Source organism: Eleutherodactylus coqui, chromosome 1, assembly GCF_035609145.1.
Source record: "Eleutherodactylus coqui strain aEleCoq1 chromosome 1, aEleCoq1.hap1, whole genome shotgun sequence".
Lineage (NCBI taxonomy): Eukaryota > Metazoa > Chordata > Amphibia > Anura > Eleutherodactylidae > Eleutherodactylus > Eleutherodactylus coqui.
In genome coordinates, this window is record NC_089837.1 from 287,996,958 (window position 1) to 288,141,136 (window position 144,179).

The 144,179-nt window shown below is 43.4% G+C and overlaps 3 protein-coding genes across 4 annotated transcripts; 1 reads left to right on the forward strand and 2 right to left on the reverse strand.

Moving 5' to 3' along the window:
* Window positions 1-714: 714 nt before the first annotated feature.
* On the reverse strand, window positions 715-42,063 carry CTPS1 (CTP synthase 1). 2 transcript variants are annotated; one of them, XM_066572630.1, is made up of 19 exons: window positions 41,954-42,063; window positions 40,044-40,232; window positions 37,428-37,598; window positions 37,090-37,190; window positions 35,813-35,929; window positions 34,714-34,797; window positions 34,547-34,627; window positions 29,613-29,764; window positions 24,825-24,957; window positions 13,676-13,764; window positions 13,163-13,257; window positions 13,009-13,071; window positions 12,799-12,842; window positions 10,602-10,698; window positions 10,325-10,380; window positions 8,357-8,453; window positions 6,122-6,266; window positions 2,763-2,853; window positions 715-1,344 (listed from the first exon to the last, which is right to left on the reverse strand). In XM_066572630.1, exons 2-18 carry the CDS (start codon window positions 40,207-40,209, stop codon window positions 2,769-2,771), a joined length of 1,776 nt encoding a protein of 591 aa, XP_066428727.1. In that variant the 5' UTR covers window positions 40,210-40,232; window positions 41,954-42,063; the 3' UTR covers window positions 715-1,344; window positions 2,763-2,768. The 2 variants fall into 2 exon arrangements, with proteins under 2 accessions (XP_066428727.1, XP_066428722.1); XM_066572625.1 differs by lacking the exon at window positions 41,954-42,063 and adding an exon at window positions 41,745-41,939.
* Window positions 42,034-60,574, forward strand: RCC1 (regulator of chromosome condensation 1). Its single transcript, XM_066572636.1, has 10 exons — window positions 42,034-42,168; window positions 46,642-46,734; window positions 47,247-47,437; window positions 47,527-47,706; window positions 51,385-51,481; window positions 51,773-51,895; window positions 53,330-53,482; window positions 56,515-56,634; window positions 59,472-59,624; window positions 59,880-60,574. Exons 2-10 carry the CDS (start codon window positions 46,656-46,658, stop codon window positions 60,047-60,049), a joined length of 1,266 nt encoding a protein of 421 aa, XP_066428733.1. The 5' UTR covers window positions 42,034-42,168; window positions 46,642-46,655; the 3' UTR covers window positions 60,050-60,574.
* Window positions 60,575-92,930: 32,356 nt separating this feature from the next.
* Window positions 92,931-120,695, reverse strand: OPRD1 (opioid receptor delta 1). The gene is made up of 3 exons (XM_066591645.1): window positions 120,466-120,695; window positions 95,365-95,717; window positions 92,931-93,463 (listed from the first exon to the last, which is right to left on the reverse strand). The coding sequence occupies exons 1-3, from the start codon at window positions 120,693-120,695 to the stop codon at window positions 92,931-92,933; spliced, it is 1,116 nt and encodes a 371-aa protein (XP_066447742.1).
* Window positions 120,696-144,179: the final 23,484 nt, after the last annotated feature.

Below are 144,179 nucleotides of genomic sequence, written 5' to 3' on the forward strand. Positions count from 1 at the left end.
GTCCATACACCTCTATGGACGCATCAAAATCCGCGGCAAAAAGTAAGAAACGCTGCAAGAAAATCTGCAGGAAAATTTGCAAGCCGAAATTAACTTTTTAAGCAGTTTTGCCGCAGAAGCATTTCTTCTGCGGCAAAACCGCAACGGAAAAACCGCAGCAAATCCGCCCTGCGTGAACCCAGCCTTAATGTACCTGATTTACAGTTTCAGGAGACTGTGATCCAAGGGAATGTTTATAGCTAGTGCAGTGGTTAACAGCTATAGGATAATGTATCCGGATTTCTCCCTGTTGAATACAGTGCAATCCAGGCGCTGCAGTTAAGTGTTTGCTCAGTTTTGTGTCATGGCTTTGCCAGATCAGTTTTCAAATAGATCCAGACTAGGGATGAGCGAGTATACTCGCTAAAGCACTACTCGCTCGAGTAATGTGCTTTAGCCGAGTATCTCCCTGCTCGTTCCTGAAGATTCGGGGGGCCGGCGCGGGGCGGGGAGCTACGGGGGAGAGCAGGGAGGAAATCTCTCTCTCCCTCTCTCCGCCGCGACTCACCTGTCAGCTGCAGCGGCTCCCGAATCTTCAGGGACGAGCAGGGAGATACTCGGCTAAGGCACATTACTCGAGCGAGTAGTGCTTTAGCGAGTATACTCGCTCATCCCTAATCCAGACCAATTCTGACATATACAATCCTTACATTCAGTATTAAAAAACAGATGAAATACAATTCAAGACAACCCATTAGAAAGCCACTTTATTGGTAACACATCACAGTGCAACCAAAATGGTATGCAGTGCTGCTAGGCCTGACAAGTGTATGCACAATCTTCCAAGACCCTCCCATTGTTCTCAAGTGCATTATTTCTTACATCTTGCAGAGGTTCGAAGAGATAGGACTGCAAAATTAGTCTCAGGAAACAAAAAGATGACAATGACTCTGCTAACATTACTGGTCACTAAACGTGCTGCTACCATATTGCTGTTTAGCAAGTGACCAGTTTAAGCAGCAGGTTTCAGTGGTCAAAATAATTCAATGCATTATTGCTTCATTATGCAGTCAAAGAGTTGTGGAAAAGGTTTCTCAGGAACTGGCAAGTTTTGTTTTATGCAGCAAATATAGGAGCTCCATGATCAGAGGGAGGACTATGTAATACTGATAACATCCAGGCAGTCATATTAGGCGTACACAATGTTCATGTGCAGCTAGCTTCACAGAAAGCATCCAAATAAAACTAATTCATTCTGTATACAAGGCCGAAAAAAATTGTAAAAAGAAATTAAAATAAAATTAAAAAAAGAAAAAAGAACTTTGACATTCTTCATCACCAGATGGACAGGTTGTGAACAGCCACCTATAGACCAAAGATAAAAGACAAGTTAGTCTGGCTAGCACAAACCTTGAAACACATCATAGACTCAGTCTCTGACACAGAAGGTGCCTATGAAAGGCTAGTAGAGTCTGCCCAGACTGCACTACCTCATTATACATGCAGCGCGCAGTATGGAGAAATCGACTAGATTAATGAAATGCAGCACAATGTCGGGTTCTACAGCACTGCGGGGTGACAACTGTGGTACGCGCTTGGCGTTTCCCAACAAGGTTAGATTTCTTTTTGCAAAATAAACTTTGGAATTACTGGTCATTGTGGAGCTCTAACCTTAAATATAAAATTGTAGGTATGGCATCCACAAACCTATAGTAATAGTTACCCTGGAAAGATACGCCGTTTAAAAGAATAAGGTTGCCTTCACACAGGTGGCAAAATTGTGCAAGATTTGTGTGTTGTGAGATGCAAATATGAACCTTGTTGTTTTAAGGAGCTCGATATGGGGGTGGGATTCATGGCCCCATAACACGTTCACCCCCATGTGAAGTTAGCCTTACTGCACAATTCACAAACTCTTCACATGTCAAAAGTTTTGACCATTGGCGGTCCCATTGTGAGACCCCGCTGATTGCTAGAATGCGGGGGCAGCAGCGTTCACTCAAGTGCTGTTCCCTCCTGGCTGTCTTCACTGCTTTTTGACTCCTCTTGGCAACTGAAAACGGCCACATAGAGGTCGATAGAAAGCTTCTCTCACAGTGGTGCACGCTGTGTGATTCGGCGTATCTTGCTTTACATTAAAAACATCCTCACGCCAGTTCAGAGCTGGCTTACCTTACAATATTTTGCACAGCAAAAATGGCATGAACCATCCATAAATGTGGTGCAGTAGAATTTCCCTATGCATGTGAACACAGCCTGATGGTTTGATGCTGCCTTGTTACACAAAAGGTTTTTAATAACATAGTGCCAACAATATCTGAAAAGAAACATTCCACAGGATAGGGGATAACTTGCTGCTTAGTGGGGGTCTGGACACCTCGGACCCTCCACTGACCCCCAAGAACTGGAGTCTAACTGCCACTGCCTTCATTGCTGGACAGTTCAGACATGAACCCCTTCAGTGGCAGGTTTAGGTAGTCTTCAGCACATTTCCACACTGATTTTGGGAGATTTTCCAGGCGTGCCACCAAAGAGGTTAAGGGAGTGGTAGTGCACACATGTATGGGACAGCCGGAGAGGGCTGAGTTAAAGCGTTCGACTATCTCCACAAGTCCCAGTGAAACAAATTCAGTGGCAGTATGCAGGCACATTCAATGCTCCATTCATCTGGGCACCTTTAGGATCCCTGTTCTTTGGAGTTGTGGGATCAGCAAGTTATCCCCATCCTGCAGATAGGGGATAACCTCTTTAAGCAGCAAGTTTAATACATAAGTTGTTGTTACCCAGCATCAGTCATGATTTGTTATCGATAATTTGAGTTCTGCAATTTCCGTGTCTGGAGAACTGCTCCCACTTCTGTCGCTGTATGTATCTCTGAAAAACAAGAACACATCAATGTAATCCCTGCTGGTAATCAATGTGAATGTTTAGAAGTCCTATATGCTGAGGGCACTATGGTCTACGTATATATCTTATAACTACATCATAAAGTAAATCCTTGCTCAGCAACGTGTGGAAATCCTCCAACTGCTTACAGGTGGCCGCGAGAAAAAGGTAGCAGTGCTGCTGTACGGAGACTGACATATTACTGAAGCCCCTGAATAAAGAACTGCTCACCTGTCGTACGCCCAGTGACCAATAACCTGCTGCCAACAGCTTTACTGTACTATATACAATGCATTTATTGTCCTGTATGGGCAGGGTTATATTTTACAAACATTTAAATCCTTTCCGATACACCCCACCTAGGCCTCGTTGGATGCAACTGTAAGCAGTCTATGCAGTACTCTACAGCTACACAGCCTAGATTCCAGAATGATACACAGTAGCAAACTGCCAGCGAGATGCGTGCAGCTGTTGCTTTTAGCTCGCAGTAGTTCCTAGGCTAAAATACCACATCTCAGCTGTGCAACTATTAGCGTTCGCTCTGAATGAAAGCAGGAATGTTTTCAACCACCCACAGCAAACAAGTGTCCTGAAAGATCATGAGGAATTGAAGTACAAAAATATATTAGAAGGTTGTATAACGTTACTTTTATATTAATCGGTTCTTCACTTTGGATCTTTGCTCTACCTATAATGTACTGGCATAAGAGTAGTCTTCTTACCCTAAAATTCCTTTTCTGTCACATTCATTGGGGGTCACAGGAGACTTTGGGTATAACACCTGCCACTAGGAGGCGACACTAAGCAAAGAAAAAAGTTGAGAAAGATACCATCTTGACCTTCTCCAGAAGAGCAGGACCCATGGATCGGACTACTGTGAACTTGAGTAGATGCTAGCCCTTCAGCTAAAGTTGCCATCACTGCCTAAGCCATTAAATACCAAGTGGAGTACCAATATCATTCTTCCACCTTTGAAGGAAGGATGGAGGCCACTTGGCACTTACAGTCAGTGCATAATGATGTGAGATATAGATTCCAGCAGTAGTTCATACATTCTGTTCGAAGGGTAGTAAAGGCAGCTTTATGCCTTTATTTACTGCATCATCATATCAATGCAGAGACCGGGTGTAAGGTCTTTATGTCTTGAGAAGAGGACATGGCGGCACGACAGCTTTATTTGCAATAATGATACAAGTCCTCCAGTGTGGCTGGAGAATCAGAGGGCAAAGCATAGTGTTACCGCATCACATTACTCAGCTATGCGTGGGAATAGAGAGGTAGATGCAGCTTGACATACTCCGGTAGTCTGAGTGGATACGGTCTCTCAGTACTACAGTTACTTCTCCTTTAAAAGAGGGTACAGACAGTGCTTGCCATGGACACAGTCATGTCTGATACAGAGACAGTACGAGAATTACTCCTACCATGGGAGAGGGTAAAGAGGCAGACAATGGCAACCATAATCCTGTACAATGCAGAGAATCACATTAGCACAATTACTCCCCCCAAGGCAGGGGATAACACGAACGGACATGGTTGTCACAACTGTGTAGTCAGTTTTGCATCAGAGACTCACAGTACTACCATTGCTCCTATAGAAGAGAGTAATAAGGTGAACGATGATTGTCATTACTGTGTAGTGTCCAACATGGAGGCTCACAGCACCACAAATATCCCTCCTATGAAAGGGGGTGAGGAGACCGACTGCTCATCAGAACAGTATAGTCATGTCCGATACAGATACTCAGTACAACAATTACCCCTCCTAGGGGGTAATGATGTGGTACATGCTCAGCAATGCCTGTAAATCACATCAGGCACAGTTGTCAAAGGAGGAGTAATTGCAATTGGAAATGTGCCACCGATCAGAGTCCTGGCTCCCGACTTCAGTCTGTGAAGGCCTAGAATCTGGGATTGGAATTAGCAGCGCTGACCAGAGGTGTCGGGCGCAGTGCTGACGTATACAGGGCCCCTGCAAAGCGGAGAGCAGGGAGAGGTCTGGAGACAGTGTGCTAAGGGGAAGGGGGATCTGGGACGTTATGGAGGATACTGTGTCCACAACTGGTGTTAGCACAGTGGGTGGGTCCTGGGGGCAGGATGTGGACTGATGGAGGGGTCCCTTGGAGAAAGGGGCATTACCGGGGACTACCTGACTAGACTAAAAAGAGTTGAATGTATGGAAAGGCGGTGGGAAGGTGTAAAGGTGAAGGCGATGGCACAATACTTACCTAATCCAGTTAACTTCATCCTCTTTGCTTCAGCTCCCCAAGGGCACCATTAGGGTCACTGCTTTAGCGACTGCCCCTTAATGGTGAGAGAGCACTGCATATGGGGGAGCAGACAGGAATCTTAAGTGACTCATGGCTGACAGGAAGCAGAGTAAAGCGATCCCTCGCTATATCGCGGTTCAGTGATTGTGGCTTCAGTGCATTGTGGATTTTAGATAGACCATATATTTATTCTTTTTTTGCTGAGTTTTTCGCTATATTGCGGAACATACAGGAAATACAGTACACCACTAGCGCTTGCCAACGCGAGATTGTACACGATACACTATTGGCTGATGGAATGTGTTCTGTATCCTGGGCGCCGATTGGCTCACTAACGTAGCATGTTCGTGCAAACTGCCGTCACTAAAAGGCGCATGATTCATTCACTTTTGCGACTTTTTGGCAGTTCACCCGACAGATTGATTTGTGTAAATATAACACCGCTACTTCGCGGTTTTTCACGGATTGCGGGGATCTCTGGAACATAACCCCCATGATAGACAAGGGATCACTGGAGTTTGTGCTGCTCTGTTGCACTGACTTAGAGAAGGGAATAGCAGTGCGTCTAATGCAGCAGTGTTCGCCATGCCCACTTGGGGACAATCGGGGAAATTTGCTAATCCACGATTTCCTGCCAGAGGCGAAAAAGGAAAACAGAAGACCTGTAGGAGCGGGTAAGGTCTACTACATCCTTTGGACACGCAAGCTAAAACAGATTTGGCTCAGTGGCTGCAGGAAGGAGGAACTAACTCTTTCTTTGCTTAGTGTCCAACGTCTATTGGCAGCAGCTATCCCCAAGGTCTTGCCATGCCCCCCAATGACAGTATAAATATCTATATACTAGTGCATTATGTCTGTGAATAGTGTGGGAGTTTAAAACTCAGAAAATTCTCTCATAGAGCTGAATAAAGCAAGTGGCTCACGCATACCATTTCTTCCTGACATGAACTAGATCTGAAGCTTAAACAGACAATATTCTATCTCACCTGGGGGATAGCCGGCACCCTCTTTCAATATACTGAGATAATCTTCCTGCAGAAGCCAGAAGTAGACCAAAATATGGAGGAGAGGGTTTGATGGGTCGGGATGTGAATTCTGGGTGATACTGAACACCAACAAAATAGGGATGATCTAGAACACAAAAGATCAGTTTAATAAGACTCTGAAATCACAGTAACGGTCAAACACTAATTTCATACTGCACACTTTTGCAGTGAAGATTCTGCTATGCATGCAGAAGTGTTCTCTATAGGTATCCTATAAATTCATAAGCTGTCACAGAGCACATGTTTATCCCGGCACAGCGGGTCATCCATTCATGGGTGCAGCTTGTCCGCTACTGCAGCCCAGCTACCTCTAGACTCCTTTAGATGAGCCGATTCTCATTTGGAAGAGAGAACAAGCAAGTGACGACACTGTTGGCTCGTTCGCTCTCATACAGCTTGTTTAGGCAGTTACACACATCGTTTAGCATTTTACATTCGCTCTATAAGTGAATGTGAAATACTGAACGAGAGCTGTTTAAGCTGAATGAGAAGTCAATGATGATTTTGATGCCTGCATAAAATGAACAAGCAAACAATTCTCCTTCATCCTTCAGTTGTTGGCTTGAGTTTAGTCCAAACAATTGTTCACTTTTGCTTGTTTGAATGATAGTGGTTCCGTCCAAAAGCACCTTTACTCTACAGATCGTCCATAGAAAAAAAGAGAGTCAGCAGCACACGGTGTTACACCGCAGGTGGGAGGCTCCAATGCAAATGCACGCTCAGCATTAGATCCTGACCACTGATCCATAAACCCTATGTGTCCAAAAGTAAGAATCTGAGCAGAAGATGGGTGCAAAAATAAATCCTTACATCCAGAGGATGCCTCTTTATTAAGGCCACAAAATGGACTCAAGAAGCATCACTTTGCACCTACCTGCTGCTCAGTTTCTTATTCTTTGGACGCTTTCACTCTACGGATCTGTGTGAGTCAAACTCCCAATATTATGCACTGCCTTCATACATAGTGTTTAAAATTTACTACGTAACTAGCTGTAAAAAGCACAACAAAATCTGCAATAACCACGTTACATGCATTGTTTAGGGGCGAAACCTGCAGCAAAATCCATTTAACACAAATGTATAGGGTATTTTGCACAGCCTGATGATTAGGAAAGAAATGTCGTTGAGAAAAGTGTGAATGCGGTGAGCAGCTGTACCTGATCAGCTGATGAATGAACACATTATGCATTAACTGACCGCATGTTTTGTGCAGCTGAAAAAAAAAAAAAAGGTCTTGTTGGGGATGTTTCAATGCATTGTTTGGGAGGGGTAATGATATGCCTTAGCTATATTATGCTACTGTATATATAGTAGTGCATAGAAATTTTGTGTTCCTGTATCAACAACTTCAATTAAAAAAGTTAAAAAAAGCTGCTGTCAGCAGCACATCTCCCTATGTGAATGAGGGATGTGCTGCAGACAATGATGAAAACTGTATGGGGGACAAAGTATAGGTACAATTGATTCCCTCATTCATACGGAATTGGCCCGTGTAAAGGTTAGTCAAAACAAGCTCCAATCTCGCCCACTGGTGCTCATCCTCTGGATGTCATTGCGAAGTGTAAAAGGACACTTTGGGCTTGTGCACACAGGTGTATGCGGGTTGCAGTTGTGCAAATACACTGCATATTTATGCAACTGAAAATCCCAATTGCCTGTGTATTTTGGTCGTTATTGTGCGTTTTTGTTCACATAAATTTGCTGCGCACATATGCAATAAGTACACAAGCATCCTGCGTATTTCTGCTGACCCATTCACTTCAATGGCCTATTTCGCTATGCAATACGCACCAAAATAGGAGATGTTGAAAATTTTTCCCACATGACCAAACATGGGGTGAAAAAAAAGAAAACGTAGATGCACAAACCCTTTTAAATCAATGGATTCTATTCAGGGTGTAATATGCTGCGCAAATACGCTCATGTGAACAAGCCCTTAGTGTTCCCTTAACAGGGTTATAATGTATGAGGATAAGAAAAGCCTGCCACTTCCCAGAGAAAGACCCTCTCTAGTCCCCATGGGCTGCGTAACTCCATGCAAGTTAAATTGGCTTCAGCTGCAAAAAAAAAAAAAAAGTCTATACAAAAAAAAAACCTGAATCTCAGGCACAGCGCAGTTTTAATAAAATCAGAAAAACTGCGTTTTGTGAACAAGCCCTTAATCTATGTACTTACCTTCTAATTCTACAACTTCCATTCGCTCCCCCTCTGTATCCTGGCCAACAAAGGTCAGACCTCGAGTCTCGAGTTCCTGTCTGAGTTCTGGATTGACCTTACACACACAAAAAAAAGTTAGAATTTACGCTGGAACGCATCACCTATATTTTTTACTACTTAAAACAAAATAATGAAACCCATTTTTCTAATTTGTTTTTATTTTTTGGCTAGATTTACTTCTATTCCACTCCTTGCACATGATCGGGGCGGCCATCTTCCCTGAGCAGCAGAGACCTGCTTTAGGGTACGTTCACATGTAGTGGAATTTGTGCACATTTTTCCACCTGTAGAAAATCTGCATGATTGGCGTGGATTTTGATGCAGATGTCCCCCCTTTTGAAATCAACTGCGAATCTGCACCAATCGTGTGTTTTTTTGATGTGGAGTTTCCACTACAGAGAACACACCCTTACAACTAAAAATCATGCGCCATTCACACAATGGATGGGAGGGAACACACTGACTTCTATGGGAGAGTATTGTACGCATACCCTGTGACCTTTGCAGAGGAGGAAGGAGTAATAGATAAGATGTGTCCATCAGTCAATGTGAAGTGGATCATGTATTATTTATACATAAAAGGCCTATTTACACACAAAGATAATCTTTCAAACGTTTGAAAGTTTTTGCGATCTTTTTGCATAACGTGTTAATGGCCAGTAATGCCCATTAACACTATCATCTTCATTTGCATGTAAAAGGGCCTCCAGGAGCTGTTTGCAGAGCCCAGATTGTTCTTCATGCGGCTCCCGTCAGAATACAATATAATCTCCCAACTCCCACGGAGAATACAACATGTGGTCTGTTGAGAGATACTTTATCTCTCTGCGGCTGAACGATGATTTTTAAGTTCACCCTAAAATAATCGTTCAGACGAAAAGTACACGATGGCAGCATTTATACGTAACGATTATCACTAATTTTTGGTCGTTTGAACGCATTTTTAGTGATAATCGCTACGTGTAAATGGGCCTTTAGTGCTTACCTTTCAGTGTAGTCCTGCCTGTGCTAATGAGATGACTGCTGAAAAGCTCTCTTTACAGAGCAAAAAGTGTGTGACTATCATTAGGCTTCATGCTCAGTGTAAACACTGAAGGGGCTTAGGACTTTTCTAAAATATACTATACATAGTGACATCAAAAATGTAAAAACACTTCTTAAAAATGTTTGATATAAAAATTCATTTACACTGTAGGTCATTTTCTCATGAGACGTTCCCTTTAACAGTCAGTCCCGTGCAACTAGCAGCCACAAAAGCAGAAGTCAAGAAAAAGTAATCTAAATGCAGTTTTATGCTGCTGTAATCCAGGATGATGATTTGCATAAAATAAAGCCTGGCTGCTGCATATATAAGAAGAACAAACAATCACTGAAAACGTTCGTATACTTACTGACTCAGGAGTGCATATAGATGCATCCCCTCAACATGCAGGTAGCAAACTGCCAAACGAGGGAACCAATTACACCTGTGAGGGACACCGATGAAACAGCTACTCACACAACCTCCTAATATAGAGGGGGGTGGCTGCTTGGTGTATACTCCCTCAAAGAGTAGATACAAAGTGCCGACCATTCTGATACATGTAGTGCACCATGCAGACCAACTAATGCCTTTATTATGTATTATTGACATGCAGTGCGACTTTAAAACGCCGGGGGGAGCCCAGGGTGGCAGTACGAATGTGGTTCACTTATTGAGGTGCAGGGAAACCCATCGAACTATTATGGGGTCATTAATAGGTTGCTAGTCTACATGGTGCACTACATGTATCAGAATGTCATTTGGCAGTTTGCTACCTGCATGTTGAGGGGATGCAGCTATCTGCCCTCCTGAGTCAGTACGTATACGAACGTTTTCAGTGATTGTTTGTTTTAATATTTCCCCTTCTGTGACGTATATATAAGGACAGACTAATAACCAAGTACCTCATATCTGTGCCGATGCCTTTCTTCTACAAACTCCTGATCACCATACAGCTTCCCTAGTGAAGAAAGGAAATAAGGAAACAATCCTGAAATAGATCTCAACCATCCTTAATATGATTCCAGAAATACCCAAATCCACAGCCATGTAGAAAGCAATAAGCGCAACTATTTCAACACTATTGTATTCAACTAGGAAAATACCAAGTCACACAAAATAAAGATCGAAACATATAAACCAGGTACAATGCAAAACATATAGAGAGTTGGAGAAACATACTCAAGATTGAATTCTGTGAGCGGAAGATTGTTCTCCTCTTTCCAAGTCTCATTGTTCCTCCCATCTGGCCTGGGTTGTGTTCAGGCATATCAATCACCTGCAGAAGTGGAGCATTATAAGACATAGAAATGAGACCATAGAATGTAGCAACAGATAATGGGCAGCAGGGTTACAGTTCACCAGAATACCAATTATCCAATATTGCAATTTTAACCAATAACTAGATACTTTTTTTGCTTTCGGATCAGAAATATTGTTTCCAGAACAAAAAATAAATTAATGAGCGCAAAAAAAAAAAAAAAAAAAAAAAAAAAGTGTTCAAACTTTATTATGAGTATCTGTGCCTAAACATCTAAAGTTCCCATGACAGGGCTCTGGAGGGCAACCAATTCGGTCACCAATGTGCACAAAATGTTGTAAATGGTAACACTGTGCACTGATGTAATGTGTGTCAGAGAATATGCAGAAGAGAAGGAACCTTTTTCCACATATTGCAGACACACCTCATACTAGGCACATCTGCTCAGAAGGGCCCATCCCATACACAAGACCGCACTAACCAGCCCTTTTCAATAGGACCCCCTGTGGTCCCAGGATTTATTGTGACAAATGTCCCAGTAAATCACATGACTGCTGCAGCCTCTCATTGGCTGTAGTACCATGTTCTTGATCTCCTGGCATCATGGCGCTCAGGATGTGAGCACCGATGGCAGGAGAATGAACGGTGACACTTCAGTGTCCTCTGATTTGCTGTGACACCATCTGTCACAGCGATCACCAGGAAAGCAGTGAGCTGCAGCGCTAGATCCTGGCTGAGGAGTAGTAAGTATATCTCTGCTTATTACTTTCACAAAGAGGGTCTACTGAAAAGGGGTTGCCCAGTAGGCGGACAAGCCCTTTAAGCCTCTGTCTGTCACTGACTAACAGCTGCGCTACCAGCAGCTTCTTTGAAAGGGTTTACTGGGGGAAAAAAAAGTCTGAGCAGCTGCAGTTCTCACAGGGTGGGAAGAGGGGTGAGCTTGGTATACATTAGAAATAGCAGGGAAGGATGGATGGGTGCCTGCAGTTCTCCACCAAGTAGCACAGTTGGAGGAGTGGGACCAATAAGTTATTCATTTAAAGGGTGAGGGGGGTGGTGGTGGTGGTGGAGGGCGGGGGGAGGGGTGCCCTCTGCAAAAGTTACAGAGGATGCCATTATTATTATACCGCAAGGAGGCAATATGCTCTTGATGCCATTATCATACCACAAGGTGTAAACACGCTCTGGATATCATTATACAGCAAGAGAAAATGGGTGATCTGGATATACTATATATACACTCTAGGAGCCATGTGTATATTATAAAGCGGAGGTGTTTCAGTGTGGATGATTGCTGGGAGGCTGGCACTCTGGAAGTGTGAATATAATATATAGCGGTATTTTTATTGTAAAATATGTATTTAAATTTGTCAACTAAAAATGTTATTTAACCCCCGTTTTGCAGCTTAGGAGCCCATGGCTTGTGGGTATTTTTTTTATTGTTCTTAAGTTTGCAGGGACGTGATTTTCTGTTTTGGCTAATAGATCTGATTTTGAAAGCCGGCGCTGCATTAACCAATCACAGCCATTCAATTATGTCTTTGAATGCCTGCGATTGGTTAACCCAGCGCCGGCTTTCATTGGCTGACGCCGCGCTGATTTAGCCAATCAGAGCATTAGCTTTCTGGAGGCGGGGCATTCAAGCCCCGCATCCAGAAAGCAATGCTCTGGTGGCGTGGAGGAGGGAGTGACAGCCTGCAGCAACGCCACAGCAGGTGAGTATAGATTTTTTTTTTTCCTACAGCATATTCTCGGCGTATAAGTCGACAGTTGGGGGTCGTCTTATACGCCGGAAAATACGATGTAAATCCATCTATTAAAAATATATCATGATAAATTATAACTCTAAAAATTATAAAATGTAAAAAAAAAAAAAAGAAGAAGAGTTATGGCATTTGAAAAGTGGAGATGAAAATCCACAAAAAAATGTAAAAAAAAAAAATCATCATTGAGTCCTTATGGCTAAAATAGGCCGTGTCATTAAGATGTGTGTATGTGGAGCTCAGAGCACTGCAAAGGTATATTGAAAACTAAAATTAAATCAGCACAGAAATTCTGACCTAATGAAACATGATAAAAGTTGAACATTAAAGTAATAGTATCAGGCTTCATACTTACTACAGGATGACTGGTTTGGGGATTAAATTCTGTAGAATTGGCATCTGTTTGAGAAAACACACATAAAAATCACTGGAAGAAAATTGTGATGCATACAATTTTTATTAATTCACAAAAAATAACTTCTATACCCAGAGCAATCTTCAAACTCTATATAATGCGCCCCCTGTCAACTAAGACAAGCATTACAAGCAATTACTGACAATTTACCTTTCCAGCCTAGTATTTCTCTGGCAAATTCAACAACTGCCAACTGCATCCCCAGACAGACTCCTGTAAAAAGACATTGCATCATGAGAACACAGCTGACAAAACTGCTTGCTGTCTCCACCATGGATCAGTAATATTCAGGGGCATAGCTCACCCAGGAACGGCTTCTTCTGTTTGCGGGCCCAGGATATAGCCTGGATCTTGCCCTCTGTTCCTCGTACACCAAATCCTCCAGGAACCAGCACACCACTGAAAAGCATGGCAGGGACAGTAGATGAAACACATTGTCAGCACACAGAGAGATCCACCTGCAGTCTCAGTTCTACTTTGATCTGACAGCTTGCATTTCTACCTCTGCAGTCTTAGTTTCCTCTGAGATATCAGAGAACCATATCACTGCTTTACTGAGAAGAGAGCACAGGGCTGACAGCATTCAAAATAATCCATTTGCACATTCAGTCACTGCACAGATTCCAGTAACTGAATGAAAGCCATCATAGAAGGGGGCAGGTTTACACAAAGCAAAATGAAATACATAACATGCAAGAAAAGCAGAGGGAGAAAGATCTAGAACAGCCAATTTGTCTTCCAAAAATATCCGTGACAAGACATCAGGATATTACTTTTTTTGCTGGAGGTAAAATAAAAGTTTGTGCATTTTCCTTACTCTGAGCTGCACAGTTTCTGCCAGGCTTCGTGGTACCGCACGGGCTCCTGCTGCAGAGTGCTGGGCTCCAAATCTGCCGAGTCTATATACTGCCAGAAACAAGACAAAGCAAAAAACGCAGGTTACTTAACAGAATCAAACAGTTACAACCTGCACCCTAAATGTAATAAGCCGGTATAATTAAAGCGAAAATGGACAAGCCAAAACGTGCCCTAGCCCAGTAATGGGCCACTTACATGGGACAATTAGCACTCAAAATTCCTTCAAACCGGACTAAATTGAACGAGTCTTGCAGTGTGAATGTAAAAACATTATTTACTATTTGTTCAGTCAGCATAAAAACCAATCACTGGATCGTGGCTTTCCCGTTCCGTGTAAACACTACCCACTTCATATAGATGGTAAAGCGCTGAGCAAGAAGTCTGCGATCCATCGGTGAAGCATGTCAGTGTAAACACTCTGCACAAGCGCCAGCTACCTTGCAGTAGCTCTGCCATAAGAGACAACACATATGTCTGCAGGACGTCCTGAACATATCGCTGAGCTGTCATTGTCCCTTGTACCACTACTAGGGGTGATCGACTGTCACACCAGCAGGGGGGCAGTAATGAGGCGCTCACCCCCAGGTCTCCAGACATGAACATGTCCGTCGTCAGTGCACAAACTGAACCTGGATTCATTGCTGAAGAAAACCTGGTTCCACCCCACAGCAGTCCAGTTTAGTTGTTCCGGATACCGCTGGAATGGAGGAAATGGTGGATGGGTGTCAATGGCAGTAGATGTAATGGGTGCAATAAGATCAAATGTCCTTCAGCCAAGTGCCTGGAAATGGTTCTACAGGATACAGGGACCTGTAACAATGGTGCCAGCTGTCTCTGGATGGCGGACAATGAAACAGTTGGAGCTGCTTATCTGACAATCCTCTCTATTGGTGTCTTTCAAGGTTGCCCTGAGCCCGCTCGTCTTGTGTGCGTGCCCTCACGCAACCACTAGTCAACACCTAAGTACCTGGTCAGAACGACCCAGGTGGCAGGCAATTTGTCAATACGATCAACCAGCTTCTCACATTCCAATAATGCATCCCTCTCAAACTTTGTTGACTGAGTGAAATCTCTTTAGTAGTGTCATAGAGGCGTCTAGTGATCAACAAGCTCTACACAAGCGGAAAAAGGTCCACTACACACAGGTAGCACCTGTGATCCTTTTTATAGGCCAAGAGTGAAACCACTTTCAGTGCCTGAGGTGGCAAGACTGATCATCTAATCATGCTATATCATTTGCATATCTGAATGAGATGTAACTGCATGCTGAGTTTTCAGCAAAACGACAACGCCTCCTAGGTGCTTGATTTTTTGACAAAGTATATTGCCAAAAGATTGAGAATCGGGCGAAATTCATGTGTACCAAGCAAAACGGACAGTATTGGACGCTCGTGATCTTTGGCTCCTCAGGTAGCACTGCATTAGAAACACTCATGATTCTGTAATGCAAATCACTGCATGGGCTCAGGAATACTTCTAGAAATCCTTGCCTATGAACACAGTTCACCGTGCAATCCATGATGTAAGCTATAGCTGTATCATGCAAAGAGGAAGCCATATATCAAGACAATCCAGATACGCTGGCATCTTCTTTGGGCCAAAACTCATTTAAAATTCAAGGGAAAATGGAAAAAAAGTGTTCTGTGGGCAGATGAATCAAAATTTGAAATTCTTTTTGAAACCACAGTGTCCCATGGACTCAAGCAGACGGACCATCCAGCTTATTAGAGCACTGTTCAAAAGCCTCCATCTCTAATGGTATAGGGTCACATTAGCGTCTATGCATGGGCAACATATACACCTTGATATGCACCATCAATGCTTAGCAGTATATAGACGTTTTACATTCACTGAAAAAGCCAAAAATACCTGAAGGTCTGCAAAGCAGACACGGTCGCCATAGGCACGATCGCCATAAGGCAGGCACAATCGCCACCGGCACAATCGCCGTAGGGCAGGCGCAATGGCCTTAAGCCCTGAGGATATGTAGTCAGCCAGACAATAATGTGTGGAGGAGCAACTTGTTCCTGGCAAGCTAATATGCAGTCACCCACTCAACCCAGCCCAGAATGGGGAGGAGTGACTGCATATACTAAAAGCCTGCACATGTGAACGATACCAAAGATGTCAGCCATTGATAGGTGGTGACCCACCATACAGGATATCAACCCTGGCTGATATGACAGCGGGTTGCCCTGTATCTCTAAGGTGGGCCACACTGGCTGACATCTTGGGCTCCCCCACCAACTAGCAAACTACATACAAAAGTACTAATGCATACTGATAAAATGCAGGTGTTAGTACTGCATTTTGGCCAAAACGCATAGGCTGACGGACCGCGTCGAGGTCACACCGCTTCCGTCAGTACCTACGCTAACTCACGATAAATTACATAAAATCACAGAGGTGTTTGTTTTTTTCTTTTTCCTCACCTCTGTGATTTTATGTAATTTATCGTGAGTTAGCGTAGGTACTGACGGAAGCGGTGTGACCTCGACGCGGTCCGTCAGCCTATGCGTTTTGGCCAAAATGCAGTACTAACACCCGCATTTTATCAGTATGCATTAGTACTTTTGTATGTAGTTTGCTAGTTGGTGGGGGAGCCCAAGATGTCAGCCAGTGTGGCCCACCTTAGAGATACAGGGCAACCCGCTGTCATATCAGCCAGGGTTGATATCCTGTATGGTGGGTCACCACCTATCAATGGCTGACATCTTTGGTATCGTTCACATGTGCAGGCTTTTAGTATATGCAGTCACTCCTCCCCATTCTGGGCTGGGTTGAGTGGGTGACTGCATATTAGCTTGCCAGGAACAAGTTGCTCCTCCACACATTATTGTCTGGCTGACTACATATCCTCAGGGCTTAAGGCCATTGCGCCTGCCCTACGGCGATTGTGCCGGTGGCGATTGTGCCTGCCTTATGGCGATCGTGCCTATGGCGACCGTGTCTGCTTTGCAGACCTTCAGGTATTTTTGGCTTTTTCAGTGAATGTGTTTGTTTTTTTCTTTTTCCTCACCTCTGTGATTTTATATAGACGTTTTAGAACATCCTCACATATGCTTCCATTCAAACGTGTCTTTCAGGGAAAAGCTTACATATTTCAGCAAGACAATACTAAACCACATACTGCATCCATCACAACAACATTGCTTCATAGAAGAGTCTAGGTACAGAAAAAGAGTAAACCCCCTAGGAAAACCAGGAAACAAATTGGATTGGAAAGGGTTAAGCAAGCCTATACTTGAATATCAAAAGAACCAAGATGCCAACAGCCAGTAACAGTACAGGAAAAATCTAAACCAACAATGAAGAAATCAAAGCAGTTCAAGACTTCCATCTTCCTCGGATCGATTATCGACCACAATGGTGAATCAGACCGCAAAATAAAACGACGCATCGCACAAGGTCGCAGCACAATGTTAAGTATTGATAAAATCTGTAAAAACAAAAACACATAAGCATTGCAACGAAATGCCAGATAGCCAACGCAATCATCTTCCCAATAGCAACTTATGGCAGCGAAAGTTGGACACAAAAAAAAACAAAAAAAATCTCAGAAGATTGGTCAGCAGCAAAAGAAGACCTGGGTGTCAAAGAACTTGCTGGCTTGATACTATAAAAGCAAACACGAATACGCAAATGATCAAACTGAAAGGAAGAAGTACAAAACAGAACAGGGTGGATCCGTAAGAGTATCCAAGAGTCAGCCCCGACTAAACGAATTAAGATAGACAGACAATTCTTCTCTTGGACTTTCAAAAAAAAAAAAAAAAAAACAACAAAAAAACTTTATACGAGTTAGCATACCTTCCCTATCGCTGCGTGTTCTAAAGCCAGGCACAGAAAGCCCACTGTACTCAAACGCCTTTCCAGCATCAACAGGGAGGCGGCATAATGGGGTTCCCTAGCACTGGAGAAACCAAAGATAAGCTTTTGATCGCATTATCTCTCGCTTCCCGTTTAGGTATGAAATCCACTTGCTTTATGTGGACCAAAAGGTGGAAGATGTGGCTGAAAATCATAAGGGATGATCTTTGAATATGATTTCATGTCTAAATTAATGAGATAGGTCTATAGCTCCCACAAACCAATGAGATCTTCCCGGGTTTATACTAATATGGGGGGAAAGGAAGCGCCAACTTCAATAGAATTAAGTGCATTTAGTAGGGGAAAAACTAAATTCTGTGAGAACACCTTAGAAATCAGTTGTGCTTCAGCAGCTGATATCAGAAGATACCGCACTGCCCCTCACCTCCAAAGTCTTTGCATTGTCATTGCTGCCTTCACCAGGGACCAGTTGGCCTCTAATAAGTGCAGCGCTGCTGGTCACTTCAGCAACACCTGACCAGCGGCACTGCTGCGCTCACTAGAGGCCGCCGGGTGCAGGAAGCACTGATAGCGCAAAGACTTTGAAGGTGAGGAGGAGCGCAGTATCTTCTGTGCAGATTTTGCCGCTGTAGAAAATCTGTAGCATTTCTGCTAGGTGTAAACATACCCTTAAGGTCTCTAATGGTGGCCAACAAGTCTATTTCAGAAAAATCAGCCTCCAACGCCTCAGGTATGTCTTGGGCCTATATGTTAAGAACCTATATATTAATTAAGATAATTTCCTGATTTTTTGCGTGCAATTCTTGTCTGATAGGGAAGTGTATTTGCCCTAAGTATCGTACAGGCATTTATAGTAATGCCAGAATTTCTCTAATATGTCATTAGTAGAATGGATTTTCTCTTTACAATAGGAGTGTAAGGAATTTATTTAAGAATTCTGTCATGGGCAGGGAGTGCGAGCAAGAAGTATGACACTTTCTCCCCCAGCTCATAATACAAGAGTTGTAGCTCATCTCTAGCACATTTATCTTTCTGATCTAAGGGGCAGCGGAGGCATGACTGAGTTTCATATAACTCCAAGTAACAGTAAGAGGTCAGTACTCTTATGCGGGCTTAAAAGTTTGGCAGAAAGTTTTGTCAGGTCTCATGCTCTAATAGTTTTTTTTTTAAGTTGTCTGTTAGCATGAGAAATCAATATACTCCGCAGGACACATTAAAGGGCTTCCCAATGGGTGAACTACTCAGTGTCGTGAACATGAGATGCTAAAAAGTTGCTAACGGATAAGCCGACCTCTGCCTGACAGACTGAGTCTAAGATTACACTATGATTTAAGTGCCACGATTAAGGATGAAGTGTGCTTTCCCCAAATGAGGGATGCCCAAATCATAGCGTGGTCAGAAGAATGGGCTCAATACCAGCATTACGAGACCTGTCCAATAGGGATGAGAAAAGAAAAAATAATCTAGGCAATGGTAAAAAATATGAGGGGCTGAAAAAAAAAGTATAATCATTAGTGATGAGCGAGCATACTCGCTAAGGGCAATTGCTCGAGCGAGCATTGCCCTTAGCGAGTACCTGCCCGCTCGAGAGAAAAGGTTCGGCTGCCGGCGATCTCTCTCTCTCCCCCCCTCCCCCCTCCCCCCTGCTGACTGCCACAACTCACCGCTCCCCTGCGCCGCCACCCGAACCTTTTCTCTCGAGCAGGCAGGTACTCACTAAGGGCAATGCTCGCTCGAGCAATTGCCCTTAGCGAGTATGCTCGCTCATCTCTAATAATCATAGTCAGTAGAGTGACGTGTGTGCCACAGATCTACAAGGTGTAACTGAGTAAGGCAACGTCTCTGCGGACAGCTCCAAAAGATGACCTACCTATAGACATATCTAAGTTGGGCTCCAGTCAATTTAAAAATCGCCACCAAGTATAATCAGGAGGTTGTCAGCAAATTTGTCAAGAGCGCCCAACACGGACTGCAAAATCCATTTGTCCCTTATTTGGAAAATACACATTAGCAATCACTACCATCTGGTATGAGGGATTTATGAAGAAGATATAAAACAACTGATTTTTTGATGCATGTACATGCATATACACTTTAGATTTAGCCTCCGCAGTAGTATTGTCATACCAGGAGGTAAAGTACTTATGGTGAAAATTAGGGATACTAGAAGTTTTACAATGAGTTTCCTGTAGCAATACTACAGAAGCCTGCTGTTTTCAAAGGGAAAAGAGTACTTGATTACACTTTTTAGCCTCATTGAGCCCCTTGATATCAGCTACATCAAAGCCTTCCAGGGAACAGGAGGGTGAATGGGATTGAGACAAACATAACGCAAATGCAGAGACACCAAAAACATCAAACACAAGTGCATGGTGCACCATAGCGCAATCAATATTGTAAGCAAGCACACTTTAAGGGCAGTACCTTTTTTTTTTTTTTAAACAGAGAAAACCAAAACTAAGAAAATTAAATAACTATGGTGAAGGCAAGTGGTATAACACCACAACAGGGTGTAACTACTGCTAAAGTAGTCGGACCCCGTATAGGGTGAACCACTGTCTGAATAAGCATTGTAACAATAACGCATCTAGTAGAAGCTGAGAAGGGGATATAAGGAAAAGGCAATGAAGTGTGTAAGGAACTAGATGAGAAAAATAATATATTAACCCCTTGCCTGACTCAGCCATGCGTTCTGGGGAAAAACATTTTAATTTGTCTCTGATGCATGCCATGCGAAGCGCAAGAGTGGCTCGGGCCCTATTGAAATCAATGGGAGATGATAGTTATCTACTGCCACTGGTGTAACAGCAGTGGCAGAGGATTCCTTCACCCCCGGGAGGGGCATGAAATAAGTGTATAAAATTTTTTTTTTTTTTAAATCATCGCCTGCTGAAAGCGCTGTGTCTGAATGGCTGAGCGCTCAGCCAATCACAGTTAGCACTCAGCCATTCGTTGAATGACAACTGAGCGCTGCCATTGATTGAATTCAATGAATGGTCAAGCGCTGCCTATGATTGACTGAACATTGTGACCAATCACAGGCAGTGCTCAGCTGTCACTCAATGAATGGCCGAGCGCTCAGCCAATCAGACAAGGCTCTTTCAGCCGGCAGGGATTTAAAATCCCCGCCGGCTGAAAGATCTTCAGTACAGAGCCAGGATGCCAAGTGGCAAGACCTGCCAGACCTGGACAATGACAGAGGACAGTATATATATTTTTTTTTTTACACAAGCTAGGGATGATTTTCAGGGAAGGGCTTATATTTCAAGCCCTTCCCCAAAACTCACTGCTGGGGTTGCCTGCATCCCACTGCTTTTAAAGGGACCAGCGGCTGTAGCATCATATTTCCTAAGATATACAAATATTTTTAAAAACATAATACTTCCAAGTCTTCCAAGTTCAGAAAAAAAAATTATAGAACTTGAATTGCTGATAAAAAGAGACATTTTTTAATTCGTAAATAACTAAAAAAAATGCATCACTTAAGTGGTTAAGAAAAGAAGAGGACAAGGAAATGGAAAGGCATGGGATGGAGAGGAAGAAGCAAAAGAAAGAAAGGAAAAAGGAAAAAAGTTAACATGGTTTGAAGCTTGTAAAAATAATGTAAAGCCACCAGATTGGGCACAGAAGATTACAGAATCCAGATGGAACCTATTCATCTTAGCATCTGAAAGCAGGCACCAGCCTAGCAACCTTCCGGGACACTGAGCGAACCGAACAGACCAGGACTAGTCCAAATACACGCCATGTTCACACATCTGAGGTGTGAAATCGAGAATATAAAGAATGAATTCATGACAAAACAAGTTATCACGGGGGTCTCAATTCTTCACAGGAACACAATTTCCGAGCAGTTTGAAGAATTCAGGGGCACTGTTGAAGATCGTTCCCTCTAAGGTGGTGATAAGAGGTGTGGAAGAATGGGCCAATCCGGAAGAGAGAGCATAGGGAGATCAAATGTGCTGAGGAAGTTAGGGAGGTCTTCCGGAGAATGTAAGGTAGCAGATTTCCCATCTTTGGAAGCTACCAGCTGTAATCGGTATTCCCCATCTATAGTTTACCCACTTCTCACGCAGAGCAGCAGTCGGACGGCTTTATGTACTTGTAGGGTATGTATGGCTAAATTTTGGAGTACTTGTACAGATGCCTTTACCACCTCTATGCGATCCTTTTTGTTCCTGGCAGCCGTCAGAATGCTCTCCTCATCCTGCAGAAATGTAGCTGACATAATTGTCACTTGCCCACGTAACAGTCTCTGACTGAAGACCCAAGGCATGGTGGATCCCAAAGCCACTGTGGGATGTTCATGAATGACAAGAAAGGAGGAGAACAGAATTTGCATAGTGAGTTCCAAGCCCTTTAGGCCCACTGTTTCAGGCACTCCTCTAATACCCAAATTGTTTAGTCTTTGACAATTTAATATCATCTGTGTGTGACAAAATCTCTGTGTACTGATGGGTATGACCTCGATGCTCATCCTATTGGGTAAGAATAGAGTCTTTGGTCTTTTCAGCCTTCTTTACTCTATGGCCAAGTTGTCGCATTTCTACTTTGAGAAATATATATCCAGCTCAAAATGTACTTGTAAAACAGAACATGGAACCTTGGTAGGCAGAGCCTTGAGGATTGCCTGTAGATCTCATTCCTCTGGCGCTGAAAATACGGGAGATGGAACAATACCTCTGCAGCACCACTTATTGGAAGGCAGTATTTCTGCAAGTCAATGTTAGACTCTTTATACAAGCCTGACTGGGAATTGAAAGCCAAGCCAGAATCTATACATAGACTGCTGTTTTGGGGTGTTTGCCCCTCAGTGTGCAGTAGGTTTCTGGCTTGGCTAATGAGAAGTCTGTGATGTCAGTCAGGAACGCCACTTTTCTCCTTAGGGAGAGGACCTAGAAGGTGAGCGAGTGAAGAGATTTATAAGGCCATTCATGCTCCTTTGCAGCGCCACCTATTGGAAGGCAGCATTCCTGCAAGCCATTGGCGCTGCAGATAACAGTGGAATCCCTGTCAGGCAAGGACTCTGATGGGACTGGGCTAAAAGTTTCAAGTGAGATGGAGAAGATGTGTCCCTCAAGGGTGCAGCAGTACCTTCAGTTTGAGATTAGGAATTAAAAGAAACATTGGATATCAGGATTTTCAGTAGAAACAGCCAAGTAGGAATCTTGGTATTTTTCCAAACCATGGCATTGAATAAGAGTTTTCAGCTATGTAGATTGTTTAGACAAAATAATAGTAGGCAATACGCAGTTCAATCAAATGCATTGGATTACACAATTCCGCTCACATTGGCGGGTTGGAATGACCTAATCCACTCGCAGAAAACAAAACACAGGATGTTCTATTTTACTGCGGATATCCACAACATAGAGCCCATTGTACTCTGGTCGTGGATATACCCACAGCCCATATGTAACTACATTGTGTACGGGCTGCGGATACCCGCGTCATTGCTAAGCGATAGTGCGGGAAATACAAACAAAAAAAGGTGTACTGCGCATGACCGCCTGTGAGAGTACGCAGCTATGCACAGTACATTACACGGTCATAATCAGGGCCATAGCCAGCTCATAGCTGGGATCTGCTGCGGGCCTCCGCAAGAGGATGCCACATACGGCCGTGTGAGTCTGGCGTTATTCAGATCACTACCTGTAATACGTAATTTACAAGTAGTCCCGGGAACGCTCGCCTTCCTGCAGTTCCAAGAGCAGTTTGTTGAGAGTCTTATATGTGAGACCGTCGCACCTTACGAAGCTTCACAGAGCGCCACTTTTTACACCTCATCCCTGCCGCTGAGGACAAGTAATCCCCCCCCAAAAAAGCACCAGTGTGCAATTGGGCGTGGAATTTATTCAGTTGTGCCCTGAAATCCAATGGGTGTTCCCTCCATTATAGGCCTAGCCATGTGTACTGTAAGCAGATTCGGGCCACACTGGGTATGTTTCTGAGCACAGGCCAAACAGGGGGATCCATTTTGGGGTGCAAGTATTTATTCATGTGTGTGCTGTACAAAAAAAAAACTGTTTATAAAATGACAATTGGCAAAAAAATGAAAACCATAATTTTTTCTTTCTGCCTTGCTTACGATTCATTCAAAAACGGTGTGGTCAAAACACGCAGTACACTCCTAGATTAATTCATTAAGGGGTCTAGTTTTCAAAATGAGGTCATTTGTGTGTGTGTGTGTGGGGGGGTAGTTCTCTGTTATTTTCGCCGCTCAAGGGCTCTACAAGTGTGCAATGGGGCCTAAATCACCTTCAAGCAAAATTTCTGTTCTGAAAGTCACTGGTGCGGCTTTCATTTTGGGCCCCGTTGTGCATACGGACATAGGATTAGGGCCACAATGGGTATGCTTCTGAACACAGGACAAACAGGGGTATCCATTCTGGGGTGAAAATCCTCTTGTGCACTATAAAAAAAAACTGCCTTGAAAATAACGTATTTGAAAAAATATGAAATTTTATTTTTTTCTCCTCTAAATTGCATTAACTCCTGAAAAAAAAACTCTGGGGTGAAAATACTTCTGACACCCCTCAGTAAATATATTAAGGGGTGAAGTTTTAAAATGGGGTCATTTGTGGGGGTATCTATCATTCTGACACCTATGAGCATTTGCGATCTTGGCTTGGTGTAGGAAAACAAAGTGTTCCTCAAAATGTTGATAATCAATGTTAAATTTGTATGTCTCCTAAATGGTTTAAAAAAAAACTAAGAAGCTTTTCCAATGTGCATCCAGAATAAAGTAAGCAGATGGAAATATATATCTTTATAACAAAATGTGTACAGTATGTATGCACATATTTGAGATATTGCAATTGAAAAAAAATTAAAATGTGTTCAAAATTTTCCCAATTTTGGCGTTTTTAATAAATATACCCAAATTCTATCGGCCTATTTTTACCGCCTAAATGAAGTACAGTATGTGGCGAAAAAACAATGTCAGAATCACTTGGATATGTAAAACCTTTACGGAGTTATTCTATGTTAAAGTGACATGCCAGAATTCCGAAATTTGTCTCCGTCACTAAGGCACAAACAGGCTTGGTCACTAAGAGGCTAAAATAAAGCATTATGCTACAGATTGTTTTTGGTGTCATAAAAGTTGCGACCACCTGACAACCATTTCTTGGCTGATCACCGACACCTTCACACAGGCAGATGATTGCATGAATGTTTGTTCACAAATCACCTGCCCGTGCAAAAAGTACTTTACAGCCTTAAGGCCTTTAAGCTAAACAAATCAATTCCAGAAACGTGCTGTACGGCGAGTTTACCTTGATCTCCAAGCGGTGGTTGATAGCTAAAGCAGAATGTTCCAGCGCTTTGATAACAGATGCATATGAATCTGAAAATTTTGTGTACTTTCCCACCAAAGCAATGCTGCAGGACTCCAGCAGACGATCGTACCTGCATCAAGAGAACAGGTTAGTCTTTAATACAGACAGAATTTAGTGAGGTCATGTGATAAGAACTCTACTCGTCATTTATACAAGGCTAAATAGTCATTTTCTCAAGGCCAGGTGCACACTTACCGTGTGTGCGAGTTGCGCCCGATTTACATGGACAGAGCGCATCGTCAGTATGTGTGCCCATAAGCTTTAAAGGGCAATTGTATGCCACCAGTTATTAGAAATAGCTGACTGTACTTTTCAATACTACTGTAGAAAAAAAAAATTTTTTTATGACAGATGTATGCAACTGTATAGATATACACTTTCATACGTCTGTCTAAGGCCGCCTGCAGACGAGCGGGTCGGATCCGGCAGCGAGAAATCTCGCCGCGCGATCCGACCCCAGAGCCTGCAGGGGCGAGCGCGTACTCACCCGCGCCTGGCGGCCCCGGCTCTTTGATGTGCCGGCTACCGCGCAGCCGGCGCATGCGCAGACCGGAGCCGGCGGCCAGGTGAGTGCGTGCTCCGCACAAAATTAGAACATGCCGCGGTTTGTTTGCCGCGCGAGATTTCGCGCGGCCAAACCGCGGCCGTCTGCATAGGAGTGCGTATTGTAATGCACTCCTATGCAGACTTTCAGCGGCGGAAATCCCGCGGGAAATCCCGCGGCGGGATTTCCGCTCGTCTGCAGGCGGCCTATATCTTACTATTAGACACAGGGTGAATTTAACTTAAAATCATAGCAAAAGTGCAACCATCATAGATGCACAAAACAGGATTATGGTTACTTAACGTAAAGTCAATTTCTCATCCCGTTCATTGGAGACACAGCAAGAACTTTAGCATAAAACTACCACCAGAAGGAGGGGGGACACTAGGCAAAGAAAGTGTTAGCTCCTCTTACTAGATATACCCCTCCTGCAGGAACAATGGGCTCCCTGCGCTCTTAAGACTGCGGATTCCTCAGCCACTCTGTCAAACGTAGCATATGTAAATAAGGGTGAGGTGCTGGGCTTTGCATGGAAGAGGCCAGGGTGTTTCAACCAGTAGAGACACTAGATCGGCATATCAAGGTCGACGTGGCCAGTCTCACGCTATGAGGCTCATTGAGATGCCCTCCATTTTGGTCTTTTTGAGGAGCCATGGAATTCGAGGAGTCAGCGAGAAGACACACAGAAAGGAGAAACGATTACATGGTATCGCTAGGGCATCTACCGCTATGGCTTGATGGTCGCAAGTCCATGACACAAACATCAGGAGTTCACTGCTGAGTCTGGGCGCCATCAGATCCACATTTGGCACACCTATTTGGAGCATGTGTCCGTGAAGACTTCCTTATGTAGCAACTAGAGATGAGCGAGTATACTCGCTAAAGGCAATTGCTCGAGCGAGCATTGCCTTTATAGAGTACCTGCCCGCTCGAGTCTGCAGGTTCGGGTGTCGGCGCGGGGGAGCGGTGAGTGGCGGCAGTCAGCAGGAGGGAAGAGCGGGAGAGAGATCTCCCCTCCATTCCGCCCCGCTCTCCCCCGCAGCTCCCCGCCGCCACCCGTACCTTTCGTCTAGAGCGGGCAGGTACTCGCTAAGGGCAATGCTCGCTCGAGCAATTGCCTTTAGCGAGTATACTCGCTCATGTCTAGTAGCAACCAACTTCCAGGATCTACTCGTTACCTACTGAGAAAGTACGCATTCAAATTTTCCACACCTGGGATGTGGATGGCAAAGATGACTCAAACACATGCCTCTGCTCAGGGTAGAATACCAGCTACCTCTCTCATCACTGTTGCACTTTTTGTGCTGCCCTGGTGGTTTAACCATGCAACAGCTGATGCGTTGTTCGTTTGAACACGGATTGGTTGGCTGGTCAGAATTTGAGACCAATGAGTCAGGGGATGGGCAGATTGCTCCAATTACCAGTACATTGATATAAAGGAATGATTCCAAGCTGGTCCACTGACCTATGGTTATCAGTTTCCATCGGAGTGGGAGGAAGGGCAACGTCAGCCACCAAATCAGGGACTGACAGACTGAGTGAAGGTCAAGGGCCAGTCCAGATCATATGCAATCTGTTCCAACTGGTTAGAATGACTCGTAGTGCGTGAGCAAAGACCTGTGCGTATTGGACCGACTCGAAAGCGGCAACCGCAAATCTCAGCACCTGCATGCCTTGGTGGATGGAGAGGGGAGTACATAATTGCTGAAAGCAAATGCATTGTTCGAGCTTGTCCTGCAGAAGGTGTACCTTCGTCTGAATTGTTTCTGAAGAACAGACCAAGAATGGTGAGCTGATGTGATTGGGTCAGGTTGGATTTTAGACAATTGATGATCTACAGGATCATGGAGTGGGATGCTGTGGGCGGAGGCAAAGCTAAGGAACCAGGAGACGGCGTATGACCGTGCGATCTTGAAGACCTTAGTCGTTTATTGGATCTGCCACATGTACATTCTCTTTGGAACGATTTCTTGGCATCAGACCCTTCGGTCTGTTTCCGACTAACCTGCCCAGCATCTGCACAATGAACATGGAGGCTTTTAAAAGGTCCTAAACTGCGACTGAGAGGAAACGTGCCCATTTTGGTTCAGGGTCCTGTAGGCCAAGTCTGGGACAGGTTTGCTGTCTGGTCTGGGAAGCAGGCAGTTTGTGCAAAGTGGCTCCTGCTGCCTGCATGAAAATATGGTGCAACAACAGGAGCAGTCAAAGTGCATCGCATTGGCCGTACTCTGCTTACTGGATTCACCCCTGGAATCCGACATTATAGAACGGGTAAATACCAAACTGCAACTGTGTACTGTGGTAGAAGCAGGCAGAGAGGCTAAAGGCAGGCTTGGGGTGAGAAGCTGCCTAGAGCAGGGTCTTATTCGGGGTCCAGACGTTCCCACAAGATGTGCAGCAGCGGAGCTGCAAATAAAATAGCATCCTGGATGTGGAAAAGGCGCAGGAAAACTGAGGCGGGTTCAGTAAAGTTATGGGGAGGGCACGCCACAAAGAGAGGCAAACAGCACCCTAGTCAGAAGTCAGACTGGCACCAGTGCGCCCCAGCAGATGTCCCACCTCCAGACTTCAGCCAGTGAGAGGGTGATGACCTGGCCAGAAGACTCAAGCTCATTTCCAAGCCAGGAAGGGCCCCTCAGGAAAGAAGGTTTGGAAAGGATGGCAATGTTCTCACCTATCACAGGTGTGTGCAAGCAGGGTCACTGGGATCACAGGCTTCGCTCAACGACTAAAGTTGGCGCGGTGGGCAAGGCAAAGAGAAAAGTCATGGACTTGGAGACAACTAGGGAAGTTAAGTCTACCCAGATTCCCACCTGGAAGAGGAGAAAGGCAAAATAAAAGTAAAAGTCAACCTGCAGAGCAGGAGGTCTGCCTCCTACAGACACACAGCTAAAACTGATTAAGGTAACACTTTCTTTGCTTAATGTCCGCCTTATATCTTGCTGTGTCCCATAATGACACAGAGGAGAAATTCTTTTCACATGGTTCATCTCTCTCATAACTGCTGTGTTTTACTATGTTTTAGCGTTCGATCTAGATGAACATCCAGGTGGAAATTCCATACTAAAGAGATGAGGAAAACACCGGTACTAGGTATTTACTAATTTCTGGTTTGTAATTTTTGACTCCTATTCGTGAAAAGTTTCTAGAAATTACAGCATTTTTCAGCTTGTGGTTCTCAAATTTCTAGTAACACTAATAGTAACTAAAAGGTTAAGAGTTTATATTTTAATACAATAAAAACTTACATGGCTACTCACCTTTCAACAAACTTTATGTGAAAATCAATGGTACAGGCAAAAGAAAAATGTAATATAATTTTTAAAAAAAATCCATTTAAAATCGGGCTCCTTTTCTCCTTCTAAACTGTTCACTCTGAAAACTGCTAAAATCCATCTTGGTAGAAAATATGGTCTTCAATATCGAAGTATTAGAAAGAGATCACTTCTTTATTAAAGATGTATAAAAAGGCCCATTCCTAAAGCTTGCAGGCTGTACATATCAGGGGATCCTTTAGTGCTCACCAGCATTTAAATCTTAATAACGTTGTCACTAGAGATGAGCGAGTATACTCGCTAAGGCACATTACTCGAGCGAGTAGTGCCTTAGCCGAGTATCTCTACACTCGTCTCTAAAGATTACTCACCTGTCACCCGCGCCGGCCCCCGAATCTTTAGAGACGAGCGGGGAGATACTCGGCTAAGGCACTACTCGCTCGAGTAATGTGCCTTAGCGAGTATACTCGCTCATCTCTAGTTGTCACTAAAACTATTAATGCTTACATGTGGTTGTCGTCTTATGTTCACACTACAGAAATGTGGTGTAAACACGTTCTTAGATTTCTATCCATTGAAGCCTGTATATTTAGGACAAAAAGTTAGACTAAATAAAGGGTCAACTATGTGGAATCCCCAGTTATCTCCCCTAATTCCATGAGAAAAGAAGGATGTGATTATTGGAGTAACTGCTAAATCTATCCTCGTCTACCCAAGAAAGGATTGGTGTAGGGGTTGATGAACTAACTAATTTTTTACTTTTTTTTTTTTTTTTTTTTAAAGTGAAGATTTGTACACCAGGCTGTTATTAGAAGGGTCTTAATCTGATACTTTCTGGACCCATTGCATCCTAATAAACAAACATCACTGCATTGTCATTTTGTGTATGAATATGAGTCTTTTTACCTATCTGCCATCTCTTTCCACTTCATAAGCAATTTACGAGGCTGGCGCCCAATAGAAAGATCCAGTCGTTTCCGGAAATATTCCACCACTCCCTGTACTTCCAGCAACGGTGGAACTCTGTATATCGAAGAAACATCATGGACACAGATCACCTAGAAGATATAGGGATGAATCAGACAATCTACATTGTAGAGCGAGTGAGCATTCCCCAAAAATGTGGTAAAAGTCTAGCAGGCAGAAACCCATAGATATGCTCAAAAATATTTATAGACAGACAATCTTACTTTATCAAATGAACCGCATTGATGGTCACCCTGTAAAATCTATGGTAATAAGAGTTCTGACAGCGGCATTTACAGGGCCGAGAGAGAGGGGAAGAGGCTCCATGGCAGCCCAGGGCCTTGTGAAAGCCCCTAAGAGCTGCCATAGATTTTCTCCCAAGCCCAGTTTGATGCCTGTAAACGCATGATACACTGAAATTTCTAAGCATTTTGTTCAATTAGACTTTCAGCAGTTTACGTTGCCATTAAGCATTAAAGAAGCTGTCCCGTTACAAACTTTTTTTCAAATTCGATCCAAATAAGTTAAAACAATATTGTACTTACCCATCCTCAGTCCCAGCGATCCAGCATTGCAGCCTCTGACAGGTAGCCATCACCTACTTCCTCTGTCACAGACTCGGAAGAACGCAAAGCTACAGCTCTGCATCACCAGGGTTCAGACAGTCTGTTTTATAGTTTTAACTCATTTGGATCTAAATTTTAAAAAGTCACTTTGTAACTAGACAACCCCTTTAGTATATATTTTTTTAAATACTAGTAAATTTACTTACGATGAAATCCATTTCTCATCCCAGGAAGACCTTGGGGGTATAGCTACTGCTACTAGGAGGCAGACACTAATCAGAAAAGTGCTAGCTCCTCCCACCACCTATACCCCTTCCCCGCAGGCACTGAGCTATATCAGTTTGTGCAGAAAGAGAAATAAATACACATGAAGTGACTGGATGGTAAGCAAAGAGCGAAGTCCATGGAAGCTATGAGGAACCTTCTGGAAGTGCAATCTGAATGACAAGCAAATAAAAAGATAGGGTGGGTGCCGTGTCCCATAATGAGTATGACAAGAAAGGGATTATACAGTAAGTTTTCTCTTCCATGTCATTGGGGAACACAACAAGAGCTTGGGATGTTTTAGAATAGTACCCAAAGGACGGGGAGAATATGAAATGTTCATGCACAACCAGCTGTTCATGAACTAGAAAAAAGTGGGAGAAGACTAAGAAACAGATTCAGCTAAGAAGACAGAGGCTCCATGCTGACAGGCAGCAACGATCTACCATTAGTGGAAGAAGCCTCAGGGAAAGAGAAAAGGGCAAGCACAACTGGAGTGCCACTGAAACTAGATGAGAAGGGGCAACCGAGGAAGGAGAGCGCCCTGGAAAATAAAAACCGGTTGAAGAAACTTGAGGGTTGGAGAAGGAGACGGGGCAGAGTACAAAAAGAGCCACCAGGACTGTTAGAGAATAATAATAATCTTTATTTGTACAGCGCCAACGTATTCCACAGCGCTTATGAACAGCAAGAGCCATAGTGCAAGACGTCCGTTGACTCATGGGGTGAATAAGAATATATTTCGACCTTTAACCCTTTGCAATCCAATTTTGGATTCAGGGTTTCCTAAAAGGCTCTCTCTTTTTGCTGTTATACAACGGTGCCCTCTGCTGGCTAAAGCCAGTGTGTGTGCGCCAGAGAGGCTCCGATAGCGGAGTGGCTGGCAATAGACTGTAAGAATACCCTGTCGGACGTCTTCTGACATTGGAGCTGTACAAGCTTCAATCAGAATGTAGAAAGACGTCAGAAAGGGGATTAGAAAGGGTTAAGGGTCAGAGAACCGGTGGTAAACAACTTAGTCTTCCTTGTCAGTAAGCAAAAAGAAGCCCGGTTTTATGGAGATTGACCCACGTCATGGATCAATCTGTCCTTAGTCGCAGATGATGGCAACTCTGACGTCCACTCCAAGTATCTAGATTCAAGGCGGCTGTGACTTGTGAAACTATAAGCCTAGTGTCAGTCTACAGCATGATCATGGTAATGGGTCTCTAATTCAATGCTTAATATGGCACCGCTTGTTAAGGTTGTGTATTCGGGACCTGTGGTTCTAGAGATTTCCTTGTGCACACCTTCACAGGTAAGGGTTAATTGAGCTGGCTGGGTGTGGTATTCTCCACCAGCCAATCCCCCTTGTCTGCTGCAGATGAATACCAGCAACTCTTGTGAGAGATGGCTGGTCATTTTAGTGCTTTAAGTATCACTGTTTATCCAACTCAGAGCTGGGTTATGCATACTAGTCTGTTGTGTGTGTCTCACCTTCCCGGAAGACGGAATGGACACCTGCTATCCCTCCACTCCTAGAACCGATCAGTGTTAGGTTTGGTGCCGGGGAAACAGAAGACTGGGCAATAGTTCCAATAACAATAATGGTGAAGGTGCATTTGTGAAGAAGCCACCATCCTTAAGGGTCAGGAAGGCCCATCCCACAATATATCATAAGTATCAGGCCCCAGAACTGTAGAAGAGGAAATGATCCCAAAAACCCAGATGGGAAGTAAAATCCAGGTTAGGGAATTGCAAAGTTCAGAGCTTTTGGTTCCAATTCAACAAGTCGGGGTGGTTCTCACCAAGGAAATCAATGTGATTGTGAAAAAACAGTGCATTGTGGAGGAAGCCAAGCTGCCCAAGGCCTATATGCAGAGTGAAATACAGAACTGTAGGTACTCTCTGGAGGAAGCTGGTACTTCACTGTGTTCCTGGGACAGGAGAATCCTAAGCAGAGGGGAACAGGTGGAGGAAAGGCTTCTTGAACTACCACCCATAAAGAAACTGTAAAAGCTTCATAAGGTGTCTAGAGCAGTGCGGCTATCAAAGTACAACAGTTATAGAACTTCATAAGGGCAATAACTGTTCCAAAGAAAGGGATATTGACAGACCAACAGTAACATGAGCTGCCTCTTAGGACAGTCGCACTATGGTATAGGAGAAGATAGTTCATTGTTATAGAAACATTTCAACTGAAGGAACCCAAGAATCCTGCACTGTTACTCAGATCAACCGGTTGAAGTAACAACCAGAGGGTCCTATATGTGAAATTCCTGAGGCTATCTGCTGCAGGCAATACATTAACATGGCATGCCAGATATAAGGGCTTGGAGAAATGTATTCTTTTCTACAAGGGGGAAGTGAGACAGCTTCATGAGCCGCATGACTGCGAGATTCTGCCATGGCAGCCTGAATAGCAGGAATCTTAGGTGACCCCATGGCTGGTAGGAAGCGGAGTGGTTAATGCTACTCTGGTCCACTTTGTCTTCTTGCAGGAGGGAGTAATAGATCTGTAGAGGAGGAAGTCTGCCTCTTACAGGCATGAAAATAAAACAGATTTAGTTCAGTGCCTGCAGCAGAGTAAAGCTGGTGGAAGGAGCCAACATCTTTTTGTTCAGTGTCCGCTTCCTTGTGGCAGTAGCTATACCCAAGGTCCTGCTGTGTCCCCCAATGTCACAGACTAGAAACTACCCTATTCGCAGTTATCACAACAAAAAAGAAAAATTGGGTATTGCTGTGTGTGTAATAAATATATATATTATATATCAATTAAAGTAGCATTTATCTTACGCAGTGAATGTTGTCAGAATACCAGACTACAGAATGTAAGAATTGTGCTTTCTGTCCACCCCTTCAAGGAGAAAAAAAAACCTGAATAAAAAGTGATCAAAAAGTCATATGGACCTCAAAATAGTACAGCAAAAAACAAGCCCTGAGAATGGCTAATCAAAAGGGAAAAATAAAGTTATGAAAGTCTGAAGATAGCAACAAAGTTTTTTCTAGGAGAAAAAAAAGTAAAGCAATTACATTTTTTTAATACACACACACACAAAGGTTTTTTTTGAATTTGGTATCGCCATAAATTGAACTGACCCATGGAATGAAGGTCATAAATGCTGTACAGAATGACAAAATTGTGCGTGTGTGTGTGTGTGTGTGTGTGTGTGTGGGGGGGGGGGGGGGGGGGGGGGGGGGGGGCGGTTATCCCTTTTACCCATTTAGAAAGTTTTTACGTTTCATCCTACAGAAAAACAAGCCCTCAGGTAGCCATGTTGCTATCAAAATAAAAAAAAAGTTAAAAATTTGTGAAAGTGGGGAGGAAAAAATGAAAACAAAATGCAAAAGAGGGCTGTGAAAGGGAGGGATTAAGAGTTTTTCCCACTAAGAACATTTATCACCCATTTATAGGCTAGGATAAATGAATGATTGTTCAGAGACTCCCACACCAACTTGATCACTAGAATGTTTATCCTGAGTAACCCACTCCTCCTCCAGTGGAAACCGTGTACAGCTTGCATCGGCTTCCTAGACTTTGAATGGAGCAGCACTGCACATACTGGACTACTGCTTCACTCAAACATTCCCCGCTGTCACATGCTGACAGTGGGGAGTAAATGCTCTGCAGAGGAAAGAAAAAAAATGCAGGATACATCAGATTCTCAATTCTCTGTGGACTGGTGACAAGAGCCTAGCTGGTGGCCTGTATTCTATACACAATGCACAGAGAACAGTAAATTCTGCTCTCTGTCTGAAACACACACAGTGGAGAAGTGAATAAACTTCCCATTAGCTACAAGTGTCTTTCCCTCCACCCGTCTCCTCTCAAAGAGCATAAAGACTTATCCCTCTTCTCCAATACCCACTGTGCACTTTCCAGTAACACACTTGGCAACAGCAGAAAAATAGAAAGGAGACCTCTAGTAGCCAGCACTTTAGCACAAAAATGTCATTTTAGGCAAACGGCTTTGCTAGATATCCCATTGTCTATCACAGAAGCACAAATTATTTGAAAAGTTAGTGGCTATTTAAACCAATCCTGGGCATGTATGAAAATCTTACTTGCTCAGGTTCAACATGACAAAACATTGAGATCTTCTCCTTTACTGAGGTCTCCATAGGTGTGGTACACCTGCAAACAATCTGCAGAAAAAAAGTAGTAAGACATGGATTGATCTAGTCCGCAAGAAACTTAATTCAGGTGTTTACATATAGGAGAAATTATTTACCAGATCTGGCGAGAGGCCCAGTCCCCGAAGCTCCCGTACACTGTTCTGAGTGGGCTTGGTTTTCTGTTCACCAGTGGCACTTGGCTGCAAGTAATAGGAGAAAAATTATATGCAACTAGTTTACATCTAGCAATTCCTTGACTTTAAACCTTCATTTCTTTTGGTATTTTAAATGGGTTTTCTGGTACTTTTCTAATGATGACCTGCCTGGTGCCCCAATGGGAGGCTGTGCCTGTAATACTAACCAGGCTGCTGCAATGTGGACAGAGCTGTCTGCTTCTGGGTCTGCACCCACTGAAAGCAGACCTGGCAAACAGCTCATTGACGGGGATCCCAAGCGGTGGACACCTGATGACTTATTCTCAGAATAGGACATCAATAGAAAAATCCCAGAAAACGCTTAGGCTACAGTGTTGTCCTGGAATTCATTGAATGGACCGAGCGCTGCCTGTGATTGGCTGAGCGCTGTGACCAAACACAGGCAGCGTTCAGCTGTCATTTGAGGAATGGCTGAGTGCTACCTATGATTGGCTGAGAGTTCACTCAATCAGACACAACACTTTCAGTACAAAGCCGAGATGCCATGCGGCAAGACCCATCGGACCCCGACAGCGGCGGAGAGGAAAGTATATATATTTTTTACCCAAGCTAGGGAGGATTTTTAGGGTACCATTTGGAGAGGTGAATATATATTTCTTTACACAAGCTAGGCATGATTTTCAGGGAAGGGCTTATATTTCAAGCCCTTTCCGCAAAAATCACTGCTGGGGTTGCCGGGCAGGCCATTGCATCATATCTCCTAAACTATACTAAATATAAGAGAAAAAAAATCCACTCTCAAGTTCAGAAAGAATCGTGGAATTTAAATTGTTAAAAAGAAAAAATTGATTTTTTTAACCCGTAAATAACTAAAAAAATGCGTCACTCAAGTGGTTAAACCACTAGGTACGCAAAACTGCTTAAAAGTGTCCAGTCATTTAGGAATGGGATAATAGTTGCTAAGCGTTTAAAGCAATGATCATAAAATAAAATACAAAGTTCAGGTAATCGCACATACATGAGGTGCCACCTTTACTAGAACACCTGCTGTTGCCCTTACCTGAGGTACAAGACTAACATGTATGTTACAGAAGTTCTCTCTTCGAACTTTAAACTGGAACTGTCGGAAAGCTTCTATGAAGGGCATGCTCTCAATGTCACCCACGGTTCCACCGAGCTAGAAGAAAGCCAATATGGGGGTAAAGTCAGTCATTCAAGATGCTGCAAAAACAAACACACGGCCTGGTACAGACTACACTACCCCCTTGTTCTCCACAGTCTTTCAAACAAGAAACTAATCTAAATTTTAGTCTAAACTAATCAAAACTAATCACCACATGCCAGAAACTGATTGCTTAGCATTATTAAAGTCAGCACAACAATAGGAGGAAGTGTCTCCCCTGAATAGAACAAATGCACTTGTCATGTTAATGAATCCCAAAGTAAAACATTGTCATTTCTGCGAGATGAAACCGAGAGTAATCAGCAAATCCAGTAATTAAGAAGGTTGTCATCGAGATTGTGAAAAAAATAAATAAAAAATGTCTTTGTACATTTTCTCTCTCACCTCTGATTTTAATTTAGTTAATAGTGAGATAGCGTAGGTTCTGATGGACGCATGGTGGCCTTGCCGCAGCCTGTCTGCTTGCGAGTTTTGGCCAAAATGCAGACTAACACCTACCGCATATTCCGACCTATAAGACGGCCCCTCAACTGTCGCCTTATACGCCGGGAATACGGTGTAAATTGAATGGTTGTGATTGGCTGACGCCGCGTGAGTTAGCCAATCACAGCATCAGCTTTCTGGAGGCGGGGATTTCAATCCCCCGCATCCAGAAGGCAATGCTCTGTCGGGGACTAGGAGAGAGCGACAGCCTGCAGCAGCGCTGCAGAATGCCGGGGGAGGGGAGTACTGTTTTTTTTTTGTATACCCGGCGTATAAGACGACCCCCGACTGCAGAGCAGATTTTTCGGGGTTAAAAGGTAGTCTTATACGCCGGAATATACGGCATTTATCAGTGTGTTTTTTCCATACAGTGTGCTATAGATGCTTGGGGAGCCCAGAATGTTATGCCAGTGTGGTGATACAGGGCAATCCACTGCTTTGCCAGTAGGGGTTGAAATCCGTTCACATGTGCGGACTATGTTTGTTAGTAATCTGGGTTCAGTTGAGTGGCTGCATATTAGCCTGCATTGAACATTTAGCTCCCACATATTGCAATCTGGCTCTCTGCATATCATCAGGGTATATGGTGATTGAGCCTGTTAGCTATGTATAAAGAGATTGTGAGTTGAAAACTGAAAAGGTAGCAAAGTGACACAAAATATCTTGCCTACCTCAATAACACAGACTTCTGGTTTCACACCGTCCTCATCCACAGGAATCAAGGCCTGCCGCATCACCCACTCCTGGATAGCATCTGTGATGTGGGGCACCACTACAAATAAGCAGAGACCATCACATGTACTGCCCGTCACTGAGTGACATAAGCCCACCGGCTGTACTGGTGTCACTCATGTAGTAAACAACTGTTTTCCAGAGGCTCATTAGAGAGGTCAGTCCATAATATATATGCTGGGAGCTATAGGGGTTATTCATGGTGACTGCCCATGACGGAAGACAATGGACCCTCAACTACACAGCAATACTCAAACCCACTAGCTCACTAGCTTACCTTGCACAGTTTTCCCTAGATAGTCGCCTTTCCTTTCTTTGTTAATGACAGACTGATAAATCTTTCCAGTTGTTAAGTTGTTGTCTTTTGTTAGTCGGATGTCCAGGAAACGCTCATAATTTCCGAGATCCAAGTCAACTTCGCCTCCATCATCAAGTACAAACACCTCTCCTATATGAGAGAAACACAATGTCAGTCGGGTACAAGACAACATAAGATGGAAACACTCATTCTTAGGGCTCGCTCACACGAGCATTTCCTGTGCGGGGAGCACGCAACGCACCGCTTACTGCTGCGCGCCAACAAATCCCCATACACTATCTTGTGTGCACATGTGGAGACGCTGGTAGAAGCAGTGGGCACCATTACCCCTCCACAGCTGTACACAACTTGAATATGTGGTTTTTGCTGCATTTTTTTTTTTTTTTTTTTAAACCGACCCTCCACTCCTGGACAAACAAAGATGCCCGCACGGCTTCCCAGACTACCTGATGCACACTCTGGGCCATTTACACGGAACGATTATCACTCAAAATTTGTTCACGCAAACGAAATTAGGCAATAATTGTGTAGGGTAAATGCAAAAACATCATTTACCATTTGTTCACTACTCGTTATCGCTGACTTTCAGTCAGCCTAAAAACAATCGTCAAATAGATGAAGCGCTGAGCGGTGAAGTCTGTCAGTCTTAACATTCTGCACGAGCATTAACGACCTCAGCGGTGATGTCAGCACTCGGGCAGTCGTTTAGATGACAGTCATTCCATGTAAAAGGGCTATAAGACACTACATGCTGCTCTGATTGGTCAGTTCTGCTCATGTGGACAGCACTGGCCAATCAAAGCAGGTGTAGTATCAGACCAATGCTGCATACTCATACACAGTGTGCATCAGGGAGTAAGAAAAGCAGTGTGGCCATCTTTCTTTGTCTAGGACTGGAAGGTCGCTTTAAACAATAGTTATTAGTTTTATATCAGGAAAATACAAATTTGTTACCATCCAGAAAAATAAAATATAGAACATAGTATAATTAGGTCCTCGCTGCTGGCAGCACACACGGTTTACCACTACTTGCCCGGCTGCACCTGTAGCGGTCACTGTATACAGCAGTAAATCACATGCTTGCCGCGGCTGGGACACACCATGTACGGGCATCCTGAGGCTGGCTTCACAGGCACAATATGCAGAGAATAGAACCCAGTGATTTCAATGGGGTCATTCACATTTCCGTATTTCGCAAGCCCATTTTGGTCACGCAAAAAAAAAAAAAATACAATCTGTTCTATTTTTTTACATATTTGTGTACCAAAGGTCTTCATAGAAGTCATTGGGGGTGCGCAAATGCATGCGCAATACCCAATTCTGCTGGAAAAAGAACACATCTGGAACTGGTTAGCCGTATCAATTGTGCGTTTGTTTGCTGCGTACAAATGAACAGGTCCTGCAGCGGCAAACAAGTGATCTCGCATCGCAGCCCCACTGAGAGCAATGGGAGAGAGTCTGCGGTGCTCTGCATCCCCGAAGTGACGTGAGGCTGTTCTCCCATAAAAAGGCCTGGCATCCACGGGTAGTTCATGTGGATGGCGAGTGTGATATGGGGTGGGATTCATGGCCTCATACCGTGCTTGCTCATGTGATATGGGGTGGGATTCATGGCCTCATACCGTGCTTACTCATGTGATATGGGGTGGGATTCATGGCCGCATACCGTGCTTGCTCATGTGATATGGGGTGGGATTCATGGCCGCATACCGTGCTGGCTCATGTGATATGGGGTGGGATTCATGGCCGCATACCGTGCTGGCTCATGTGATATGGGGTGGGATTCATGGCCGCATACCGTGCTGGCTCATGTGATATGGGGTGGGATTCATGGCCGCATACCGTGCTGGCTCATGTGATATGGGGTGGGATTCATGGCCGCATACCGTGCTGGCTCATGTGATATGGGGTGGGATTCATGGCCGCATACCGTGCTGGCTCATGTGATATGGGGTGGGATTCATGGCCGCATACCGTGCTGGCTCATGTGATATGGGGTGGGATTCATGGCCGCATACCGTGCTGGCTCATGTGATATGGGGTGGGATTCATGGCCGCATACCGTGCTGGCTCATGTGATATGGGGTGGGATTCATGGCCGCATACCGTGCTGGCTCATGTGATATGGGGTGGGATTCATGGCCGCATACCGTGCTGGCTCATGTGATATGGGGTGGGATTCATGGCCGCATACCGTGCTGGCTCATGTGATATGGGGTGGGATTCATGGCCGCATACCGTGCTGGCTCATGTGATATGGGGTGGGATTCATGGCCGCATACCGTGCTGGCTCATGTGATATGGGGTGGGATTCATGGCCGCATACCGTGCTGGCTCATGTGAAGTTAGCCTAAAATATGCTGATGCGAAGAAGCATCCTTCATTCTGGAAAAGTGCAGCGCTAAGGCGTGCGCAATGTGCTTACACTCATGTGAAGCTAGCCTAAGGGTACAGGTAAACTGCAGGCCGAGAAACAGCACCTGCAGTCCGCACTGTACTCCCCAGGTGCTAGCTGCAATCAGCGCAGGCGATAACCCCCTTATAACCAGCTCATACAATATTAGCTCTACGCACCATGCTCGTATGGGGAGAACGTTCCAGCGTCTATGTTAATGTATGGGTCAATCTTGATAGAAGTCACATGCAGGGAGCTGGATTTCAGGATCGTCCCTATGCTGCTTGCAATTATCCCCTTTCCAATCCCAGATATCACACCGCCCGTCACTAGGATGTACTTCATGGCGTCAGAGGAGCTGAGGACGTCTGTAGAGAGAACAAGTGATATTAATGCCCGCAGCAGAGAGCGGCTACCTGCCTGACAGAACGCATGGGCAGCTGGACCTGCAGCCCAAATAGGAAGACATCGGGTTACTTCATGCTCACTACTGAGGAGCAAGGAAAATACATAAAGGACTGTGCACAGGTCCCAGCGGTAATCTGAAGGACCAAGAGGGAGAGCTGCTGCCTGTACGGTGCGCACCACTGGATGGTAACCCCCGCACAGAACACCGCCCAGTACAGGCCTAGGACGCTCTTGCGCACAACTCACCCTTACAGCTAGTGCGCCAGCAGCCCAACCGTGAACATGGACTACAACTAATGGCCTTCAACAACATTTTGAAGAAGGGCTGACTTGAGACGAGGGGAGATTTTACACTATTGACCACTTCAGGAAGACAACACTGACACTGTATAGCCATCGGGGAAGGAGCTTCTGCACAGGCAGATATCGGGCTGAACGCTCATTCGCTCAACAGACGGGCTGTGTAGAAGGTGCGACGATCAGCCGATTGATGCTTGTCCGCTGATCGTTCTCAGGCGGCACATCTACCTGTGTGAACAGCCAGCCTATGAGGACGAAGGAAGGCTACAGCCAAATCAGCCAATCCTCAGGCAGTGTAATGATGGGCGCCGTCATGGCATCAGGCAGTACTGCACTCGTGCCCAAGGACCGCAAAGGCCCGTTTAGACAACGATCAGTGCTCAAAATTCGCTCATAAGCCATCTTTTGAGTGATAATCGTTGTGTCTCAATGCGCGGCCATCGTGCACTGTTCACTCATCACTAACTCGTAGCAAGTTAACGGTCAGCAATGACTGAGTTCTCTGCGGGCAGCGCTGATAGCATTCTTTCAGCTGGTATCCCGCACAGAGCTGTCAGCGGTTGTCCGAGAACAAAGCAGCTGTGTGACTGGACCCTTAGTGCGAGTACCCCGTCGGCCGGGCAATCAGCGGCCGCAGGCACGCCGTCCGCCGGGGGACCAAGCGGCCGCAGGCACGCCGTCCGCCGGGCGACAAACGGGCGCAGGCACGCCGTCCGCCGGGCGACAAACGGGCGCAGGCACGCCGTCCGCCGGGCGACAAACGGGCGCAGGCACGCCGTCCGCCGGGCGACAAACGGGCGCAGGCACGCCGTCCGCCGGGCGACAAACGGGCACAGGCACGCCGTCCGCCGTCCGACAAACGGGCACAGGCACACCGTCCGCCGGGCGACAAACGGGCGCAGGCACGCCGGGCGACAAACGGGCGCAGATAGGCAGTCCGCCGGGCGATAAATGGCCGCAGATACCCCGCGGGCCAGGCAATAAACAGCCGCAGATACCCCATTGGGTGATAGAGCTGTAAATTCCCCCACCAGGTGATAGAGCTGTAAATATCCGGCCACCGAGCGCTCAGCCATCACTCCACTCCCGGGACATGAATGCTATTTACCACCATGTTTCACTACGGCTGAGCCCCGGAGAGCAGCAGTTCGTCCCTCCAGAGCGGCACTCACCAGCAGGCGCGACGCTCGCAGACAGCAGACGATTGTGCCGGTCCCACGTGCTGGGAACGACTAACCAACGCGGGAGGATACTAAACAAGAGCGCCACCTCCCCCTACATCCGGAAAGTGCAAGCGAGCCGCCGTACTGTATAACAGTCCGCTAATACCCGGTACGGCCACGTGACGTGCCGGCCTGTGTACACGCGGTGGTGCAGCTACCTGGGACAAGCGGCGGGGGGCGCTGCCGTCATTGTAATACACTTCTCTCAAACTACTCTGACCACGTGTCTGCTGTGGGCGGAGCCTCTGAACGTTTCCTCGCGGGTCGCGCACAGTTTACGTCAGAGGGGAGCGCCGCACGTGTCCTACAGCTGCTTAAGGAATCCGGCGCGGAAACAGACAGGAGCCGGCGTGTAGAGGAGCGCGGTGTAGAGGTGAGAAGTGGGCTCCCCGTGGGGGCTGCTGGCCGTGGAGACCCCTTGCAGGTGTACATGGTAGTGGAGTGCCCCTTCCAGCACACGTGTGCCACACTGCGGTCTTTCCAGACGGTCTGCTTAAGGCGGAATGGGTGAGGGAGGCGTCACCGGAGCCGGGAAGGGCAATCAGCGTAACTGAGCGCTTCTGTCTCTGGAGGGAACCGCACGGCCCATTAGCTATAACGGATCCGTCTGCTTTTTGGATGGAAGATAAAGTGCTGCATGCAAATGGCACTTGGCTCAACCCCGGCGACCCAGCGCCGAGGTCAGGTGACTGCTACCGACCGGAGGGGGCAGCGCCCACATCCGGGGTGCCGTGATGGGCCTCGGTTATACTATAGAAGGCTCTGTTAACACTGGTAGACACGGGGCATCCTTACTATCAGTATGCTATAATCCTGATAAGAGCATTATACTCTAGAGACTATCCAGGACTATCTGTTATAGCTTCCTGTGGGCTATGGGACTCATCGTTGCTCATCCCTGGAGCACATCTGGGCTTTTTCCTCCTTTCACTATAAGTATGCCCCCTAGTGCTAGTAGCTGTCTGTGGCCCATTGATTTCAACGAGACCCCAACCGGCAGTTACAAGTGTCGGCCACTACACAGAGGTCGGCACCGAGACTTACGCTCTGACCTCTGTTATAGCGCTGCTGACAGCATGCACCCGTTCAGCTGATCGGTCGGTGCCCTGAGCGCTGGACCCCAATCTACTATTGATGACCTATCCAAATTGACTTGCATTACCCACGTGGCCTGTGTTATGGCCAAAGTAGACCTAAAGGGAATCTGCTGTGACCATTGAGCCCCATAAGCTGTCATGTGGTTGAAAGGAGCCCTCCTTGTGCGCTTGCAGCGTGACTTCACCGTCTGCTCTGTGTGCCCCCATAGAAATGAATAGAGATGCGCTTGCATGGAGCAGACTAAAGAGTCATGCTGCTGGCGTGTGTGGACTTTAGGGGGACACAGTGCAGGAACGGGGCGCCCGGTAAGTGTGAAATAGTACTTTCCCAGACTGCCCGTTTCCTGACCCTTGAGCCCCATAACATAGTTTATGGGGCTCATAGGTCATGACGGTTCCCTTTTAAGGAGGTCCTTCCAGCAGCATCTGTCTCCTTGCCAGTTCAGACATAAAATAACTTGTGGACTCATTTGGGGACCCACTCCCAGCAGCCCATACAAAGTAGCCAGTTAGAGACTGGTCTATGGGCTCCTAGGAGGTTTTGAAGACATGGCCTACATTGTAGTCTGTTCCATGTATTATGTGAGATCTGCAGCGTAGCTCTCACTCTTCATGCATATTATCTCATGTGCAGCGACGTCCTCTTGTAGCTTCCAGCTGTCCTTGTCCATTATTGATCAATGGGTTCTGCTTAGATTGCAGTTACTAAAGAGCTCTTCCCAGCAGTATCTGTACCCACTAGATTATGGCAGGGGTGTATCACCTGCGCTATTATTTCCCACGCTACCTTACATAGGTGTGGTTCGTCTATTATGCAAGTCCCAGGATGTGTGCTAAACTAGGTGCAAACAGCGTGCCACCACATTTAGAAGAAGTGACGGGACCGACTCTTCGGAGAGGCAGTGTATCCCCGAGGCTTCCTCAATCATCCCCTCTCCCAGCAGCAGTGGGGAACTACTGGCTGCAGCAGGGATGCCCCTGTGATGCTGCTGCCCATATATGGACTGTTACATGATTGTGGCGTCTCTGGGGCACAAGTGGAGAAAGAGCAGAGCAAATTCCGAGCAGCCTTTTTCTCTTCTCATCTCCCCTGTGGTTTGCTTTCTCATTCATCTGTAGACCGGTTTCATACGACTGAATTTCTATTGCGGATTCCGCGATCGCCGTACGGGCGATCTGCTGTAAAACGTGGGGATTGAAAGGCATACATTTTTTACTTTTCCTTCATTCGTGGATACAAATTGTGAATTCCACAATCGAAAGATAAATCGTAGCATGTTCTGTTTTGCCGTGGAATCTGCACGGACAGCCTCCATTGAAGTCAATAGGTGTTCCACCTGCAACCCATACGCAATTAATGTTACATATGGGCTGCAGGTACCCGTGTCATTGCTAAGTGATGTGTGGGAAATACAAACAAAGAAAAGTATACATGTGGCATCCGACCTGTTTGTGTGAGCCCAGCCGTACAGTATCCCCTCCCTCCTTGCACCTGTTATCCATTCTCCTCTGATTGCTTTAGTACATGTCAAAATTCCTGACTAATGAAAGTGTTTGGGCAAATATGACAGTTTTACACCTCCTCATCAATGGAAACAGGGAACAACTTTTCTAGTGATGTTTTACAAAAATCCAAAGTTCTACAAGTGTTCCACAAGGCTACGACTGCTGATTCTCAGTTTCAATTTTGGACTGGAATTAAAGTATGACCTGGCGCCAAGTATTTTCAAACTAGTCACACTGACTTCATAAACTGGGTGCACTGCAATAACACTGGAAAAAGTTTCTGCTTTGACCTAAATTTAGGCATGGATAGATCTCCTGCTATATGTACTCATTGGAGGGTCTCCTCCCAGCAGCACCTGTATCCTTACCAGCTCAGTACTTGGTATGGCACACTCTGCTGATACGCACATCTTTTGGTCGGTCTCGCCAACTGGCTTGTGCCATAGTAGATAACGAGCTCAGTGACTAAAGGCCATCCGCATACACATATAATAGTCATCAGGACCAGCTGGTTATTCTGTGTGGCCTTCCAACTTTCCCCAGACAGACAACCTTGGTGAAAGGAAGGATCAGGCATGTTGAATTGTATCCTGTGCTCCTCCTGGAGGTAAGCTGCCCACGGGGGTGTCTAGCAGCAGTTTACACTCATCTTCCCATTGTAAAGGTGTACAAGCTCAGCCAGGCTAAGCTTTATCGTATGTAGGGGAATAGCTGTTGTCCGAATGAGTGCTCAGTTGAGTTGTTAAAAAGGCACCTGATGGGATTTCCAGCTGTAAATGACTGATGACTTGACTTCAAAGGCAATTTACCCGGGACGATTATCACACAAAATAGGTTCAAATGAACCAAAGTGCATGATGATCGTTACATCTAAATGTGAAGCCCTGAGCGAGAGGTCAGTGATGGCAGTGATCTGCCTGTGTAGACGCTCTACACGAACGCCAACAACTAGCGGTGACGTCACTCACTCATGCAGTCGTTTAGAAGACAGTCATCCCGTGTAAACCCAGCATTAGGAAATGTGAGGGGATTAGAGGGGTAGGAGGTCATTATTACATGACGCTCCCTTGTTTGTTTAATAAATTTTGTGTATTGAGTTTTTTTGTTTTTTGCATACCTTCTTTCTTGTCTATAAGGCCACTCTCACACATGCCATCGGCAAAATGCCATTTTTTTTGGATGCAGGTTCCTGCCTCCAACACCAGGTTTTAGTGCACCCCATCATTGTAATGGATGATAAGGGGCCCTAAACGTGTTAAAATAGAGCGAAGAGCGCTTGAAAATAGCAATGTTAGAAAGTGGCGCATTCGACCGCATGTCTGCGAGGCCCCACTGAAAGCCATGGGAACATTGTATCGCGATTACTGCAGCGTTCAAAACGCTGTAGCAATTGTGGTAAAAAACGGATGTGAGAGTGGCCTTAGTCTGACTCTAGTTTTAATTTTTTTAACATTTCCTGCTCTGCTGCTTATCGGCGTTGTGTATAAATGGCGCACATATGCAATGTAATTATGTATGTACAGTGTTTATTATGGGCACATAGAGAGCAATAGGGTTCTATCGCACGTAATATGCAATTAAATAGACCATGCCGCATTCGTGTTTTTACATGTGTTTTTATACACAATGTATATACATAAGTGTGAATGGATCCATCAATTCATAATACACTATTGCATTACCCACGTGTGAGCCTGCTCTTATTCTCAGGATGGATCCTCAGTAGCAGATTGGCAGGGATCCGCAGCGATTAGCTGTTTGCCAGAAGCACACGGCTCCATACACGCTGCAGCTGCCCATACCGATGTGGCAAGCAGATGTCCCATTCAAGTAAATGAAAACTGCTGGGAGGATAGTTCCGAGCTGCAGGCCTGATGGCAAGCTGACCCCTGAAGATGCCACTTGGGACCCTCAGCGAGCGGCTGTTATCTGACACACTGCCAGTAGGCTGGTGGCTGGGGGTTCAGAGGAATGGACCTCTGCCAATCAGTATTGATGACCTGTCCTGAGAATAGTCAACCGTTCAGACCCAGACAGCCCTCTTTATGTTTTGTTCACATTTTGTCCAATCCATCCATCAAACATGTAATTCGGGGAGCCGCTAACAGTCGCCACTCTTATTTGTGGGTGTCTATGGGACAACTAGTATTGTAGCATGTGTACTGTGGTGGTGGTTGTAGGATTGTATAGGTTCTGCTTCTATTCTGTAGGATAAAGTAAACCTGTATCTTCTCCCTCAACAGTGATAGTATTTAACATGAAGGGAAAGAAAAACCTGAAAAGAAGTGCTCCTGCAGAGGAAAACAATGGAACCACAGAGGTCAAGAAGCCCAAATGTAAGTGGGAACATCTAAAAAACTGCTATTTATTTGGAGTTGTCTCATTCTTCAGTCTTTTATCAATAAAACGGCTGTAATGATAAACCTGTTCACTAAGGCCAGAGGTCCCTCAACCTTCTCTTAGCTTTAAGGGACTGTCTCACCACAGGCTTCTACCTTGCAGGCAGACACCCCAACTGTGGGTTGACCCAAAGTCTATGGTGGCGGTGCATGCGCAGCACCAGTCAATTTACTTCAGTTGGACCAGGAGATAGAGTTCAAGTGCTCTGGCAGCTCCCGTTGAAGTGAATGGCACTGTGGTGTACATGCGTGGCCACTGCTATCAGAACTTTGCATTGTGCCATGGTTGATTTCTCTGGATCAGTGGGGGTTTCCAGCAGTCAGATCCCCCACTGATTGGCAAGTTGTGCCCTAACTTGCTGTAATGGGAATACCTCGTTAATATCTTATCTGCAGTGTTTAAGAGAGAAGTTACTCCATTTTGTTTAAATGACCACCTTCTATTTTAGTGGTTACTCACAGTTCCCACAAATCTGTTGGCGGCATTGTGCTGACCCTTGGCCAAGGTGATGTGGGTCAACTGGGCTTAGGAGAAGATGTCATGGAACGAAAGAGACCAGCACTGTTATCTCTACCAGAGCCAATAGTCCAGGCTGAAGCTGGAGGAATGCACACAGTGTGTCTTGGAGCTTCGGGAAGTGTGAGTTTACTGCCAAACGCTACAGTGTTTGTTGGACCAATTCACCCAGGTTATTAACATCTTGACTGTATATATGCATGTTTAATTAGGTTTATACTTTTGGCTGCAATGATGAAGGGGCACTCGGCCGGGACACCACAGAGGAAGGATCAGAAACTCAACCAGCAAAGGTGGATTTGGCTGAGAAGGTGGTACAGATTTCAGCAGGAGACAGTCACACTGCAGCTTTGACGGATGACGGACGAGTGTTCCTCTTTGGATCTTTCAGGGTAATTTTTGTTCTCTGCAGCAGTGGGGTCTGTCTGAAGTCATTTCTGGCCTGCTAGCTTGCACTATCCCTCTAAATGTGTAGAGGCTTGTATGGCAGAATGTCTCATTAAGGCCGGCTTTGCAATATGCAGAGAATAGAACCCATTGATTTCAATGGGTTCATTCACATAAGTGTATTTTGTGTGCACATTTCATTCATGCATATATAGAAGTCGAACATGCTCTATCTTTGTGTATTTGTGCACCAAAGGTCCACATAGAAATCAATGGGGCGATGTGAGTCCGCATGCAATACACAAGGAGATGCATGAAACCCTCCGTAATTGCGCAGGACAAAGAACACATCTAGAACTAATTAGTTATTTCAATGGGTGCATTTGTGTGCCGCACGCAAAATAACATGCCCTATGGACAGCACAAGTAAAATATGGGACGACCCTTGAACAGACATGGATTTAAACACATTTCAAAATTAATGAAAAATGCTGCCCTTTGTAGTGCATTGTAGAATTCCCTGTTGACCTACATCTGCATGCACCTATTTTTTTCCACCGTGAAGACCACCAGCTTTTCAGGGTGGCTTCACATTAGTTTTTTATTTTAAAATGTGTCGTTTATGCTGCGTGTTTTTTTTTTTTTCGTTTTTTTTTTCTTTTTTCTCCTGCCAAAAAATGCTGTTTCAGGTGTGGCTGTAGCTCAATAGGGAATTGTGAAACACATTACATTGTGGCCTTTTTTCCACAGGCTTGTGCAGGAAAAATACCATTAAAAAAAAATCTATGCAAAGAGTCTATGAAAGAAGTGTAGGTAATATTGGGTGGCCTGCAGTTTGTAAGTTGATCTAACAAGAGTGATGCGATGTTCGCTACATGAACATAAAATGGGTTCATTCACACTTGCGATACTATGCGGGGGAAAAAATCTCAGCATGATTGTGCAATATCCCCCATTGCCTTCAATGAAGACAATGGAAGAACATTGCAAACCCCTGCCTATGACAGCCACTCCGGGGGATTCCTTCAGCCCTGCTGGGGTGCGAGGCAGCTTCCATGAGAAAACTCCTCACATCCAGGGGTTTCCACATGGATTGTGAAGGAGATATCAGGCTGTCATAATGTGACGGAGCCCTGACTCTCCCTAGCGGGGCTGTTTGCTGAAGCGTAAGAACGCCGCTACACTTTACATAACAAATGTGCCTTGGCCTGACGCGTCACTCAATGTATCAAACTCACATGTTATGATTTTAGGGCAGTGGTGGGACATCACAAATCTAATGACACCAAAATCATCCACCAAAGGTCACATAAAGGGGTCAAAGTGTGGTGCAAGAAAAGCCTGTAGGCTGTTTATATTATATTAGATGCAAGAACAGTGTGGCAGAATAAACTTTGACCATTGTAGTGAATGTTTCAACTTTCACCTCTATAATCATAACTACATCTATCCCCTTCCTGGAGGGTTTTTCTTTCTTCAAATTCCCACGAGGGTTTGTTTTTTGCAAGGCATGTTTTCTTTTTACATAATCAATGTGAAAAGATTAAGTGAGGTTGAGCTTCTGCTATATAATTTATATTCTTGGACATCTTAAAACAGACTGCACTATGTAGGCAACTGGGACAGCAGTGCTATCATACCTTGGGTGTTGGTCATGTGATTGCAGTGCTAGTGGGAATAAACCTGCAAGTGCGCAGGAGGTGGTCCCTCTATGTGCAGTGCCCTGAGCTCTCTACAGTGCCCACTTTTTAGCCTTGCCTTCTGTTCTGAGTGGTTGCTGTCCTGGTCACCTATGTGCAGTGTGTTCTGGAGTTTTGAGAAGTCAGGACTGCTGACAGGTTCCCCTTAATTTTATTTATTTTTTTTTAACCCCCTCTGACTCTTAAGGACTGAACTACTTGATCGCTTATACAATACGCTATATTACAGCATATTGTGCCTGTTGGCATTATCCTTTTTAAATGCCTTCACCCATAAACATTTAAACACCTATTCACAGGATATTTGATAAATCTAGAATTGCTCAGAAACCAACCAGTTATGCACACCTTGTAATGATTGTGTGGCAAGTCCCCTGTATGAGTGCAGTGATGGTCACATATGCATACTACTACTCTATTCACTGTCTGTGGGACTCATGGATATAGAGTAGAGCACTAGGCCCCCTCCGGCTGTTATGACAACACATTGACACCCTGTGACCATGTTGTGGCCTAATGGGGGTTTCCAATCCTTAATCCCTAATGTCCTATTTACATGGGACGACTATTGCTCAAAATTTGTTCTCAGGTTTTTAAGCTGACTTTCCAGTCGGCTTAAAAACAATCGCTGGATTGTAGGCTTGTCGTATGTGAACATAAAAGGTGAAGCGCTGAGTGAGAAGTCTGCAATCTAGCTGTGAAGTCTGTCGGTATAATCTCTCTGCACGAGCGCTAACTATCTTAGCGGTGACGTCGGCAGTCGTTGACCCGACTATCGGCACGTGTAAAAGGTCCATTAGATGCCACAGTTGCTATTGACCATGGCATCTACAGGGTAAAATGGCCATTGTAGCAGTATCATATAATATATACAGCTGACACCTGCAGTTTATGGAGTGGAGCCTGCTCCATATTCTCCATGACATCCACCATATATACAGCACATACCAGTAGCAATTTTGTCCAGTTCTACAGCAGGGAATGAATGCTGGTCTGGAAGTTTGTATACAGTGCTGCTTGCATCATATTATAAAAAAGTTGTGTAGTCGGGGACCTAGTGACAAGAAAGTGATGTCTCCTGAAATGACGAGTGTACCTTCATCAGAAGTGGGATGATCTTAACGCTTTCCCCTTCCCCCACTTAACTTGAAGCCCACCATTGGATTTCTTGTAAAATTCTTCACTAATTTGCTATATTACGTACCTACCTTCCCATTCTAAAATTGAAGCCAAGAGGGCAGCATTGAAGATCGCCACCTCGTTGGTGACAAAGCTTAACACATCACTCTTCCTCCACGATTCGTGGCTAGAATTGGATCGCCATTCACCAAATCATTTTCATTTTAGATCTACATTTCCTTACTTTTAGACACCCTGTATTTCGGTTTGGAAAGGGCTATAATTGGCTGAAATTTCCCCCCCCCCCCCCCCCACCCACCCACCCGTGTTAATGGAAGGCATCAAAGACGAAGGCCGGCTGCACATGTCCAAATTTGCATTGAGAAATCCAGAGTAGGCGTTCGGGTTACACAGCAAATACCTTCCAGTTAATGGAAGCCATCCAACCCGCAGCTTTTCCGCAATTGACATTGTGGAAAGATCGCGGATTCTGCGTCATCGCTAGGCGATTGTGGGAAAAGCAGGCTTTTAAAAAAAATAAAAAATAAAATAAATTGTACTGTGCATATCCGACGGTTAGCCGTGTGGACCATCCGCACTGCAGAAGAAGCAGCCGAAGAGAAAGGTATGCGTGAACGCCGGCTGGGCACAGGGTTGGATTCCGCTGCAACCTCCCACATGTGGAACCTGATCCAGTTGTGTGCAGTCGGCCTAAATTTTTGTACTTTAATCTGGTGCCATGGATTGAAGCTAATTTACGGCTTAGTGGAAGGATATACCAAGAAAAGCAGAGTGTAAGAAGAGTGGTGCGTGTGAGAATTTGTGTCCCGAGTGTAATTCTGTCTTTATACTGTCACTGTATAGGATAACAATGGTGTTATTGGCTTACTTGAACCAATGAAGAAAAGTATGGTGCCTATTCAAGTTCCTGTAAATGTACCAGTTGTCAAAATCGCATCAGGTAAGTGAATGTTTAAGATGTCATTATGCTGTGCTATGAAGTGAATTCTCGTGGATCGCATCAATTGTTCAATTATGTTGCTGATCTGTTGGCACAACATATAAGCTGCACAGAGCTGCTCAAATTACAAAAAATTTGCCACTCAGTTGATGCCCTCTATTTTGCGCACAAGCAGTTACTGCAGTCCAACCTGATGTAGTTTGCTACCTTAAAGTTTTCATTTTGTTTGTTTTACTACCCAGCTCTAACGTTCTGTTTTCCTTCTGTTGCTGGGTGTTTCTTTTTCCCAAGGGAATGATCATCTTGTGATGCTTACCTCCGATGGGGATCTCTACACATCTGGTTGTGGAGAGCAGGGTCAACTCGGTAGGGTGCCTGAGAGATTTACCAACCGCGGAGGACGTAAAGGCCTAGGTTAGTCATTAATAGGAATCAGTGATGGGCAAAATGTGGCTCTTGATATTGGTCCCTTTGTTGCCTACTCAGAATTTTGGAATAATTGTTTGGCCCTACTATAATGTAAGGTCTACTGAAACCTTTACAGCTATATCACTTCTATTCACCCTCAACCAATAAGAGGAAGAACTATACATCAGGGCCTACTGTATGCTGGCCTCTGCTTGAGTCATGCTTTAACCCCTTGAGTGGCGGGTTTCCTACCACCCTGTCGTGCCCACCAGGGCAGGTTTTTTAAAATGGTCTAATCATTGAATTTCAACAAATTTTGCAGTTGCGTCTCGAGCCATAACTTTTTCATTTTTCCATTAACATGGCCATGTGAGGGCCTGTTTTTTGCGGGACAAGTTGTGTGTGTTTTTTTTTTTTTTTTTAAACGGGGGGAAAAAAGAAAAAAAGGGGCCATGTCATTAAGGGGTTAAATGTATTAACTTCCTTCTCTGGGTCATTACGACACATGGATACCACATGTGTGATTGTAAAAAAAATCAAAAATACAAAGTAAAGGGAGACAAGTGTTTTTTATTTTTTTTTTATAATTCTTTTCCTTGTTCGTTTTTTTTTTTTTTAATTTTTTTTTTTGTCCCTTTAGGGGACTTCCACAGGGACCCATCAGGACCCCCTGATCACATTCCGGGGGTCCGATGGTGACAGCCCTTTACATGCTCCAGTCACATAGACTGCCGCATGTAAAGGGTTAACACAGCAGAGATCGGAGGTTTTCTCTGATCTCTGCTGTAAGAGCTGGTACCTAGCTGTCCTCTCACAGCCAAGCACCAAGCTCTCCCTGCCACAGAGACCATCGGCTGGCTTCTGACAAGCCGATGGTCTCTATGGCAACCTGTAAACAAAGCAGGAGATTGCCAGCATATCGGCAATATCTTCTGCTGGTTTTTCAAAGCCCTTGCTTTGTTCTCTGTGGGTCTGTGCAGGCAGAGCACACTGTCACAGCTTGTGGCATTGTGCTCTGCAGCTCCCATAGTGATACATAGCCCGGAAATCTTCCAGGCTATGTCGCTATGAGCAGTGGAGCTTGTCCTGGAAAATTTCCGGGCGTGCCACTCAAGGGGTTAATACGGATTACTGAATTGTAGACTGCGCATTTTGCTAACTGATGTAATTTTGATGTCTTTTTACTAAGCAACCATGTAATCTGTATGAACACGTAGAATACAATGATCCCACCATACCATCAGAATATTCCAAGTGTATGTTACAAGCCTTTGAAAGCTGCTGTTTTGATTCGGTCTCTCCTAATTGTTTTTTATGGTGGATCTCCTGTTGCTCGTAAGAACATTTCCAGTGTTACCAGTCTATGCATATGTAAGACTATTATACATAAAACCATCCACCTCCAGATGCTACGTATATAACCATGTTCTCTTCCTGCAGAGAGGCTGCTAATTCCTCAGTGCATCCGCTTGAAGGCTAAAGGGTGCAGACGTGTTGCGTTTCAAGATGTATTCTGTGGCGCATACTTTACTTTTGCAGTCTCACAGGAGGGTCATGTTTATGGTTTTGGCCTTTCAAACTATCATCAGTTAGGTAAGTGTGTGGGGGGTTTTTTTTGTAGTGTTACGTAGTAGCAGAAAATCTGCAACAAAGTCTTCATCAATGCCACAACAAACGCATCAGAATACACATCAGTGGTGTGGATTTTGATGTGGATGCGCAACATTTCGCCCTTTCAATTCAAGGCATTATGTTGTACTATGTGTGAAGTACCCTTAAAGGGGTTGTCCGGCCATAAACATTAGGTCTCATTACTTCTGTTTGCCAATTTCCATGCACTTTGTAATATACATTGTGCATGGAAAATGAAGCAAACAGAAGTTTTGGACTTACCTGAAGGGATGCCCCCCCCCCTGTGTTGCTCCTCCGTCGTCCCTGGTTACCACAAGAATCTTCTCTTCTTGTCGGGCCAGCTCTTGTCGGCGCGGGAACGAGCCCCTTCTCATCCGCGCATGCGCAGTTCTTCTCTCTGCAGCCGGGACCGATATACGATCTTCTTGTGTGCAGGGTGGGGAGGATGGAAGAGCCTCAGAGCAGGAACTGAGCTCCCGCCCCCTCTCTGCCTCCTTTCCGCCCCTCTGCACTATTTTCAATGAGGAGAGGCGGGACGGGGGCAGGGCTAAGGTCTGAGAATTAGCCCCGCCCCCGTCTCGGCTCTCCCCATTGCAAATACTGCAGAGGGGCGGAGAGGAGGCAGAGAGGGGGCGGGAGCTCAGTTCCTGCTCTGAGGCTCTTCCATCACCCCCCCACCCCTGCACACAAGGAGATCGTATATCGGTCCCGGCTGCAGAGAGAAGAACTGCGCATGCGTGGATGAGAAGGGGCTCGTTCCCGCGCCGACAAGAGCTGGCCCGACAAGAAGAGAAGATTCTTGTGGTAACCAGGGACGACGAAGGAGCAACACAGGGGGGGGCATCCCTTCAGGTAAGTCCAAAACTTCTGTTTGCTTCATTTTCCATGCACAATGTATATTACAAAGTGCATGGAAATGGGCAAACAGAAGTAATGAGACCTAATGTTTATGGCCGGACAACCCCTTTTAGGGCTCATGTCCACGGGGAAAATAGGATTTAGGATCCGCAGCGGATCTCCCGCGCGCGGATCCGCACCCCATAGGGATGCATTGACCACCCGCGGGTACATAAATACCCGCGGATCGTCAATAAAAGTGATTTAAAAAAAAATGGAGCATGAAAAAATCTGGACCATGCTCCATTTTCATGCGGGTCTCCCGCGGGGACGGCTCCCGCGGGCTTCTATTGAAGCCTATGGAAGCCGTCCGGATCCGCGGGAGACCTAAAATAGGAATTTAAAGTATTTACCTATCCGGCGCGGGCGCGGAATGTCAGCTGTTCCTCACGGCCGCATCTTCCTTGCTTCGGCTCGGCGGATGTGCCCGGCGCATGCGCGCGGCACGTCGACGACGTGCCGACGACGTGCCGCCGGCGTCAGGAATTCATCCGCCGGCCGAAAATGAAGATCCGGCCGTGAGGAACAGCTGACATTCCCCGCCCGCGCCGGATAGGTAAATACTTTTAAATTGCTATTTTCGGCGCTCATGTCCGCGGGGCAGGAGGGACCCGCTGCAGATTCTCTATGGAGAATCTGCAGCGGATCTGATTTTCCCCGTGGACATGAGGCCTTAAAGTATCATTACATAGCTCAGAAAAGTTGTTGTTCGTTTACAAATGACAGTCGTTTGTAAGCATCTTTATGGTGTAATGCATAGTATTTTTTTGTTTTTTTATAAACTTACTAGCTTACCCGTCGCGCGTTGCTGCGAAGACAGACAGACGTACATAAATTTGTTTTTATATATCTAGATAACAACCAATCACAGCACAGCTTTCATGTTACCTCAGTGGTATAATATATAACAACCAATCGCAGCGCAGCCTTCATGTTACCTCAGCAGTAAGAGAAATAGCAACCAATCACAGCACAGCTTTCATGTAACCTCAGCGGTATAATATATAGCAACCAATCACAGCACAGCTTTCATGTTGCCTCAGCAGTATAAGAAATTGCAACCAAGCACAGCTTTCATTTTACCTCAGCATTCTCAATATCCAGCAATTGTCTTGCGAAACGTTCGGCGGATGCATCATTTTGTAGTTGAACACTCATCCCGTTGCTCGTAATGCCTTTTGCTTTTGTGCTTTGAGATGGAAATCAAACGATCTTTGTCTGGGGGGTATAACTGACGATGCTCGCACGCGCACCACCTATCGTAGGATAGTTGTACTATGCCAGTAATCTTCGGAGGAGTGTACTCAACAACTTCCCAAAGTTTCATGGTGATTAGATGAATGGTGTAGTAATGCATAAAAGACAGACAGACATTCATTTTTATATATATATAGATGACATCAGGAAGTGAGAGAATTAGATTCTGTACGTAAAATTTGGACGCTAATTCCTTTGCGCTTAGAAATGAATTATCGAGTTGGGACCCATTAACTTTTCCTATTTATGATATAATCAATGCTCGTGCCAAATTACAGCGGGAAGTGAGAATGAGATTCTGTACGTAAAATTTGGACGCTAATTCTTTGGCGCTTAGAATTGAATAATCGAGTTGGGACCCATTAGCTTTTCCTATTTATGACATAATTAATGCTCGCGACAAATTTCAGGTTTCTACGACTTCGGGGAGTGAGAGAATTAGTGGCAATGATGGAAATCGAACGATCTACGTGGGGGGGGGGGGGGGGGGGCGTAACTGTCGACGCCATTTATCATAGGATAGATGTACTATGCCTATAATCTTCCCAGGAGTGTACTCAACTTCCCAAAGTTTCATGGCGATTGGATGAATGGTGTAGTAGCGCATAAAGGACAAACAGACAGACAGGCATACATTCAATTTTTTTATATAGAGAGAGATAGGTAAGGCATGTTTTTTATATTATAGTAGAAAAAAAAAACAAAACACAATGCTGAGGATATGGTGCCGCAACTCCATGTGAACTGGGTTTGTTCTAGACTGTTTTTGCAACTTCTCTAGAAGACATGGGGGTTTTTATGTGTATTGTTGACAATGTCTTTTTGCTTACTCACTACAGGGACAAGGACAACTAATCCCTGCTTTGCACCTCAGAATTTGACAGCATTCAAAAACTCCACCAAGTCTTGGGTGGCGTTTTCAGGTGGACAGCATCATACAGTTTGTGTGGACTCTGAAGGTTAGTACTTGGACATTGGCATTGAAGGTTTGGCATCTGTAGCTTATAAGCCAAAGTCAGCACTTCAAACAAACGACATGTTCAGGTGCACACAAACGTGGCAACAGCACATAATACACATACAATATCTGAATAACCTGCATAATGCTTAGTAGATATATAAAAATGTACGGTTCTTGCTGCGACTTTTCTTTCAATAACTTTCTATTAACTTTTGGGTTGAGTAGGGATGTAATTGCAAACATGAGTAAGTTAATATCTAGAATGGGTACAGTATTGTACATCGGTCCATGGATGCAGAGTTGCTTCATGAATTTAAACTGTAACCTATGTTGTACAATTTGTTTTGTTAACACAATTAACATTTTAGGACTTGGTCTCATCTGCCACATCCATGTGATCATGCTTCCAGACAGGTCCTAATACTAACAGATAACTCTCTTTTGGGCCTGAGTCTCCATATAAAGCCAGGGAAAGTAGGGTACCAGGCTATATAGCCAAAGGCTATATAGGCTTTGAGCAGGTGGGCGAAAGCCTTTTTAAATTTCACTTTCAGGTGTCTGCTAAAGGTAGAAAACGCATCTTTCCCAAGTAATTTTGATTGGACCATATAGCCTGGTATCCTACTACCCTGAATCAATTGGAGGCTCAGGCCCAAAAGAGAAGTATCTTAGGACCCTCTTTAAAAAAAAAATAAACATTTTCACTTGGAGATAGTGGATGGGGCCAGCAGGAGTTCATCAAAATATATGCGCTAAGCACCTTGCATTTTTATGTGGCTATTATATACAAGTTATGCACTGTTGTTCAAGTATTAAATGTGTAAGGCCTCATGTACACGGGTGGATTGGAGCCCACAGCGGAATCCAAACCTGCCCACAGCAGAGGACCCTGCGTTACCTTTTCGGGTCTTCTCTTTTCTGGTCTACGGGATGTGTGCGGGCGTGCGTGCATGCAAACGGGCCGCAGATTGACTTCAATGGAAGCCATCCGTACGGGATCTGCACTGAAATGGAGCATGCTGCGATTTGTTTTCCGGACCAAAAATCCACAGAACAAATCTACATGCTCTGTTTCCAGTGCGGACGCCCATTTTTCTCTATGGGCAGCTTGAACTGTGGTTTCCACCATTTAATTCCGCCCGTGGACGTTGAGTCTTATGAGTGCAGTTATCACATGTTTCTGCTTATACTGTAGCCTATAAGCCAGTGTACGTTTTAACCACTTATAGACCAGAGTGTCTTGGTCCTAAATGGATCAAACGCATTTAGTGATTTCGCGCATATGATGGTCACACAGGGCTGATTAAATTATTATTTTTTTTTTTAAGTGACACCCAGTCCTGGACAAACAAAGATGGCCGCATCAGCTTATCTGACTATAGTCTTATGCCCATGACTGTTTTTCCATCGGTGGCACGCTGTGGATTGAGTCACGCTGTGGATTGAGTCAATGAAAGTCAATAGACTTTCATTGATCCATGCACACTGGCGTGTAGACACTGCGTATAGATACGCAAAAAAATTAATCGCAGCGTGCTCTATTTCCCTGTGTGTTGACAGAATGAGCCCTGTACACTTGTCTGGGCTCCGTATGTTTGTTTTTTTAAAATAAATCACTCTGCGTGTGTGACTTGCAGGCATGGGCAGTGCCATACGTAGTGTCTGCCGGCTCTCTGCCAGCAGAGCATATGACCCTGGCTTATTGCAGGATGTGTAAAAATGCTGCAGGGATACCTGCCTTTGTTTTTCCTTCCAGCATGGTCATGAGCCCCACCTGATGCACGTGTCAGTAGTATAAGACACTGCACCTGCTTTGATTAATGTTCCCCAGGTGAGCAGCACAGCCAGTCATTACAACATGTAGTGTCTTAAACCACAGTGGGCATCAGGTAGTCAGAGAAGCAGTGCAGCCATTCTTGTTTGTCTAGGCCCAGAGGTTCGCTTTAATAGAAGCTCCCTGAGCCTCAGAGGGTAATGTGTACAAAGTAAAAAAAAAATGTTGTTTGTTCTTTAGGCTTGCTATATTTGCACAAATTTTGGTTGCTTTGATATACTGTGTGTAGTCTGAGTGGGGTAGCTGCAAAAATCGTTTGTTAAATGTCCGACGTGTAAAAGAGGGGAACTCCCACTAATAAGGCTCTGGCGAACATTCATGTAAGGCTGGGTTCACACTGGGCGGAATCCCGGTGGAGATCTCACAGTTTGGCTGCAGCGACAGGTTTTGAAGCGGCCTGGCCACACGCTCTTCCGCTGCAGTCACCGCTCCCCTAGAGAGCGCGGCTGCAGTGGAAGAAGAAAAATGAAGATGCTGCGGCCGGCGAATGTTGAGATTAGCGGCCGCAGGCGGATTTGCCGCAGAGAAGTTTCAGACAGAATTTCCTCTGCAAATCCGCCCAGTGTGAACCTGGCCTAAGTGGGGTTTTTTATTTTTTATTTTGGAACTTTTCTACTATAACTGTAGGCAACTATGGCCAGGTACAGGGAAAAGTGGTCCTTTTGGGGTGAATTTAGTCATTGAAAGAGTTAGTTTGTGTCTAAGGTCTGGCAGCTCTGCCTTGCTGGGTCCAGTTCAAACTACACCATCGCCTCACTACAGAGCATATATAAAGTGGTTATAAAAGGTTTATCTTCGCAGGGTCCTCTGTTTTCTTTGATAACTGGGTCATTTGACCTGTTCCATGCCATTATAAGTTTATGGTGCATGTTTAAAGTTCCAGGAGCCTCAAACATGCACCATAAACTTATAATGGCATGGATATAAAATCCAGGACCGCACCTGGTACATTTGTCATGTGATCCTTAGGCTAATATATCTGCCTTTGTTTTCATTTATAGGCAATGCATATAGTCTTGGTCGCGCGGAGTACGGCCGACTTGGCCTTGGAGAGAACGCATCTGAGAAGGCGGAGCCTACCCCTATTCCTAACCTGCCCAAGGTTGCTTCTGTGGCCTGTGGAGCGTCTGTCAGTTATGCTGTATCTAGAGATGGTAAGTGTCTGGTTTCAGATCTCACCGCATTTATAGTACTTGCCTTTACAGCCAGACACAGGTTTGTTAGATAATGAGAAATTGCCCCCATTCCTTCTGAGACCTATAGAAGAATTCTTGATGTCTTATTTTGTCTTGCTTAAAGCTGCATATTAGGAAGCAGACCTAAAATTGTTAAAATTGCTACATTTAGTATTCCTTGTAATATGCTCTACATGTAACCCTTTGTTAATTTTTTTTATTTCTCTTTACTAGGTCGTGTCTTTTCTTGGGGTATGGGCACCAACCAACAACTTGGCACTGGTGAAGAGGATGATGTTTGGAGCCCATTTAAAATGACAGGGAAGCAGCTGGAAAACAGAGAAGTCTTGTCGGTGTCCAGTGGAGGGCAGCACACTGTTCTTTTGGTTAAAGATTGCAGTTAACGTCCTGAGTTTCGGGACAGGAATGATCATCGGCGGGCTGCATTGACACACCATCTGAGCCACCTCCATTTACCTCTTTGCCACGTTTGAACTTTTAATAGGTCCCTAAATGTAATAATCAGTCTTATATGGGAGCTTCTGGACATCCACTTCTGCTGTTTTCACATATCCACTTTCCTGTATTATTGCCCTTGAATGCATAAAAAGATCTACCTATAGTCACTTGCTCCCTCTGTATTTTAACCAGTTTAATTTCCTGATTTGAGTTTGTTCCTGTGGCACTGGCATCTCTTAATCCATTGTTTCGTAATGTCCAGATTTATTATACTTGTAAAATTTTATTTTTTAATATCCAAATTCAGAAAAAAAATAGATTGCTTTATTTTTACAAGTGTGGTATGGGTGTGCATGACTGTAGGAAATGTTCATTTCCTTTGCCATTAATGTTTGAATTGGTTTTACCTGACAGGGATTGGAAACCTTTTAAAGAAACTGTCTTTTGGAATAAATCTTTTTCATAAGCTGTTCCTTCTTCTGTTGCAGTTCCAGCAATAATTGAACAAATGATATGTTCTTTCTCTAACTGGCTTATTATCATGTTAATTTAATGTCCTACAATTATCTGATCCCTTTGTTAACGGAAAAACGTCTGAGTAGTTTGTAGAGAGAAAGGGAAAGGCGAAAATACCTGTTATAGTCTGTATAGCAACTGGTGTGCTTTACGATCTATAGAAAAAGTCCCTGGGCGATGGCATAGCTTTCTGACATCTGTACACGGGCACAGCACTGGCCATCTAGGCCCAGCAGAAGAATACATCACTAAATGGCCATTCCTTGTGCAAGTCTGCATCGGAGTGATAAATATAACATTGTAGCTTATTGCTAATGGGCCTACTGTTCCAATGTAAAATGTTGTATTCTCTGAAATATATGAAATGTGCTCAAGAGGTAAGTGAGAAAACTCCATATAGTCTTTTTGAATGCTCTAATGGACACAATACATTCTCAGAAATCTGTTTTGTCTAAAACATTTTAATGTCTGGTTAAAACAGTAGTAAACCCAAAAGTGAGGTTTTAAAAGTAAACTGTAACGTTCCTAAAACAAATGGAAGGGAGAAAGGGGCTGATCAGTTGGGCCACATCAGTTTTCATTGGTCTGATCGCTGCACCGTACGATATCGCTGCGATATTCTCGCGGCAATACCACGATATCGTAGCGCTACAAAGTCGCATGTGACACTACAAAATCACACGACTTTGTAGCATCTGCTACTGTCAAAGTTGCACCGCATGCAAACCGCGTTTTCGTGCGATGTGATGCAACAGAGAGGAAGGCTCCATAGAGAAACATGGGCTACAAAACCTCGCGTGTCGCGGGCATATCGCCGGACCTGCAAGGTTTGTGTGTTTTGTAGCATGCTACAAAACAGCTCATGTGTGAAGGAACCCATTGGAAACCATGAGCTTCACATACATACGATTTGTAGCATCATAGCAATGCTACAAAATCGCCCGTGTGAAGGAGGCCTTTTTCTGTTTTGAAAGTGTCTGTGCTCGAGTTTGTCCTTTGTGTTGAAAAGCCAAGGCCTCTGAGACGCAGGTGTGAGCTGTATGCTTCAGTCCAAAAGCAGGCTACAATCCTGTATATGGAAAAGAGGGAAACCTTTCCTTTTGGGAAAAGCTTCCCTAATTTCCTTTTGATATGGACTGCAACACAGCAAGCATCACATGCTGTTCACAAAGCTGTATGAATAAGGCCGCTTTCACCCGGAAGACAGCGATATCGCAGCTTTGTCCTGTGCGATATCGCTGTTTTCTTGAGGCGATATCTCGCTTTTGTAGCACTCTTTTGCTAGAATTTGCTAAGCCCTGGATTAATAAAACAATAATTACCTAAAAGGCACTGTCTGCTCCACTGCACTTCTCCTTCTGAAGCTCTGGGACACTTATTTGTAATCTTCAGCCAGTGCTTCGTGGTCAGGGGTTTAAAAAGATTTTGCCTCCAGAAAGCCCTAGCTTTGATTAGTTCTCGAGTGCCGCGGCTTAGCCTTTTTTTTTTTTTGTGGTTATTAGTTCATTTACTGTGCTTCTCCTACTACTTGCACACAAACTGATTTACTTCAATGTCTGCAGGAAGGGTATAGCGTGGAGGAGGTAACACTTAAAGGGGTTGTCCCGCGCCAAAACGATTTTTTTTTTTTTTTTTCAATAGCCCCCCCCCCCCCGTTCGGCGCGAGACAAACCCGATGCAGGGGTTTAAAAAAAAAACGGATAGGACTTACCCGAATCCCCGCGCTCCGGTGACTTCTTACTTACCTTGTGAAGATGGCCGCCGGGATCTTCACCCTCGGTGGACCGCAAGTCTTCTGTGCGGTCCATTGCCGATTCCAGCCTCCTGATTGGCTGGAATCGGCACACGTGACGGGGCGGAGCTACGAGGAGCCGCTCTCCGGCACGAGCGGCCCCATTCAGAAGGGAGAAGACCGGACTGCGCAAGCGCGTCTAATCGGGCGATTAGACGGCACCATGGAGACGGGGACGCTAGCAACGGAACAGGTAAGTGAATAACTTCTGTATGGCTCATAATTAATGCACAATGTACATTACAAAGTGCATTAATATGGCCATACAGAAGTGTATACCCCCACTTTGTTTCGCGGGACAACCCCTTTAAAGGGGTTCTGACACAAATAATGTTTTTATGCTTTAGCAGCCATTGTTCCCTGGTCTGCCTAATGGGCACATTTGGCTGTTAAAGCATAAAAACATAATACAATTCTCTTGTGTTGTTGTCATCAGGGGCGGGGGGTCAACTCCCAGAAGGCTCCCTTCTTCCTCCGATGGGCCGCACCGCTCCAGGATTGCTCGCATGCGCAGTGGAGAGGTGCCCTCTGACAGGAGTCAGGACGGGCCGCGTCTCCACTGCGCATGCACAGAATCTCGGGAGTTCAGCCAGGACGGACGTGCCGCCCACAACAGGCACTGCTTGTGACGTGCTTGCTGTGTACGGCCTGTCCGTTCACCTTGGAAGTGGTGGATGGAGCAGAGCAGGAAGCGATCACTTTGACATTCCCCCCCCCCGCCCCTTCCCCTCTCAAAAGCCATCATTTTGAGCAATAATTGTTGTGTGTAAATGCTCCCATCTTTCAGCCTTCGGCTGAATGATTTATTTATTTTTAGGTAAGTATAAAAACCATTGTTCACCTGGAGCGAGAATAACACAGACCGCATGCTGTTTGCTGTCCATCATGCTGTATTCTCCACGTGAGCTTCTGATTACATTGCATTCAGCAGAAAGCCCACAGTAGCCCCTGGCAGAACAAAATAGCTGAACACAGAGAACAAACCACCTGCTGTTCTCTGCATATGGCTCCTGGAGGCTCATTTACATGCAAATGAAGGTGATAAGCTGCTAATAGACATTAGTGTCCATTAGGTTTTGAGCAGTTGTTTTGCATAAACTGCTATCTTTTGACTGATTTTATCTTTGTGTGTAAATGGGCCTTTAGTGTCTGCCTTCTACTGCCAACAGCTATACCAAGGTTGTTTTGTGTTGCGCAGTGAGCAAGATGAAAGTTTACCATTAAAAAAATATATATCTTGTTACTGACAAGATACAGTTTAGACAGAATGTATTGTCAGTAAATGAACTATTGGTTAATCAGTAGCAAAAAGGAGGAATCCTAAATGTGCTGGTAAAATCAAATTTTAGGATAGTTGGTTAAAAATCAGCAACAGACACCTGCTTCAGTACGTACATATATATGCATTTTTAAGACTTAAAGGGGTTTTCTGGGGCAAATACTATTGATGACCTATTTTCAGGATAGATCAACAATAGTTGATGGGCTGTGGTCCATTGCTTGGGATACCGACGGATCAGCTGATTATGCGCCTGCTTCCTGCGCTGCAAATATACAGAGGTAGCACGGAAGCAGCGGAGTCTCCAAGCCGACCTTTGTGAAGTGGCTGACACTTTTAACTGCAGTCATGGCTCTCATGGTTCTCAACGCGAGCCGTTACTACACAGACGCTGGAGCAGAGACTAATGTTAAAAACGGTACGTTTTGATGCTTGTTTGAGCTGCCCCATTAAAATCAATGGTAGGGATTTGTCAGCGGTTAGCGCTAGGGGAAAAAATGCCTGTGTGAGAGGGGCCTGACTGTAGCTTAAAAAAGCTCAATGTTACTGGAGGATCCAGAATTTTTCCTTTTTTTTTGAGACGGATATGGCTTAGTTTACTTGACATACCCCTGGCGTAGAGCGATCAGCTACTATTTGATATGATGCTTATGTAGTGAGCAACAACTTTTTTTCGTCTATCATTGACGTGCATAGCTTAGATCATAGGTACTGCCACTATGAAGTGGATATTAAGCACAAAAGTGTTAACGCCTACTTTGCTATACCCCTTGCTGCAGCCAATAAGCTAAGCAGATCATAAGGTAAAGTCCCCTGGTGCAAGCATTGAGTTGTGACCGACTCCTAGGGTGATGTCTCATCATGACGTTGGCAGGTGGTTTTTTTTTTGCGGGGTGGTTTGCCATTGCCTTCCGAAATCACTATAAATTCACAGCTCTTGCGGTCAGACTGGCTTCCCTTGTATTTATGAAAGTTTTTGCATCAGTAGTTTTTGCATGCCAGAAAGATAGTAGTCATCCTATAACTCAACGACATCTTAATAAAGGCCTCAACTGGGGAGGCCAACACTGTCCAGATTCAGATGAATAATCGGTCCTTCCTCATGCCTTCACACCATCTGGATTTTTTTGGGTCTTTCCTGAAACACGGCCGCGGCCTGTGTATTGTTGGAGGTGAAACCGCTTCCCTGCATACAGAGGCAGATACGCTCGCAGGAAACTCGGAATCCTGTGTCTATTTCCCACTGCATGAGAGCGATAAGGCTGAAGGTCTCCTCTCCTTTCTTCAAGGCTTTTTTCTTTGCTCAATTTCACGCCCGGCCTCTTCAGTGATCCGACCTCTTGAAATGGGGGAAAATAATACTTACTGTCATTTTAATTTTCTGAATGCATGATCGCACCTGTCTATTCTCTTCTCTGACTTGTAGTTGGTTATGGGAATTCTATTCTTTTGTGAAATCTAATTAATATACATTTTATTGGCTATATCACTCTACCTTAGCTACTCCAGAATACACTGAAAGAGGGAAGGTGTGGTCCCTTTTAGTTTGCTCTAGGTTCCCTATCTATATTTGAAATTTGATTAGCTTGTCTTTCAAGAATCTGTTTTGGTGTTTTACAAGGGTGAAAACACCTTTTCTATCCCTGCCCCTTTCAGCTGCTTGCCTGTGTTCTCTGTGTATTGCAGTCCCTTCCATGCAGTGCTGCCACTATTTTAAGACTGCAGTTTTTTTTCACGACTCCCATGATGCATCAACATAACATTAGCTAGAGACTGTATAATTTCTGCCCTTTTATATTTACTTAAATAAGCTACAGGAGAAAGAATCATTGAGTGCTGGATAATTGTCCCCTGTGTGTAAAAAAAAAAGAAGAAAAAAAACACACACACACAATGAGATCCAAATACTGGTGGCTTTTGCTCCTTATATTGGTTTCCTTCAGAGTTGTGTCCTGCTAAGATCTCTCTAAATTTCATCCCTAATGCGTCTTCACTAAAAAAAATATAAACTAGCACTTTAAGCTGCCCTTTCTTCTATCCAGATATCTATTTTACAGAATGATGATGAAAAAAAAAATTCCTTTTCTAGCATGGCAGAGCTTTGGAAGCCAATGTAGAATGTATTAAGGAGTTTAGAAAATTGAGTTATCTCTTCCTCTGCTTTCAGTACATAGAGGCCAAAATGTCTCCGGTGCAGCCTTGTTCAGTTGGATGAGGTAAGCTATTACCATGTGTTCAACACAAGCTCGTTGTCAAATACCATGACCTATAGGACCCCATTCCACTTGGGCAGTTGCCATGTCGTGGGCTGCATTCCCACGAACGTATATCGGATCGGTTTTCACGCTGAGCCGATATACGTCCACCTCATCTGCAGGGAGGGAGAGGATGGAAGAGCCAGGAGCAGGAACTGAGCTCCCGTCCCCTCTCTGCCTCCTCTCTGCCCCTCTGCACTATTTGCAATGGGGAGAGGTGGGATGGGGGTGGGGCTAATTCGTGGAACTTAGGCCCCCCCCCCCCCCTCCCCGCAGATGAGGACAACGTATATCGGCTCGGCCTGAAAACCGAGCCGATATACGTGTGAATGCAGCCTTAGGCTGAGATAAATCATGTTCCACTAGACCAGATCTGCTGTCTAGCTTTATGGAATAGACACACCATTTGTTTCTAAACCATTACAGGCTAGACCCAAGAACAGCTGGAAAGGCAGCATTTGGAGTGGTGGTAGAATCTGCAGTAACCCACCTCGTTGAAAGTGTAATTTTTACTCGGCATGAATTATTTTCTTTAGTCCAAACAGCAGCATGGCTCCCCCCCACTTTTGCTTCTTGAGTCTTCTCTATTACTTGATATTACATGAGCTGGATCGATGGCTGATATGTTTGTATAGGGTGCATAACTAGTTAGGTGACACTGTTCATTGGTTCTGCTGCGTAGATTAAAGGAATAAGAATATGTGGTGAGTAGTAGAGATGAGCGAGCGTACTCGGAAAAGCACTACTCGCTCGAGTAATTTGCTTTATCCGAGTATCGCTGTGCTCGTCCCTGAAGATTTGGGTGCCGGCACGGAGCGGGGAGCTGCGGGGGAGAGCGGGGAGGAACGGAGGGGAGATCTTTCTCTCCCTCTCTCCCGCCCGCTCTCCCCTGCTCCCCGCTGCGACTCACCTGTCAGCCGCAGCGACACCCGAATCTTCAGGGACGAGCACAGCGATACTCGGATAAAGCAAATTACTCGAGCGAGTAGTGCTTTTCCGAGTACGCTCGCTCATCTCTAGTGAGTAGTAATTACACTTAAAAAAATATAACTTTCTGTCTAACTCTTATAAACTGAATACTAAAAAAAAGCTAACCTCTATTCATAGGGCTCTTTCACACTGGTGAGCACAATATTGGGCCGCGGTACCATACAGGAGAACACCGCTAATGTAAATGAACCCATGCAAAAGAATGGGGTTCATATTTGTGTATATCGCAATTGCCAAATCTCATGCAATTTTCATGCCAGTGTGAAGGCAGCCTTAGGCTAAACTAAATAATATTAATAATGCAAACCATGTAAAGTACGTGCCATTAGTAGTCACCCTACTGTAGGCCATATAAAATAATGCTAAGGTCCTGTTTACATCAGCATTGGAGGTGCTGTTCAGAACCTCCATCATAGAATTTCGTTTAAATACAGGATGAAATGGGACTGAATGCAGTAAAATCCTGCAAAATACCGCACAGAAACCAAACGGACCATATTCTAGTCAAGTAGAGTCCATTCAGTTCCATCATATGACAGTTCCGTTTGGCTACTGGTTTCAGTTTTACTGCTCCCATAGCTGAGCAGCAGAACGGAACCTTTCAGTCTTCACCCTACCCATACCCTGACACACAAAAATACTAAACTAAGCCAAAACTAAGCTAAGCCATATTAAAATAATTCTAATTAACCCCTATAAAAAAAGTATTTCACTCTCCTGACTAATCCATATCAAAAGAATACTAAACCCTAAATCTAGGCTAAGCTATATAAAAAGATAAATTTTAAATGATTTATTCCTAAATCTAGACTAACTCGTACGTCACATAGTAACCTATTTGGTATTGCCATAATCATTCTGACCCGCAGACTAAGGTTAACATAAAATTAATTTTCACACAGTGAATGGCAGTAAAAAAAAAAAGGAATCCCTCCTTCAAATGAATAAAATTAAGTCCTTGAAGTACTCCACATAGCTTAAAGCGACCCTCTAGACCAGTGTTCCCCAACTCCAGTCCTAAGGGACCGCCAACAGGTCATGTTTTCAGGATTTCCTCAGTATTGCACAGGTGATGTAATTATTGTTGGTGCCTCAGACATTGCCACAGGTGTTCTTACCATAGTATATCCTGAAAACATGACCTGTTGGTGGTCCCTGAGGACTGGAGTTGGGGGACCCCTGCTCTAGACTAAAGGTCCTTTTAAACGGGACAAAGGTTGGGCAAACGATGCCCGACACTCGTCCCTGGATCTCCACGCTCCTGTGCTCCTGCACGGGAGCTATCAGAGCTGCCTGGTTCACGGAGCGGCCAGCAGGGGGGCAAGGCAGTGAAGGAGATTTCTCTCCTCGCTCCCACGTCCATTCACATAACACAGCGGCTGTTCATTACTGAACGGCCGCTGTTTAAACTGCACGATGGGCTGCTGTGTTATCTCAATTTAGGGGGGCGGGGGAGCGAGGAGACAGAAATCTTTTGCACTGCCCTGTCCCCCTACTGGCCACTCCGTGACCCAGCCAGCTGTGCTAGCTCCCGTGCAGGAGCGCGGAGACACAGGGACGAATGTTTGCCCGACAGTTGTCCCGTGTAAATGGGCCTTTAGACAAACAATGGCTAAATTGCTGCTCTGACTATCCGATGCACACTGGGTAGTGGTAGTCTAAGACAGGGGTACCCAACTCCAGTCCTCAGGGGCCACCAACAGATCATGTTTTCAGGATATCCTATGGTAAGAACACCTGAGACAATGTCTGAGGCAGCAACAATAATATCACCTGTGCAATGCTGAGGAAATCCTGAAAACATGACCTGTTGGCGGTCCCTGAGGACTGGAGTTGGGGAACACTGGTCTAAGACACTACATGCTGCTGTGACTGGTCAGTCCTGCTCATGTGGCCAGCACTGGTTAATCACTAATGATGCACACTCATGTGTAGCAACATGCTTCTTCATTTCTGAGGCCTGCGTTTTAAGGCATGGTTTCCTAACCTGACTGCCTGGAGCTTGAGAGGTTAAGGCTCTCCCATCTATGTTTGCCTATTAGGGCTCCCACACACGTTTTTTTACGCAAATGTCAATGGGACTTTCTAATGTTTAAAAAAAGTTTGTGCTTTGCGATTTTTGTGCAATGCGTTTTTAACATTTGAAAGTCCCATTGACATTTGCGTTAAAGTGTGTGGTAGCCACAAGACTGGTTTTTCCTTACTGATATCATCACTAAGACTCTCGAAGAATAAAGGGTAGAACAGAGTATAGAGAATCTTCTGTAATTGGTGCGGAAAATCTAACCAACTCTTCGCAAGGTGTAAGCCTTCCAGATATATTGCTCTTCTTGTAGCACAGGGTCGAAGTAAGTCTTAGGGCTCCTATACACTGGCGAGGGTGATATTGGGCTATGATTCGCAATCTTTCTGAAAACCCCTGGATGCGAAGCGTTTTCATATGGAAACAGGCTCACAGTGTTGTACAGGTTCCCTTCATTACAGCCACGGCAGGAGATCGCGATGATCTCTTACGGTTTACAATGCGACCGACCTTTAGGCTGCCTCCACACGGGCGTTTGTGGTTTTGGGCAGGTGAAAAACGCAGCGATAGGGCAAATGTGTGCCTGCTTTGTAAAGTGCTTTGTCGTGCCTTTCACCCAAACTGAACAAATGATGGATTCATATGGAAACATAGCTGCATAAAAAGGCAAAAAAAGAAAGCTGAAGAACATGCTGGTATTTTATTTTTTTTTGCTATCGCAGCAACGCAACCGCGAACACATCGCAGATGTAAATGAAACCATTGAAAAACATTAGTTTCATAAATCTGATTTTACTCATTCTTGCATAGGGCAAAAAACGCAGCGGTTTAGCGTCCGTGTGGAGGCACCCTAAGGCTACATTATTTTTTTTTGTCATAAATGCCCTTCCTGGCTTTAAATTCTCTAGCTCATGTTACTCAGGAGATTCTTTAACCTCTTAAGGCTGGCTGCACACGACCGGGTTGGAATCTGCATGCAGGAGCCTGCAATGGAATCTGGCCGTGGCAGGTGTCTAAGCGTACCTGCCTTCTTTAGTTTTTATCTGTATTGTGGATGGTCTGGATAGCTCGGCGTCGGGCATATGCAGTATGGATTTTTTTTTTTATATGTTTGTTTTTCCTGCGCTGGCGCTAGGCGATGACGAGGGTGCCTGCGCATAGCCGCGGTTGGACAGCTTCCATTGACTTCAATGGAAGCTGTCCGTGTGGAATCTGTACTACAATAGAACATGCTACGATTTTCTTCTCTGCTCGCAGAAACTAATTGCGAATTCTGCAATAAGTATGCAAGAAGAGATTTTTTAATAGCATGTTACAAATGGTATTTGCAGCGGATCTGCAGTGCGCACACTGACTCTGAATTCTGCAATGCAAATCCGTTCATGTGCAGGTGGCCTAACGCTACAAGACATTACGCCTACAGTTACGTCCTGCAGGTTCAGGGTATGTATGGAGAGGGATCACGGGTTGATCCCACTCTATACAATGAGGGTGCTGGCTCTTACAGTTGACACCCGCCCATAATTTTGACAACAGCATTCAAATGCCCTGATCGATATTCGGAAGTCCCTCACAACCACACACACACTTCCCCCATGGGCCCAGGGCTGTCATTGCATATTGCCTATCAAGCCTTGCCTTTAGCATTGCTTGATAGATTGACTGTCAGATCGTGTTATAATGTAATGCTATGTCATTACAGCAGACTGCAGGAGCGATCAAATCATAACAAGTTCTTGTCCCTTATGGGGACTAAAAAAAATGTAAAAATTAATTAAAATTTTTTAATCAATTAAAAATAAATAAAAGGTAATAAAAGTTAAAAAAAATATCCGTAGCCATATGTATAATAAAAGAATCTAATAAAACTGAAAAAAACATATTTGGTATCGCTGCATTCGTAAAAGTCTGATCTATCAAAGTAATGCATTATTTACCATGTCCGGTGAACGTAGTAAGAAAAAAAAATAAACAAACTACACCAGAATTGTACTCTTGTGGTCACCATGTTTCCAAGAAAAAATATAATAAAAAGCTATCAAAAAGTTGTATGTACTCCAAAATGGGACCTAGAGAAACTACAGGATGTACTGGAAAAAAAATGAGCCCTTACTTTCTGATGGAAAAGTAAAAAAGTTATGTCTGTTAGACGATGGCAGAAGAAAAATAAAAAGTACAGCAAAAAAAAAAAAAAGAAAATTTATATAAATTTGGTATCTTAGTAATTGTACTGACCCATAGAATAAGGTTATCATGTCATTATTGTTGCAATGTATACACCGTAGAAACAAGCCGCACACAAAGATGGTGGAATATTGGGTTTTTTTGTTTTTTTTACCTTTTTACTCCACTATCCTTCTGGTTGCAGTTGCTTTAGCTATGAGCACTACCTAAAAATCCTTCCCACAAGTCTAAGTATCAGGGCCATCATGGCCTTTCCACCCAAAGCATATTTCGATAATAACATCAATCAGGAATTTGTTTTCCCTGAAAGCGTTCCTAATCTACAGATTAAGTTAGAAGTTCCACTGTCTTGATGTCACGAGAGCAGTTTGTATATACTTACCGAGAACCAGAGAATTTAGAACTTCAGGTCTTCTGTACCAGCAAGGGGAAGGGGCAGATCAGATAATCAAACACGCTATACGCTACAAGTTGGGCCCTCTTTTCCCCCTAGGGCTACGCTCGATGCACATACTACTAGAGCAATAGCAACCACTTCAGCTCATCTGTGAAGCAGCATCCTGGTCATCAGAAAGAACTTTTGTGGGTCATTACAAGCCGGGCATGATGGAGGAACCTTCGGCATTCTAACTCCCCCTTGTAATGCTGCTTTTCAGATCACTAGGTGCTGCCGAATTCAATTAGGAATAGTCAAATTTACTTACCTGAAATTTCTTTTTCCTTGAGTCTGAGGCAGCAGTATTATATTTCTTACTATTAAAACATTTAAGCATCCTTTGGCTTGGTTATTTCACACTGGGGAATGGTGGGTGTGCCTTTTATAGGATTGGTCTGGCTTATTATCTGTTTCTTAACCGTTTCAGTTCTGCTGTTCCTACATTTTCTACTAGTGGCATGGCTGGAATAAAGTCCCAGACTCCTGTCTCGGACTCAAGAAAAAACATTTTCATGAAAGTAAAATAAGGTTTGAAGTGCCTACCATTAGGAGCTTTCCCTCCAGTAAAATCTACTGCCTGTCATTAGGTATTTGGCTTCTATAGTGATAAGAACATGGGGGCACAGCTAGTTGCTACAACTGACTGGAGCAGGACTATGCAAGGCATCATGGGAAGTATGAGTGAGGAAGTCCCAGCTAATACAGTACTGTCTTCTTTTCATGTTTATGTTTTTTTTCACAGGATAAAACTTTAAAAAATATTGAAAGTTTATGAGTAGGGTCTATATATATCACATGAAACAATTCAGGGAATGCTTTTTTACTCTGTAATCCACTGAGGCTGGATAGGAGGGTGTTTCTACGGGTTTCCTGTTTTGGTGCAGATCCTCTCTCCTGGTGCTCTTATGGATTCTGGAAAATCAGAATATGGATAAGAGTAATTATCAATTTTAACATAATTGATCAGACAAGGCCACCTTATTCAATTGCTCCACCCTCCAGTTCTGATGACCCCATGCCTATTCTAAGGGCTTTTGCAATGGACACCTTGCTATTGTAGACAGAATTTTTTCAGCAATTTCTGTTACAGTGGCTCTTCTGTGAATCGGACCAGCCAGGCTAAATTTTGTTCTTAATTTGTGTAGATGAATCCTGGATGTCCTTAACTGTATAGTTACTAACCACTGGAAACCTTGAACATCCCACAAGACCTGCCAATTGGAGATGCTCTCACCCAGTCATTAAGCTATCGCAATTTTGCTGTTATCAAAATAGCTCAAATCCTTGCACTTACCCATTTTCTTGATTTCCACATATAAGCTTGAAATACTAATTGTTCACTTGCTGCCTAATGAATCTCACCCCTTGACCGGTGTCATTTTCATAAGATCATCAATGGTATTTACTTCCCTGTCAGTGTCCTTGATGTTATGGCTGATTCACGTAAATCTACTTTGCATACATCTCCATTACAGGCCGGGCTCACACGATCATATCTCGCAGCGTAAGATATTACGTACTGGCTACGTGCTGCCCATCAACATGCTCGTCATAATGGTAGTTTTGCTTTCATGATAAACTACATCGCTGTATTGTTTTTATGTTTAAAAATAATGCATCAAACAAGCCAGGCCGAGGTCTTGAAACTAGCAGAATAGTGATAGAAAGCCTATTTTGCTTACTAGGAAACCTCATCCATATCACCACCAGGGGACAGCAGATTATATGTATGAACATCTTCCACTGTTTGCTGCAGTTATGGACTCTAATTTATGTAGTGTATCGTGTATTTGAGGGACCATGTACAAGCAGTGTATGACTGTCTACATACTAAGGGGACGGTCACACTGCTGCTTTTGTTACTGTGTCTGCTGATGGTTTGAGTGTTTCCAAAACCGCTGAAATTAAACTAGTTTTTATGGCGTTCAGACAATTGTGTGCAAAACAAATAATATCCAGTGCATTCCACTTCTATGAGTCGAAGACATGTTTAAAGAGGCACAGATGAGTCCTTGTGGCTCTGTACGCCATTGTGTGGTGTCTGTACAGCATCATATTACTGAGGGATTGGTATATGTAGTAGATGCCATGTCTACAGGGCAGTATTCCAGTGTCATGTGGCATCAGATGGATCATGCAAACATGCTTGAACATTTGCAGGAAGATATTCCTCCATCTTTGGCCACAGGTTGTTCTCCTAATGACTGCTTCATGGCAGATAAGGTATCATAAAGTGTGCATCATCGCAAGCTGTTTACAAGAATATAATAAATTGTTTACTCTAAGGCCTGGTTTACATTGGTCAGGTAGGCAGGCAGGTTAGTAAAAGCATGGCCACTTGACCAGTATAAACAGGTGAGCACTGAGGAGAGTTGACTGGTTGAGCAGACAGCATAGTTGCTTGCCCACTCGCCCTCTCCTCCTCTACTGAGCCTTGCTAACAGAAAGTGGAATAGCGAGTGGAAGAAAGGGATTGTTTTTTTCTGGGTCCAGTTCGCTATTGCCAATTAACTGACTAATGTGAACACAAGCATGAAAATGTGAGGGAAATCAAGTACTGACCGCAGTTACTGGGCCTCGTGAGCTAGGCTCAGTTACTTGAGCAATGTACAGTGAACAAGGCCTGATTTACATTGGTCAAATAATTGGACTCAGTTCACTAGGCCCAGTAACTTGGGTCAGTACTTGACTTGCACTCACGATATCATAAAAGGGGAAACTATGACAGACTTTTACACCAGACTACAGATTACAGATGGCCCGAAAACCTTTAATGACACGAAACTACACAATCAAAGGCAAAAATGGGAAGGAACTGAATTACCAACCGAGTATGAAGGATAGGTGGAGGGAATGCACAAAGGAATTATATGCCTGCAACCACATACCTTGACCATTGCGTGAGGTGGAGCCAACAATGAGGCCATAGAATGCGTGTGAGACTTCATCTTCCTTGGTTTGAAAATTGACCAGGCTACGTACAGAGATAAAACGTAGGATAGCATAAGGGCGATGCTAAACATGGACAAAAGCTGGAAAAGTAGGGATACCAGCTTAGCAATTAAATGCAGTATAGTGCAAACCATTGTTTGCCCCATAGCCATGTATGGATGTGAAAGCTGGACTACGAAAAAAGCTTATAGGAGGATGATTGATGTGTTGGAGCTGTGGTGCTGGCGGAGGCTGCTGCGTATACCTTAGAAAGCAAGAGGAAGAAACAGAAAAGTTCTGAATCCTATAAGACTTGTTATAGCACTGGAGGGCAATATGACTGGGCTCAGGCTCACGGATTTTGGCTATGTAATGTGAACAGAGTCGCTAGAAAAATCTATAATTTTTGGACAGATAAGCAGCAAAAGAAGACCTGGCCACCAAAGGACACGATGGCTTGATACTGTCAAAACTGATTCTGGTATGGATATCAACCAATTGAAAGAAGCAGTGCAAAACCGAAAGACATAGAGGGGACTTGCCTTGGCAAGGGGCAAGACAGGGCGGAGCTAAGTTCCGGGATGACACTCCGCCCCTGCCCCGCCCCTCCCATTGCAAATAGTGGCAATGGGCGGAGAGGGGGCAGGAGCTCAGTGCACTGCTCCCGACTCTTCCGGCCTCCTTCCCCTGCAGAGAGGGACGCCGTATATCGGCCGGGCGTGAAAACCCAGCCGATATACGGTCGTCTGAATTCGCCCTTAGGCTCGCTGTAGGTCAAGAGGAACTAAATGGCTAACGACAACAGATTGTATGGCACCACATCGAGTTTAAATTAGACTCCACTGATAATTTGTAAATGGGCTACATGAACCCATCCGGAAGGCAGTAATTGTAGCCAGACCGGAGGCTAAGACTATGAAAGCTAGTGATTTGGTGCTGGTCTGTAGAGCTAATACCGGGACAGACAAAGACATTTAGAACCTCGGTAGTACAAAGTCCCCAATCAAGCTGTTGACAGCTTACTGAGGAGAGAAGAGAGGTCCAACACAGACCAAATGTTACAATTGCCAGCAGATGGGCCACTATGCTCACAATTGTCCACAAAACTGTCCACAGGAACCACAGGGTGGTATCCTAAGCCAATAGGAAATTGGAAATCCAGATGTACCTCACCCCCCTTATTGCACCAGCCTTCCTGCAAGAGGAGATTCAGTCTGCTACATCTACCCTCACCCTACTGCGAAGTGAATCTGTCAGTTGCTTAGTGGACACTGGAGCAGCCAGATCAATTTTATGGGCACCTGATGTGCCAACAGAATTGCTATTGGGTGTGGTGGTATATGGAATGTGACTTGGAGGGAAAGAGATGGTGTTACAAGAGACAAAACAATTGACTGCTACATTGCATGACATTGAAGAAGTTGTAGGTAGTTTTTTGGTGTCAGAGACTAGCCCAGTTATTCTATTAGGAGCAGACATACAGCAGTTCAAGTGACAATCAAGTATACCCCAAATGGTATCAAGATGACTAGCCCTCTAACTAACCAACAGTTAACTACCATTTGTGCTGTGCTTGTTGTTACAGACTCTCAGGAAAGTCTATCACGCTATATGCAACAAGGTCTTGCATTGGTACTGGAGATACTGTGGTCTAAGGAAAAAATGGATAACACTTCGGTAGGTGTAAAAATCAAACCTGACGTGCAACTGCCCAACATCAGACAATACCCTCTGACTGCTGCTTAGGAAGCCAGTATTCATAAGCAGGTCCAGGCCTACCTTGAAAAGAGGATCATTAGGCCACCTGCAAATGGGCGGAAATTCCGCGGCGGGATTTCCGCCCCTGGAAGCTGCCATAGGATTGCGTTAACAAATACAATCCTAGGCAGACGGACGCGATTTGGCCGCACGAAATCTCGCGTGGCAAACAAATCGCAGCATGCTCCATTTCTGTGCGGGGCTCGCAGCCGGCACATGAAAGAGCCGGGACCACGGGAGAGGTGAGTGCCCGCGCTGCTCTCTGCAGACGCTCGGGTCAGGTCCCGCTGCGAGAATTCTCGCAGCCGGATCCGACCCGGCCGTCTGCAGGCAGCCTAAAGGAATGTAATTCGCCTTACAGCACTTTATTGGTTCTGGTCAAGAAAAAAGTTGCTAAAGGGCAAGTTACTAGCCAGTTCCACCTTCTTCACAATAGTGGATTTCACAAACTCTTTTTTTAGTGTGCACTTAAAAGATGGTGCCCAACTCTGTTCACCTTCACGCATTGTGACAAGCAAGTCAGGAAATACTTCATTGAGTATAAACTAGACATCTTGCAGCGGCTAGGCTTATTAAGTATGAAATTGCCTTGCTAGCACCCTCTCACAAAATAATCAAAAGATGCAGTCTTAAATTCAGCTTATTTGTTTCCACTGAATTCAAAGGAGAGGAAAATAGAAATAGAGGGTGAACATCAAAAGCATGATTGTTTAGAGTTAATGGGAAATGAGACCAAGAGTCTTGAAAATGTTGTTGAAATCCTCAATGCTAATGCAGATTTTGAAATTTTTGTAGAAGTATCTAGATACCTTGAAAAGTATATGATATAAGGCAGCACCAGGATGCAGTAGAAAAGTACAAAAAACTTTATTCCCCGTCTTAAAAAATGGCTGCAACGTTTCGAGCAGACTATGGTTCCCTGTACATGGGCGGAAATTCCGTGGCGGGATTTCCCGCAGAATTTCCGCCCGTGGAAGTTGCCATAGGATAACGCAATCCTAGGCGGATTGCGTTCGAAAACACAATCCTAGGCGGATTGCCGCGATTTGTCCGTGCGAAATAACACACGGAAAACAAATTGCGGCATGCCCTATTTCTGTACGGGAAAGGTGAGTGCCACGCTGGTCCCTGCAAGGTCAAGTGCAGGCGGCTTATTACCGGTCTTTATCAAGCATAATCAGCCACTAATACATGGTATAAATAACAGCAGACATAGACATTAGCCAATAAAAACATAGGACTCACAACTGTGCACAATATCCTAATTACATTCACAGACCTACAACATCAAAGGTTTTACCTGGTATGTGCTCCTCTGCCACCTCCTCCATGTCAGAGCGGTCCTGGCGTCTATCAACTTACACCGCGCATGCGCAGAAGTAACTGAGATCACGTGAGAGAATACAGTGTCATAGTACTCCGGGGTATGACACTCCACTGGACATGCCCAGAACCCAAACGGCCGACATGGCCACCACGCATGTGCAGTAATTCGACATGCACCGTGACGTCCATCACCATAGCAACTAGCTCAACTCTTCATATTATCGGGGCAAAGTACGGGCAGTATAATATCTCAAATCTCCAGTGTGAATATCCCCATTATCCCAGAGTAAGATATTATAAAACACTCCCATTATATTAGACCATTCAAAGGACCATATAGATATATACAGACTATTCTCATGGTTTATTCACACTGCATATAAGGTAAACTGTAATATCAGAGTGACATTCCTCCATATTACAACTAATATTAGTGCCTCCTGTGGCAGATATGAAAAAATATTTCCACTCATGTCCTCCATGTGATTAGATAGCATATGCAGAGTGTTAAAGGGAAAGTAGTAATCAGACCCAATCGATACATCAACCCTAGACTTATTCACACTACATATAGGTTAAACCACAAAAACAGCATAACATCCCTCTATATTATAGATAAAGTTAGTGCCTCTAGATATCATTATCCTAAATGGGGACCTACAGTAGATATGGAAAAACTTCCACTCATGTCCTCCATGTCATTAAATGGCATATACAGAGTGTTAAAGGGGAATTGTTAATCAAACCCAATGGATACGTCAACCCTGGAGTAATGACACCCCAATTCATCACACAAAATGAAAATATATATACCTGAGTACCTGTGTGTCATTCATTGGTTAATTCAACTTAGTCTGAAACTTTTTAAACCGCACGAACCTGACAGAGCTATTGTTGGTATTGGGGGAGTTTCGGTGTTTCCTAGAGATTATAGGAAGTAATTGTGTCAACATTCATTCTTCTTATCAGTAAAAGATAATGTATTCATTCGTCAGTGTAAGAATTATGTTGTGCTTTCGTGGCTTTTTAGAGAAAAAATGTGTAATTTAGGGTAATTTGTTGTCCACTTGCAATTAGACTATTATATTACTTTGATTGCTCCATGGTGTGTTCTTCTCTGATGCACCTTACAGACAATTGGGCATACCTGGTTGATGAGACTTCAATATCTCTTGAGTATCACCTAAATTAACGCATTAACAATATATAAGGGTCAAATTATACCGCCACACTATGATCACATATTACCACTACATAGTGATGGCAATATCACTCTACTGTTACTGAATAACCACTACAAACATCAATACTAATGACATGAGGCCTAAATTATACCTGCAAATCGTTACCACATAATCCCCACATAGTAGTACTGAAAAAAAACGTGTACACAGACCAATATTACCTCGATACAGGGACCACATATGGTACGTGCTAGTTCTACACCAGCCCTCTGCCGACTGTATAAGAGATTACAGTACAGTTACCTCCAGTAATAACAGTTGCTATCCCTTCTGACTGGGGTTGTTTACTTTCCGTTTTCTTTTCTATCCAGCCCAGACCGCTGTGATGACTTCTCCCGGTCTCAACTTGTCTCTGCAGAATCTGGCATGCAGATATCTTTGAAACCTAAGTCTTGTAGCGACCTACCTTTGTTTCCAAGCTTCTACATAATCTCCTCATTTATGGTGCCCCAGATAGTAATGAAGCCAAGTGTACCATATAGTAATAGTATCTCCTTTTTGTGCTCCCTGTAGGCCCCACACAGTAATGTGCCCCCTTTTATGCCACCACTTAGTAATAATGCCCCTCATGGCCTACATTCAATAACAAAGCCCCTCACGGACTCCATTTAGCAATAGTGTACCTTGAGATGACCCCCTTTTAGGAAAAATGCCCCTTATGGCCTCCATTTAGTAATAAGAATTGCCCCCTCACAGTCTGTTTGCTACTATTAGTGCTCCCATGGCTCTTTTATACTAATAATAATACCCCAATATACAGCAATAATAATTTATTGCTCAGTTACGTCCTGGACTCTAAAATACATCACATCGGCTCCAACATTTTTGCCACTAAACATGGTGTCATCAGAGTATAGAAGCAAAATGTTTTGCACCATCCCATGACAATGTCATTCTTAGTGGTAAAACATGTTGGGGGGTGGGGGCATTTGATGTACTGTATTGTAGAGTTCAGAACTTTAAAATGTACCTGAGTTTTCAACAATTTTTCTAAAATATAACAAGTTCTCCTAATACACTCATTTGCTACTCTTTATACCCTGTTTCTTGTCTGTAAGATCTGATTTTCAGGTGGTCTTCCCCATTTTTCTGCTGTTTGCAATGCATCTTCAATGAATAGGCATGTAGAAAGCCCAGCATTCTGCCAGTAGTTCACTGTCCTGCACTTTCTTGCTCTGAATTCCCATGCTGCATTGCACAGTCTGTAGTCCGATCAGCAGGGAGGCAGTATCTGAATCCCGCCCCTCTGCTTTCCCATTATGATTCAGGCATTTAGAGATATTCTGACCAAACGGTTAGTAAACTCACTATAATGTGTGTGTAATGTGTACATAGACAAGTCACTTCTTGATGTGGAATCCACATTGAGAAATTGATTTGTTCATTGAAAAGGGATGAAATTTGAGTACAATTGCATAGCTGTGCTAGAAATCTGCAATTTTCAGAGTTGGAATACGGACATAAAAATCTGCATCAGATTCCGACATACAAACATACCCTTGTACTCTATGCTAGACTCTCCTTTATGTATTTAGTGCTCTCTCTGATATTGCTGTGCCCATCTTTGCTCTCTGTGTTTAGCTCATTGGGCTTGTTCCAGGTAAATCACAGAACATTTGTTAAGAGATTTAATGGATTTACTGCCAAACAACTTTCTGGGGAATATTGAGTAGCGTAGCCCCTCCTGAAGCGTTCCTGTACACCTGTACCACATCCCTAATGAATAGTTTTACTGTTTCCTTACATGCATACTACTGGGACAATGCCAAGATCTCCTATTAAAAGGTCAATAATATCAACAGTTTAATGAATAACTGTTTGGAGTGGTGGTGGTCAGCATTTTGAATCATTCACTTGGCCATTAATGTATTTCAGTGACGTTAATATATCTATCTGTTTCATATATCTTTCTCTGCCATTCTATCTGCCTAGCTATCTTATATTTATCCATCTCATATCTATTTATCTATCTAATCTAATTATCTTCAATAAAGTCATTAATTTACCTAATACAAGGAATTTCAATTCATTTGCTGTCATCTTTCTTCCTTCTTTCTTGTTGTTTAGCTTTTATTTAATCATTATAGTACTTTCTTCTTCATCTGTCTTGCCTTGTCTTCTTTCTTTAATCTGTATGTGATATACTTGCCTCCTCCTGTTTTTTCCTGTTAGCATTTACAGCTGCTACTACGAGGGCTCTCAGATCTCTGTGCAATCTCTTTATTCTTGATGTTTTCCTCCTGAGGTTCATCAGAATGCAACAATATGCTTTCTCTTCTTTCGTACCCCTTCCTTCTGCACTAAGCTCAGTAGTGGTATTTATTGTATTTACCCAGATCAATACATCCCCAGCATGTGCATCTCATATAGACCCTTTAGGCACATTTAGTATCTTATCATATCTGACTTGTAAAGTGTGAATGGAAAAGAGTGGGAGAGAGATAGAAGATTGTATGTGGGGGAGGAAGATAAAGTGGGAGTTTTATAGAAGAATGAAATAAATGAGAAAGTCATCCGAATGCCAAGCTAAAAAAAAAAAAATCACGTATTAAGCTTTCACTACCGAAAGCAAATAAATACAGATACATTCTCATGTAACAGCTCATGTGGTTCTGCCATGTGATTGGGATCGGATTCAAGACCCCAAATCTCATGTTCCCTCCAGGGGCTGCAGTAAGACGTCACCCACATTATTCTTGGCACACAAAGCTGCCCTATTACCCTCGCCCCACTGGGTATACAGGGCCCAGGGCCCAATCTGTACCCAACACCATCCTCTCTTATCCTACCCCCCTGAAGCAAATGTCCTGCCAGGATCACAACACTCAGACCTCCTCCCCTTTCCTCACTGTTGTGTTTAGCTATGCCATATTCCGAGATATTTAGATTAATTCTGCCTTCACTTCTCTCTCTGTCTTCCTTTCTCTTCCTTCCATCCTCTCCACATTATTTCTTTTTACATTGAATAGTCTGTGCATCCTCCCTCCTCTTTCCTCTGGCTGTTACACTCATTCAATCAGGCTGCACATTCACATCTTAGAAAGTGGCTATTAACACACAATGCATCCTTGGGTCACACTCCCCCTCCCAACCATTGTACACCCACTCCTGTCCATGCCTCCTTCTAGCTTCACTACAGAATCCCCTAGAATTCAGCAAACTCCACAGCCTGGTGGGGCACAAATTAATTGAGTATATGTGCGCAAATGGTCCTTTAATGAATCAAACTGTGATCATGAAACATAATCAGCCTTTATGGTGCAATGACTCCAATGATGTGCAATATTCACATATTAATAATACTCCTCATATAGGCTGCATGTATTTCTGAGTGTCTTTGACACATATTATGCAATGCTATACATTTACTATCGATATGAGGTTTTAGAGAAATGCATGAAGTAAGCACTTGTGAAGTGTTATATCTATAGAGGAGCTGCATCTGAGCTAGGATTATGGATGTATCCTCTTCTTGTCTCTCCTGGCATCAGCAGTATCTACTTGTTTTAAATAATTTATCCACAGACGTCACATTCCAAGTGATTTTACATGTTCGGCAGATTTGTTTTGTGCGCTGTCATACGCAGACTAGTATGTGCCTGACATACAAAGTAGATTAGAATTAATAGGTTCAATTAACATACATCGAATTTATGGTTAGAGAAAACTGTATTCCGCTAACTTGTTTTCTCTGTAGTATCATTATCTATACAAAAGGAAGAATGAACCTTTAGACTCTCATTCCATTATTCACCGGGAGCAGAATCAGCTTGAATTCTTATACATGAGTGAAAATCCTCTTCTCTATTGAATCTTTTAGCTATAAATCAGCCTGATTCACTGGAGTCCCCATTCCTGGTCCTTTTCTTCTGTTGTTTTCAATTACATATAATTATATATATGTGTTACCCTACTTACTGTTGACTTACTTGTTGACGTCAGCTCCAAATTCTTGACACTATTCTGCTAGATGGGGCCCATTTCAAACCATGCACAGCCCAAGAATTAGAAACCATTCACAAATTGCTTTTTACTATGTTGTTCCATCTGGATCCCAAAGAATGTGATTCAGGCAGAACCATAAGCTTTTATTACCAATTACCAATAAGGTCTCCATTTGAGCAGTCTTCCATTCACTTTCAGCATTTGTGCTGGACAGAATAGCAGGGTCAGTCCTTGGGTTCTGTCTGAAGAATGGGGTTCATATTTGTGCGAGATTTGTGTGTCTCACAACGCACAAATCTCGCACAATTTTGACATCCGTGTGAAGGCAGCTCAAGTCCTATCTTTTCTTGTGCGTAGTATTAATGCATGAGAACTTTACTAGTGAAAACGAAACTTTTGAAATAAATGGTTTTGCTTTGTCCTGTTTTGCTTCAGTGATTTTTGCAAGAATGATCTTGCTTTTCTTTACCCCTACATTTCTTCAGGTAGTTGAGTTATGTTTAAAGATGGCAATCGTGTACTGGTTTTATTAAAGGAGTTGTGCAGTTGTAAATGATTAATGGCCTATCCTTAGAATATGTCATTAATAGTAGGCCATCTAGTGTCCACTGCCTGAGGCACCCACTGATCAGCTGTTTGCTGGGATAATAGGCTCATGGAGCTAATTTCTGCAGAAGGCACGCTGTTCATTTGCACTGCAGTGGCCAGAGTTGGCATTATACCCATCCATTACAATGGGAACTTTGCCTGTAATGCCAGACCTGGCAGTGGCAATGGAGCTGTCTGCTTCCTGCAGAAATCAGTTCAGTGCACAAGCGCACTGGTCCAGAGAACAGTTGATTAGAAGAGATACCGGGGCGGCAGAACCCCTCTGATCTACTATTGATGACCTATCCTACAGATAGGCCCATCAATAATTTGCAACTGGACAACCTCTTTAGTGCGCCTACCCACTAGCGATATGTTTTCTTGCAATGAGAGAACGAGTGAAAACGTATGATTATGAAACCAATAATGCTCAATGGTTTCATGCTTATTTGCGATTTTTCACTCAAGCCTCGCTGTGCTAAGAAAAATCAGCGATATCACTCATTGTTTTCAATGGGGCCAGCGGCAGCAGCGCCAGCCCCATTGGAAGCATAGGGAGTACATTGCAGACTTCTCCCACAGCTGTGACAGCTTTGGCAGGGAATTCCTTTATCCCTCCAGGGGATCCTATTGCTTTCAATGGGGTTGGCGCTGCTGTGGTCCCATTGAAAGCAATGGGTTGCAGGCAACCCCCCGTAGCAATGATTTTCAGAGAAGGGCTTGAAATATAAACCCCTCCATGAAAATCAGCCATATCTGTAATAAAAAAAGTTAAAAAAAATACATTTTTACTCACCTAGAAGAGTAGTCTGTCTCTTCTCTCCGGCCCCGGCAGTCGTCTTCTGTCTTCTGGAGGCCGGGGATTGAAAAACCCTCGCCTCCAGAAAGCACTGCCTGTGATTGGCTGAGCTCTGTGAAGGAATCCCCTGCCATAGCTGTCACAGCTGTGGCAGAAGTCCGTGATGTACTCCCTATGTTTTCAATTAGGCTGGCTCTGCTGCCGCCGGCCCCATTCAGAACAATGAGTGATATAACAGATTTTTCTTAGTGCTGCGAGGCTTGAGTGAAAAATCGCAAATGAGTATGAAACCATTGAAAATCATTGGTTTCATAACTTATGCGTTTTCACGTGCTCTTGCATCGCAAGTAAGCATATCGCTAGTGGGTAGGTGCCCTAGGCAGTCATTTTTAGAGCAAACTGAAGTATTGAGTTCACATTAAACCAATTCAGGATGAAAGTCCTCAACTACTGTATTTATTCAATGCATTTATTGGAATTATGCATTTTTGATGTGAGTTTCCATAGAAATCCAATGCATGACTTATTATAATGCCTCTATAGAAATAATTATTTTTAATGTACTTTTCATGGTAATTGAGGGCATTAAGTGAGGCTCACTATGATATTCATATTTGTTTTGTATACTTTAGTTCCGCATCTTACACTAGGTTTCATCTTTGAAAACAAAAATGCATAGCAGTTTAATGGTTACATCTCGTTTAATTCCAGAGTCAACAAATCTCTCATTTATTTCCTCCTCTGCGTCTTGTTAAATGTTTTAATCAGCGGTTCCAGCTAATTAGCCTGGAGTTACACTCCTCTTATTAACATAAATGTAAAGGAGATCTCCATTTTAGGCAATCACAAGGTTCTGCTGCTTCATCCACTTTATTAAGTAATACAAAAGTAAATACAGGATAGCAATTCATTTATCAACAGGAGTGAAGAAGATGCACAGTGACACTCGCAGAGATAGGCACTGCAGAACTAGGGAGAGAAAAAGCTAACATACATTATAAGTATCCACTATCACATTGTCTACAATGTACTTCATAATTAACTAAATACTATATGTACCTCCGTTCTTAATACAGCCCTCTTTCTTATATGTGATCCAACTGTCAGTTACGCCTCCCTATGGCATATTTACAGTTTCACTGCTTTTAGGTGCTGTTCACAATTTGTTGCAAAATCTATCATTTGCATTTATGTATCTTTTATCTGGCTTTAAAGTATTGTGTTTACACTTATGTAAAATGAGTCAGGCTCTATGGCTGCTTTATATACACAGTACATATTGGCATTACTTAGGCTAAATTCACATCTGCACTAGGGATTCAGTTTTCTGCTTCGTTATGGGAGCAGGAAAACAGAATTCCCTGGATGAACGGATATGTCTCATAAAGGAACCAAAGTGTGCTGCGTTGATCCCATTGACTATAATGAGGCTCATTGCGTTCCTGCACCTGTCCAGCATTTTTACCGGATGAAAAAGTCCGGCATGCACTACTTTTCCTTCCAGCACTGGTTCTGCGCCAGATACTCCGAACGGAGCCTCTGATGCAGATGTGAATACTGCCTAATTGCCAGTAGGCTAGCATTGAATTACACAGTGTATAGATCATCCAAAATGAGTGTAGCACAACTGCCACAAAATGTGATTTGTGACAGTCATGACTCATGCACACCATTGTATCATGAATTTGTGATGTATGGATCGATAATTCAGTATCCATAGCCTACTATAGTCCAATACGGTGCACACAAATTTCTTCCCCCCTGCAGATTATAACATGAAGTGTGGCATGCTTTATTTCCGAGGTGTCTAGAATCATTGCTTCTAAGGGATAATACAGTGCCCCCATGAGGCCATGTGACATTTACATTGACTTATATACAATGACAGTCAAGCGCTTGGATACACTTATTCATACCAAGGTTTTTCTTGTTTTGTTTTTCTACAATGTAGATTCATATTGAAGACAAGAATACTATGAAGGAACACATGAAATGAAGTAGGAAACAAAAAAGCATTAAACAAAACAAGATGCTTTGTATTTTACATTCTTCAAAGTATTCCCCTTATGCTTTGATGACAGCTTTGCACACATTTGGCATCCTGTCAATCAGCTTCATAAGATCAGTCACCTGGAATAGTATTCTAGCAGTTTTGAAGGAGTTCCCAGAGGTGCAGAGCACTTGTTGGTGGCTTTTCCTTCACTCTGTGGGCCAACTCATACCAAAACATCTCAGCTAGGTTTAGGTTGGGTGAATGTGGAGGCCATGTCATGTGACACTGCACTCCATCACTCTCCTTCTTGGTCAAATAGCCCTTATATGGTCTGGAGGTGAGTTTGGGGTCATTGTCCTGTTGAAAAACAAATGATGGTCCCACTAAGAGCAAACCCAATGGGATAGCATGTTTCTGCAGAAGGCTTCTAGTAACCATGCTGGTTAAGTGTGCGTGGGTGAATAAATCGCCAACAATGTCACCAGTAGACGACTCCCACACCATTATGCCTCCTTTTACATGCTTCACGGTGGGAACCACACATTTAGGAACCATCCACTCACCTTTTCCACATCTCACAAAGACGAGGCAGTTAGAACCAAAAATCTCAAATTTTGACTCCACACCAAAGTACAGATTTCCACTTATCTAATTTCCTTTGTTTCTTGACTTAAGCAATTCTGTTTTCCTTGTTGATGCTCCTTAATAGTGGCTTCTTTGCAGCAATTCAACCATAAAGACCTGATTCTCTCAGTCTCCTCTGAACAGTTGATGTTGAGATATCTCTGGTACTTGATCTCTGTGAAGCATTTATGTGGCCTCTAATCTAAAGTGCTGTTATTTGTGGTTTCTGAGGCTGGTAACTCTAATGAACTTATCCTCTGCAGCAGATGTAACTCTTGGTCTTTCTTTACTGGGGCGGTCCTCATGGCAGCCAGTTTCATCATACCGTTTGATGGTTTTCATGACTGAACTTGAAGGTATGTTCAAAGTTCTTGAAATTTTCCAAATAGACTGAACTTCATGTCTTAAAGTAAAGATAGACTGTCTATTCTCTTCACTTAGTTGAGTGGTTGTTGCTATAATGTAGATTAGAACAGTAGTTGAATAGGGCTAAACACTGTGTACCAACCCTACCTCTGCACAACACAACTGATGGTCTCAAACACATTAAAAAAGCAAGAACTTCTGCAAATTAAAGGGAATTCCAGTGATGGAACGTTTTTCAGTTTTCACCCAATAACTGGGTGGATGAAAACTGATATATCAGGAGAATATAGATTGCGTCATTAGGAGGAAGGGAGCTACTGCTTCAGATGTGCGATCAGTCGTTCCATTCCCTACTACATTAAGGAAATGGGACAATGTATCTTAAACTGTGAAATAGGGGGAGCACAGGTCCCCTATTCTCAGGATCAGGATACCACTTTAACTCTTGACAACGCATGTCTGTTAATTGAAAAGCATTCCAGGTGACTACCTCATGAAGCTCATTGAGAGAATGCCAAGAACGTGCAAAGCAAAAAGGGGCTACTTTGAAAAATGTAAAATATAAAACATATTCTGATTTAACTCTTTTTTATTTAGTACTTAATTCTATATGGGTTCCTTTGTAGATTTCATGCCTTCAATATGATTCTACAATGTAGAAAATGAAAAATAAAAAAAAGAAGAAAAACCATGGAATGTAAAGTGGTGTCCAAACTATTGTCTGGAACTGTATGATTTCAACTTGAAGTAAAGAATGTTGCATTGAGTAAGCTTGACTTGCTTATGTCACACATTATATATAGCAAAAGTTGCTGTCTAGCCTGTTAAGTAATGTTATTATTGTGAGTGACTTAATGTAATTGGATTTTTGCAAAAATAGTAATATCACCTTTTAGATGAAACCTGTGGCTTTAGAAGAGTAATGTAACTTAACAATCCACGTGAAATCACATTGAATGATAAGTTTACAGAAAACAAGAAATAACCAGTATCTATACACTAATCATGGTTGGCTTCTGTACAGTTCTTTTTATGCTGAGAGTAGTTTCAGCCATTTGGCTAATTTATCCTATATCTGTTAAAGATTTGCTCATTGTATTCTTTGGAATGGGGGATTTGTGAACTGGCAAATTCGAAGAACTTGTAATCCAACAAAACGGTTTGCTCGTCTGTAGAGGGCAATTTTTCAGTCTAGAGTGCATTAAAAATGTAAAACATTCCCTTTGTAGCTTTTCTATAAATATAATATCAATATAGCATATAAAAATATATATGTACGTTATTGTGACTTCATTATATGACAATATATTACATAAGTGACATGAGTATCATCTTAGATGGAGCCTTATATTTATTACTGAGTAGTAACACCACATATATAAGGTATAACTTCCATTTGGTGAGTTGAATGCCTTAAATGTCATCACTACTTATCTTTGAAATAGCAAGAATGGAATCTGCAACTTTTCTGTTGCTATAAAAGTCACTTGTAGAATCAACTCACACACCCAATTGGAAAATGAAAGGATCAAAAGATGTATGGAAGATGGCATCAGTTGAGTATTGTTTTTTCAGTGCAGCACATGTATATTTCTGTAGGTAGCTCCTGCGCGTGTTGAGATGTATCATTGGAGCTATGCTTGGGGCATATCTCCATGTTCTTCGATTCACCAATGTGTAGATAGCGCTGCTAAAATAACTCAAGGCTGATGTTTCACTCTTGTATGAAAAATAAAAAAAGATTTCTCAATTGCAAAGATTTAGTTACCAAGGTGTTCTAAGATGTCTTAGAGCAAAATGTAAGTACTGTATCTGCCTACAGTTTGCCTATTCTCAATAGGAAAAATTAAAAATTGATACTTGCATGTACATGTGAGTGCAATGTGATTTTTCTTCTTACCTATTCGAAATAATGGGCGAGAGTTTTGCGGATAACAGAAAAATAGAACGTACAAAAATTCTTCTGCATTACAGCATTGGTGTGAGAGAAAAATCACCCATGTAAATAGACCTATTGCAACGCACAAACCTCACATGAGAAAATCTCCCTCGCTGCACCTTTCATAGATTTAAATGTGTAGCTACCTTCTTATTAATTGCTACCTCAGATATGGCTGCCACTGGCTTTCTCGCCCAGCAAAATGGTGGAAGTAGACCCCAGGTCTCTGATAGGTCCCCCACTAATCAGGCATCTATTGCAATTCCAGCCATAAATGGCTAAGATGATAAAACCCTGTCTGATGATGAAATATTCATTTACTCTTTTAGACGAACCAAAACAATGCTCTTCTGTCGAGGTATTATAGCTTCTTGTTATTACACCCTCTGCTGTTCTTTTCATTCCTCCTCCAAGCAGCCCCCTAACCTGTCCAGTAACAGTGAAAAGACACCACTTCAACCGCATTGATTCTTCTTATGTAGGAATCACTCTGCTGCCACTGTACAAGAGGGTCCAGCCAATGGGATACATTGGGTTGACGTTTTGAGAGGGAATAAAAAGAACACCAGGGGGAGCCATAATAAGTAAGTTACAGCATCAGCTATTTTTAACTGATTAGTAATTTAATATTTCTTGATGTCTTCAAGAACGAATAGAAAGATAATGGTTTCATATTCCTCGATGTCAGTATCTGTCCACTAAGTGATAGTTAACATTTGAACATGCTTACTATGGCTCTGATGGATAATGATGTCCTGCACCCTGTAAATATTCTCATTATGCATTTCCTAAGAACATAAATACAATCTTTACATCATTGTTTTACACAAGTAATCCTGTATAACACCATGGGTATTTGTGGAGGCATATGTGTAAACAATGGCTTATTTCTACCATTGTATTCAACTCTCAATGTTTGCCAATGTTGTTATTATGAAGATGACTATAAAATAGACCAATAAATAATATAATTTCGTTTAGCACATCAAGTTACAGCCAGGTAAAAGTGTGAAACTTATCTCTACTTTTACAATGGTCTACAGATTAAAAAAAAAACCTACCCTTATGTCTTTATGCTGTGTATGAGGCCTGTAAGAGATAATATGTGGTTCCCCTTTATCGAATTATTTTGGCTTCTTAAAGTGCAGCTGGAAGCACTTGTCTATACATATGTGTCTAGGTCAATGGCTGAAGTTCAAAGCCAAAAATATATGACAGAGATGTGCTATGTGGTAGCCTCAAGGCTTTACCCAACTCATTTTATCTCAGAAAAACCACTTTATACAGTGATCTAAAACTGTTACTGTGTCCATCTCATTGCTTTTAAAGCCTTTTGATACTTTGATCAATAAGCTAATGTGGTGCCGTGTCATGGAAAAGGATAAGAAACTCATTCTGCTCTCTCTGATACATTTTGTACATGACTACATCACTCTGATTGATATGAGGCATGCTGGGAGCTCTAGTTTCGTGTCATCTGAAAAAAAAGTATATATATATATATATATATATATATAATTAAATATTATAATTCTGTATAAGATATATATATATATATATATATATATATATATATATATATATATATATATATATATATATATAAATAAAGAGGATAAGGGACATATATTTGCTACCATAGGCTTAGGTGCAACTAGAAAGTTTTCATACTAAGTGTATGAAGACATGGTTGTCCAGGTAGCACAACATCATTAAGAGTGCGTTCACATGTAGTCCAATTGAGGCAGATGTTCCCCAGTAGTAAATGCACACCATTTTTTTTTTCCAAACTTCCAGCTTTTGTTGAGTTTTGCAAATTTTCAATTTCCAAATCAGGAACAACGGTATAATGGCAAAATAAGCACATGCAGAGAAAAAAAATACAAATTCTTTAAAGGACCTAGAAATATTCCCAAACAATAGAACACAATATGAGAAAAATAAAGAAAAAAAGTGTGGGAGGTGGGTGCATGATATGTCAGAACAAAAGAAAGTCACCCACCAGACGACCAAAGTGCAGGCACAATATACAAGAGGTTCAAGCAGGCTTATAGCTAGCCAGAATGAGAAGAAAAAGGAAAAAAAACAAAGAATTTGAAAATGGAGATATAAGAGAAAAGAAAAGGCAAAGTGCAGAAGGGATAGCATGGGGAAAAAGGTGGATAAAAAAAAAGACAAGAGAAAATAGGATAGCCAAGGACCAATCCACAAGATACATACTGGACTAAAGGGCCAATGTGGATGTCTGCCCAGGACTGATATAATTGACCCAAGGGGACCAAACCACCGAAAGGTTTTCCATTTTAACTAGTAGGATGGCTGTAAGCCTCTCGTTAACCATATACCAGGACATGTCGGTTGACTTCAAAGAAGTCCAACATGGGCCAAGAGGCTGCTATAGTTTGCTTCACAGCCAAAAAAAACCAACTGAAATAAGGGTATGAAAGTGACAAGGCACTGAGGGGATTCTCTTATGCAACAAGGCCTCCCACAGATTCCTGGCCAAATTACAACCCGTCAAAGCTAGAATAAGGAAGTACGCATAAACCCAAAGCCTGCACATTTTGTGGCAAAGCCACCAAATGTGATACATGCCTCTGGGCACCAGGCAGCCATGAAATCAATTAGGAAATTAACCTGCAACTACATTAGCTGTACAAGCTGGAATTTTATGTGGATTTTGATATGGATCTGCAGCAGTCTTCACACCTTCATTTAAAAGGGTGAAATCTGCAGATTTTGGTGCTGATCTGCACTAAAATATGCTACATGTGAACATACCCTAAACATCAGTACGTTATGTAATGTGTGAATCATGTATCATTTGGATGTACTGAAAATATATACAAATATAGCATATCTATATACTGTTTATGTATAAATAAACAAGCCCTAGTTTTCACAGCACCAACAAATCCACAGAATATCCCTTTAAGGGACACAATACTGATCACCAAGTACCAGACCTTAGTAATCAAAGCTAGTGCTATGTTATTCTTACAAAACACCTTCAAAGTATCCTCTGCAAAATCTTGATCCAAATGGACTATAAATACCTTCAAATGTCTGTTTTTTTTCCAAATGGCAAGATTTTTGTTTTTGAGTTGTTTATTGCTGCTTTTCTGAGAAATTGTTGAAAATGTGCTCAAAACCTAAGATTGTTGTCCATACTGTACATAAACCAGTGTTTAATCTAATGATTAGTTGGACATGCATTCATTCCTTGTCTGGCTTGTACTTTTCTCCTTGAAATATGGCAAATATAGCAGAGCTTTTGTTGACTGCAAAGGACAAATCAAAGAAACTCACCGTCTCTTCTTATTCTGTACAAGTCTTAAGCAATACGAAATAGCAAATAAACATCCTTTCTGGAGTATGGAACATATACACTAAAAAGAAATGAGGATCATTAGAGCAAGCACTACTACTAGACCCACAAAATTAGGTTTTTCTTTGTTTAGTAAACCATTTAGGTTCAAGAAGTTTAGTTTTCAACTTTCTGGAAGATTCATAGGTAGCAATTTCATTAGTAATCAAAGGTTTAGTCCTCCAACTGTGAATGAATTCTGAGGTCACTTAGGATTCATCTGTGGAAGGTTTGGACAAGTTTGATTGTCAAATCCATTGGTAATGGGTTAATGTCTTTGTTTCAGCTCAGAAAGCAATGAATGGGTCGGGGTAATAAAACAGCTTAGTATTCAGAAGAACTCTTTTTTCCAGAATTATTCATTCATTCTTCTTGCTAAAATTCTGTTGTACTAGTAACCTGAGTAACTTCTGAGTTCATATCTTCTCCTCTGCGGCCTCGGGATCCTCTCCTCCGGCCATCCATGTCTAGTCATACCGGCTTGTCTGGTGCATGTGACTGAGCGCATGTAGACACTTGATCACGGGTGGTGTTACGGGCACGGCTGAAGCTACTCTGCTCAGAATGGGACCGGAAGGGAAGGCAAAAGTCTCTGAAACATCTCTTGAAATTTTCATCTAAGAAGGCGTAGAGAACTGGGTTCAAACTACTATTTGTGTATCCCAGGGCAATACAAAAATGCCAGCTGGCTACCACATAGGGGTTCTTCTTGTCAATTTCCACCATGGTCCACACAATGACAAATATATGGATTGGTGTCCAGCAGATAATAAAGGCAGCCACCACAACTAAAACCATACGGGTTATGCGTCGAAGGTTACGATCCTTCTCTCTTGAGCCAGACAGAAGACGTACACTACGAAGGCGGAGAATCATCAATCCATAGCATACAGTGATGACCAAGACTGGCACTACAAAAGCAAAAATGAAGACACAGATTTTGGTAACAGTGTCCCAGTACCAGTCTGGACGGGGAAACTGTAGAGTACAAACAACTGCACCAGCTGTGAAAAGTAAAGAAAACAATATTAACAATAGTGTTAATAAAGTATTTAATAGCAATCATCATATAAACAGTGCTATGAAGCTCCCTTAGGGTGATTTCACATCTGCGTCGGAGCCTCCGGATGGAGGTTCCATCACAGATCCAGCTGCAAATACTGGAATAAAAACTGCTGCATGCAGCGCTTTTCCTCCTCCTAAAAGCTGGGCAGAAGGCAGGTGGACGTTGTTCAGTTCCTTCCACAGACAGAACCATTCGGCCATGGGGATTCCCCTTCCCTGCTCCCCAGAGCAGGAAAGAGGAACCAGCAAGTAGAGGCCGAACAATGTAGCAGAGCTGTGTGTGTGACGCATGCATCTAGCAGAGCTGTGTGTGTATCACACACGCATGTAGCAGAGCTGTATGCATGACATGCATGTAACAGAGCTGGGTGTATCTTACATGCATATGTAGCAGAGCTGTGTGTGGGGTATGTGACATGCATGTAGCAGAGCTGTGTGTGACACGCGCATGTAAGGAATGATGGTGATGTCATCACAGGTCCTAAAACAGCAGCTGTGTGCTTACAACTCCAATCCCTTTAACTATATTATATCAGTAAGTGGTGCATTGTGCCACCAGAAACACTGGTACTATAATTTCCTAATAATTACTAGTAGTTAATAAACAGGCAGAGGGTCAGAACCAGGAATATACATGAACTGGGCTTTATGTCAATGGCTGTGTGAGACCAATCGCTTTGGCATCCACCCTAAGGTATGGATGCCTAATATAGCATATGTAACTGGTCATTGGCAGAGTCCGCAGCAGGAAGATTAACTGTTAGTTTACTGATGAACTGATATAGCAGAGCAGTCTGGATCACAAAATTGCAAAGTGTGCTGAATTCATGACAGCTCTACACATTGACATGCCAAAAGTCATGGGATAGCAGTATTTAAACTGATTGTGAAGTGGTGTTACCTCAGGTGACCACTTACGAATGCCCCACACTTGTATGAGTTGTGAGGTGTTATCTTGTGAGTGAGACTGAACACTGGCCATTGTGCTCATAGCGAGGCAACATGAATTATCAGATTTGAGACATGGTACCAATTGTTCCGTACAAATGTTAATGTGTGACACAGACCCCATGAAGCTATGGACCTCAATAGTCAACAAGGCACTTTGCAGGTTCCATACTATTGTGGGGTGTGTTCTCATGACATGGCGTGTGTGTCTACTGGTCCGCCTAAACACATTATTGACTAGTGCCCCACTACGTTTCACTGCCTTGTGACCATTTGCAGCCCTTCATGGACTTGATGTACCCCCAGAATGAAGAAATATTTCGGCAGGATAATGCACTCTGCAATTGGACCCAGGCTGTCCAAAAATGGCATGGCTTGGTAGTATGCCTGTCCAATCGCTGCACAGCACACAAGTGTAGCGTTTTTGTACAATAAACAATGCTTTTTTTGCTCATGAATCCGCGTATTTTACTCTACTTTTTCCTCGTTCAAATACGGCCTATGTATCTAGCCTAAGGGGTAAACATAGTCCAATATATGGCATTCCTAGTAATTGTAGCGCTAAATACTTTAGGCAAACACTGTTCCTCATATACATTTTCATATATGACTGTGAAATGTATTAGTAGTCAATTTAATATTCTGTGCTCTTTTATTTTAGTGCATCTTTAATTGTACTGTGAAAAGGTCATGCCATCGTGCCATACTTCTGCATAATGTACAAAATAGCAATAAAAAGATAGCTGCTTTTTCCACTGCATAACCCTTTATTTAGAAAAGGCCAGTGACTCACTATAATTTATGTGGTGTCTACGTCTTTGTGTCGTGAGCTCTGAAGCAGTAATTCCAGGATGGACATGTAGAGTACATACTTACTACTTCTCCCGCTTACCTTTATTTGTTTTTGTAACTGCCATAACCATAATGGGCACCCCGATAATAGATGACAAAATCCAGATGCATACATTTATAGCTTTTGCTTTAGATGGGGTTCGAAAGTCCAGAGCACGTACAGGGTGGCAGACGGCAACATAGCGGTCCACGCTCATCATAGTTAAGGTAAAAATACTGGTGAACATGTTGTAGTAGTCTATAGACAGAACAATCTTGCAGAGGATTTCACCAAATGGCCATGTCTCCATAAGGTATTTGGCACTCTGGAAAGGTAAGGTACTGGTAGCCAGAGCATCAGCCAATGCCAGATTGAAGATATAAATGTTAGTTGCTGTCTTCATTTTGGTGTATCTACAAAATATAAGCAGGTTGCCTGTGGGTATTATGTGAACTTAGCAACACTTAAAATTGAATGTAACATGGTAACACTGCAATACAAAAAAATGGACATACAGAGAAGTATCTAAGACCACATAAACCCTAGTGTATATATTTAATCATTTATAGTACTGCTATATTCCTATGTAGCAAAGGGGCATTTGGCATCCCAGAATGTGAGTCACTAGAGTTAAGCCAGTTGCACACAGGCGGATTTGAATTGCAGAATCCGCAATTGTCATCCACATGAATGATCCGCAGTATTTTGCACCCACTCAAAGAATAGAGCATTCACATATCCACTCACATGAGCAGATAGCAATTCCGATTTCTGCGAGTAGATTTTAAATGGCAGCATGTTCTGTTTTTCAGCCTGATCGACACAGTCGGCTTCCATTGAAGTCAATAGAAGCTGTCCGACTCGCGGCCAATACACAGTTGACATTACGTATGGATAGACCGCGATAACTCGTGTCATTGACTAGTAACGGCATGGGAAAAATAAAGATTTTTTTTTTAAATCTGTGAGACGCCATGGTCATCTGCAATACAGGAGAAAGCAGGTATGCGGGTTCGCCAGCTGCATTCAGAGCCGGATTCCACTGCAGGCTCCTGCATGCGGAATCCAACCCTGTCGTGTGAAGCCGGCCTCAGCAGAACTGTTTTTGTAAGAATAAATAAACTCCCCTAGAATGTACATTAGAAAAACCTATGCAGAGTAATGTAGCAAACGCTTGCCTGTAGATTGCACCACTCACAGCTACCTGCTAACTGGCAAGAGTACAGTAGTTGCCCCTGTAATGCAGATTTACAAAGAAAAAGCAAGCATTTGTTAACTGAACAGAATGAGTATTATTATGAGTACCACCATATAGGAATTGCATATTCTACGGGCTTTATACGTCCGTGTGATAAATGGTAGCTCGCAGGCTATCACTTACATTGCCTATGCATTTCCACTCACATTAGCATGTTTTAGAATTGCCTAATCCACAAGCGGAAAAACACAGCAGATGTAAGTGGTCATTCGCAGTACAAGCTCACCGCCATATGCGGCAGTACGCAGGGTCACAACTGGACCCACAGCTGTAAAACACTGTGGGACCCCACAGTATTTTCCTTTTATGGCCGTGTGAGCCCAGCCTAAGACACAGGGATCAGCAGAGGCATATTGTCTGGTGAACTTTGGCGAAGTCCACAAATCCTCACAGACAGGTATAGGTATAGATAGGGCCCCCAGGGGCTACCCACCTAGTCCTCTCCAGGATCTGGATGACTTTCTGCATTGTCAAATTTGTTTTAATTACATAAACATCGCCATAATTATCCCATAATGTTCCCAAGACTACTGATAATTCATTGTTCTTGTCTTCTTGGATTAAGCTGTCACATCCCATCCGAGCGGAGATGTATTTGGGTTGGCAGCATCTTAGAATCACACCCTATATATATATTACCCATGCTTTTCCACCAATCCATTGGATTATATCTTTATTCTGGGTAGCTCCACCTTTTTCTGTCTCACCTTAGAACATTGACTGAGGTGGAAACAGAGTATAAACAGCAGGTGGCGCTATTCTGCTATTAGTCCTGGAATATCTGGATGGAAACATTTTTTTAATAAGTGGAAATGCAAAAAATTAAGAACTATTGAGTAGAATTAATTATAAACAATATTCTTCATAGGACAACCCCTTTAAGGGTTACCAGTATATTCCTTTATAGAACAAAAAGTGCTACAAACCACATGCTGAAGAATGCATAACCAAATGCATAACATCTCTAGGCAGGCAGTTTTAGAGAGTAGCAAACTGGGCCCAGGGCCCCCACCTGATAGGAGAACCTTAAATCACCAATTTACAATGATGCCACTAACTACCCTAGATTTAAAGAAACACTGCCTACAAATGGTGAGTGGTGGTCTTGTTGTATTGGGCCTCTTTTTCTATCAAACTGGCCCTGTCTGCAAGATATAAAGTTAAAGGTAATGATATGTAAAACAACAGAATAAAAATGACCGTAGCACACAGGATTTTCCATCATCTTGCTGTGTATAGAGAATTTGTCTATTTTAATCTCTAGCCATACTGTAACCAAGGAAATCCATTAATTTGTTTTTTTCCCCTACAGTTGCCTTTTCCTCTTTCTTCAGCTATGCCATGTCTCAGTGCTCAGGAGTGTATCTAATTGCTCATCTGGTCAAGGATCTAAAAGTCACTAGTGCCAGGAGAGTTGGCATTGTAAGAATCAATAAAACCCTCTGAAAAGTTATACAGAGTAATATAGCAAACACTTGCCTGTAGACTTCTCATGCTTCTGCTGGAACACATTAATCCTACATTCATAATTCATAAGTAGTCCTGATTTCTAGGAAATACCAGACGGTAATGACTTTGTCACTGTTGCTTTGCAATATTTACAACATGGACAATGCCTTCTATTTGTTGTGAATTCAATAACATTTCCCAACATGATCTTGCTTATCTTTAGTTTATTTGTTAAAGAGGTTGTCCCATCATATGGACAACCCATTTCAGATTGGAGTTGCATCAGGCATCTAGGGCCTATTTCCTGAATTTTTCGCCTGTTGACACAGATTGCTGGGAACCACCATATTCAACTGTGTCTGCATCAACTGTGTCTGCAGATGTAGAAAGCGGGAGGGCCCTAAAAAACATCCTACAGTGCCCTATGGTGGCCCCCTGACAATAGGTAGCACCCGCCCTGAAAAGGGCCACCCATGCTGGACCCTCACACTATATAACTCTAATAAACCCTAGATTAAAGGACATAAAAATGAGAAAAAAAAAGAAAACAGGGCTTGAAATAAAGAAATAATATCAATTGTATTTTTAGATATACCATAAGGCCTCCCTCACACAGATGTTTTTTACCGCGATTTGTATGTCACTTTCAGCACCATGCTAATCACGCTAATATAACGCTCCCATTGTCTTTAATGGGACTGCTCAGACAGCCACTCGATTGCAGCGCCTTTTAGCACCGTGATTTTCGAGCGGTGTCTGTTCTATTTTTGAGCGTTTAGCACTCCTCATCAGGAAGTAAAATGTGGCACTTACCGCAACGCCTGCGTGAGGGAGGCCTAAGCTGAAAACATGCGCAGAGTAGAATCAAGCACTATTCAGCATATTCCCAATATATCATGATGGCCATGATATAAAGTAAGAACAAATTTCACATATGCCCATAATACGCTCCATATGCTAAGCTATGACACTCATACATATTCCAATTTTCAGAAACATTCTACACATATCACCAGACAATTACTTTTGCTCATCAGGGACCCAAGCTGTAGACCAAAGTCAGAGAAACTAAATACAATCACTTATACTCAAATCATAATGCTGCCTCAAGCAGATATTACTCTCTAAAAGAACAAAAATGAAATTCCCAAGTCTTCATAGATAAAGGAATTACCATGTGGTATAGATCCCCATTATCATAAGATATAGATCCACAGATCATAATACCATCTAAGATATAAGCTGCCATTAAAAAAGAGCAAGATTTAAATGCGAAAGACCTCAAAGATAAATAGATCAATAGACATCATTGCTGTAAGATGTATACAATAAAACATCCTAGAGAAATTCCAACTTTAAAGAAAAGTAAACATCGAAAAATGTATTAGAAGAAACACATATTGGGACTATTCAAGAGGAGATACACTCATGGCTCCTGGAAAATAGAGGAAAGGCGCATACAAGCACATTAGTGATCCCACAATGTGCTCGACCGAGCAAACAGTGAAATGCTCGTATAGCGTTCGTTCTCTGAGCGTAAATACCATACAGAGAATGAAGCACACGCGCTTTCACGCAGAATTCAGCACAATAGAATAAATCACATAGTCTCCAATTCAATCAGATCTCTAACACTGATCACTTCAATAAAAATAGAGGAGATGATGTCATTCAAATACATTAATTTAGATTTAGGGTTTCCTACACAGATTCCCATAAAGGATTATGACTATCAGTCAGGGGTTAATATGATGAGAACTGAAACCAAATACTATGACAGTGGTTTAGATAGAAAATGTAAGGGTTATTGTGTTTGCTAATACATGTTAGAGCTCATCAGTCAAGAGGTATGTGCATGCACCCCATGTTTTGGAGCACCATCATAATTGTAATAATCTACTCTGGTATTCTCCATTAAAACAATGTACACTCTTGTGCAAAGGAAAAGTGCACACAAGCACATCAGTAAACCCACAACACACACGTGTGAACCCACAACACACACCTGTGAGCACACAGTGAAGGGTATGTATAGCATTCGTTATCGAAACGTAAATGTGATTCAGAGAATCAAGTGTGCCCTCTTTTGTGCGTAAATTAGCACATGCCCAGTAGCATAAATCACTGATTTAATCTCCTATTCAATCAAGTCTCTAACACATATCACTTCCAAACAAATAGAGGAGACGATGCTAGTCAAATACATTAGCTTAAATTTTGCCAGTGATCCTGATTTTGCTTGTAGAGAAATAGAATTGCCAAATAGTATCGAAAAATTTAAATGTGAGTTAAGAAAGAAAACATTGTCAATTTGTAAAAGATCTCAGTGAATTCAGGCGTAGCAGGGCCTACTTGTTCTGCAATAAAATTTCCAATAAAGGTACTGAGACTGAAATATCCTCTTCAGAACCTGAATAATCAGACTCGGAACAGGGAAGAGAATCCTTAGATCTGCACTGGACTAGATATAATGGATGGGGAGGATGGGGGAATTGGAGAAATTGTGGTGGGAATTCAGGATGAGAAAGATACAATGGCAAAAAGTCTCAGGGAAAAAGAACCCCATCCTTTTCAACACCACCATCTTCCTGCTCCTCTTTGGTCTCTTCTCAATCAACAACTTTTTTAGAGGGGAGATCTCAGGAAATTCAGAGATATCTTCAAACCAACAACTAGGGGGCCTGACTATTATTAACCTTTCTAAACATCTGTCCGAGCTCGAGAGATCACTTCTAAATAAGGATTTTTCTATCATTCTCATTAATCATTTTAAGGTTTATCATTGGATCAGAGATATTCACCTCCCTGCCCAAAATCTTAAGTGGAAACATGTTTTTATCTTAATGATGAGAGACAATGTATAGGGTTGAGAGTCATTCCATCCTTCTGTTAAGTAAAAGTGCAAAAGATCCCTCCAAAGGACCTTATGGTATATGTCGTCCAAAAAGTACCAAGATGCCACCAATTAACGATGCCAATAATATAGATGTGTTTGTAAAAGTGGTCTCTAATGAATTTGAAAGGCTATCTTTTGACAGGGCCTCGTTATAAATCTAATCTTTCTTGTGGATTTGGAAAAATATAAGGATATCATAAAACCAGCCAAGAAGAGCGAAAACCTTTTAATCATGGACTCTCACCAATATCAAGTGACGTTTTAAAGGATATTGGATGACAATGAAAATTATGAAAGACTTGCTAAAGATCCTACCTCACAATATCTGGAAGAATTAAATGCTGATCTTGGTTGAAGCCTTTGAAGAACAATTAATAGATAAGGAGTTTACATTTCTTTCCCTTCAACATCCTAGAGTAGTCACCTTCCATTATCTTTCAAAAATCCACAAGAGCTTAAATCCTCTAAAATGCTGGCCTATCATGTCAGATATCGACAATTTCACTCAGAATGGTGGCATCTATGTTGATGAGATTTTGTATCCATTTGTCCTGACATTATCTTCATATATTAGAGTCTGGTACTTGAAAGGAGCATACTTATTTGCAGTATCGATGTTGCAACATTGTACAGCTCCATTCCACATGCATGTGGCATGGAGGTGGTTGATATTTTTCGAAAAAGTCACAATATCCACCATAAACAACATTACGCTCTTGGAAAAAATCTTTTACAATTCATTTTGACTCCTAACTATATTCTTTTTGATTTGCAGGTCTTCCACCAGTTCATGGGCATCATCATGGGTAGTCCAGTGGGACCCACATATGCCATCTTGCTCCTGGACTAGTGAATGGGGATGCCCTTTCACAGTTTCACTCCAGTATTATTTGCTGGGGACGTTATACTGACAATATATTGGTGATTTGATCTGGGTCTGAACACTCTTTACATATGTTTGTTGCTAGACTGAATGATAACATCAGTCTTAACTATTTCTGAGGTTCCTTTTGAGCAGCTATTTTTTTTAGATACTAGAATTAAACAAGACAAGAAAGGCCATTTTTATACCAACACATTTAAGAAACCGACAGTGGGCAACAGTTTGCTTGCCTGGAATAGTTATCACCTTCCTTCTCTTAAGCAAAGCATCTCTAAGGGCCAATTCCTAAGAATGAGGAGGAAATGTCTGTCTCTATATAACTTTAAACTTGACTTGAGAAAGTGTTTTTGGAAAAAGGTCTAGCCGAATAAAGTCTTGTCTCAGGCCTAAAATTTAGCACTTTCACAGAATAGACAAGCGGATGAGACAAATCGATCCACAAATTATTGATATACTGTATACTATACTGCAGCAGCAGAGGTGTGACAAATATTCAAAAATTTTTGGTCTATTTTGAGGAATGACACTACCACAAGAAACCTGGTAGGTAAATCACCTGATATAATCTACAGAAGGGGTAGAAACCTGGGAGACTATTATAAACAGCCATTATAAAACAGTACCCACTTTGGGTACATGGCTGGATCATAAAACCTGTGGTATTTTTCGCTGTGGGTCTGTAAAGCAAATTTATTCTTAAATCTAACAATTTCTATAGTGTGAGCACAGGGAAATTGTTGAACAAAGGGGCTCATTATGTGTGTACCTGTACATGTCTGCGGTCTTATGCAAGGAAAACACAGCAAGAATTTAGACATTGCATTCTCAAACATGTGGGAGACATTGAAAACAAAAGGAACAAAACAATCCCTAACCACATGTGGTTTACACATAGAGAAAATCCCCTCTCACTTTCATTTCAGTCTGTGGAAGTCATACAATATGATGAAAGGAGAGGGAATTGGATATTTAAATTAAAAACTACTTACAAGGATGACTTTAATGAATCTTTATCATTTGTATCATTTCTATAGCCTCTCTTGCTTCCATTGTAACCACCTCTCCATGAGGCGTATACTGTATATCTATTTCTTTTGTGTTTATTGACAGGCTCCATTTCCTTCTTCTTTTGGGGTGTCAACCCTTGACTGATTGTTAACTCTTTGCGATCCAATTTTGGATTCAGAGTTTCCTAAGGGGTTTTCTCTTTCTGCCATTATACAATGGCGTCATCTGCTGGCTAGAGCCAGTACTGCGGTATGGGACATGCTGGAGAGGCCCTCGACAACAGAGCGGCCAGTAATATACAGTAAGAATACCATGCTGGATGTCTTCTGACATTGCAGCTGTACAGCCTTCAATCAGAATGTCTTTAGACGTCAGACAGTGGATTAGAAAGGGTTAAAATCCTTTATGGGAATCTCTAGTTGACTATTATGTAAAAAAACTAAATTCAAATTATGTATTTGACCAATATCATCTCCTCTATTTGTATTGAAGTGATTTGTATTAGAGATTTGATTGAATTGGAGACTAAGTACATTATTGGGCATGTTCCAAATTATGTACGAAAGAGCGTGCACTTGGTTCTCTCTATGGCATTTACGCTCAGATAAGAACACTTTACGAGCGTTTCACTGTTTGCTCAATCGAGCACATTTTAGGGTTCACTAATGCGCTAGCATACGCCTTTCCTCTGCACGAGCGTGTGCATTGTTTATAGCTGTGTATACTTTGATAAGACATTACAACTCCAGTTGCGCCCAAAATCATGGGCTGCATGCGTGTATTTTTTTATTGATGAGTTACAGCATGTATCAGCTATCGCAATTGCCCTCATATCTGCTATTTAAACCACAGTCTTAGCACATGATGTCAGTCCTCATCTGATCCTGATCCCTATCACCACTCTGGATGGAGTTGCTTGGGGTTGATTCTAGGGTTTTCTTTTATTTGACACTTTCCCACTGTAGCTGGGGCATCCATAGGAGCCCCAGCTACAGGGGAAAACATTCCCTGTGGTGACATTAGTCACTGACCGAGATGATCAGGGTCTTCTGGGACCCTGTAGCTCTGCTGTAGCAGGGAATCCCGGTGGTCACATGACCCCCGGGTTCCCGTAGTGGAAGTTATACTTCTGCTTTCACTTTTCAGTGCACAGCGTTCACTGAGCACTGTGTACTCGGGAAAGGAGACGACAGAAAGGGTTAAAAACCCTTCCTGTCTTCTCCTCTGGGTTATCAGATGTCACTTACAGCTGACAACCTATTCTGTCTCTGATTGATTGCAGAGGCAAGAGGCTTAAATCCCCGCCATAATTTTACATACAGCTGGGTTTTAAGCCCCGGACCAGGTGCCGTAAATTTATAGTGCTTAGTCTTAAACGTGTTAATCCTCTATTTTCCAAGAGCCATGAGTGTTGCTCATCCTGAATAGTACCAATATGTGTTTTTCTAATACCTTTTTCCAACGTTTTTTTGAACTTTTCTTTAGTTATTTTTGCTAGAATTTTTCTAGGATGTTTTATTGTATATCTCACAGCAATGTTGTCTAGTGATATGTTTTTGTATGAGGTCTTCAGTATTGACATTTTTTAGGGCAGCTTATATCTATCTACACCTGTTAGGAAGGCCCAAGGTGTTCTCCAAACAGGTCAGAGACAATCTTGTGGAGCAATGTAGATCAGGCTTAGGTTATAAAAAATACCCATTTTAACACAATGAAAAGAATATGGCACAACTACAAACCTGGCAAGAGAAGGTCACCTACCAAAGCTTACAGAATGGGCAAGGAGGGCATTCAACAAAGACTCCAACAATGACTAGGAAGGAGCTCCTATTAACGACAGCATAGATGGAAGTATTTGTCCATAGGACAAGTATAAGCTATACACTTCACAGAGTGGGTCTTTATGGAAGAGTGGCCAGAAGAAGAGCCATGACTTTAAGTAAAACACTAGAACAAAGTTTGAGTTCACCAAACAACGTGTGGCAGACTCTCCAAGTACATGGAAGAAGGTTTTCTGGTCAGGTGAGACCAAGATGAGACCAAAACTAAACTATTTAGCCATCATGTGAAACGCTATATGTGGTGCAAACCCAACACTTTACATTACCCTAAGAACGCCATTCCCACAGGGAAGCATGGTGGCATGAGGAAGTTTTTTTTTGGCAAGGACTGAAAAACTGGTCAGGATTAAAGGAAGGATGATTGGCAGTAAATACAGAGTAATTCTTGTGGAAAACCTGTTTTACTCTGCCGGAGATTTGAAACTGGGATGGAAATTCACCTTCCAGCAGAATAATGATGGTAAAAATACTGCTAAAGCTACACTACAGAGCTCTAAGGGAAACATAGAAATGTCTTGGAATAGTCTAATCAAAGCCCAGGTCTAAATCCGACTGCTGTACAACAATACAACCCATCTAGCTGGAAGGAATTGGAGTAGTTTTACCTAGAAAAATTGGTAAAAGCCCGTGTCTAGATTCAGTAAGCTAATAGAGACATACCCAAAAAGACTTGCATTTGTGATTGCAACAAAATATTATGCATATTAATGTTCAGTGTTTTTTTTTGTCTTCAAAAATTGTTTGTGTCCCAGTAACAAATATTTTGCACCTTCAAAGTGGTATACATGTAGTATAAATCAAATGGTGCAAACCCCCCAAAAATCCATTTTAATTCCAGGTTGTAGTGCAACAAACAGGTAAAACATCAATGTGATGAATACTTTCACAGGGCACTATATATGATTGGGTTTCTCTGTGCAGTACTTTTACATTGCGTCATCCCTACTTTACTGTTTTATGTATATTTTCTTTTATACTTTTAATGTTCACATTATTAATGTTTGCTATAAAAATGTTTTTTTCTTCTTCATTCCAGTTTGTTGTACTTTGGCATGGTTTGGTTCTTACAACTGTGTTCACTTGTACCTTATTTATGAATTAGCATATATTTATTATGGCTATTTTTTAGGGTGGGGAGATAGAAATGAGTTACTGTTTTGTGCATCCATGATAATTTCATGGTTGTGCATTGATATTTGACTCACTTTTTGAACACCTTATTAGGCTGTATTTACATAGGCAAGTGTGATATTGGTCTGAGAAACTCAGGCCAATAGCATACTTGCAAATCTGAAATTTTCCCTATGGTTGCAATGTGTTCTGCAAGAAAAATGCATTGCTGAACATGGGATTTTCACCTGCGTGAAAAGTAATAATTGCATCATACTTGCAAGAAAATTGCATCTGCATATGAGTGCAATGGGACTTCTTTCTACTGTGGTAGGGAATATTGGCGATATTGTCCAAAAAATAGAACATGCTGCAATTTTTCTATCTCACAGCATTGCTGCTATAGAAAAATCACCCATGTAAATAGACCTGTTGCAAATAATGGGTTCTATTTTCATGCGAGTTTTGTGTGCGTTGCAACACACAAAACACGTGTGATAAAATTGGCTGTGCAAATACGGCCTTAAAGAGGTTTTCCAAGGAAATACTATTGATGACCTATCATCAGGGTAGCTCATCAGTAGTTGATCGGCTGGAGTCCGTCGCTCAGGACCCTGACCGATCAGCTGAGTGGGTGCCTGCTGTCAGCACCTCAATAACACAGAGGTCGGAGTGGAAGCATCCACGCCAACTCCTGTGTAGTGACAGCGCTTGTAACTGCAGGCACGGCTCCTATTGATTTAAATGATTTCAATGAGAACCGTGCCTGCAGTTAAAAGCTGCGACCTCTATGTATTTGCGACGCTGACAGCATGCGCCCGCTCACCTATTTGGTTGGGGTCCTGAATGACGGGTAGTGACCTATCATCAGGGTAGTTCATTAATAGTTGATCGGCTGGGATCCGTCATTCAGGACCCCAACCGATCAACTATTAATGAACTACCCTGATGATAGATCATCAATAGTAATTCCCTGGAAAACCCATTTAAGGGTAGTTACTGCAGGAGGACCATGGTTTCCTGGTTTGAGCAGTCTTGAAGTTATATATTAAATAAAGTTTGTTGCTAAACGTTATCATTTTTTTTAGGTATGCACATTTTCAATGTGTTTTTGTTCATTTTAATGTATACATTACATTTCTACACAAGCTGTAGTATAAAGACTGTCTCTTCTGGACTAGTTTTTGCCAGAGCTGAACAATCCAACAAGGGTGTCAGTTTCTGTGGGTCAGGACTGGATTATAATTCATATAGAAGGAATTGGTGCACTATTCTCAGTTGGATACTTATAAACATGTAATGTAGCTTCATACTGATACTGATAGAAGTGCTGATAGAAAAATACTGTATTGTGCTTGGCCATCTCAAGAATCCCTGGAGTGCTGCTCTGTTTGACATTTATACTGGCTGATCAGAATCTTGTGCCTACGGGCTCCAGAGACGTAAATGCAGTATTGGTTCTAGCATATGATTTTGACTATAGCAGCTAAAGGGAAGCAGTGAGCTACTGTAGACAGTGGTGAGTAAGGGCCCAGCGAAATGTGACGGATCTATACTAATATACAAACAGTATACAGCGATGTGAAAATGGTATATGCTTGGGGAAGGCAAACAGGCTGCACTGGATTGGTTTATATGCGGAAAAATAGGCAGTTCAAGCTAATCATTGCTATGATTTAGCATTATATATGACAACTGTGCATAAATTTGGCTGTAAATGACACTATTATAAAGGCATTATTATTATCTGGGCACCATAATGCGCTAGTATGCCGCCATTACAGGATGCTAATATAAATACATTATGGAGCTTTTGCCACTTAGCACACTATTATGCAAGTAATTTAAAGTCGCTTGCTGTCTTGGATCTTAGACCATTGTCAGTCTGCCTCTTGGATGTGAGAAATATGTTGCCATGATGAAGAATTAAAAGGCCTAAACTATTGCTCAATCATACCTACCCCTCTTCCCCACCCAGTCAGTTCTATGTAGTATATTTTTACATTCTGTATATATGTATATGCTATATTTAGTGAGTGTATATATGTATGTTTCCATGCAGTGGTGAGACAGACTCTTGGTGTGTAAAAAAGAAAAATCAAGATTCACCCCCATATGGTTAACTACATTGTTCCAAAAAAGTGACAACTGAGGCCCCCCCCCCATAATCTTGAGCACCACAATGCCCTTATAGCAATGTCACCCACAGTGCCTACATAACAGTGACAACCACAGGACTTCCAATAGATAGAGAGGGATGTACCAGCTGCAGTGTAGGCAGGACTAGCCATGATTGTGTTGGAGGGATTTTTAAATCATTGTATTTTTATTGGAACAAGCAGATGTAAATATATTCATTGCATCACATAGATATCTTTCGAAGGCATATATGATTTTGACTAGTAAGGTAGTATAGGGCCTAAGTGTCACCTAGCTGGGGGGAAGGAGTTAAGCTTTATTTGAGGAGAGGAAGAGTAGAGCTAGTAAATTAAAGGAGAAGGAATAGGTGGGATACCTGACATTCTACGCTCACGCCAGGATCAGTAAACAGCATCGGAGCAGTTCCTTACCTCACCAGCACAAGATGGATCCAGCTGTTCTGCTTTTCTCTTTCCATGAAGCTGCCCAGCTCAGTCGAGCGGCCTGGCTTCAAGAGCAACTTCAACTAGCCCTTCCAGGGCAAGTCAGGGATACCCAACCACCTTGATGGTGCTGGTGGTCACCAGAGCAGCTGAGCCCAGATTGCTCCTGCCCCTCCCACTATGTTAACAGCCACAATTGCGACCCTTCAGTTCCCTCCATCATGTAGCATGGGACAAAAGGTTTCAATAACGACTTATGGAACACCTTGTGAACCCTCCATGTAGCTGGCAACCCCAGTTCGTAGGCGAGCGGGTTCACCACCCGCGTGATGACAAACGGACCCACGTAACGTGGCGCCAGCTTCAGGGATGGAACCCTTAATTTAAGATTTTTAGAAGACAGGTATACTTTCTGTCCAACCTTATAAGGTTCAGATACAGACAGACTCTTAGCACTATGCAACTGCATACGAGTCCCCGCTGCTTCCAAGTTTTTCTGTACCTCTTTCCATACTCCCCGAAGCGTATCTGTGGCGACATCAGCTGCAGGACAGACCGAGGGAGTAGGGATTGCTGTAAGGAAGCGAGGATGCTGACCGTATACACAGAAAAATGGAGATACCCCAGTGGAAGAACAAGGGCGGTTGTTTAGTGCAAACTCTGCCAATGGCAGGAGCTCTGCCCACTGATGAGCCTTTTCGCTAGCAAACAACCGTAAATATTGCACTAAATCTTGGTTCTTCCAGTCAGTCTGACCATTAGTTTGCGGGTGGAATGCTGAAGAGAAGGATTGCGACGTTCCCAAGTTTCTGCAGAAGGCACGCCAAAACTGCGACACAAACTGAACCCCGCTTTCAGATACAATATTTTGGGGGACCCCATGTAGGCGAATTATTTCTTTTACAAAAATCTTGGCAAATTCTTTTGCCGACGGTAGCTTCTTTAACGCCACAAAATGTGCCATCTTTGAGAGCCAGTCGACCACCACTAAGATAGGGGTGCACTTCTGGGATTCTGGTAGATCAGTGATGAAATCTACCGATAAGTGCGACCATGGACTGGTAGGGACTGGTAGCGGTCTCAGGGGACCCTCCGGAGGATGCCGCTGACTCTTATTGCGAGCACAGACCGAGCATCCCCTAACAAAGTTGCGGATCTCCTGAAACATGCCTGGCCACCAGAAATGTCTGGAACAAAGATCCAGGGTCCCCTGAAACCCTGGATGCCCTGCGAGAACCGACGAGTGAGATTCATCCATGACTCTACGACGTAGGGTCTCTGGCACAAACCATCTGCCCTCCGGCACCCCCGAAGGAGCATCCTGCTGAGCATCCTGTAGTTGAGGGACGACGTTAGACTCTACAGCTGCTACCACCATGCCAGGGGCTAAGATATTCTCGGGGGTCATAGTCTTACTATCCGGCACCCCGAAACTCCGTGACAGGGCGTCCGTTTTCACGTTCTTCTCTCCTGGGATGTATGTCACAACGAAATTAAACCTGGCAAAGAACAACGCCCACCTGGCTTGACGAGCTGTTAGTCTTTTAGCATTGGCGAGATATACCAGATCCTTGTGATCAGTATACACGGTAATTGGGTGTCTAGCACCCTCAAGATGGTGTCGCCACTCTTCCAGAGCCCATTTGATAGCCAATAATTCACGGTTACCCACGTCGTAGTTGCGTTCTGCTGAATTAAACTTCCGCGAAAAGAACGCGCATGGGCTATACCCAGATCTCCCACTGACTTCCTGCGACAATACTGCTCCTGTCCCCACTTCAGATGCATCTACCTCAATAAAAAGGGTAGTCGTGCGTCCGGCTGTATTAGCAGCGGGGCAGTCGTGAATGCCCTCTTTAGATGACTAAAGGCCTCAAGGGCTGCAGCTGACCATTTTACCAAGTCGGCCCCCTTCTTAGTCAGGTCGGTCAGGGGTTGAGCAATAACCGAGTAATTCCTAAGGAATTTGCGGTAAAAATTTGCGAAACCTAAGAACCGCTGGAGAGCCTTGAGGTTGTCTGGTCTGACCCATTGGGAGATTGCTGCTACTTTATCAGACTCCATCTGAATCTCCGTGGGTGAAATTACATAACCAAGGAAGGATACTTGTTTAGAACCAAATGTGCATTTCTCTAACTTGACAAAAAGTTGATACTCGCGCAACCGGGTCAGGACCAACCTCAGGTGCCGCACGTGTGAATCCCAGTCTGGCGAGTACACCAGAATGTCATCAAGATAGATGACCAAAAATACCCCCAGGAAGTCGTGAAAGACCGCGTTCATAAAACCCTGAAACACAGCGGGGGTGTTACAGAGTCCGAAGGGCATGACCAGACATTCAAAATGTCCTAACGGGGTGTTGAATGCCGTCTTCCATTCATCTCCCTCTCTAATGCGAATTAAATTGTAAGCCCCCCCGCAAGTCCAGTTTGGAGAACCAGTAGGCCCCTACCACCTGATTCAACAAGTCAGGAATTAGGGGCAAGGAGCACTGGTTCTTCACTGTGATTTTATTCAAGGCCCGATAATCCACACAAGGTCTTAGTGTCCCATCCTTCTTCTCTACAAAGAAGAGACCTGCCCCGGCAGGGGACCTGGACGGCCGGATATGTCGGTTGGCCAGAGCCTCCGAGATATAGGACTTGAGGGCCTCATGCTCACGGCCTGACAAATTGAAAATGGCTCCTCTTTGTACTCCATAAATATTCCACTACCCTCACTGGGTCTTGCTCCACCCTCCTTTTTCATTTCTTTTACTCCCCTTAGGGATGGGACTGTCGGGAATCAGATCAATACCACAGTCCCACTCCCTATGAGGAGGCAGAGCCTCAGACAGTTTTTTTTGGAGAATACATCCTGAAAGTCTGACAAATACTCCGGAATGAGCACAGTATCTGCAGAGCACACAGCTATAGTAGACAGGTGACTATGACAGGATGATCCCCACTGAGTCAATTCCCGGGTGGACCAATCAAACTGGGGATTGTGCAGTGCCAACCAGGGCATACCAAGCACCACATCAACCGACATTTTTTCCATAACCAGGAAAGACAGTTCTTCTGAGTGGAGAATCAGGTCCTGGGGTCCTCCATCGTACCAGGCCTGTAGAGAGAGGGGTAGCATCAATACTGGTAAAATGAATTGGCGTCTTCAGCGCCACAAATTCAGCCATCAGGGATCGGACAAAACACAGACTTATCAAGTTAGCGGCAGCTCTGGAATCAATAAACGCCTGTCCTGATCGGGAAAAATCCCGGAATCTGACCTGACACGGTACCAAAAGCTTAGGAAGTACCTGAAGTCCTAGGCGATCCTCCCTACAATCTCCTAGGACTTGGAGTTTTCCGGCAGTTCCGGCTGCGAGCGTTGAGACCTCAGTGGGCAGGTTATCACCCGATGTCCAGCTTTCCTGCAGTAGAGGCAGAGACGATGCAACAATCGGATCCGGCGTCGCTCTTTGGGGTCCAGCGGATCCACCTCCATCGGCTCGGGAACAGAGACGGGTAAGGAAGAAGCGGGACCAGGGCAAACGACCTCCCTGACTCTGCGGGCCTGCCTGTCTTGCTTCCTAGCCCTGAGCCTCCTATCTGCCTTCACCGCTAGCTCCATAGCTTCCCTTAAAGACGCGGGAACGGGATGGGAAATTAACAGGTCTTTAACTGCGTCCGAGAGGCCCTGCAGAAAAACGTCTTTCAGAGCGCTATCGTTCCATGCCGTATCCCCCACATAGCGTCTGAAGTTGGAGCAATAATCCTCCACACAAAACGACCCCTGATGCAGTGCCAACAGCCGCGAAACCGCCAACCCCGCTCGGTCTGGTTCATCGAAGATACCCCCGAGTTCCTGGAAAAAGGAGTCGGGGATGGAAAAAGCCCCGCAGCAGGGACATTATAAGCCCGACCCTCTGGGCTTCCGACCCGGAAGAACGGGGGCGCATCCGAAAAAATACGCGACACGCCTGTTGGAAAACAAAAAATTTGTTCCTCTCCCCAGAGAACACCTCGGGAAGAGGGCACTTTGTTTCTGGGCTGGTTGAGGCGTCCGGACCCTGCGACGAACCCCGCTGCTCCTGGGCTGCCATACGGGTGGATAAATCCTGGACCACCGGCACCAGGGCTTGCAGCTGGTTCGCAAGGGCGCTGATCGCCTCCATGAAAACGGTTTAAATGGCCAGTCATTATGTTACGGCACTCTGCCCCCCCGAGCGCCAGGTGGGGTGCCCTGATCTTGCCGCACCCCACTGTCCCTGCCTACTTGCCTCGGCCCTGGCTAACCCCAGGCGGACAACTGGACGGCGGTCCCTGCACTGGCTAGGGACCTGGCAACTGACAAGATGTGACTAACTGATGGGGGGAACAGAGTGCCGACAGAGAAGGCAGATGGAAATGACCAACAGAACATACAGAGAAAGCAAAGCTGGAAATGGAAGCTGACAGGCAAACTAGAGGCTGAACTGAGACTTAGCTGCAGACAGGACCGACTAGATGCTAGCAGAACCAATAACTGGCAGTGAGCTCAGGTCACTGCCAGCCTTATAACTGCAAGCCTCTGCCCAGGGGCGGAGAATGGGAGGAGCCGACTCTCCCACTGCTGCATAAGAAAGGTGGATGAGTGCGGGCGGCATCCTACGGGCGGACACGCCCACGCCGCCGCACACTGGCTGCCCCACGCCAGCGGGAGAGCCCCGACTCCAGAGTTCCAGGACGCCGGAGCCGACACCGGAGCGGCGCGCGCCGACCGCGGGACCCTGCGCCGCCCTGCATGGTAACAGGTAAGTAGCAAAATTATTGGAGTAGGGCTTCATATTTGGTTTTAAAAAAACCTTTTAGACCCCACAACTTTAAGTCAGTTTTGCTGCACCCTGAGGTTCTGGCCTATAAACTAAGGAAAGACTTGGCCCTGTGTTACGTGGCTGAAGTTTTTGCGAATCTGACATGGGCCCACCTGTGGGTCTCTTCCGTGCGCTTGGTCCATGAGTAGTTTAGATTGATCTACCACCTGTCTGACTCTGCTGGGCAGTCACTGAATAATGGTATCGGTGAGGAGTTATGCTCATTTGGTAAAGCAGTAGGTTGGGGGTACTAGTTGGTGCCTGGGGCCCTCATGGCTAAGAAAGACATCAGGCTTGTTTTTCAACTGTTACCAGTTTCCCTCTTGTTGGGATGGCACTACCATGTTGATTGCTGCCTGTCAATGGGATGCCTGTACTTTGAGTGCTTTAGCAGGTTTCTGGAGTGGATGGGGAAGAAGGAGCCTGGAAGGCAGTCAGTATGGTAATTAGTTTTATCAGGATTTAAATTGACTCTGTAGCTATGGAATGCAGATTGCACTTGAATGAGCTTTAGGATATTAAAGAATATGTGCTTGTGGTATCCAAGGTCAGAAAACTGCAATTACATTAGTTGCAGTCCCTTATAGGCCAGCTGAATTTTGCTTGTCACATGCCAATGATTACAGGCCCTCTTCACTTTAGCAAAATCATTGCCAAACTCGGAATTTTTGGACCCAGTTGCAAGATTGTGTGGACAGTCCGGATGTTGAACATTTCACAGATGCAGCATGTCTTTTTGGCATATTTCTAGGTGCAATGAATGGCAGATGAGTGGCCAAATGAATGAATCAAGGCTAGTTTTGTCATGAAAGTGTCTGCTGGAACTTTTTTCCATTTTGGCAGTGATTGAAGAGTAGATGCATCAATTTCAAAATAGAAGATTTTGTTTTGTAATAAAGCAGTATGTCAGTAGATCAGGCTGTCAACAATTTCTGCCAGTTGTGAATTTAGAGTGGTTTTTGGTTTTGAAGTGTCTGGAACTGAATGCTCGGATTGATCCTTGTCATGTACCTGGTGTCTTGAATGATATTGCTGACTCCTTATCTCACTTCCAGTGGGAAAGTTTTTGCATGATGCCAACGGAAGCAGAATGACTAAAGGCCTATTTGCACTTAATGATTATTGCTCAAAATTCGTTCAAAGGACCGCAAGTGAGCGATAATCATTACATGTAAATGTGAGCATCGTGTACTCTTCATTTGAACGGTATTTTAAGGTGAACTTAAAATCCAATCTTCAGACATTGAGAGATAAAGTGTTTCTCAATACACTACATGTTGTTATCTCCATGGGAGCCGGCAGATAACATTGTAATTTGCAGACAACCGCAAGCAGAACAATGCAGCTGGGCTCTGCAAACAGCACCTGGAGGCCCTTTTACATGCAAATGAAGATGATAAAGTGTTAGAGGTCATCAACTCTTTGTACAAATAGATCGCAAAATCTTCCAATCTTTTAGTCGTTTGAAAGATTATCTTTGAGTGTAAATAGGCTTTTAGGCATCTCTAGGATCCAGCCTCTGATAGAGAGAATTGGTGTAGCGCTCACTCAGTGGAGCCATGTGGACTGCCTATGAAGTGGTATGGTATGAATGGTTCTTGCTTTGCCAGGATGTAGGTCAGTACTGTCTGAAGGAAGATGTATTACCATTATTTTTACTGGGGACGTGTTCTCTAGTGGTGTTTCCAGTGTGAGTGTTAGCAAAAAAGTTGTGGATTTGACTGCTTTAATATGCAAGGGCGCAAAATCTTCCGAAGGAATTTTTGGTTGGGCAGGCATTCAAAAGGTTTAAACGGTCTAGGCAGGTAAGGACAAAAAGTGTTCAGTATCTTTTGGTTGTTGAAAAATTTTATGGCAGATTTGGCTGGTATTTGTAAGGATAAGTATAAATGTACTTTATTTTGGGTTGCATTCTCACTGGCCTTTTTGGGGGGGCAGTTAGTATTAGTGACCTGGTTAGTAAGACAGGACATTTAAGATGGCCAACAGGGAGTGCAATAAATTTGGCAGCTTTGTTCTTCTTCCCCAAGCCTTCCTGGTGTGATGGGGCATTATCTTGGCACTGCCTGAATAAAGCCTTCCAGGACCTTGTTTTGTGCATCTTTAAAATGTTATTGAGTTAATTATCTTAATGTTACATATGTAATGTTAAAAAATAGGCAGATCTAACCATTATTTCCCACTGGCAAGCAGCATTGGTGTGTTATTTCAGGCTGAGTGTAATTTGGAAGGGTTATGGAAATACATTTTTACTTGGTAATTATAGCCAAAACTGGCTTCTCAATACCCAAATATGAGTAACAGACACAGTGCACTCTGACAATGACCATCACAGTGCCTGCATGTATGAAGGAGTCACAGCCACAGTGCCCATATCTCAGTCCTGGCCACAGTGGCCCAGAGCAGATAGGTATTTGAATATATCCTGTAAATGCTGTATTCTGTGTGTAAATGCTTATATGCATGAAGTATGTATATATGTGTGTGTACTATATGTTGTATTTGTACGAATATGAATACATGTGGGGAACTTCAGTGTGGAAATTTTGAGGTGGAAGAGGCTACCACATTTTTCCAGTGCACAAAGTTCATTTAATTCAGCTTTGCATATAATGAATGAAATATTTCTAAATTGCTGCACTTGGAGAGAGGACCAGCTTCTATAAAGTTTTGAAAATACTTCTTGGACCTACCAAAGTATTTATACAAAAGCAAATACATAATAAAGCTCATTGCAACCGGATAATGAAATGACCCTGCTGACTCAATTACACACAACACATACTAAAAAGAAAGATGTATCAAAGAAGAAATCAGTATTGTACACTTTCTTGTGGTCAGTGTGAAAGTGTAATATGGCAATATTATAAAACTCATTCAAAACATATAATGTGTAATTTTCAGATAGCACATTTCCCTTTAACCCTTTAACACAATCCAATATGTATCCTGGTTTTCTTAGGGGGCTTACTCTTTTTCTGCCGTTAACAATGGCGGTATCTACTGGCTAAAGCCAGTACTGCATGAGGTGACACGTTGGATAGGCTCCAACAGAAGAGAGGCTGGCAATATATAGTAAGAGTACCCCGACGGACGTCTTCAAACATCGGAGCTTTACAGTCTTAAATCATAATGTCTTCAGAGGTCAGACAGTGGATTGGAAAGGGTTAAAAGAAAAGGCATAACTGAAAGTTTCACTCAGCCAGTACAATACAGCAGTGAAGAAAAAAAGATGCTGCGTGTCATTCAGAACAATTTAATAGAAAGGAAAGAAGCAGTAATAGACTTGGATACCACCAGTCAATTCCTAACAATGTATCGTGAGCTACAGTCACACTTATTGGATTCATCAAAAGATTTTCCTATTTTCCTCCTGATCTGATTACATTTTTATTGATGCACAATATACAGCTTTCATAGAGAGCCATGATATGGAAGTATGAATTAAGCCTCAGATATGTTGGTCCTATAAGAGTCTCTGGGTGTTCTAGACCTGCTTGTTTGAGTCTGTTTCTTGAAGATCTTTGATCAAGAAAGTGCTGTAATGTAAAATAAAAAACTGCTCAAATTCTAGATATGTTTAAAACATTGAACATTCAAGGCTTCATTCATACTTTGTTAGCAAGGAGGCCAAATGCGTCATTGTGAGATGAGGCGGAAACAAAAAATATGTAGAGGTTGAGTGAATCTGTACAGCAAGGGCAACAGGAATTGTTGCACTGAAGAAAGAGTGGTACTGCATAGCAAAGCTGGAGAAAAGCCAGTGAGATGATCAAGCAACTAAGAAACTTAAGAAGCCATTGCTGGGTTGGTGTGGGTTGTAGAGGTGCTAACCCAGAGTTGGAGCAACCAGTGGTTAGTGAGAGATTGACTTCTCTAAGGCCATCTGGTGGCCTGTCAACTGAAGTTCAGTGAGTCGATCGGTGGGCAAAAATGGACAGTGATATCAAAATGTGTTATTGGAAGACAAGTGTTATTAGTTACCTCTAATAACACTGGCGTGTTCCGGCCCATGTGACCTTGCTGCTGAACCCACATGATCCCCTGCTCAGCATCTCCTTCTGCTGCTAATGCAACCCACCCTTCTCCATCATCGGTGACGGGTAATACACTAGTACAATACAGTACTGTACAACTGCACTCAAATGTAACAGCATAGAGAACACAGTGATAACACTGAGGACAGATGATGTACTGTGGTACAGCAGATGTCACCTGGAGTCCTATGTAACAGCACAGAGAACACAGTGATAACGCCGAGGACAGATGATGTACTGTAATACAGCAGATGTCACCTGCAGTCCTATGTAAGACCACAGAGAACACAGTGATAATGCTGAGGAAGGATGATCCAGTAGATGTGACCTGCAGTCCAATGTAGCACCACAGATAACACACAGTAACATGTTCAATAACATGTCAAATGTTCATTTATTCTTTACAGTAGTCTTTGATATTCATTTATTATTGTTATTGCTTTTGGTATTAAAGACCATATTTATTCTCCATTAAATGTGGTTTGGTGTGTATTTTGGAATGTTTAGAACGAATAAATTGGATTTACATTGATTCCTATGGAAATAATTACCTCTAGCAGCAACGGTTTCAGGTAAAGCCAATTGCTTTCGGACAGCTTACCAATCTTAGTAGAGGTTTAACTGCATTTTGCAGTATGTGAATTGTGGGTTTACAGTCACGGGTAGTCGGGTATTCATAAAATGTAGTAGTGTAGCAGCTATGAAGACTTATGTAGGCACAGAGCAGAATCCATACTAAGTGACTGGTACAAACCCACAAGTGGTATAGGCAGAGCTGAATGTGGCAGGGAGTAGCCTCCCCAAAGACCTGGCATAGCAGAACAGGTGAATACCTGTCACTTTGGTGCAACTTGAAACTGTAAGGTCTCTGATCCTGGTGTTAAAGACCACTCACGATGGATTGTGCCACTGTAGCAAAAAATAAAGTTAATTATTGAACAGCAATGGTCTGGGTTATTTCAAAATAATTAAAAGCTCTGGTATGTGCTACGGAAGTTTGTTCTACTTTTTAATTAACATTTGTCCAGTGTATGACATTCACTGGCAGATGTTCGTAACACTGTATGAGAATGAGAAGTAATTCAGCCTAATACTGGGATGAGAAGTTCTGCAACACAGGAGATAACACTATGAGGGTGCAAGCAGTCTTATAGGCCATGCAATGTTCTCTGGGAAAAATCTATCCAAATGAGTATACCTCAACAGCACTACTGATTGGAAGGTAGGTAGTAAAATAATAATAAGCAAAGTCATTTACACATAGCCCTAGCAATCACAGCAATTGTTTTGGGCAGTTCCAGTACAATTAATCTTTGCAAATTTTTATTAACTGTTCCATTATATCTGGTACTGGCGCTTAGAATAATTAAGGACATCAAAACAACAAAAAACACTTCAAGAAGACCGCTAGTTTGGTTATTTAATCAAGTGATGAAGATGAGAGGAATATACATATTAGTAAGGAACCCATGCTGGTAATAGCCAACTCATTATGTTCCTGCAATGATGGACAAATCTTTCAGCTAAAGAAGATATGCTATTAGTACAAGTCTTGTTTGATTGTTTTTAATATAACGGCTTCACCAATTAATTTAATTTCTGTGACTCATTCTAGTTCGTCAATGTAATTATATGTCTTCATTTCAACCTACACCTCTTCTTATGAATTGTTATAGCTCCTCATTGAATCTATTACTAAACCAGTAGCCCATCACAAGCTCACTGTAAGTAATTTTCGCCTAAATGCTATGTATTTAACTTTTAATTATTATGACATTACCAAAAAGGTTCATCAATTACAAGTCAATTACATTTCCCCAGGGTATTCTGGGTAGAAGAAATCACGGCAGTATGTATATGTATGATCATAAATCAATCAAGAACTGAGGTTTGAGTCAAAGTAGACAATAATGCCCGCTGCTATCCTTTAGAAGAGACTCAATGCCAAATAAGGGGTACAAGTTTAGTTGGAGTCTTATGGAGCCACAAGCCTCAGCTCACAAGTGTGGTTACGTATATGACAACAGTATAAACAGTAAGAAATTCATACCTACTTCTATCCATGAAACTTGAAAATATTCATAAATACCTCAACATATTTTATGCTTCTAGACAATCTAGTCTCTATAGTATAGTCAGTAAGATGTAATTTACAAGTGACAGTGCATGATTTCTTAGTTTACAGATGTGATAAAATGACTGACATAATATATCTGCATGTGAGTGTCTACCATCAGAGTTAAAGCGGTGGATAAAATTCAATCTTGGGAATTTGCCCTTAAGGCATATTCCATTAAGAACTCCTACTGTACACAAAAGAATTAGAAAATTACTTGTAGACTATTGAAGAACTCTAAGTATGAAGAAATAAAGCAACCAGAGGAGTGCAATCAGCCAACTGTTTCACAGTTATATAGGATTAATAGAAGATGATAAATGGAGAGGCAAATGTAGGTTAGAAAACACATATTTGGAGAAATAGAAAGAAAATTAAAGGATAAATTTGGAGCAGTTATAGGATGTTATATCTATATTAACTATCAAATCTGTTTGATTTTGTAGTATGTTACTGTTATATTAGAAACTTTTGTGCTTTGATACTTGTACGTTTATATTCCTATCACTTTGTTTAGCAACAAGAACAGTATGTTTCTATATAAATAATTAGCAAATATAGGGTGTCCATAGAGAAATGTACAGGTGTGATGGGATGTGACTGAGCTTTACCACATTATGTATATATATATATATATATATATATATATATATATATATATATATATATATATATAAAATATATATATATTAGTCAAATGTATATGTTCTGCTGTGCACTAATTTATAGAGGCATTCTATGTCAATTTTTGTTATTGCTCCTGAAACTCCAGAATAATTAAAATGCTGATGTCCTTAGGCAAAATCTTGCTGGTTTTACTAACATGTCCTGACCATACAGTGAATTAACATTTCTGGCAAACTGCAATATTAATATGATATAAAAAGTCCAGACAGTGACTATTTAGCTCTCCTCTATATGAACAGACATTGACAGCCTTGCAGATAATCTTAACTGTTCCTATCGTTACACAGAAATTCTGATTACATTTCCTACAAACATATCAGGTTTTTTCACATGGCACAACCAACCTTACAAATGTTTCTTCTACGTATTGCATGCCTCTACCTGCCACATCCAGGCAATATCACAAGCAGCTCTAATCATATTAATAGAAGAGATTGATGTCAAATCTGAACACATCCCATACCTCACAATCCCGTACATGACCAGAACGTTCCCAAGTAGCCCCACAACGCAGACCACAGAATATAGCGCAGTGATAGCCACAGCCATTATGATTGAAGCATGGTTTCTGGAGCCCCCCTGGCCTGGGACACTGAAGGTGATGTTGGGTAGGGCAGAAGAAGAGAGGTTCTGTGTAGCATTATAGTAGAGGATATCTGAGTTTAGCCTGGAAGTGGACAGCTCTAGCTCCATATTCGGCAGCGGGCTAATGCTTGCTCCAGCAGGGAGTACAAGTGGTACCCGAGTCTGTGTTGCCGTGGAGACAGCAGGAAGGATGTTGAGGACAGGATACTCGATCCTCAGCAACTGAAAGGAAAGGAGGGAGTGGAAGGAAGAAAACTGCTCCTGTAATACATGCAGAGCCTCCTTTACCACCCATTCCCTTATCATCTCCCCCTCCAACAGTCACCCCTCCTACATTTCTTCAGTCCCCATAGATGTTCCCTCTTCCCTTCATTTCTTACAGCAAAACACTTAGCCTGTATGTATGTATATCTGAGAATTCTGCACACCTTCATGAAGCGACATCCAGGATGCCAATCCCTGCCTGCAGCTCCACAGTACATGCTTTATGTCATATCACCAGAACTGTACTGGATATGTAATGTTAGACCCTGGACACTTGTCTCCCCATAATCTGTAATTATTTGCCTCATTTCAGTATTCTCGTTCCTTGCCTGCTCGACTGCATTGAGCTTTGCTGCACATTCTCTCCTTTCAGTCTTCCTGTGTGTCCTCCATTCTATTTTACTATGAGAATCTGACATTGAAATTAATCAGTGAGCAATAGATCAGATCCTGGATGCATATTTTATATGACCTCATGTCATTTACAGACAGTACCTGGTAAATACCTGCACCATTTCCTACATGTCAGGGTTTAAAAAGGACTCCCAAAGCTTTTTAAGTGGATTTCTTGCTTTTCTACATTTTAAAATCAAGCAAAGGTTACCTGCTATTCTTTCAACAAAGAGCCCCTCATTCTCTAGATTCAGGTTTTTCACATCACAGCCTTCTACAATTCCATGTTCCGTTGTAGTAAATCCTAATTATACAGTATATAATGCTTTAAGGGAATTTCGCATTTTAGAGATCTACGTCATATCCACAGCATACATAGTAAAAACAGTGGTCTCTAAAGATACAATAGTCATTTGTCCTAGGTCAGAAGTATTGTAACTTGAGACCATAACTCTACTGAAGGCTGGTAATTGGTTCCAAAGAACACCAAAATGGGAAGCCAAGTGAAGTAAAAAATGAAGGATAAAGGGGTTTTCCAGGGGAATACTATTGATGACCTATTATCAGGATAGGTCGTCAATAATTGATCGTCCGCGGTCCGTCGCTCAGGACCCCGACCAATTGGCTGAGTGGGCATATGTTGTTAGCACCGCAAATACACAGAAGTTGGAGCAGAAGCCTACGCTCTGATGTTTGAGTAGTGGCTGGCACTTGTAACTGCAGGCACGCCTCTCATTGAAATCAATGGGATCGGTGCCTGAAGTTTCAAGCACCGGCCACGGAGACTTCCGCTCCAAACTCTGTGTATTTGCAGTGCTGACAGCATGCACCCGCTCAGCTGATTGGTCAGGCTCCCGAGAGACGGACTCAGGCCGATCAACTATTGATGACCTATCCTGAGGATACGTCGTCAATAGTATTTCACTGGAAAACCCATTTAAGGAAAGATAAGCTGAAAAATACAGATAAGGCAAATCCTTACACATAAAAGTCAGAGAAAACTGTTGGAAGCTATAAATCACTTTCTGTGTAGAGGTCAGGAGCCTCTTCAGGGTCTGTACAGAACACAGTGTACCCGAAAATAAAATGGAGTTGCCCTCACCTGGTGTCCTAAGGAGCTGCTCATGGTGACACAGGCAAAGGACAGTACAGAACATGTATACCGCACTGTACTGTAAAGAGGCGCTACAGGACTGCCAGTCAGTGCATGCACTTCTCTAATACAGCAGTTCACCAGTGAAATGTCCATGCTGATTGGCTGAAAATTACACGTTCCACATGTGTCAATCTCCAAGGCATTGTCTGTTGAATCTGGTTTCAAGTAATAAGGGTCCAGGAAAAGCCATTGTATATTGTAACCTAAGGCTAATATAGCTTTAGGGATCACTGCATCAGAAATGTGGGTCTTGCCTCCAGGACCTGCACCTATGTCGAGAACGAGCATCCATCCAACCCCGTGCTGATTGACGAGGTGGCCACAATGTCAAGGTGGAGGAAAAAAAGGAGAGCTGTGTGTGACAGTTACAGGAATTACAGAAACAACTCCCATAAGGTGATGCGTTGCTCACGGAGAGCTCAACTGAATATGGAGATAGAAGACACAGACTAAGGCCTCATGTCCATGGGCTAATTAGTTTCCACATGTGAGAACCAGCAGCGGAATCCAACCCTGCCCATGGCAGAGGAGACTGCGGGTTCTCCACATACCCATTCGGGTCTTCTGTGGGTCTTCATTTTCTCCTCTGCGGATGTGTATGAGTGCGCCGCCGAATATGCGCAGTGGACATTTTTTTTAATCTCCTGCTTTTCCTCGGAATCCACAGCCCATCTGCAATACAATTGCGGATGGGCAGCGGATCGGACAGCTTTTATTGACTTCAATTGGAGCCATCCGTGCTGGATCCGCAGCAAAATGAAGCATGCTGCGATTTGTTTTCTGGACCAGAAGGTTCGCAATAAATCCACATGCTTTACTTAAGCTGCGGATGCCCATGTCTGCCTATGGGTGACTTGAATTACGCAATTCAAACCCGCCTGTGAACATGAGGCCTTACACGCTTGAATAGACTCCAGCCTTCATCTGGAGGATCTGGTACTTCTAAAAGATCTGAGTGAAAATCTGGGCACATGTAGATAATTAGGCTTCATGTCGACGAGCGTGATTCTGCTGGCGATAAATTGACGGCAAATCATGCTGTCGTTGCTATGGAAAGCGCAGCGGGGAATCATAGCAATTCTCCATGTGCGGGATGCAAATCGTAGTATGCTGCGATTTGCCGCGATTCTCCGCGGTGAGCCTATCTGCGATTCTCGGTGAGGGCGGCTCCTGCGGGGAAGGTCTGCTGCGGGATATCGCTACGCCCGTGGAGAGGCAGCCTTATTATAATGGTAATATAACATGCCACGGCCGTTATTTTACTTACTTCCCGCAAATACAATACTTCAAGCTGCTGTGCACACAGTATGTTCTTCACTTCCCCAAAATAACAAAATGGCTGCAAGTCACTGGATTCCGGACAAGTTGCCAAAACAAAACCCTTTTTGTGACATCACTCAGTGCTCTGCACATTTTGACATTGCGTACTTGCTGCGTGCCGCCAATCACCATGCACTACCTTGGCACGTATGCGGATAATACGAATCAAGTTAGAATATGCTGTGTATTTTTTGCGTGCGTATTTTGTGGAAGTCATGTGAGCAGCAACATGGCAGCCTATGGGAGATTTATACAGCGTATTACTCGCACAAAACCTGCACATAATATGCTGTGACCGTACGCTCATGTGAGCCCGACCTTAGAAGTTACTGTGGCCTGGCAATTGCATAAAATCCATCAGGTTTGGACCACTTGCGATTGTTGGTTGACATCTTGACAACTTGCGAATCACAACGCAACTGCATTCCAATTTTTAAGTATTCAATCTGAGCGCAGTGACAGAAACCATGAAGGTGGCCCTGAAGGTGAAGCCATCCTTAGGCTCTGTACAGACCATTTGTCTTCTTTTGCTTTTAGTCTAGACATAAGGCCACTGTACACGGGCCGACAGTCTTTTAACTGACTGCAGAAATGCTGATGTCACCACTAAGGTCATCAGCGCTCGTTGAGAGCATTTACATAGTAAGACTTGCTGCTGGCTCCTATGGGAAGCCCTGAGCGGGAAGCGACTTGGCAGGACGAGAAGCCAGCGAGGCAACAAGGTCTTTAAGATGACTGAAAAGTTAGCCTAACCCCTTAGTGACCACCTATACATGTTTTCACATCCTGAGTGTCTGTGCTTTATTCTACAGGGTCGTACAAATGCGACGACTCTGTAAACTAAAGCCCCAGGGTCTCTGTGCGTGACAGCTCCCTGTAATCGCATCCATGAGGGGAGATTAAATTACTTACCTAAGGCCCCCAGATTTGTCACCAACAAGATCTTCATCCGCAGACTTTTTCCTGGCTTCTGTGCATGCACCTGTTGGGGAAATGGCGGACACATGCACAGAAGCCGAGGCGGGCCCGGGAAATTAAAAATCTCCCTGCTCCTGGCTACCAAAGGTAGCCAAGAGCCTGAAGGTTTCATGAGGGGGCCATGGTAAGCGGTCCCCTGTCACGTGATCGCCATTAGCAAATGGTTTAAAAAGGCAGCAATCCACTTAGGCCGGTCTCCCACGACTGGATAGGAATTGCAGATTCTGCATGTATTTGATCCGCAGTAATACGTGCATATGCATTGGATTACACAATTTCGCTCACATTGGCCGGTCGGAATTATTTAATCCACTCGCAGAAAACAGAACGTAGCAGGTTCTCTTTTACCGCAGATATCGGCGACATAGAGCCCATTGTGCTCTATGGTCGTGGCTATACCCGCAATCCATACGCAATTACATTGCGTATGGGCTGCGGATACCCGTATTGTCGCTAAGCGACGGTGCAGGAAATATAGACAGACAAAAAAAGGTGTGCTGCGCATGACAGTTATGTGCAGTACATTTATGTGGCCGTACGCAGGGCCATGGCCAGGCTCACAGCTGGGATCCACAGATTCCACATACGGCCGTGTGAGCCAGGCATTATTCAGACCTATAATGCCTACATAATTTACAAGTCGTCCTCGGGAACGCTCGCCTTCCTGCAGTTCCAGGAGCAGCTTGTTGAGCGCCTTCTGTGTGAGACCACCGCACCTCAGCAAGCTTACAGAGCGCCCCTTTATACACCCCATCAATGCCGCTGAGATCACAAAATACCCCCCCAAAACGTGTTGGGTTTGTAGTAAGCATTGTAAAAGGAGGATTACCTGGTTTATTGCCCCATGTGCCCATCCCAGCAGGCCCCCGTAATTACCCCTGGGTGGGGTTCTTTTTAGGGAGTCAATTTTTTCTTTTCTGCAGCAAGCAGACTGAGGATACAATGGATTTATTTCTGAGTACAGGACAAACAGGGGTATCCATTTTGGGGTGAAAGTCTTCATTCATATGTGTGTTGTACATAAAAAAATGTTTTTAAAATCACACAATTGCCAAAAAAAATGAACATCGTATTTTTTTCCTCCTGCTTTGCCTAGATTTATTCAAAAACCAGATGAATTCCTTCATGGGTCTAGTTTTTAAAATGGGGTCATTTTTGGCAGCTCAAGGGCTCTACAAGTGGGCAATGGGGGCCTAAAACACTTCCAAGCAAAATGTCTGTTCTGAAAGCCACTTTGTGCATATGGACATAAGATTAGGGCCACAACGGGTATGTTTCTGAACACGGGACAAACAGGGGTATCCATTTTCGGGTGCAAGTCTTCATTCATATGTGTGCTGTACAAAAAAAACCCTGTTTTTAAAATGACACTTGTCAAAAAATTTAAAATCTTATATTTTTCCGCCTGCTTTGCTTAAATTCATTCAAAAACTGTGGGGTCAAAATATGGAGTACGGCTGCAACACCCCAGAAACACATTGTACCATACACAAAAATATAAAAAGGCGACTGGCAGGAAAAAGTAGAGCAAAAATATCACTGGAGAAGTCAGTAGCTTAAGTTAATACCGCTGTCCGTGATTTGAATGAGGTGAATGAAGCAGGTTGCGTAAACACTTCGAGGGGTTGTCTCGCGCCGAAACGGGTTTTTTTTTTTTGCATAGGCCCCCCGTTCGGCGCAGGACAAACCCAAGGGATGTGTTAAAATAAAAAAAATATATATTACTTACCAGAATCCCCGCTCTGCGACTTCTTCCTTCTTCCTACTTCTTCCTTCTCCAAGATGGCCGCCGGGATCTTCACCCACGATACACCGCGGGTCTTCTCCCATGGTGCACCATGGGCTCTGTGCGGTCCATTGCCGATTCCAGCCTCCTGATTGGCTGGAATAGGCACACGTGATGGGGCAGAGCTACGCGATAATGCGTAGAAGGGGGCGGAGCTAGAACGCCGCTCGTGCCCGGACCGACCAGAAGGAGAAGACCCTTCTGCGCAAGCGCGTCTAAAAAAGCAAGAAGACCCCGAAATTAGACGGAGCCATGGAGACGGGGACGCCAGCAACGGAGCAGGTAAGTGAATATCTTCTGTATGGCTCATATTTAATGCACGATGTATATTACAAAGTGCATTAATATGGCCATACAGAAGTACTTAACCCCACTTGCTTTCACGAGACAAACCCTTTAAATAGGTTGTCCCGCCACCCAAAGTGATTTTTTTTCCATAAATGCCCTGTAGAGTAAGAGCATCATACAATACAGCATTACACATAAAAATCGATATTCTGATAACCTTTTTATTCCTTATCTTCTCCTTGTAAAGCTGACCTGAAAAATATTTCAAAGATGGCGCCACCGGGGTAGTTCCCATGATGCACTGCTCTTTCTCCTCCTCAGCGTGTGCGCTCCCAATGACGCCGGTCACATGATTGGAAGACCGGCGTCATTATGGGAGACGCATGCTGTGATGGGAGAGCGATATCAGGCTGTGAGTGACGGCCTGATATAGCTCTCTCCCTCCGTGCAAGTCCCGTGCAGAAAACCCCTTTACTGCTTTCAATGGAGCCGACAGCAGTCCTGCCCCATTCAAAGCAATGGGAGAGCAATAGGATCTGCTGCTAGAGCTGTGACTGCTGTATCAGGAGATTCCTTCATCTCCCCAGCATGTCCCCTCATTACTGGACACTGTGGCAACACTGTCACATCATTGTCCAAGAATCCAGTGATGATGGGACATGCTGGGGAGATGAAGGAATCTCCTGTCAGAGCTGTCAAAGCAGTAGCAGGAGATCTCAATCCTCTGCCATTAAAAGTAATTAAAAGTGAAAGTAACACCAAACATGCCCCACACAGTGCCCACTCACAGTGCCCCCACAGAGTGCCCTTCCAGAGTGCTCACACACAAGTACAATGACAGCACCCCTGCCCCTCCCCCACACAAGTACAATGCCAGCACACCTGCCCCTCCCCCACACAAGTAAAATGACAGCACCCCTGTTCCTGCCCCACACAAGTACAATGACAGTACCCCCCGCCCCCCACACAAGTACACTGACAGCCCCCCCGCCCCCCCCACACAAGTACACTGACAGCACCCCCGCCTCTCCCCACACAAGTACAGTAACAGCCCCCCCCCCACAAGTAAAGTGACAGCACCCCCTGCCGCTCCCCCCACATTACACTGACAGAACTCCCTCCCCTCTACAAGTACAGTGACACCTGAATATAGATAACACAGGACCCACCATTCACAATAGATACAGCTCACCTCTTCCCCTCCCTGCACAGGCAGGATTACACTGAGAGGTGACACCTATACGTAGAGAACACATGAGCCATCATTCACAATAGTCACAGCTCTCCTCCCTGCACAGGCAGGATTACGCCGTGCATGATAAATTACTGTGACAGCCCCCTGCTCATCCGCCAGCGCGACAAATTACTGTCACAGCCCGCTTCCCACCCCACAAGACAAATTACTATGGCAGCATCCCTCCGGTGACAAATGGGACAGAAACCCCCTGGGGACAAGTCTTTGTGATAGCACCCCACAGCGACAAGTCTATGTGACAACACCCCCACTTCCTGGGGGGCAACAATTCTACGTGACAGCACCCCCACACCCGGCGACAGGTCTATGTGACAGCACCCCCGGTGACAAGTCTATGTGACAGCACACCACAGCGACAAGTCTATCTGACAGGACCCCCAGAACCTCTCCTCCGGCGACAAGTCTATGTGACAGAACCCCGATTCCCGGCGACAAGTCTATGTGACTGAACCCCCAGAACCCCCTCCTTCCCCCAGCAAGAAGTCTATGTGACAACAGACCCACCCCGACGACAAGACTATGTGACAGCACACCACTGCGACAAGTCTATGTGACAGGACCCCCAGAAACCCCCCCTCCCCCGACAACAAGTCTATGTGAGTGACAGAACCCCCACCCCCGGTGACAAGTCTATGTTACAGCACCCCACAGTGACAAGTCTGTGTGACAGGATCCCAAGAACCCCCCCCCCCCGGCGACAAGTCTATGTGATAGACCCCCCATCCCCGGTGACAAGTCTATGTGACAGAACCCCCCACCCCCGGCGACAAGTCTATGTGACAGCACTCCATGGCAACAAGTCTATGTGACAGCACACCACTGCAACAAGTCTATGTGACAGGACCCCCAGAACCCCCCCGGCGACAAGTCTATGTGACAGAGCCCCCACCCCCGGCAACAAGTCTATGTGACAGGACCCCTAGAACCCATTTCCCCCAGGCGACAAGTCTAAATGACAGAGCCCCCATTCCCGGCGACAAGTCTATGTGACAGCACCCCACAGCAACAAGTCTATGTGACAGAACCTCCACCCCTGGAGGCAAGTTTATGTGACAAAATATCCCCCCGCGACAAGTCTATGTTACAGCACCCCCAGCGACAAGTCTATATGACAGCACCCCCACCCCCGGCGATGACAGACCGACACCCCCCCAGCGGCAGGATCAGTGACAGTCCGACACCCTCCCTCCAGTGGCAGGACCAGTGACAGCCCAACACCCCAGCCCCCCAGCAGCAGGATCAGTGACAGAACAATACCCCCCACCCCCCAGCGGCAAGACCAGTGACAGCCCGTTAACCCCCTACCCCCCCAATGACATGCATAGTGAACAATGACATACATGCTTAGCTGAGGACGGTCTGCCGGGATAAGCTGCTGTTGTACTTTTAGCAGGAGCCAGCTGGCAATGGTTAAGCGCGTTCACAGAGCCTGACCAGCCGGCAAGAGCTACTGCGCCTGCACGACAAGAAGATGCAGAGACACCGCTGGATTTGTCGTATCCAAGCACGACGGACAGGTAAATATAGGGGGGGGGGGGGGCACTTGATCCAGTAAGTATATATGTTCTGTATGACGTATTTACAAAGCACACATTATATTACAAAGTGCTTTGTATTGGCCATACAGAAGTATATAGATACATTCACAGCAGGACAACCACTTTAAGACTGGGCTAAGGGGTACACGAGAGAACTCCAGTCATACGCATTAAACTATCCCTCCATTCACACAATCTCATACATACGATGAATATTTATGATTTATATTATACTAGACATAAATTAGGCATAAAAAATTACTGTTAAAGAAAGAGCATAAGCAATTAGACTTTTTAAATTTTATACGCCTTTACTGTTACTTTAACTTCACTATCTCCAGCACATATACTTGAACATTATTATAATGTTGCGTAACTTCTTTATGAAAAACTTTTCAACGTGAAAAGTACTTTGCAGTCTCTGGTGTGTTAGAGTCTTTTGCAAAAACATGAAAAAAACGGGAAAAATATAAAAAACTGAGCAATGTCTCTTACATAAAAAGTCTTATAAACAAAAGGGAAATTGAGTTTTTCCTGTCTTCACCACCGATGACACCAAAATCTCTTCATGGTCCGAGTCTGTGGACCATTCTGTCGGCGACAGCATGCTCTGCCAAGAACTTATGCCCAGCGAGGCTACCGAGGATGGGCTGTCTCTGTGCCTTCTTGGGCGGCGTGGCTGGTCGGTGGAACTCTTGGATCAGTGGAGGGTTGGCACGTGGGGGCCTCAGCTTCCTCCTCTGTGGCCACAGATGTGATACCAGTCTAGGTCACTATAGATTCTGCAACGGGATGGCCGGTAACAACTTGGCCTCCTCCGCGGGTTTGGGTGGCCTCTATGTGGCCTACGGCTGTAGAGTCCCCGGAGGAATGAATCTGTTTTTAGGTGGCAGTCCCCGGGGTGATTTTCTTTTCCAAAATTTGCCCTGGTTGTTAAGGCGCAAACATGCTTGGTCACTACCAGGGAGCGACAAATAAACTAAACTTTAGTAAATCAAAATTTGATCAGCTTAGAACTATTATCAGTAACATTAATTGGGACAACATCCTCAAAAATATCAGTACAGAAGACAAATGGAAAAGTTCAAAAGGATCCTAATCACCTCATGTGAGCAGTTCATTCCCTTTAAAAATAAAAGAACTTCAAGTAAAAGGAAACCAATGTGGCTCGACAAGACGGTAAGAGGGGCAATAAATAAAAAAAAGAAAGCGTTCAAACTACTAAAGCACGAAGACAGCGAAGAAGCTCTAAAATCGTACAGGGAAAAAAACAAAATATGCAAAGATAAGATCAAAATTGCTAAGAAGGAGGCTGAAAGACTGATTGCCAAAGAGAGCAAAAACAACCCGAAACTATTTTTCAACTATATTAACAGCAAAAGGATTTGCACTGAGAGCACTGTCCCTTTAACAAATAATGCAGGGGAAATCATTGAAGATGATGGAGGGAAGGCAAACCTATTAAATAGTTTCTTTTCAAGCATATTCACAAACGAAAAGGAAATGCCATATGAGATGCATCGGAATAAAATAAACCCCTCACAAAATATCTCATACCTAACGCAGGAGGAGGTGCGGAACGGGTTAAAGAAGATTAAAATCGATAAATCGCCAGGCCCAGATGGAATACATCCAAGGGTACTAAGGGAACTAAGTGATGTGATAGCTAGGCCACTATATCTAATATTTGTGGATACTATCAAGACCAGAGTTGTACTATCGGATTGGCCATTGCCAACGTGGTTGCAATTTACAAAAAGGGGTCCAAAAGTGAGCCTGGTAACTACAGGCCAGTAAGATTCACTTCAGTAACTGGAAAAATATTCGAGGGGTTTCTGAAAGACGCCATCGAAGAATACCTCAAGGAGAACAACGGAATAACTCCTTACCAGCATGGGTTCATGAAGGGTCGATCATGTCAGACCAATCTGATCAGCTTCTATGATAAAGTAAGCTCTAGGCTGGATCTGGGAGAGTCTATTGATCTCGTATATCTAGACTTCTCTAAAGCATTTGACACCGTGCTGCATAATAGGCTAATATATAAAATGAGACAGCTCGGATTGGGTAAAAACGTGTGTATCTGGGTAAAGAATTGGCTCAGAGATAGAAAGCAGAGGGTGGTAATAAATGGTTCATACTCTGATTGGGCCACCGTCACTAGTGGGGTGCCGCAGGGTTCAGTATTGGGCCCCATTCTGTTCAACATATTTATCAACGACCTGACAGAGGGGCTGCACAGTAAAATATCAATATTTGCAGATGACACAAAACTATACAATATAATCAATGCAACGGAGGACAATGAACGGCTACAATGAACCTAGATAAGCTGGGAGCTTGGGCAGAAAAATGGCAAATGAAGTTCAATGTTGATAAATGTAAGGTTATGCACATGGGCAGGAGAAACGAATGTCACCAATATACATTAATGGGGTACTGCTAGGGAAAAGTGATATGGAAAAAGACATGGGGGACTAGTGAATCGTAGATTAAACTGGCGTAACCAATGCCAGTCAGGTGCATTAAAAGAGGTATCACATGTCAGGCCTCACATGGAATACTGCGTACAGTTCCTGTCACCGGTGCTCAGGAAAGGTGTTACAGTGCTGGAGGGGGTTCAAAGAAGGGCAACTAAACTAATACATGGAATGAAGGGACTGGAATATCCAGAGAGGCTATCCAATTTGAGATTATTTACCCTGGAAAAAAGACGGCTAAGGGGCGATCAAATAACTATGTATAAATACATGAGGGGACAATACAAGGATCTCTCCTATGATCTGTTTATACCCAGGACTGTGACTGTAACGAGAGGGCATCCACTACATCTAGAAGAAAGCAGGTCTCATCGCCAACACAGGAAAGGGTTCTTTACTGTAAGAGCAGTGAGACTGTGGAATTCTTTGCCTGAGGCTGCATTCAGACGAACGTATATCGGCTCGGTTTTCACGATATACGTTGTCCTCGTGTGCAGGGGGGGAGGATGGAAGAGCCAGGAGCAGGAACTGAGCTCCCGCCCCCTCTCTGCCTCCTCTGCACTATTTGCAATGAGGAGAGGTGGACCGGGGGCGGGGCTAAGTTCTGAGAATTAGCCATGCCCCCGGCCCGCCTCTCCCTATTGAAAATAGTGCCGAGGGGCGGAGAGAAGGCAGAGAGGGAGCGGGAGCTCAGTTCCTGCTCCTGGCTCTTCCATCCTCCCCCCCTTGCACACGAGGACAACGTATATCTGCTCGGCGTGAAAACCGAGCCAATATACGTTCGTCTGAATGCAGCCTGAGAATGTGGTGATGGCAAAATCCATAGAGGAGTTTAAAGGGGGATTTAATGTCTTTCTGGAGGGGAAGGATATTACAGGATATAAATCTTAGGTTAATTGTTACTCCGGATATACAGGCAGGTAGGAACTATTAGGGGTTGATTCAGGGAACAGTCTGATTGCCATTAGGGAGTCGGGAAGGAATTTTCCCCCAAAAGGGCTAATTGGCTCCTGCCTCTTGGGGTTTTTTTGCCTTCCTCTGGATCAACAACATAGGACAGTGATGGGCAACCTTTTGAGCTCAGTGTGTCAAAATTCGCCAAAAAAATGAGCATAACTCGGGTGGTATGTCACTTCGAGAAAAAAAACATAAATTTGTGATATTTATAGTTTAAATAGCAAAAATATATAATTGTAATATATAACTGTATTTAATAAACACAAAACACCCATAGCACAGACCCTCACCTCTCGCTGCCTCCCCCTCACTTATCTTAGTAACGGTGAGCCCCCAGCAGTGACAGCGCCCCCCCCCCCCCACAGCAGCCCCCAGCAGTGACAGCGGCCCCCACAGCGGCCCGTAGCAGTGACAGCAACGCCCAGCAGTGACAGTGCCCCCCACAGCGGCCCCCAGCAGTGACAGTGCCCCCACAGCGGCCCCAGCAGGGACAGCGCCCCCAGCAGCGACAGCACCCCGCAGTAGCAGCAGCGCCTCCCAGCAGTGACAGCGCCACCCACAGCAGCCCCGAGCAGTGACAGCGCCCCCCCATAGCGGCCCCTAGCAGCGACAGCGCCCCCCCAGTAGCGACAGCACTCCCCAGCAGTGATAGTGCCCCTCACATCGGCCCTTAGCAGTCACAGTGACCCCACAGCAGGCCCCAGCAATGATAGTGCCCCCAGCAGTGATAGTGCCCCCCACAGTGCCCCCCGAGAGCGATGCACTTACCCCCTCCATGTCCTGGAAGCTCTGCTCCTCCTCTGAACTCCGCGCCCTCCAGCGGCGATGATCTCCGGCTTTGACGTCAGTGTGCTGCTGGACGCCTCCTCCCCTGGACGCTCTCATGGAACCAAAAGGTAGGAGGCGTCAGGGCAGGGGGAAGGAGGATCCCGGCTGCACACTGACATCACAATGTGCGCCGGGATGAGCGCTGCTAGTAGCGCTGGTTAGTGAATACTAGCAGGGGAGCCGCGGCCCCTGCCAGTATTCACTAACGGGGTGAGCGGCCGTGTGTCAGTGACTATGGCTACGCGTGTCAGTGCTGACACGCGTGTCATAGGTTTGCCATCAGGAACATAAGAGGATAAACAGGCTGAACTAGATGGACATTGTCTTCATTTGGCCTTACACACTATGTTACTAAGGGGTTAAACAACAGCGAAAGACAAGTGAGCGATTTTCTTCGCATTCATACTGAACAATTATCGCTCAAGTTTGTTTGAATGAATTGTAAGTGATAATCATTATATGAAAATGGGCCTCTAGACTGCAGTGCCTATATACAGTCATATGCAGAAGCTGCGGAAGACAAACAGTGCAAAAATTTTAATTTAATCCTAGTGCAAAAATTATTTTCAGCGTAAAATATTGTATATGAATTTAAGTGAAAAAAATTGTCCCCAAAGGTGTCAATCACCTTTAAGAAATCAACATTTTTCCATCCGTAAAGTGGATTCATGTACCAGGAAATAAGCTGCACTCAGCATTCAAAGCCTTACAGCAAATGTGTTTGCATGCATCTTTGCATACGCTGCTTCCTAAGTTAACAACCCTTATTAAACACTACTGTCTTCTATTATGGTCTGACCTAACAGCTGTGGAGCACATTGCGTCAGTGTACCCCAACAGGCTTTATTATATGCTTCCCACCAGCAAACACAATAATATCATTTTATCCAAGGGCGAAGTGGATGACAAATTAAATAGTACTAGGGACCAAATGGCAGCAACATGTATCCTCTGTAGCTGCAATGTACCAGGTAACACTGACTTAGTTCTCTTTTGGCTATTAACACCTGCAAATAAATCACTCTGTTGCAGGAATATTAATAAGACTCATTACTCGTTCCATCTGATTTTATGTGTGCTTATAGGTTTATTATGATTTTAGCTTCTTTATTAATACATATCAGTTCCTTACAGTTTTAAAGACCTCTGCTTGCATTCATTCAGTAGAAACCTTCAATGTTTACTTCCAAGGCATAAAACTCTGTCTCATTCCCTGGTCACGTGTTGACACAAAGTGAATGGTTCATTAGTCTGGTCTCACAAGACCGGATTTGAATCTGCAATCGTCATCAACGCGGACGATCTGAATGGAGCATTGGCATGTTTGCTCACACGTGGAAATAAAATGTCAGCATGCTCTAATCTTGTGTGGATTCTGCACGGACGGCTTCCATTGACAGATTGGCAGATAGGCCTAGCGGTGGCGTAGGGAAAAAAAGATTTGGAAAAAAGAAAATGTGTATTGCGCATGTCTAACGGCAAGACATCTGGACCATCCACAAATTTAGACATTTCCGTGTGGACGCCGGCCACGGTAAGAGACGTTTTCCGCTGTGGATTCCCGCATATGGAATCCGACCTGTCCGTGTCAGACCGGCCTTACAGTTACCGCACAATTCTCAGAGCTCATTCCGTACCAGTCTGCGCATCACATGACCAGAACAAGTTGTGTTTGCCTGGAAGCAAATAGTGAAGGTTCTGTTTGAATGATAGCAAGCAGAGGTATTGGAAACCATGATGAATTAATAAAGAAAGTTAGGTCAGGCTCACACGAGCGTAATTTCCTCATGTATTATGCACACGATATGCGGTGAATGGAGTTAATGAAAGTACATTGATTTTCATTGACCCACTCACACTAGGATTTCTTTATTGCGTATAATATGTGCGTAAAAAAGAACGCAGCATGTTCTATTTTACCATTTATTACGCTAGAAGGAGCCCTATTGTTGTCTATGGGAATGTAATAAATGCTGTACATATGCAGTTACATTGTATATGTGTGGCGCTCATACGCAACGTCGCTAAGTGACAAAGCTGGAAATTTAAAAAAAATTAGAAACAAGTCAGGCCTTAAACACATAGGCACATGCGCTAATATGCTCACTCCCATGAAGCATATTAGCACATAAACCAGGTAAAAAAATTTTCTTTAACTATTCAAACTCCACACGAGTTTGAAAAGGAGAGCAGAAAGAAATGTCCTGCCCTAACTTTTTCGCACATAGAAAAACAACCTTCAGGAAAGATAAGGCGAGTCCTATCTTTTCTAGAGTATAGTATTAACGTGCGACAATCCCGCTACTGAAAACGAAACCATTGAAATCAATGGTTTGGTTTCCTCCCGTTTTGTAGAACAGTATAGAAACACGGCCATGTGTTTAAGCCTTCAGACTGCTCAGGACAGCGTGAGTGAGTTACGCTGTTATGTGGATTGCAAAATCCCTGCCCTACGCAGCAATATGCAACTTTTCATCAAACAGAAAATTAGTTTTATTCAAAAATAATGAGGCATTGATAAAGTTATATAGAGACAGTTGTAGTAAGGTGCGTTTATATATCAGTTTAGACTTTTCTTTGTATCTTTTGTAGACAAAACTTAGAGCAGATCCAGAAGAGAGATGGAGAACACTTTGCGCTACACATTATTCTCTTAGATCTTATGGTAAATAGCACTGACCTGTAGCTTTGCATTTGTCTGCATGGTTTAGAAACCAAACAAATGCCTTGGACTTTTAAAATAGAAGCCAGTAACAAGACTGTCTCCGTATACAGTGCATCCATCCTTGACTGCCCACTGACTCCCATAGCCCGTTTATGTTGTACCTCTGGGGAAATCCTAACTGATGTTAGCCCAGTATCCAGCCTTCCGCTTCATAGCTGATGAGTACCACTATCATAAGAAATACTCTGCTGGTAGTCATGTGTTAGAGGAAGACGAGAATTAGAATACCAAGATGTCCACAGTGTACAACCTCAAGAAATGTAACTTTTGGGATTGTGAATAATGAGTTTTAGCCTGGAGTTACACTTTAATTTGTTCTGTTACTGTATCGAATTTTAACTATTTGGCTTTTAAAAGTTGTGTATGCGTCAATGTTTTCACTATAATAGGTATGCTCAATTCACTCAGCCCCTTCTGCCTGTTGATGTACACTGTGTACCATATTCTTCTCCTATTAAGGTAAGTATGTTTATTTCAGCTCGTTAAATCTGCCATGACCCTTTAAAAGTGTTGTCTGATTCTCATACTCTCAGGATAGAACATAACTTGCTGATCAGTGGGGGTTCAAATACTGGGACCCTCACTCATACTGAGAACTGGGGTCTGGTGTGCATATGCCCACTGCCTCCTCATTCATTTCAATGGGACTGCTTGAAATAGCCAAATTCAAGTACTCGGCTGTCTCTGGCGGTCCCACTAAAATGAATGAAAGAATAGCATGCATATGTGACCATCGTTCCACTCATTCCTGGACGAGCAGGACCCCTGTTCTTGGAATTGATAGTAGTTCCAGCCATCTAACAGAAAGTTATCCCATATCATGTGGGTAGAGAATAACTTCCTTTTGTAGAACAATGCATTTACACATAATTTTATTCTGATGATTCACTATAGTTTGTTTATTACAGAACTCAAAATACAGTATATCTGCTTTTATTATAATAGCATCTGTATATAGCAGCTACATGTTTTGCTGTATAATTTTTTTACCAATCTATTACATTCTATAAAACTGTCATGCAGTGCCGTACATAGATGAGATGGGGCCCCATAGCAAAAACTTAAATGGGTCCCCCATTATGGCATCTGATTTTGCTACCCAGGACATTAGGGCTAGGTGTTTGTTTCTCATTCCATGCCCTTCAAAATCACTCTTCTCCACCTCCTTGTTTGCTCTAAATGCAGTTCTTGTTTGAAGGAAGGTCCTGCCTATGTTCTCATTAACTTGTAGTAAAAAGTTTAGGGCAGTGAGACCAGGGGCCCTTTCTCTCCAAGGCCCCCATAGCAGTCAGATGGTCTGCCTCTATGGTATGTACGCCCTTGCTGTCATGAATTCTATGTCAACTATGTCTTCCTCTCTTTAGGCCACAATGAATTGCTGTGCTTTATAAGTGAGAGGTTGATTACATCTGTCAAGCATATATATCTTGATGCAAAAACAGTATTAGGCCTCGGTCACACAGGCGGTTTTTCCCGCGATTTGCGGATCGCATGACGGATGCGCATCCGCAAATCGCGTGACCGGGGCCGAAAAATCGCCCGAAAAATCTGCTCCTAGCCGTGTTTCATTAGAAACGGGATGGAGCAGTGCAGCGCTGTCCAGCGCATTGAATTTAATGGAGCCGGCAATACAGCCAGCTCCATTGAAAGCAATGGGCTGCGGGCGATCTCAGGATGAATTTTTGGGAAGGGCTTAAAAATATAAGCCCTTCCCTGAAAATCATCCAAAACTGTGTAAAAAGTAAAAAAAAATATATACTCACCTTGTCCCGGCAGACGGAGTTCAGCCGCGGCTGGCCGGCAGTTCTCCTAAACTGCTGTGAGTAGTATTCAGCAGCCGGGGATTTAAAATCCCCGCCTGCTGAATGAGCTGCCTCTGATTGGCTCAGCGCAGGGACCAATCAGGGGCAGCTCTCAGCTGTCATTCAGCTGAGAGCTGCCCCTGATTGGTCCCTGCACTGAGCCAATCAGAGGCAGCACTCACTCACCCATTCATGAATTCATGAATGGGTGAGTGAGAGCTGCCTCTGATTGGTGAGGGCTGTGACCAATATTGAGCGCATATAGAGAAGAACAGGAATCGCAGATAGGCGCGATCTGCGATTTCTGTTCTATAATTAATCGGACGAGCGCATAAAAAGTGCTCATGTGTCCGATACCATTGCATGCGCATGCGCAGATCGCACCAAAAATCGCCCGTCTGACCGAGGCCTTAAAACGTATTGCTTGATGTATCCATAGACTATGAATGGTGAAACGTAGTTTAAAAGTGTATAATGTAGACTATGTTTCACCTCCCTTACACCTTATTTGTGGGATAGTTACCGTGGCAAAAAAGTCCCTTGTAGAGAAAATCTATCACCGAGAGGGACCAATAATCCTAAAAAATAACTTTTATTTGAATTAGTTTTAAAATGTGAACACGTATATATATATATATATATATATATATATATATATATATATATATATATATAAATATATATATATATAAATATATATATATATATATATATATATATATATATATATATATTTGTATTGCTAGATGGCAATAAGCCATTCAATCACTAAAAAATGTGTTAAGTAGGTTAGGACAGATAACTAGCAGTGGTGACGGTATAAGGACTTATTCATAAATCTTCACCATAACTCCAAATGCGATGCCAAGATTACTATGGTGAACCCTACCAAAGGATGAATAAGAGAGACACCATATCCCCAATACCTTAGCCTGATTGATTCAGAGATTCTCAACCTACTAACCAAGAATGGATGGTACACTATATACAATCCCTGAATCTGTACGATAGCTAGATATTTATGACCAGGTAATCACTGACTGGAGATATTCCCCTCAATCCCCTCATGCAAGCATTAGGTTGAATGTAAGTGCGTGAGTAAAATTTCTCAATAACAGCTATCTCCTGTTAGTTCATTTATTTACTCAGATGCAGCAATATGGCAGTTCACTGTAACTAGGCCGCAATGGCTCTGATAGGATGTTGAATTGCTGTTAATAATCGCATGTTTTACCATCAACAGCCCCACATATTCGGTGACCATTTAAGTAGGGTAATCACTCTTTGCATGAAACAGCTTGTTCAAAATTGAAAAAATCCCCGCGCTCCGGAACACAGAGAAATCAATCGTTGGTCCGTGTAATTGAATTTAATATGCAACGCGTTTCAAGCACAGTACATAAATACATAAAACACATCTATATATACAATAAAATCCACTTACATTTCACTCCTCACGGAGGACGCCGGTGTGGTGGCCATCACAGCGTCATCATATGGGAGGTACTTCCTATTCAGGTGACTAGATACGTCACATTCGTGAAGTATTGCAGTATATTGTATAATTAATAAAATGAACGCTGGTTCAAGTCCCCTACTGGACTTTGAAAATAGGTTGAATAAAGTATTTTTTTTATGACTACAAAAGAATAAATATAAAAAACATAAAAAAATGCTTTAAAAAAACATAAATAAAAGCATTTGGTACTTCTGCAGCCATAAAATACCGATATATTAAAATAATGCATAATTTTTTTGCATTGAGAAATGGGGAAGAAACAGGGACACTGAGGGCCCACTCCAGTGGTGGCAAAGCCGGGTATGTCCCGCTTCCTGCGCACATGGTCCTCGAAGATAATATGGCACTGGAATGCTTCTTACATCCACCCTTCCTGCTCTGCACCTCAGCCAGGGTTATTGCTGCTGCATCAGGCACAACTCAGGAGGGCCTGCTTCAGACCTGAGGTATGAGTAAAGACAGTAAGTCTCTCCTGCCACCCACATCTCATTGCCTGAAGGCATGGAGTGGGCTCTACTGCCAAGGCCGCTCCACACAAATCGTGTGCACATCCAATATTTATTTACATCGGATTGTATGAAAGGGACCTCAGGGCTCCACATCCACTGGTCTCCAGCAGAGTAACTATTTGTATTCTTTTTACTTGTTAAGTAGACTTGCCTCTGCTTTTCTTCGATTGTCTATATTCAAGTGTTTTGGTCACACAATGTGTAATTTGTCGGGATATTTGGTTATGTGGGTTTTCCTTTCTGCACTCATAACAAAACTACTTTTGGTCAACTTTTATTAATTTTCAGTGCAGCTTGCCATCTCTCTCAAGACATAGAAATGTCGAAGACCTAGACAGTTAATTCTATATTGCTATAATGCAAACATTTTCACCAACAGGACTTGCTATGTGGATGTCCATCTCTCTTGGTTTAGGCAACTGTCGTACTGTCTAAATGGGACATTATAGAGACTTCTCACCACCTGGTAGATATACCGTCCCTTTTTTAGCCAGGTTCAGCACAATGCATTGGGTGACACTAATCAAATCACAACCTTAGATAACATGCTTTCATCCCCTACAGAGTTCTCTGAGGGCACCCTCTTGGTTGGAGGTAATTTCAATGTGGCGCTAGGCTCATTATCATAAGTGTCATGGGGGAACTCCCATTTAGCTTACTCTTATCTTAAAAAGATTATTTGATGTTTGACATACAGCCAATGGTAGAGGCTTGATAATTTTTTTGTTAGATACTCTGTTGTGCTATTTATCCAATTATACACCATAGAAACAATCACTTTCTCAGATCACGCCATACTTTATGTTTCGTTGACCTTTCCAATGACCTTGCCAAGAGCCTGGCAATGGTGTTTAAATGATTCTTTATTACATACTCTCACAGTCAGTCAAACTATATGATCCGAAAAACTTCAGTTCCTGAAGACATCTCTGCCCTTACAGTCTGGGTAGCTTACAAATGAGTAATTTGGGGTTCTTTTGTGAAGCATGAAACGCATATAAAGAAAGAAAGAGTGCCTGATATTGCAGGATTCGTAACATCTGAAAGAGGCCCTAGAAAAAGCTCACAAACATTCACAAGCACTCTCCTTGCAGTTTCAATTAACATCAACATTAGAATTTTGGACAAAAAGCTTACTTTTCAGAGGATGATGGCAATTTTTCTAATATGGAAATAAACACAGTAGGACCCTGGCTAGGTCCTTAAAAGACCAAATATTTTGCAACTCTGTCCCTCTATTTTCCACAAAAAATGGTCCCATCTAACGATCCTTATAAGATTTTATTGCAATTCACCTTCTATTACCGGGATGTATATAATCTAACTTGTTTCTCACCAGTAACTGCAGATAGTGATTTATATTCCCACATTCAACAATATCTGAGGGAATCTAAGCTCCCCGCCATGTCGTTGGAGTTGGTGACCTCCCTGGATCTGCCCACTTACAAACGGGAGGGATTGTTGACTCTGCAATCTATGCAGCCGAATAAAACCCTGGTCCAGATGGCTTTACAACCTCTTATTTCAAGAAATCTTCTGAATTACTATCTACTTTGCTGTCGAAAGCCTTGAATTCAATTAACGATGCCCCCCCCCTTCAGATATGATCCATGCTCATATCACAGTAATTCACAAAGAAGAAAGAAGGCAGAGACCTAGTGCTTTGATCAACTACCGACCAATCCTGCTACTGAATGTAGATCTTAAAATCTATTCCAAAATCCTGGCTATGCGCCTTCCTTCAATTAAAATAATCACTTAATTTAGGTGATACTTAAAGGATATGGTAGCATTATCAATTAGGCATGCCTAATAATTATTATGCATCAGAGAAGGAAACACGTGACACAATATGGTCTCCCTAAAGCTTCTGAAGCATGTTTATTGAATACATCTTTTAGAGTAAATTTGAGGTAGGCTGATCACATACTTGCCTCACCCCTTCAGCATCCAATCAAATTATAATAAGCATTTTACAGTAAATAATAGTAAGGTAATTGTGCGTAATAAAGCATTTCATAAAGAATTTCTTACCAGTAATGTAACAAATAAAGTTAGTAAATGTAGCATTGAGAAAATATCATTTTACTCTGTATCAAAGAACATCGTCTGGGAACAATGCCAGTACATCTAAGGTATATGAGTTGCCCTTTGCTTTAAAAGAAAAAACAACTCACTACACCACGTAAGAAGGTACAATGCAAGGAAATCTATCATGAGGAATACTATTTGAAATTATATTTAACTATTGCTTATCTTCTGCTTTGTGGAAAAACAGACACAATGGCTGAAGGAGAGATCTGCTTTTAAACCATTAATTGATTTTTTTCACACTCCCTTGGTACCTGATCTTGCGTATACCGATCAAGTAGGATTTAACTCCAGTCAATAGGCCTGTGATAACACGGTCAGAGTTTTAAAGGGAGTAATTTATCACCTACTTTTAGCCCTATAAGCTAAGCTTAAGGTCTGAAAGTAGATGACCTGTGGAGGCTTCGGATGTAAGTTTTCCATGTTGTTCCCCCGGTGTCTTTGTTGGAAGCCACTCCTCAATGCATTGAGCTAAGTAGTCCCCCCATTATAAAATTAGAAGGGAAACCGGTATACTGCAATATCTCCCATGTTAACAGGTTTTCATAGTTCCCAGTATTGGTGACCTAGAGCACAACTTAATAATTCAATAACTTAATGAGTTGGGAACCATAAGCATCCAAAATATACTTCAGTTTATTGCCTGTTTGAAATGTTATATTTCTGAGTTATATACATATTATCAGGTCCCGTGCGACCTTTGATGGACAATTTGTATTTTTGCAAAAAGTTTACCTAATAAAAATAGATTAAACATAAAATTAGAAAGCGTGAACTTTTACTGAGGAAAATTAGAGCAAATCCAGACATTATGACCAGCCTTCTGTCCTACAAAGAGTTCTAGACTGGTGTAGACAGCAAACCATCAAACAGTGGGTGTCCTTAAATCTCTACTAGTGCCACTCCCACTGCATCTTATTCCTTGGTTGGATTTACCTGTCCCATCAGTCTTGAGATTTCACCCAACTATAGGACCCACATTAACAGCCTGTTCAAAACTGTTCCTGTGGAAATTAGTCCCTACATCCTCCTCTTATTTATTCTCTATTTTGAGAAATCCAGTTTCCTGCAGGCTTATCCTCTGGTCCATTTAAAGCCGGGGCCTCTGCAGGTAGATGTTTCTATTGTGAACTTGTCGGCATTCCCAGTTGGAGTTGATGGACACTTGGGATCCTGTCCTTCAGGAAATCTCTGCAAATATTATTTAACTCACAGAAAAAGAAGCCAGATACAAGATATGTACTACAGGAAATGTTCAATCGCCATTTGACCTGATAGCATGCAGTAAGCTAGATTGCTATATAGAGGAGCAAAAATGTTCAGGTGCAGGTTGATTGAGCAGCCACTCAACTCAACCCAGGGTGGGGGTGACTGCAAACATACCCAGCCTGCACAATATGAACTGATACCAATTGGGACAATTTGAAGGCCCTGAGCCTTGTGTCAGAACACCTGCAACGTTACTTTGTGGAGTACCCTGACAGCAACTTCTTCTCGGGTCACCGGTACACGAAAGAGAAGAGTGTAGGAGAAGTGTTTCCGCCATTTGTTATGGCACCTGCAAGATGGTCTCACCCTTTCTATGCTCCGGTCTGTGGAGTTCTGTATCGACCACGTCGAAGCGAAGAGTTGCCTGTTGCCCCTGGAGAGAGGAAAAGATGGACTGAGCTGGAGGAAGAGCAGGACATGAATTCGCTGGAAGA

What these genes read in the sequence shown, in the direction of transcription:
- OPRD1 (XM_066591645.1), bottom strand. Translation starts at nt 120,695, where the DNA reads ATGGAGCTAGAGCTGTCCACTTCCAGGCTAAACTCAGATATCCTCTAC. An exon ending in GTCATGTACGGGATTGTGAG is followed by an intron (nt 95,718 to 120,465) that starts GTATGGGATGTG and finishes TATATTTTGTAG; the next exon opens with ATACACCAAAATGAAGACAG. An exon ending in AGTTACAAAAACAAATAAAG is followed by an intron (nt 93,464 to 95,364) that starts GTAAGCGGGAGA and finishes TACTTTTCACAG; the next exon opens with CTGGTGCAGTTGTTTGTACT.
- RCC1 (XM_066572636.1), top strand. Translation starts at nt 46,656, where the DNA reads ATGAAGGGAAAGAAAAACCTGAAAAGAAGTGCTCCTGCAGAGGAAAAC. An exon ending in TTCAAACTATCATCAGTTAG is followed by an intron (nt 53,483 to 56,514) that starts GTAAGTGTGTGG and finishes TACTCACTACAG; the next exon opens with GGACAAGGACAACTAATCCC. An exon ending in TTATGCTGTATCTAGAGATG is followed by an intron (nt 59,625 to 59,879) that starts GTAAGTGTCTGG and finishes TCTCTTTACTAG; the next exon opens with GTCGTGTCTTTTCTTGGGGT.
- CTPS1 (XM_066572630.1), bottom strand. Translation starts at nt 40,209, where the DNA reads ATGAAGTACATCCTAGTGACGGGCGGTGTGATATCTGGGATTGGAAAG. An exon ending in GTCATGTTGAACCTGAGCAA is followed by an intron (nt 29,765 to 34,546) that starts GTAAGATTTTCA and finishes TATATCTTCTAG; the next exon opens with GTGATCTGTGTCCATGATGT. An exon ending in ACCACCGCTTGGAGATCAAG is followed by an intron (nt 13,765 to 24,824) that starts GTAAACTCGCCG and finishes TGTTTCTGGCAG; the next exon opens with TATATAGACTCGGCAGATTT.